The sequence below is a fragment of the Natrix helvetica genome, assembly GCF_964273705.1.
Source record: "Natrix helvetica genome assembly, chromosome: 1".
NCBI classification, from domain to species: domain Eukaryota; kingdom Metazoa; phylum Chordata; class Lepidosauria; order Squamata; family Natricidae; genus Natrix; species Natrix helvetica.
In genome coordinates, this window is record NC_138548.1 from 233,940,495 (window position 1) to 234,071,822 (window position 131,328).

The 131,328-nt window shown below is 42.0% G+C and overlaps 1 protein-coding gene across 3 annotated transcripts; it reads left to right on the forward strand.

Annotated features, from left to right (window-relative positions):
- The first annotated feature begins 2,672 nt into the window (after positions 1–2,672).
- On the forward strand, positions 2,673–109,503 carry LOC309399135 (ABC-type organic anion transporter ABCA8-like). 3 transcript variants are annotated; one of them, XM_081966657.1, is made up of 38 exons: positions 2,673–2,829; positions 3,724–3,925; positions 12,651–12,809; positions 17,850–17,950; positions 42,881–43,107; positions 44,048–44,186; positions 45,403–45,588; positions 46,290–46,422; positions 49,328–49,499; positions 49,877–49,935; positions 50,486–50,596; positions 51,387–51,562; positions 60,726–60,845; positions 62,487–62,625; positions 63,778–63,868; positions 65,690–65,829; positions 66,884–67,000; positions 68,665–68,854; positions 69,645–69,808; positions 71,033–71,160; positions 77,443–77,580; positions 77,834–77,950; positions 78,373–78,546; positions 80,401–80,514; positions 81,303–81,416; positions 85,769–85,849; positions 86,926–87,017; positions 92,350–92,473; positions 94,484–94,613; positions 94,794–94,885; positions 95,369–95,535; positions 95,862–95,937; positions 97,059–97,153; positions 98,988–99,107; positions 104,601–104,741; positions 106,053–106,140; positions 107,852–107,907; positions 109,348–109,503. In XM_081966657.1, exons 1-37 carry the CDS (start codon positions 2,725–2,727, stop codon positions 107,891–107,893), a joined length of 4,764 nt encoding a protein of 1,587 aa, XP_081822783.1. In that variant the 5' UTR covers positions 2,673–2,724; the 3' UTR covers positions 107,894–107,907; positions 109,348–109,503. The 3 variants fall into 3 exon arrangements, with proteins under 3 accessions (XP_081822783.1, XP_081822782.1, XP_081822784.1); XM_081966656.1 differs by having other exon boundaries at positions 106,053–106,132; positions 109,348–109,484; XM_081966658.1 differs by lacking the exon at positions 3,724–3,925 and having other exon boundaries at positions 106,053–106,132; positions 109,348–109,484.
- The last annotated feature ends 21,825 nt before the right edge of the window (positions 109,504–131,328 follow it).

Consider the following 131,328-nt stretch of genomic DNA (forward strand, 5'->3'; position numbering starts at 1 on the left):
GGAATGAGCTGCCCCCAGAGCTTCGCATAATCCCTGACCTCCGGTCCTTCCGACGCGCCCTAAAAAGTTGGCTTTTCCAGCAAGCCGGCCTGGCCTGTTAATTTTATTTAATTTTTAAAATGTGAATGTTATATAAATTCGATTTGTTTTTTGGACTGTTTCTAATTTCCTTTTAACTTTTGTACTATGTGTTTTTTAATGCTGTACGCCGCCCTGAGTCCTTGGGAGAAGGGCGGCATATAAATCTAATAAATCCAATCAATCCAATCCAGGCTCCACTTTGGGGCACGCTGACGCTCTAAGCTGCTGCCTGCTGCCTGAACTTCTTGCTGACCCTATCCCAGAGATGCCAGTTCTCCTCATTGACTGCCTTGAGACTGTCTCATCCAGTGATGTTGCCTGTCACACTGCAAAGGACTCTACCATCAAACAAATTTTGAACTGGGTGTGGAGGGGGTGGCCCAAGGGGCCTGTTGGGGCTGATTTCAAAATGCATTTTGCCAAACGCGATGAGTTATCGGTTGTAAATGGCTGTTTACTGTGTGGGGATCAGGTCGTTGTTCCACCCAAACTGCGCATTGCAGTATTAGAGGCTTTACACATAGGGCATCCTGGAATTGTCAGGATGAAGTCTTTGGCTAGGAGTTACATGTGGTGGCCTAACATGGACAGGGAGATCGAAGAATGGGTGGCTACCTGCACGCCATGCCAGGAGACCAGATCAGCTCCCCCAGAGGCGCCCACTAAGGAGTGGGAGTGACCTCAAGCACCATGGCAGAGGGTCCACATTGACTTTGCTGGGCCAGTTCACAGCCAGACATTTCTCGTAGTTGTGGACACCTACTTGAAATGGTTAGAGGTAGTCCTCATGACCTCCAGTATGGCAGAAGTGGTCATCAAGGTGCTACGGAGACTTTTCTCCATGTACGGCCTGCCCAACATCTTGGTCTCTGACAACGAGCCCCAATTCACAGCCATGCAATTTGAGACCTTCCTAGCAGCTCAGGGAATCAAGCATGCCCTGGTCGCCCCATTCCATCCGGCCTCCAATGGTCAGGTGGAGAGAATCTGCAAAAGCGGCCCTCTCTAGGATGGGCCCGGGAGATTGGCAAACACGGGTTGACCACTATTTGCTAATTCAGCACATCACACCCAGTGCCACTACAGGGAGAAGCACCTCCGAGCTTCTCATGGGTCGCCGGCTAAGGTCCCACTTAGACTGGATACACCTCAATTATTCTGCCTCATCGTCCCCAGACTCCACCAGCAAGATTTGGACATTTAGCGTTGGGGATTAGGTATACGCCCACAACTACGCTGGGGGAACTCTGTGGATTCCTGCCACAGTGATAGGTATCACCGGCCTTCGCTCTTACCTCCTAGAGCTCGAGGACGGTAGGAATTGGAGAAGGCATATTGACCAACTCCATGGCTGCCTCTCCAACTGCACTCTTAGACAGCCAGAGATAACTCCTGCATGAGTTAGCCAAAGCCCTACCCAAACGGAGCAAACACACATTCCTTCCATGGCCAGCTCAAGTCCGAGGGTACCGGGAAATTTATCTGGTTATGTTGCAGGCCCGCAGCAAGCTCCGAGCGAACTGGCTCTAGAAGCTCCAGCCATGGCCTGTGAGAGGTTCTAGGAGCTTCCACCAAGCGGAGCTGCGGAGCAAACAGGTCCGTCCGACCTGTCCAAGGAAACCCCTCATACTGAACTGCGCAGGTCAGGCAGAGCTACCCAAAGGCCCGCCTACCTGCGTGACTATGTAACAAGAAGGATTGTTCCATCCAAGAGGGAAGGGGTGTTAGATACTTGTTCTAACTACAGTGGTTTCCACCAAGGTCCTCTGTTCCGGCGGTAACAGAGGTTTAATCCTATTGTCGAAGAGTCTGACAGCTCCCTATAAAAGGGCTGCTGTAGACTCAACCTTCGCTGGATTGTTCTCAATTGTTGTACTTAATAAAGAGCTGCTATTACCGTTAAGCCTGTGTGTGCCTATCCATTACCCATGTTATCTTTTCACTGTTTCTTTTACAACAATATCTTGAAATTGCATTTGCCTTGATGTTCTTTAATTTGTTTTGTTGAGTAAAACAAATACCCTAGTTATTGTTTGAATTCATTAAGAACTCAGTTACTCGGAATAATATTTGGATATCAAGGTATCTGTGCTTTAACTTATTAAAAATGATTCTGCTTGAAAATAATAAAAGCCTGCCCAACTGCTACACTTTATACTCTAGCAGTATAATTTCATCTGCTTAGAGAAATATATTGTATACAGACATAGATCATTGCTTCATTCTGTTCAGATGAAATGGTTTGCAAGAACTTTCTGGAATATTAGGGGTTTTAGTAAGTACAACATTCAAAAATGTGTGAATGGGTTGTTTATTCATAATTAAGAGTGGTTTTAAATAAAGATGTCCTAGAGATTTGAAAATCTCTGGGGCTTGCAAACGGAGAGGAGTATTATGCAAGTATCTGATGATCGGTTTTTTCTTTCTTTCTTTGATGTTATAGCTAGTTAAAAAAAAAAACCGGAACCTTCTCCAATGATGTCAGCTCAACTCTCTGCCCAGCTCTATTCATTGGTTCATGAAACACAGAGCATTATGTAATAAAGAAGGAAGGGGAGGGGAATTGCCGTGTTTAATTTGTGCATCCACTGCTCAGAGGGCTCATTGTCAACATCTCTCTGTAGGTCCCTTTTGGATTTTAAAATGCAGAAACCGCACATAAGACAAAGAAGTGTGTGTCAACAGACTGCTGCGCTCTTATGGAAAAATGTAATGTTGAAGTGGAGAATGAGAATGCAGAGTTTTCAGGCAAGTACACACCATTAAATGAGGCTTTAAAAGGAGCTCCAGTTCTGTTTGTTTTCTTCTGATATTCTTTCTGCCTTTTTAAAGAGAATGTCAAGAAAATGGCTACAATGGAAGTAAGAATAGCTCGCTTTGTGTTCATTGCTCTACATGGTTATCGAAAAGTATTGTTCTGGGATTCTTTAAAGTTATCCATCTGTTTATCCTTTGGTGCCTTCTTTTATTCCAAACCAGAGAGAGTCTAGCTCGAAACAGCTACACAGAAGTGCAAAGTGTCAACCATTTATGGGAAAACATCCTATTTTCTTAATGCCTTTTTCTGTTTATGCAGATCTTAACATGTGGATAGGTTGAAGGCTACCAAAATTTCAAGGGGTCTTTACAAGGGGTCACTTAATGACCAGTCAAAGCTGAAATGGGCTTCAAAAAGATACTTAACATGCATCCTTGAAATTACAGCTGCTGCTCACATCCTACTCTCAAGTGATTGTATTTAGGGTGCTTGGCAATGGCTCCCATCTATGAGCATTTGCAGTCTTCTGCAGCCATATGACCACAACTTACAATGTTTCTTGCTGGCAGAAAATGACAAACAATGATCATGGGTTATGCTGGATTTGCTTAGTGACTATGTGGTTTGCTTAGCAACTGCATTATTTGCTTAATGACTGTGGTGACTTGCTTCATAACCATCCTAAAAATGGTCATAAAATCAAGTCCACTCACATTTGAGATTTGACCCCTCCCTCGGGCTCAGCCTGGTCATCTCCTACAGTTATCATTCCGAGTTCTTAATGCTGAATATTAATTAGGCTTCCCCAACATTATGCTTCCAAGCCAATTAATAATATTGCATTATTACCTTGCTGAGATGTATGTCTGATTTGTGGTCTCCAGGAATGGTTCTCCACCTTGGGTCTTCTCCTTGCAACAATAATAATGACAAGCATTCTACACATCGAACCTCCTCAAGAAGTACCTTTTGCCGTCCTTGGGAAACTTTCCTTGAATGCTACTGAACTTAAAATTGCTTATACTCCAAATAACTCCTTGGCAAAAGAAATAATGGACAAAATAAAAACAATATCTATCCTGAAAGGTATACCCATCTTTTCTTTCAATACCAAGAAACATTTGTTTCTGCAGGAAAAGTATTTTGCTATCAATGAGTTATTTTCAAAGCAGATTATTATTAGCTATGAGCATTTTTCTTAGGATTTAAGCATTGTATAAATTACCTAGGTTTTGAAGCATTGTTTTCCAAGAGTCCTTCTCTATTCCAACTTCACTGTGCCAAAAATAAAGCTGAGTGAAGTAGAAAGGGTTCTAAACCCAAATTCTACTGTGCTGGGAATAGATTTCCGTTTGTAATTGAAACTATGTCTATTCGAAAATATTAATTTGTTTCTTTTAATTACTCTCAAGACTCAAAATTAAAAGGGCAATCAATCAAATTTTAATGTAATCTGAAGCTCACTTGTATGTTTTTTGTCCTGCCTACAACCCATTTTAGCATGTTACATTTTAAACAAACAACAACAGTGGATCCATTAATTGGCTCAAATCATACAGAGAAACAGAAACAGACAGAAATACATATTTATTTATTTGTTTTTATTTATTTTATTTCATCAAGCATGAATTAGATAACAGATATAAGTATAGACATTATTATGAATATACGAAATGAATATGAATTCAAGGTAATATTAGGACAGGGACAGTAGGTGCGCTTATGCACCCCCCTTACAGACTTCTTAGGAATGGGGTGAGGTCAACAGTAGACAGTCTAAGGTTAAAGTTATGGGGATTTGGGGATGAAACCCCAGAGTCAGGTAGTGCATTCCAGGTATTGACCACTCTGTTGCTGAAGTTGTATTTTCTATAATCAAGTTTGGAGCGGTTTACCATAAGTTTGTATCTATTATGAGCTCGTGTGCTGTTGTGGTTGAAGCTGAAATATTCATTGACAGATAGGACATTGTAGCAGATAATTTTATGTACTACGCTTAGGTCAGATTGAAGATGGTGAAGTTCTAAATTGTCTAATCCCAAAATTTCAAGTCTGCTGGCATAAGGTATTCTGTTGTGAGAGAGGAGCAGATGACTCTTCTCGTGAAATATCTCTGGACTCAATTGTATTAATGTCCGATATGCAGTGCGGGTTTCAGACAGATGAACTGTATTTGAGAATTGGTCTAGCAAATGTTTTGTATGCTCTGGTTAGCAGTACAATATTACCAAAGAAGAAGCCATGCAAGATTAGTTTAACAACTCTTAATGCCTTTTTGGCAATGTTATTACAGTGGGCTCTGGCACTTAGATCATTAGATATGAGTACTCGAAGGTCCTTGACAGAGTGAGGGTCGTCTACAAGGTTCTGTCCCCCCAGCTTGTATTTTGTGTTCTGATTTTTTTGCCAATGTGTAAGACAGAGCATTTGTTGGTTGAGATTTGAAGTTGCCAATTGTTTGACCATTCTGACACATAGTCAAGGTCTTTTTGAAGGGTTGCAGCATTGTTGGTGGTGTTAAATAGTTTTACATCAGAAGTGAAGAGAATGCAGTTGCTTATAATATGATTGCAGAGGCCATTTATGTAAAGTATAAAGAGTGTGGGTCCTAAAACACTACCTTGGGGGACACCACTATTAACAGGTTCAGCGTTTGATAGGGCATTTCCTATTTTGACTACTTTTTGCCTGTTTGATAGGAATGCATCTATCCACTTATGCAGGGAACCACAGATGCCATCAGATTTTAGTTTTAGAAGTAGTTTGTCGTGTACTATTGAATCAAAGGCTTTACAAAAGTCTATATTAATTTGCTTTACCTTGGTCGAGTTGTGAAGTCCATATGTTTTATACAATACAATACAATAGTAGAGTTGGAAGGGACCTTGGAGGTCTTCTAGTCCAACCCCCTGCCTAGGCAGGATACCCTATACCGTTTCAGACAAATGGCGATCCAACATCTTCTTAAAGACTTCCAGTGTTGGGGCATTCACAACTTCTGGAGGCAAGCTGTTCCACTGATTAATTTTTCTAACTGTCAGGAAATTTCTCCTCAGTTCTAAGCTGCTTCTCTCCTTGATTAGTTTCCACCCATTGCTTCTTGTTCTACCCTCAGGTGCCTTGGAGAATAGTTTGACTCCCTCTTCTTTGTGGCAACCCCTGAGGTATTGGAACAATGCTATCATGTCTCCCCTAGTCCTTCTTTCTCTTAAGCTAAACATACCCAGTTCCTGCAACCATTCTTCATATGTTTTAGTCTCCAGTCCCCTAATCATCTTTGTTGCTCTTCTCTGCACTCTTTCTAGAGTCTCCACATCTTTTTTACATCGTGGCGACCAGAACTGAATGCAGTATTCCATGTGTGGCCTTACCAAGGCATTATAAAGTGGTATTAACACTTCCCGTGATCTTGATTTTATCCCTCTGTTGATGCAGCCTAGGACTGTGTTGGCTTTTTTGGCAGCTGCTGCACACTGCTGGCTCATATTTAAATGGTTGTCCACTAGGACTCCAAGATCCCTTTCACAGTTACTACTACTGAGCAAGATACCACCTATACTGTACCTGTGCATTCCGTTTTTGTTGCCTAAATGTAGAACCTTACTCTTTTCACCATTGAATTTCATTTTATTAGATAGTGCCCAATGTTCAAGTTTGTCAAGATCCTTCTGTATCTTAAGCCTATCTTCTGGAGTGTTGGCTATTCCTGCCAGCTTGGTGTCATCTGCAAATTTGATGAGTTCCCCATTTATTCCCTCATCCAAATCATTGATGAAGATGTTGAAGAGTACTGGGCCTAAAACAGAGCCTTGGGGTACTCCACTGCATACTTCCCTCCATGTAGATGCAGTTCCATTGAGGACTACAGGTTGAGTGCGGTTGGTCAGCCAGTTACGAATCCATCTGGTGGTGATGCTGTCTAGCCCACTTTTTTCTACTTTATCTAGTAGTAGGTTATGGTCTACCTTATCAAAAGCCTTACTGAAGTCCAAGTAAACTATATCGACGGCATTCTTCTGGTCCACTAATTTTGTCACATTATCAAAGAATGCAATAAGATTAGTCTGGCATGATCGTTTTTGACAAATCCATGTTGGCTTTTGGCTATTACTTTGTTTGCTTCTAGGTGTTTGCAAATTCGTTGCTTGATTATTTTTTCCAGAATCTTTCCTGGTATTGAGGTCAGGCTGATAGGTCTGTAGTTCCCTGGATCTAATTTTTTCCCTTTTTTGAAGATGGGAACCACATCAGCTCTTTTCCAGTCCTCTGGTAGTTCCCCGGTGTTCCAGGATCTCTGAAAGATATAATTCAGTGGTTCTGAGATCTCGTCTGCTAGTTCCTTCAGAACCCTGGGGTGTAATCCATCTGGTCCTGGTGATTTGAACTCGTCTAGGGTAGACAGGTGCTCACTTACCATTTTCTTGCCTATTTCAATTTGTGTTCCTAATCTGAGTTTTGTGGTGCTGCTTTTGATAGGTTGGACTCTTTTATCCCTTTGTGTAAAGACAGATGCAAAACATGAGTTAAATAAGTTCTGCTTTCTCCCTGTTGCTTGTCACCTTCTTGCCACTTTCTCCTAGCAATGGACCAATTGTTTCCTTAACTTTTTTCTTGTTTTTAGCATGTTGGAAGAAGCTTTTTTTGTTAATTTTTACTTTTGTGGCAAGCCTTTCTTCATTTTGAGCCTTAGCTTTCCTCACTTCATCTTTACAAGCTTGGGTTATTTGCTGATATTCTGCCTTAGTTATGTCCCCCTCCTTCCACTTTTTATACTTACCTTTTTTGTCTTTCAGTTTGTCAGATAGTTCTTTATGCAGCCATGCTGGTTTCTTTTGGGAGCTGTTATTTTTCTTCTTCATTGGTATTGTGCTAGACTGGGCTTTTGTAATCTCATTTTTCAAAATTTCCCAAGCTTCTTGAGTTGTTTTCCCCTTGAGTTTTCACAGTGTAAGAATTGCAGATTGCAGGACACATTTTTCCTGAAACTAAATTGTTTATTAGAGAGCACGTTGTTTATTTCTAAGTAGAGGGTAATGGTTTGGTTTATGATTGATTCCATGAGTTTGCAGGTGACACAACATAATGAGTTTGTAATTTGTAGGATGGGATCACTCTTTTTGAAGATAGGGATGGCTGTGGGTAGTGACCATGTTAGGAAGGAGCTGGTTCTGAAGGATATTTCATAGATTATGCCAAGAGGTTTTGCTATGATGGTTGTGGGTTTTTTTAAAAGAAGTATGCACATATTCCATCAGGGCCAATAGATAGAGATAGTTTTAAGGTGCATAGTGCTCTTTCAACAGGATCTTTTGTAAAATCTAAATCTAGTAGATCATTGTTATTGGTTGTGGTACGATTGGGAAATGTGGGACATGAGCTATTACTGTTTACAAAGACTGAACTGAACAATGAGTTGAAGAGTTGAATACCTAGTATTGGTTTTTGGGTGGTGGTTGTTGAGATGTGGAACATCATTCTTACTTTTAATGCAGTCAGCGCGGTAGTCACTGTATAAGTCTGTTTCTCCCTTTTCTTGGCATGTTTTGAGTTCACCGTGTACTTCACGGGAGCGAACTCGTAGTGTGGATAGGTCAGGCCTTGAGCGAAGTTTGTTATAGTTGGAGTTTCTTTTGGCAATTGAGTTGATAGTATGTATGGATTTGCGTTTGCTAGTCTCATTTTTGCAGACGTTTCTGCAGAAGCATGGAGCCACTGAGCTGTCACCATAGTTGAACTCAGGGCTTTTGCAGGAAATGTTGATGATTTCCTCAGGGGAGATGGTTGGTATCTGACATTTGCTGATGATGTTGCGTACCTTTGTAATATCATCAGTTTCATTGGTATCTTCAAGACCAAATGAAATAGCATTGGGACATTTTTGTTCTCGTTCAGTGGCATCTTTGATTAGTAAAGAGATGTTATTTGCTTGGTAGGTGGCTGGTTGTGTTTGTGGTTGAGGTTGTTGAATTGGGATAAGATTTTGAGTTGCTGGATGTTCACTTGTCTGAGTTGACTTTTTGTTTTCAAGAGATGCTAAACGTGTTTCTATGTTGTTAAGGGATGATAGTAAACATGTTTCTGTGTTGTTAAAGGATGATAGTCTTGTTTCCATGGTGTCTATCCTATCAAACATGAGACTTAATTTGTCTAAATTGGGTTTACATGATGGGCAGAGATGAATAAGTGTATTTGGGGATGTTTGTAGGAATTGGACTAATTTATCAGTAAATCCCAGGCATGTGTGGTGGGCATAATTGTTACATAGGCAGCATTTAATAGTATTCTCATTCTCCTTGAAGGAATCTGTACATAGAAAGCATTTGAAGGTGCCGTTTGTGTCATTAGTAGAGATGTCTATCTTTTTGATTGGTTGTTTGCTTGGCTGTTTGGTAGTGGAGTTTTTTCTTGGCATGGTAGATTTGTGTTATAGGTATGTAGTTGAGTACCTAATATTTGCCTGTATTCAATGTTGAGTTAATTAATCTCTTTTTTGTCTTGGTATCCAATGTTGAATTGATTGATCTTTTATTTGCTTGATGATTAATCATGCAATCAATCAATCAGTTAAACATTAAATATGCTAATCAGTTAAACATTAAAGCAGTAATTAAGCTAATCAATGCGATGCTGATCAATAACACTAACTAATCAATGTAATGGATGCTCAATTAATTAATATATGCTCAATAAATTAGCCAAAGCTGTAATATTCATAGTAATTAATCCATCAGCAATAGGTCTGTTGCTGTAATCAATTACACTAATCTATTAAGTAACTGGACAATTAATTAATCAGCTAGAAAATCAATTAATTAAACAGTACAATATTAAAAATTCTGCCATTTAAACAATGGGTAATGATGAAAGGGTTTTTTTTAGCATAAAAGGGTTTTTGGAGTAATTGGCTTTTACTTCCTCATGTAACTTCTGCTGTCCTTTATGTTTTGTTGGAGTGTTTTTGATGCTGAGAATTCAAATCCAATCCGGTTTAAAATGGTGGAAGATTGAAATTCAGTTCGGTGGGAGCTAAAAGGAGATTTGATTTAAATGATTTTTTATTTTATTATTTATAAATTGATTTAAAATTGATTTTTTAAACACACCATCTAATTGATTTTTTAAACACACCAATTCCGGTTGGAGTTTGAAGGATTTATTTCACATGAATTTCAGTGGGAGTTTAAAGATGATCTATCAGAGGGATTTTTTGCCCTTTGATTGAAATGATTTTTGCCTCACTCATTTTGGCTCAGGAGCGTTGCAGTGCCTTGGCGATCACTGACGATCAGGTGCTTCACACGGAGCCTCACAGGGCATCACAGAGCCTCTCGGAGATTCATTGCGGTCAGGGATCAATTACTTTCTGGCGTGTTATGGTGCTTCGGCTTTGGTTTAGGTGTGTTTCGGCGCTTCAGCAATCTCGGGCACTTCTCACGGAGCCAATCTCGGACACTTCTCAGGGAGCCTCATGGAGCGATCGCAGCTATCAGGCGCTCCTGTACTCTGACATTTTGGTGATCAAGAGTGCTTCAGAGATTCCCACTGATTTTCTTACTTACAGAGAAAAGTCTTAAGCAAGCAGGGATGCGATGGGTGAACAAGGTAAAGATATGGTGGGCGCTTCCAAGCAAGAGCCTCACCTTCCTACCTGAACGCCGCCATCTTGGGAAGTTTACATACATACGCTGTCTTTCAGATCTCTGGAGTATAGTGTTTGAGAACCAAATTGTAGATATCTGTAGAGGGGTTACAAGAGACGGCAAGTTACAACGTGTGTTGTGATTCAAATTCCATCTATTACAGGTAGTCCTTGAGTTACAACTGTTGTTTAGTGACCATGCGAAGTTACAATGACACTGAAAAAGGTGATTTATTACCATTTTTCACACTTATGACCATTGCAGCAACTACCTGGTCACATGATCAAAAATTGGATGCTTGGCAACTGGTATGTATTTATGACTGTTGCAGGGGTCATGTGATCCCCTTTTGCGACCTTCTGAGAAACAAGGCAATAGGGAAACCAGATTCACTTAACAGCCATGTTACTAACTTAACAATTGCAGTGATGCACTTAACAACTGTGGCAAGGAAGGTCGTAAAATGGCCAAAACTCATTTAACAACTTTTTTGCTTAGCAATGAAAATGTCGGGCTCAATTCTGGTCATAAGTCAAGGACTACCTGTATATATTTGTATGGAACACTGATTCAAGCATGAAAGCATGGACCTTGCATAGTGGTATGTAGTATCTCTACATGTTAGTGTTATTGTCAACTTGAAACTGAACCTGGCAGAAGGCAGAAGTGGGGGAGAAGCTGGAATACCTGGCTAGACATAACACAGAACTCTCCCATGGGAACCAAGGTCATCTCCACAAGTGTCAGATGAAGAGGAGTGCCTAATTGGCCAATGTGACCTGTGACACTTGGGGAGGGAATCATTTACTCTTTGAATTATACTGAAGCAGCGGGAAACATTTAGAGTTGGTTTTGCCTTTAATTGTGCTAACATGAGGTACTCAAGAAAGAAGTTCTTTGAGGAAGATTCCAGTCTCACAGTTCTGATTTGTTTGGGTTTTTAGTCGGAACCTTGATAGTTATTTTGGCATTATTGTGTGAAGCAAATTGCCTTTTCCTCCCAAGTTTCCATTTGCCTATCTGTAGTCTATTCCCTGTTAAATCCAGGTTCTCATTTAGTAATTTCCACACTTAGCAATGCTTTGTAGTTATGATGATGATGAAAATGTAACTTTTTCATCCTCCTCACAGGTCTATAAAGCAAAAGAAAGCTGAAGCAAAATCCTAAGCACAGTTGCAGTTTGCATCTGCTTCACTTAACAACCAAGTTGCCAGTGCCAGTTGTCGCCCCGAAAAAGGAGTAACTGTATACTAACAAAAGCATATTTTTTAGTAAATGTAATTCATGCTTTCGCCAGAGCTGCAAGCTGATTTCTCAGCCTTACCTAGAAACACCTCTTGAGGCTCTCTGCACATCGTCTTCAACTACCAGATATCTCAGTCACATAACAATCCCCACATTCAGAAGCGCCTATTCTTTTCCCCAGAGTTCCCCAACTTTTCTGCTTTTGCGTGTGCATGCACACAGCTCCATTTGCACGAGTGGCATGCACACACGCCTGCCACTTGCACAAATGGAATGGAGCATGCCTGCATGCGCTCACCTGCTGTTCAAGCAAGGGGAAATGTGCTCATGTCTTCTAGTCTGACCTAATCAATTCCACTGAATTATTCTGTCACAAAGTTTCTCCTTAGTTCTAGGTTGGTTCTCTCCCTAATTAGGTTCCATCCATTGCTTCTTGTTGATGAAACACATTGTCCTCTAGGATCCCAGGAGCATGGCAGGACATATTGTCTCCATTTTTTAATTAAATACCCAAGTCATTCAAATTAATTTTATCTTAAAATGTTATTCTTGGATCAATCTGACTCCATCTTTCTGTCTAAGTACTGCTAAGTAATCTGCAATTTAAGCTGTAGGATCTAACCCCTCTTAGATATTTCAGATATTTTAAAACATGTATTTACAGTATAGACACATTTTTAAATTTTTATTTTCATTAACTGTATCCTACATGCTGGTCTATGACCAAATAAAAACTTGATTGATTGATTGAATAATTGATTGATTGATTGATTGATTGACTGAATTGCCAAGTCCTGCCCTTTGGGATATCTTCATGGAATGATATAGGTTGATGCACTTAATCAAACATCTAGACAACAAGACATTTTTTTCTGTGTCACTCCTGCATGCGATTACACACATTAACCAGATTTCTGTGCTAAAGGTGTAGAGACAGAAGCTATGGAAGATGAAAAATCCATGGAAGCTGCACAAATGGAAGAAATGGACATGATTGGAGTTGTATTTCAAGATGAAGTCTCATATCGACTCCGATTCCCTTTATATAAACTGGTTTCCCCAAATGAACATTTTGGAGAGAAAGGTAATTTATGATGTTTGTGTTCGGATGCTCCAGTTTCCAAATATCTATATGTCTACTGGAAAGGTAGATGCAGATTTGAGCTTTTGCATTTCTTTAGTCTTATATGTCATTAATATAACATATGAAATGGACTTCCTTCTTTATATCAGTTGTACAGATACCTATTTAAATAATATAATTCTTTTTTTAAATGAGATTGTAGCATACTTGGCCCCACTGTAGATGACCTTGGCAGAGGTGGGTTCCTACCGGTTCTGTACGGTTCGGCCGAACCAGTAGGGGTTTGCCATCCTGAGTCGCCTGAACCGGCAGCGACTCAGACCTGCCATGCTTCTGAACCAGTTCCCCAGTTAGTGTGGCACATATTTTTTCCATTTTTTAATGATCTGCACAAGCGCAGACCTATTTATGGGCAACTGCGCAAGCGCGTGTGAGCGAAGTAGGGGCGTGTGTGCAAAATTGGGCGCTCACCAAACTGGCAGTAATGCCGGCAGCAACCCAGCCCTGAACAGTGGTCATCTTGATAAAACTGTTGTAATTTAAAACTTTATTAAAATTATATACATTTAAAAAATAATCACATTGAGTTAATGTGTCATGCCCATTGTTTCCAGTTAAATATATCATAATGAATGTCTAGCCCTATTAATATGGTATTTTAGTACGCATGCCCAAGATGGTGTCCTGTCGCTTTTGAGGAGAGCTTCAGGGAGATGATTGTCCTTCTTGGGGCTTGCAGGGGTACCCTATTCCATCGTTGGTTCCAGGTCCAGCTATGAGAACTTCCTGGGACCTCAGGGGATACCCTTGAGCTGCGATGTCCTGCCTTATAGCCAGAACATCGTGAGTGAAATGGGGCGGTTAGCGGTGAAAGGAGAATGGAGAGTGTTGGCGGCTGCCGGCGTGGGTGTGGTCAGCAGCTGCGGCGGGACGCCCGATCTTGGGTCTCTGCAGCTGCTGCTTCCCACGCCGTGGTGTTATCCCAGTTGCTCCCCCCCTCCTTGCTTATGAACATGATAAATTAGATCAGTGGGGAGTGGCTGAGGCAGCTGGCATGGCTACTAATGCCAGCAGAAGATGGCTTTGGGAGCTGGCATGGGCGCGGTTGGAGTGGGGGGGCTTCGTTGTGCCCCCCCGGTATTACCGCTATTGCCTGGGCCACCATACTGTGCCATTTGGCCCCGCCTCCTGTGATATTATGGACTGGGTCAACGGAGTGCGGCCCTGGCGATGGATATGAGTGTGGCTGGCGTGGGTGGAGCTTAGCTGTTGGAGTCAGAGTTGGAGCAGCCACCGATCCCGCTGCTGTCCTCGCTACTGCCATCACTGGCCGCTTCACCACCTCGCAAGCTAGCATCTGCTGCGATTTTGGACAGCTGGCTGTTACCCTTATATATTGTCCCCAACACCGACTATTTTTATGATGGACATAAGCTTCCTGCTACCCCCTTGAACACTGCCGGCTGCCCCCACCCCCATGGACATGTCATCTCCTCGTTCCATCTCCCCATGATGTCATCCCGTTTGGTTGCTGCCACACTCTCCTCTATGCTATACTGCGACAGAACTTTATTCCCTCCGGGAATTCCCCCTTTCCCAGGGATGGCCCTCTGGCCTATCAAGACGCTTCCTTAATGACGGATCTTGGGATCCTGAGAGGTGGCATGCGAAGAAGAGACTTCTTAAGGGTTTTTTACAGGAGCTTTTAAACCAAATTTTAAGGGGGAGGGGGGGTTTGATTCGGATGGCTCAGACAGGCTTGGGGGGGAGTCTGCCAGGGCACAGGCCAGAGCTAACTAATGGGCGGGGGTTGGGAGGGCTAGGAAGGGTTGGGATTCCAGGGGAGACATTAAGCCATTCCATTGGGGGGTTCACTATCTCTACTGTTTGTGGGAGACGCAGATATGGTGGGGGCCGAGGGCCAAATGATGTTCGGAGGACGTGGGTTTGCTGTTTAAGAGCGATCGCGTGTTCCAACCCTCATCGTCCTTCTCGCACCCCCTGGTGCCTGGGATTACAGGACTCTGGTCTCCGGCTGTTGTCGCTTAACGCCAGGTCCGTGGTACATAAGGCTCCCCTCATTTACGACCTCATACAAGAGGTTAGAGCGGACCTGGCGTGCATTACGGAGACCTGGTTGGGCCATGAGAGGGGTGTGCCCCTTAGCGAACTATGTCCACCAGGCTTCCGGGCGTTTCACCAGCCAAGAGCCCAGGGCAGGGGCGGGGTGGTGGTGGCAGTGGTTATTAGGGAAAGTCTCAGACCTCAGGAGGTCACTGTGCCTCAGATAGGTGGATGTGAGTCCCTCTTTGTGAAGTGGGTCCTTGGAGCTCAGGTGGGCCTTTTTGGTACGTACCTGTCTCCCTGCTACGTTTCATCGGCCCTGCCGAAGCTGCTGGATGTGTTACCTGGATTGGCGGTTGATTTCCCCAGGCTTATGGTCCTGGGGGATTTCAATCTGCCTTCCATTGGCGAGACATCCGAGTCAGCTTGGGAGTTCATGGCTTCCATGACAGCTATGGACCTAACTCAGTTAATTCAAGACCCCACCCATAATGGGGGACACATGCTCGACCTGATTTTTGTCTCTGGGCAGTGGATGAATGATCTAGATTTAGGGGATATTTCTATTCAACGCTTGTCATGGTCTGATCATTTCCTCTTCAGGCTTGACTTCAATACTGCTACCCCTTGCCGCAGGAAGGCGGAACCGACTAGATGGACCCCGAAAGGTTCCTGATGGAGCTTGGGACTTTTCCTGAATCCCTTGCTCACAACTCGACCGAAGCCCTAGTGGAAGCCTGGGGTAGGGCGGCTGCTGGGGCCTTGGATTGCTTTGTGCCTTTGCGGCCTCTGACCCGGTGTCGATCCCAGGTGGCTCCCTGGTTTACCGAGGAGCTCCGGGAGATAAAACGCCGGAAGAGACACCTAGAGAGTGGCTGGAGGGCCAGCCAGTCTGAATCTGGTCGAACACTACTAAGAATTCATATTAAATCCTACTTAGTGGCGATAGAAGCGGCAAAACGGCAACATTTATCACATCCGCAGATAACTGCCCAGCCGCCCTGTTTAGGGTGATCCGCTCCTTACTTAACCAAGGAACTAGGGAAGACCCCTTGCAGGGAAGGGCTGAAGAATTTGTTCAGTATCTGCAGGATAAAATCGCTCAGATCCGGACAGGCTTGGACTCTGACTGGGTAGATTCGGGCGAGCCGACGGGGATGAATCTTGAGGAGACAATCTGGGATGAGTTTGACCCTGTGACCCCCAAAGGCATGGACAGGATTATGGGGAGACTCAGTGCTGCCACTTGTGTGCTGGATCTGTGTCCCTCTTGGTTAGTTTCGGCTTCCCGGGAGGTGACACGAGGCTGGCTCCAGGCGATTACCAATGCTTCATTGAGAGAGGGGTTCTTTCCCACCGCCTTGAAGGAGGCGGTGGTGAGGCCCCTCCTTAAGAAGCCTTCCCTGGACCCAGCTTCTTTAGCCAACTATCGTCCGATCTCCAACCTTCGCTTTGTAACAAAGGTTGTCAAGAGTGTGGTAGCACGTCAGCTTCCCCAGTACCTGGATGAAGCTGTCTACCTGGATCCATTTCAGTCGGGTTTCAAGCCCGGGTACAGCACGGAGACGGCATTGGTCGCGTTGGTCGATGATCTCTGGAGGGCCGGGACAGGGGCTGCTCCTCTGTCCTGGTCCTATTAGACCTCTCAGTGGCTTTCGATACCATGGTATCCTACTGTGATGACTTGGGGGGTTGGGAGTGGGGGTCACTGTTTTACGGTGGTTCTCCTCCTACCTGTCAGATCGGTCGCAGTTTGTGTTGACTGGAGGGCAGGGATCGATGCCCAGGTGCGTCACTTGTGGGGTGCCCCAGGGGTCGGTTCTCTCACCCCTCCTGTTCAACATATAAATAAAACCACTGGGCGAGATCATCCGTGGTTTTGTGGTACGGTATCATCAATATGCTGATGATACCCAACTTTTCATCTCTACCCCAAACCTCCAAAACGATGCCCTTGACGTGATGTCCCGATGCCTGGAGGCTGTGCGGATCTGGATGGGGAGGAACAGGCTCAACCTCAATCGCTCCAAGACTGAGTGGCTGTGGTTTCCGTCATCCCGATTTGTGCATCTTGTTCCATCTTTGACGATAGGGGGAGAAATTTTAGCCCCCTCAGAGAAGGCTCGCAATCTGGGAGTCCTCCGGGATACGCGGCTTAGTTTAGAAGAACACCTGACGGCCGTGACCAGGGAGGCCTTTTACCAGGTTCGCCTGGTACGTCAGTTGCGCCCCTTCCTGGATCGGGATGCTCTGTACACAGTCACTCATGCCCTCGTCCTTTCTCGCCTGGACTACTGCAATGCTCTCTACATGGGGCTGCCCTTGAAGAGCACCCGGAGGCTTCAGCTGGTCTAGAATGCGGCCGCGCAGGTTATCATGGGGGTACCTAGGTGCTCCCATGTTGCCCCTCTTTTAGGCGGCCTGCACTGGTTGTCGGTTGTTTTCTGGGTGCGATTTAAGGTATTAATTATGACCTTTAAAGTGCTCCACGGTTTAGGCCCAGGGTACCTGCGAGACCACCTACTGCCACCAGTAGCCTCACACCGTCCAGTACGATCCCACAGAGTTGCCCTCCTCAGGGTGCCGTCGGCCAGACAGTGTTGGCTGGTGACCCCCAGGGGGAGAGCCTTCTCTGTGGGAGCGCCTTCCTTCTGGAATGAGCTGCCCCTGGAGCTTCGCATAATCCCTGACCTCCGGTCCTTCTGATGCGCCCTAAAAAGTTGGCTTTTCCAGCAAGCCGGCCTGGCCTGTTAATTGTATCTCATTTTTTAAATGTATTGTCCTACAAATTGGGTTTGTTTTTTGGATATGTATTTAATTTCTTTTTAACTTTCGGGATGTGTGTTTTTTAATGTTGTATGCCGCCCTGAGTCCTTTGGGAGAAGGGCGGCATATAAATCCAAGAAAACAAACAAACAAAAAAAATCCATTTCATGCATAATAAAGTAGCATTCTTTTTTTATTTCTCTTTTGTAGATTACTGTTACAACTTTTCATCATCTCATTGTTCAAATCCAAGCTATTGGTTTGGAGGCTTTATATCTTTGCAATCTAGCATTGATAGTGCACTTATTGAAGTAAGTGGAATCACTTTAATGTATTTTATATTGGTAAATTATATAGGCTGGTTGTTAATGCCTTCTTGAGAGAGATTATTGTACATTGATTGAATTTTTATATCAACTGGTATACTATTTTTGTTGTTATTGTTGTGAACTAGTTCCCATAACAATTAGTCCATGAAGGTGCAATCTTCAGGTGTCTGAGTGGCCCATAGCTGTAGTACAGATTTTACATTCTTGACAAAGGGAAGAGACCTAACCTTAATAAGGAAGAAAGAGCCAATTGCAGGTACAGATATTCCTCATTTAGTGACTACAATTGGGATCAACAACTTGGTTGCAACATAACAAGTGAAGTGGTTGCTAAGTGAAACATCATGGTTTTATCATTTTACTTCAGCTTCCCTTTGCTTCTTAGAGACTTATGAAGATCATGAATGTGAGGATTGGCCGCAGAGCTTTTTCATGGTTGTTATTGTGAATGGTTGCTAAGAGGCAATGGCTAAATGAGGACTAACTATACTTTCTTCCAGTCTTGTTGGAAGTTGGATAAAAGTCAGAATTAGCCTCTCGGTCTCATTCTTCAACTTTCTTGCTCTTAGCCATTGCTAGGTCCTGTTCTTATCTGCTCAGTTTTGTTTGTCTGTGTCTATTTGTGAAACAATTCCCCCTGAATCCCATCGTTTGCTTCTTACTGGAATAGGACAGTGGATGCTGCAATCGCATAATATTTAGAAATCACCAGTGAAACAGCAGGCAACTCACTTAAGAACCTTCTGTTAGATATCAGAATCAGTTACAATGGTTTACACCAAGGTCCTCTGTTCTGGCGGGAACAGAGATTCAACCTGATTGGTCAAAGGGTCTGACAGCTCTCTATAAAAGGGCTGCTGTCAGACTGAACCTTCACTGGATTGTACATAGTTGCTTCAGAGTTAATAAAGAGCTGTTGCTGCCTAAGCCTGAGTGTGCCTTTCCTTTACCCAATCTAACACTGGCAACGAAGGTGGGATTGGAAAGCAACTAGGCAAACAAAAAGAGCACAACAATCCAGCAAGTAAATCCAGCCCAGAGCTCGGCGCGGCATCGAGCAGCCATCTTTGAGCGGCAAACTCAAACATGCTCAGGGACACAAGATGTCAATGCATGCCCCACCGACTCCGTACAACCCAGTCACTGAGCACTGGGAATCCTACATGCTGAGGTTTGATTGCTTCCTCGAAGCCAACGACCTCATGGGCCTTTCTGAAGGCCGGAAAAAGAATATGTTCCTGAGCTACTGTGGACAAGAAGTGTTCGAGACAGCAAAGGACTTGTCTGAGCCAACGCCGCTCCAATTGGTTGCTTGGTCGATGCTACAACAGACACTGAGGACACACTACACTTCCAGACCGTCTAAAGATGTCCGAAGGCACAAATTCAACATTCGTAACCAGAAAGAGGGTGAATCCATCAATGAATACATTGCGGAGCTCAGAAAGGCCGCAGCGTACTGTGAATTTAGGGATCTCAATGAACTGATACTTGACCACATCATATGCGGTGTTTGAGACATTGGCCTGCAGAGGAGACTACTAGCGAAATCTAATCTGATGTTCCAAATTGCCCTAGATGAAGCCAGGGCCACTGAGTCTGCCGTTAAATCGATGGAAACCCTGCAGCGCCAAAACAGTCCTAAAAGCACGTGGAAGAGCACAGGCGTGTATCGCGAGGCTACAGAGCCCGAAGGCTCGGAGAGCAAAGATGACAGCTACCGCATGCGCAGTGACCGCATCAAGCCAGCACAGAAATTCGAACCATGTTTCCCACCTTGTGTCAGCTGCGGAGGAGACCATCTCAGAACACATTGCCATTTCCGGGACGGAATCTGCCAACGCTTCAATCGAAAAGGGCACATCGGCAAGGTATGCAGAAGTGATCACCCAGCTACAACCTGGAAGCCCAGAAGCCGACTAACCACCAGCAGAGGCCCAACCAAGGGGCATGGCAGCTGCCAACATGGCGAACAGAAGGCGACACCATAGTCACTTACCACACCTCCATAGGCTAAGGCCGCATGAAGCAGCCAAAAAAGCTGAAAGTCACAGTCCTCATTGAGGACTCTCCATGTGAAATGGAGATTGACACTGGGTCATCCTTGACAATAATGCCTTGGGCAGCACTCAAGCAGGCTATCCCTAGCCTTAAGAAGCAGCATCTATGGGTTCCTGACATTCGCCTTCGTGACTGCCAGGGGAACCGAGTCCCCATCGTGAAATTTCACCTTCTGGGTGAAATTTAAGACTTTCTGTGGTCAGCTACCAGTGACGGTAGTCAACAGAAACCTGCAGAGCCTCCTGGGGCTTGACTGGTTTGAAGCCTTGGGCCTAGAAGTGACCGGAATCAACGCCATACGAGACGAAAGCACTGAGGAGCTCCTTAAGGAGTTCAAGGACGTCTTCAGCACTGATCTGTGGGGACCCCAATATCTTTTAATTTGGACCCCAATGTAGCCCCCATCAGGCTGAAACCAAGGAGAGTACCTTTCGCTCTCCGCCCTAAAATTGATTTGGAGCTGAACAAATTGATAGGCCAGGGAATCCTAGAGCCAGTAGATCACTCACGCTGGGAGACCCCTATTGTGACACCTGTCAAGTCTGACAGGTCTGTCCGCATTTGCATGGACTACAAGTGCACAATAAACAAAGCTTTGCAACAAAGCGCTTATCCTGTGCCCATTGTACATCATCTCTACATGGGGCTTCCCTTGGGACGCTCCCGAAGACTGCAGCTAGTCCAGAACGCAGCCGCGCTGGCAGTCATGGGGAGTACCAGGTACTCCCACGTAACACCGCTCCTGCGCGAGCTGCACTGGCTACCTGTGGTCTTTCGGGTGCGTTTCAAGGTTCTGACCACCATCTTTAAAGCGCTCCATGGCATAGGGCCTAGCTACCTGCGGGATCGCATCCTCCCACACACATCCCTGCGGCCAATTCGCTCTCACAGGGAGGGGCTTCTCCTGGTGCCGTCCACTAGGCAATGCCAACGGGCGACACCAAGGAGTAGGGCCTTCTCTGTGATGGGCCCAACCCTCTGGAATGACCTCCCCCCCGACATTAGAACCACCACTGAGTTCCGCTCCTTCCGACAGAAATTGAAGACACACCTGTTCCGACTGGCTGGCCTGGCATAATTTCAACGTCTACCTCCTGGCATACATATTTCTTACTGGTTTTTTAGGGGGATTGTTCTTTTAAACTTAATTTTATAGGATATTGGGGTTTTAAATTCTGTACATTTTAAATTATTTACTTAGCAGTACAGTTCTGTATATCTTTTTATCCTCCTCTTATTTATGTATCTATCCACTTAATAATTTTAATTGTTTAAATTTTATAGTTATCTATGATGTATTTTGATATGGACTGTACAGCGCCCCGAGTCCCTTTCGGGAGAGGGGGCGGTCTATAAGCGCTAAGAAATAAATAATAAATAAATAAATAATCATTTACTACATTCATTAGGCCCCGGAAAAGTTTTTGCAAAATTAGACATGGTGCAGGCATACCAACAGTTGCCTGTAGATGGTGCCACGGCGGAGGCCCAAACCATTGTGACACACAGTTGTGCATTCAAATGCAACCTCCTGCAATTCGGAGTTAGTATCGCCCCTGGACTGTTCCAAAGCATCATGGAACGGCTTTTGCAGGGGATTCCAGAAGTCATCCCCTATTTTGACGACATCTTGGTATCAGCTGCAAATAAGGTGCAATTATTTAAAAGATTGAGATCTGTTCTGGCCTGAATCAGAGACAAAGGCCTCCGCCTCAAAAAGGAAAAATGCCAAATTAACGTGCCAAGAGTTGAATTCCTAGGGTACCTCATTGATGGCTCTGGGATTCACCTGACCAACAAAAAAACTAAGGCAATCCAGGATGCCCCTACACCTCGCAATCAGACCGAGCTGCAGGCGTTCCTCGGGCTCCTTAACTTCTACAGTGTCTTTCTCAAACAGAAAGCCACAGTGCTGAACCTTTACATCGGCTTCTCGCAAAGAATGCAAAGTGCTCCTGGGGCAAGGCCGAAGCAGCCGCATTTGCCGCAGTGAAGAGACTGCTGTCAGCGGACACGTTTTTGGTCCAATACAGCCAGACCCTGCCACTTGTTCTAACGTGTGACTCTTCCCCGTTTGGCGTCAGAGCCATCCTCAACCACCGCATGCCCAATGGAACTGAAGTGCCCATCACTATTACTCACAAACCTTGTGTGTTGCCAAGCGGAACTACAGCCAACTGGACCATGAGGTTCTGGCTGCAGTCGCCGATGTTAAAAGGTTCCACGAGTACCTCTATGGCCGTGATTTTGAACTCATTACGAACCACAAACCACTACTGGGCTTGCTGGCTGAGGACCAGCTTACTCCTGCTTCTTTGTTCCTCGCGGCCTACAGTTATCGCCTCTTCCATCAACCTGGCTCTACTTTGGGGCATGCTGACGCCTTGAGTCGATGCCCCTGCCTGAACTGCTTGGAGACCTTACCCTCGAGATACCATTCCTCCTCATTGACTGCCTTGAGACTGGTCCTATCTCGTCTAGTGATGTTGCCCACCACTCTGCAAAAGACTCTACTCTCAAACAAGTTTTGCCCTAGGTGTGGAGGGGGTGGCCCAAGGGGCCTGTTTGGTCAGAATTTAAAATGTTTTACGGCAAATGTGATGAACTGTCTGTAATAAATGGTTGCTTACTGTGGAGGGACCGGGTCATTGTTCCACCCAAATTGTGCATCGCAGTATTAGAGGCTTTGCACGTAGGGCATCCTGGAATTGTCAGGATGAAGTCTTTGGCCAGGAGTTACGTGTGGTGGCCTAACATGGACAGGGGGATAGAAGAATGGGTGGCTACCTGCACACTGTGCCAGGAGTCTAGACCAGCTCCCCCAGAGGCACCCGCTAAGGAGTGGGAGCGACCTCAAGCACCATGGTCTAGGGTGCACATAGATTTTGTTGGCCCAGTTCACAGCCAGACTTTCATGGTAGTTGTGGACGCCTAATTGAAATGGCTAGAAGTAGTCCTCATGACCTCTACCATGGCAGAAGCGGTCATCAAGGCACTACGGAGACTTTTCTCCACTCACAGCCTGCCTGATGTCTTGGTCTCTGACGACGGGCCCCAATTTACAGCCATGCAGTTCGAGACCTACTTAGCAGCACAGAGAATCAGACATGCCCTGGTTGCTCCATTCCATCCGGCCTCCAATGGTCAGGCAGAGAGAATGGTGAGAGCTGCAAAAGAGGCCCGGGATGGGCCTGGGAGATTGGCAAACACGGGTTGATCAATTCCTCCTCATATAGCACATCACACCAAGTGCTACCACTGGGAGAAGCCCTTCCGAGCTTCTAATGGGTTGCCAGCTATGGTCCCACTTAGACCGGCTACACCCAAACTACTCTGCCGCATCGCCCCCAGATTCTACAAGCAAAATAAGGAACTTTAGTGTAGGGATTCAGTTTATGCCCACAACTACGCTGAGGGAACTCTGTGGATTCCTGCCACAGTAATAGGCATCACTGAACCTCGCTCTTACCTAGTAGAGCTCGAGGAGTGTCGGAGTGGCACGTTGACCAACTCGGTGGCCGCCTCTCCAACTCCAATCCTAGGCAACCAGAGGTAACTCCTGCACGAGTTAGCCAAAGCCCTACCCAAAAGGAGCATGAAGTCACTCCTTCCAAAGACAACTCAAGCCTGAAGGTACTGGGGCACTTATCTGTTAGTGTTGCAGGCCCACAGTGAGCTCCGAGCGAACCGGCTCTAGAAGCTCCAGCCGCGGCCTGGGAAAAGTTCCAGGAGCTTCCACCAGGCAAAGCCGCAGAGTCAACAGGTCAGTCCGACCTGACTGAAGAACACCCACCGACTGAACTGAGTGGGTTTGGGCCAGCCATCAGAAAGCCCGCCTACCTGCGTGACTACATCACAAATCGGTTGATCCCATCTAAGAGGGGAGTGGTGTTAGGTATCAGAATCAGTTACAATGGTTTACACCAAGGTCCTCTGTTCCAGTGGGAACAGAGATTCAACCTGATTGGTCAAAGGGTCTGACAGCTCCCTATGAAAGGGCTGCTGTCAGACTGAACCTTCACTGGATTGTACATAGTTGTTTCAGAGTTAATAAAGAGCTGTTGTTGCCTTAGCCTGAGTGTGGCTTTCCTTTACCCGATCTAGTAATTATATTTTGCTGCGAAAGGTCACACATTATCATTGTTACCATAAACAAGAACATTTTACATAGCTTTGTGAAGGTGGTGTTTTGTAGACGTGTAGCAGAAAAAAGAAAAAGAAAATGGAGGAAAGGGACATAAAGGAAAGCAATGAACCAAAAAGTAATTTTTTGACTGGACAAACTTGGGCTGAATCTGCCTCCTTCAAGCTGAGCTTGAGGCCTAGTCCCTTCAGTCACATACCCATTTATAGCTTTCTTCAAAACAATATCATTGCTACCTTCTGAGACACCTTTTACAATTTATTTTTTCTTTTTATTCATAAACATTTTGAATACAGTGTATTGTCAGGGTATATCATTTACGAAAGAAAAATGAAAAAAGACAGTAAAGAATATTAACACCTACACTGGTAAAAATAGTAATAATATAACAAAATGGTTTTGCCTACGTTTCTTTTTTATATTAGCTTGTTTATAATTATCTTGAATGTAATGGCGTATTTATAATTATAGACCGTCTTTATATTTAGTTCATACATATCAATAATCTTTCTTCGTCTAATTTCTACCTCTTATCTCTAACCACTGATAAAATCTATTCCATATCAAGTAATATTCTGTGTCATCTTTATCTTTTATTTTTAGTCAGTCTGTCCATCTCCGTGCAATCTATTACATCCTCATCTGGTGGAATGACCGTTGTCTTACCTGAACGGTCGTTCTCGGGGCGCTGCGGGAGAGCCCAAGGAAGGGTTAACACAGCCTATCTGCCCAAGGACTGAGTTGATTTTTTCCCCTGGTCACGCCTCCTTTGCCTCCACAGGGTCAGTTTTAAAAAACGAAGTCTTGACCGTCGAGGAAGTTCAATGCACCTGCAAGTTCACGGAACAGTCACATATTTGCCTATGAACCCTGGGTGGGTGTTGGACTCTCCCGCAGCGCCCCGAGAACGACCGTTCAGGTAAGACAACGGTCATTCTCCATGGCGCTGCTTGGAGAGTCCAAGGAAGGGACATACCCAAGCTATATTGTCCCAGGGCGGGAAATGTCACTACTGGTCGGAGCCACGATCACTTGTTGCAACACTTTTCTCCCAAAGGAGGCTTCGGCGGAGGAAAAGGAATCTATTTTATAATTTCTAATGAAGGCCGTGGGAGAAGCCCACGTAGCAGCTCTGCAAATGTCCAGGATAGACGCTTGGGTCGCCCATGCTGCAGTCGTGGCCGCCCTTCTCATGGAGTGGGCCGTCACCCGGGTTGGAACCGTCTTGCCCTGGTGTTCGTAAGTCATCTTGATGCAGGCCCGTAGCCAGCATCCAATAGTCGATGAAGAAACCTTGCGCCCCAATGACCCCGGTTGAAAAGATACAAAGAAGGCCTCAGAATGTCTGAGGTCCTTAGTCCTTTTCAAATAGATCCGAACAGCACGCCTCACGTCTAGCTTGTGCCAGCAGCGCTCCCTGGGGTGCTGAGGTTTGGGGCAGAAGTTCGGGAGTATCACCTCCTGAGCTCTGTGGAAAGGAGAATTCACCTTCGGCAAGAAGGTTGGATCTAGACGCAGAATGACACGGTCCGGATGGATGATACAAAGCTCCTCCCTGACAGAGAAGGCAGCAATCTCCGACACCCGTCTAGCTGAGGTAATAGCTATCAGAAAAGCGGTTTTTAGAGACAGATGTCGAAGAGAGACCTTTCTCAAGGGTTCAAAGGGCGCAGAGGTCAAGGCCTGCAAAACGAATGGTAAGTTCCAGGTCGGGTATCTATGCACCACCTGGGGTCATAAATTAGAGGCCCCTTTCAGGAAACTTTTGACCTGGGGGTGATGGCTCAAGGTCTGAGAGTGGTGTCTTGCCAGAATGGTAGACAACGCCGCGACCTGTCTCCGAAGAGTTGCTGGAGCCAAACCTTTGTCCAACCCAGCCTGAAGAAAATCCAGTACTTGTGGCACAGAAGCCTCAACACCAACAATGTTCCGCTGCTCGCACCAAGTTGAGAATGCAGACCAAGTTGCTTCATACAGTATATGCGAGTCGTGGCCAGTCGTCTGGAAGCTTGTATAGTCTGGATGACCTTGTCCGAGAGACGCCGGTCCCTCAGGAGCTGCCCCTCAAGCGCCACACGGCTAGTTGAAGCCACTGGGGCTCTGGATGAGTGATTGCTCCCTGTGTCAGCACCACCTTCTCTGGGGGAATCCTCCATGGTCTCTCCACTGAGAGGTCGGTCAGATCCGCGAACCAAGACCTCCTGGGCCAATAGGGAGCCACCAGGATGAGCTCCGCCCTCTCCCTCAGGAGCTTGGAGATCACCTGCGGAATAAGAGGTAGAGGCGGGAACACGTACAATAGCCCCGGAGGCCACTTGGACCTCAGGGCGTCCATCCCCTCCGCCTGATTTGACCGGTACCGTGAGAAGAATCTCTGCAGGTGAGTGTTCTTTGTCGTGGCAAAGAGGTCGACTTGTGGCGGGCCGAACCGTCTCACAATCTGGTCGAACAGGTCCGGATGCAGCCTCCACTCCGAACTGTCGAGTGTCTGACGACTCAGCCAATCCGCACTTATGTTGCTGGTGCCTGAGATGTGATCTGCCCTCATCGACGCTAAGTGAAGCTCTGCCCAACGACCCAGGGCCTCTGCTTCCGCCATGAGTCTCCTGGAGTGAGTGCCACCCTGCCTGTTCACGTGCGCCTTTGTGGCGATATTGTCTGTAAGCAGAAGCACGTGGTGGCCCTGGAGTTGGTTCCAAAATCGTCTCAGAGCGAGTCTGGCAGCTCTCAGCTCAAGCCAATTGATGTTTCGGGCCGTTTCCGCGCACGACCACCTGCCCTGTGCCAGCTGACCCTGGCAATGCGCCCCCCAACTGAAGAGGCTTGCATCTGTAGTCACAACAATCCTGTCGGGCTCTTTGAACAGACAGCCCTTCTCCACTGCCCGTGACTGCCACCATCTCAGGGAACGGGACACTTTCAATGGGAGTCGAACTTTCCTGGATGAGTTGCTTGCCTTCGCCCTCTGCATTGGCAGGAGGAACCATTGTAATTCCCTGGCATGAAGGCGAGCCCAGGGAACCACATTGATGCAAGATATCATTATCCCCAGTAACTGGGATAGATGGATGATTGGCAAGGTTGTAGCCCTGCGACACTGTCGGATTCTGTCCCTGAGATTGCGTAGTCTATCTGGAGACAGGAAAACATGGCACGAGGCCGAGTCTATTATGGTGCCCAGGTGCTGTATGCGAGTGGCAGGGACCAGGTGGCTCTTCTCTAAGTTCACAGAGAACCCGTGGTCCTGCAAGGTGCGGATGGTGACACTTACGTCCTTTGCCGCTTGCGATTGGCTCCTCAAGTGAATGATGATGTCGTTGAGGTAGCACTCCAGACGGATGGGAAGCTTGCGCAGGTGGGCCGCCACAGCTGCAAGAAGCTTTGTAAACGTTCGTGGAGCCGAAGAGAGTCCGAACGGCAGCACCCTGTATTGATAGTGTCTGCCGTTGTAGAACAGTCGGAGGAACTTCCTGTGAGCCAGATGAATGGGCACATGTCGATACGCCTCCTTGAGATCGATGGAGGTGAGCAGGTCGTCTCGCCGAATGCAGCTGAGAATGGACTGGAGGGACTGCATCTTGAAGCGCTTGTAGGCCAGATGCCGGTTCAGGTGCTTCAGATCTAGTATGGCCCTCCACCACCCCCCCCGAGCTCTTGGGAACCAGGAATAGAATGGAGTAAAATCCCTTCCCTTCCTGCTCTGGGGGAACGGACTCTATGGCCCTTATCAGTAGAAGATGATCGATCTCTGCTTGCATGAGGGATCTTTTTATGGGATTTTTGGCCACAGGGCAACGAATGAATGTTCGGGGCGGGAATGATAGAAATTCCACAGTCAGCCCCTTCCTGATAGTGCTTAGAATCCATGAATCCGTGGTAATCTCCTCCCACCGTTCTGCATAAAGTTGCAGGCGGCCGCCGATGGGAGCAGTCCTGTGGTGGTCACTTGCCATGTCTGAACTGTTGGTTGTTTTGGCTCCCCCTCGAAAGGGCTTTCGAAAGGAACCCTGGTTATGCTGCCTACCCCTGGGGTTGAAGCTGCCCCTGTCCTGTGCCCTGTCAGTGGACTGGTTGTAGGACCTCTGGTAGGGATAGGAAGATGTGGAGGCCTGGGCGGAGTCCTGAGTACGAAAGGACTGTTTCCTGAAGGACCCAGAACCTTTCCTCTCATTCTTTTTGAAAGTAGACGGAAGGACCTTACGTTTGTCCTTCGTCTCTATTACAAACTTGTCTAATGCATCCCCAAAGAGGAACCCCCCCTTGAAGGGAGCTGAGGCCAGCTTCCATTTGGCCTTCATGTCTGCCTGCCAGTGCCGGAGCCATAGCAAGCGACGTGAGGTCACGATGGAGGCCAGTGCCCTGGATGCAAATTTTGCAGTGGTTAGGGAAGCGTCGGCAGAATATTCTACGGCCGTAATTATTTTGTCCAGATCGTGACACCAGCGAGATGCCTCAGAGGGAGGCTTGGATCTCAATTGGCGCAGCCATAACAAGGAAGCCCTCGTGAAAAAGGAAGAAGAGGTGGAAGCCTTGATCGCCCAGGCAGCCGCCTGGTGCGTCTTAAGACAGGCCTTCTCAGACCTCTTGTCCTCCGCCTTCAAACCCTCCAGCAGGTCAGCTGGGAGGGAGGTAGAGGAGGTCAGAGAAACCACTGGAGCATCCACTTCAGGCATTTTTAGCACATCCTCCAACTTCTGTTCCAGAGGGAACAGAGTCTTGTCCGCGCCACTGGGATTGGCCAGAGTCCCCGGCTGCACCCACTGACGCTGCACCATGTCCATAAACATGTCAGGAACTGGAATGAGTTCCGGACCTGGAGTGGTCTCACTAAATAGCCCCGCTTTAAGGTCCTGAGGAATGGGAATAGAGGCCTTATCCTTAGGCTTAGTGCCTAACTCTGAAGAGGTCCTAGCCTTGTGCAATATGGCCTTAAACAAAGAAGGCTTGAACAAACCAGTGAAAGCTGGTTTGTCGGGGGGCATATCCTCATCCTCTGAAAGTTGAAACTCATCCACAGTTTCATCTTCCCACGTGGACACCTCTGTGGTAACAGAAGTGCCTGGAGAACCAGGCTCGCGGCTCCTGCTTGCTGCTAGAGAGGAGGTAGGCCTCGAGGCCTTACCATTTTTAGTCTCCATGTGGCGCAAGGCCTCAACCACGCCCTGAGAGATGGCCTGAGTAATTATCTCCTGCATCTCTGGCGAAATAGCTGGGCCCTTGTCCTCAACAGGCCTGGGCCTAGAAGAGCCTGAACCCCTTGCATAGTGAGTAGGAGCTAAAGGCCCCTCCATGTGGGGACAGCCAGAGAAAGGCCCCAAATCATTGCTTACAGAGGAACTGGGGGAATCAGGATAACCCAGAGATGCAGAAGGAGAACCAGATCTGGAATCCCTACCACTAATGGAAGGAGACTGATCCCCTTGATTAGAGAGAGAGTCCTCTCTCTCACGTCTGCTCAAGACAGGGCCAAGCTCAGCCTCACAAGTTTGAGGAAGATGAAGGGCCTGGGCCTTGTCAGGCTGCTCTCTGGAGCCCTCAAGCCTCCTATCCCCTAGGTGCTTGGGGCCCTTATTTCCTGAGGAGTTATGGGGGGGTTTGCCCCCTGCCCCTTTACCACCCTTTCTCCCCTGGCCCGAGGGATCTGGCCTACTGCGCTTGGCGGATGGCCCAGCCAGCTCGTCCCTCTGCTCCAAACCTTCATCTGCCATGGCTGCATGGGTGTGGATCAGTTCAAACTGTTGGAGAAGGGTAGTCGACGCTGGCCAGCCGGCTCCAAAGCGTCTGCAGATCTTCAAATTTTCTGGAGGCTGGAAGAAGGCACCAGGACACTCCACAGCTGCCCCTTCAGTCGAAGGGTCACTCTAGAGGCTCTGGTACTGCCGGTGACCCAAGCAGGACACTCCAAGCTCTCCGCGGCGATCTGCTGAGAGGCAGAGAGGTGTGGAGAATCCAAGAGCTTTCCCTGCTGCTTGCTGTTAAAATTAGCAGAGAAAATGGCCGCCCCGACTTTCGTGCGCTTTTAAAATGCACCAGAATGCAGCCAGACGTCTAAATCGGCCGTTGGAAAGCGCGCCAACATGTCGCTTCCAAAATGGCCACCGCAACCTCCGGAGCCAGCAAGGACACCGCCGAAGGAGAAATCCAGCCGAAAATCTCGTTAACGAGCGGCCGGGGGCGCGCCGATGCTAGGATCGTCCCCGCACTTGCTGGCAGTCGCCAGACCACTGGCCACAGCTGATCCTGTATTGCAAGAGCAACAGGTGGGCTCCTCCAATGCCTCTGTATTAGTTGACTCAATTTATGTAAAAAAACAATAATAAAAAAGCCGAATCAGTACTAGAGAGGGAAAGGGAAAAATCCTTATAATTATTATCCTACACTAAGAAATTTTTTCTGGGGAACCCAGCCTATTTGTCCAAAGACCGGGAACTCCCCTGAACACGTCCTATCGGGCGGACTGAGTTTTTAAAAACTGACCCTGTGGAGGCAAAGGAGGTGTGACCAGGGGAAAAAATCAACTCAGTCCTTGGGCAGATAGGCTGTGTTAACCCTTCCTTGGACTCTCCAAGCAGCGCCATGGAGAATATTCTCATTCTTCCCGTATTTTGCATATATAATCCTTGCTGCTGTCAGTACATGCAAAACTGGATACCATATCTTCCCCCCCCCCCCGAAAATGTTGGTGCATCTTATACACTGAATACAGCCATTTTTGGCCTCCCAAAACCCTGCCTCCTCACCCCATTTTTGCTAAAAATGGGCCTATTTTTCCCCCAAAAAACTGAGGCTTTTTTGCCTTCGCTCAGCCCCCAGCAGCCCTCTGCAGGCTTCAGTAGGGCCGGGGCAAGGCAAAAATACTCCCATTTTTGTGAAAAACAGCCAAAATCTGGATTTTTTTTGCAAAAACAGAGGGTTTTTTGCCTTCCCTCAGCCCCCGGCAGTCCTCTGCTGGCTTTAGCAGGGCCAGGGCAATGCAAAAATGGGGGTGTTTTTGCCTTGCCCCAGCCCTGCTGAAGCCTGCAAAGGTCTGCTGGGGCTGAGGGAAGGCAAAAACATTTTTCTTACTTACCTCTTCAAAATCTTGGTGCGTCTTATACACCAGTGCGTCTTATAGCCTCAAAAATACAGTATGTAGTCCCCTTATTATAACCCTCTGGCATCATACCCAACAGAAATACCTGGTTTCAGGTCTATACGTCGTTTAATCATCTTTTCCAACCAGTTATGTATTTTCTTCCAATATTTTCTTGTTTACATGCAAGTCCACCACATATGATAATAATAATAATAATAATAATAATAAAATTTTATTTGTTAGCCGCACCCTCTCCAGAAGGACTCGGGGCGGCGTACAATAAAAACACATAAAATACAAATATAGACAATACATACACATAAATATAGACGTATACGTGGAGGAGGTAGACAAATAAATGGAGAAAAATTAAAATTGCAATTTAAAATCCCCTAAGTAAAATTACAAAATTAAAAACCCGTCAGGAGCGATATGATCAAACTATGGTTGAGCCAGGCCAGCTACTTGGAAAAGGTGGGTCTTGAGCTTTGTTCTGAAGGAGCGGAGGTCAGAGGTAGTCCTAATATCCGGGGGGAGGTCATTCCACAGGGCTGGGCCCGCCACAGAGAAGGCTCTGCTCCTAGGCGCCACCCCCCGACACTGTCTGGTGGACGGCACCTGGAGAAGTCCCTCTCTGTGCGAGCGAATTGGTCGCAGGGATGTATGGGGCAGGATACGATCCCGCAAGTAGCTAGGTCCTGTGCCATGGAGCGCTTTGAAGATCGTTATCAAAACCTTGAAACGCACCCGATAGACCACAGGAAGTCAGTGCAGCTCGTGCAGGAGAGGTGTCACATGGGAGTACCTTGTACTCCCCATAATCACCCACGCGGCCGCATTCTGGACCAACTGTAGTCTCCGAGTGCATTTCAAGGGAAGCCCCATGTAGAGAGCGTTGCAGTAGTCGAGGCGAGACGTCACCAGCGCATGAGTGACTGTGCATAAGGCATCCCGTAAGGCGCACCAGGCGAACCTGGTGGAACGCCCCCCTTGCCACGGCTGTCACATGGTCATCCATGGACAGCCGGGCATCCAGGAGGATGCCCAAATTGTGCGCCCGCTCCACGGGGGCCAGTTGTATGCCCCCGATGGCCAGAGATGGAATTAACTGGTTGAACCGGGGGGCCGGAACCCACAGCCACTCCGTCTTGGAGGGGTTGAGCTTGAGTCGGTTGTCATCCATCCAGACCCGTACGGCTTCCACACACCGGGACATCACTTCGATGGCCTCGTTGGGGTGGTTCGGGGTGGAAATGTACAGCTGAGTATCATCAGCGTACAGATGATATCCCACCCCGAAACCACGAATGATCTCACCCAGCGGCTTCATATATGTGTTGAACAGGAGTGGCGAGAGGACCGACCCCTGTGGCACCCCACAAGTAAGGGGCCTTAGGGTCGACCTCTGCTCCCCTGCCAACACACGTTGCGCAAAATGGTGCCCCGAACCCCCAACCCCTCCAGTCAGTGCAACAGGATACCATGGTCGATGGTATCAAAAGCCGCCGAGAGATCTAACAGGACCAGGATAGAGGAACAACCCCCATCTCTGGCCCTCCAGAGATCATCCACCAACGCGACCAAGGCCGTCTCCGTGCTGTGCCCGGGGCGAAAGCCGGACTGGCGCGGGTCTAGATAATCATTTTCCTCCAGATGTCGTGGAAACTGATAAGCCACCACATTCTCTACAACCTTCGCCAAGAAGGGAAGGTTGGAGACAGGACGATAATTGGCCAGCTCCGTAGGGTCCAGGGAAGGCTTCTTGAGCAATGGTCTCACCACCGCCTCTTTCAAGGCGGCCGGAAAAGACCCCTCACCCAATGAAGCGTTCACTAGGCCCAGTAGCCAGTCATGTGTAACCTCCCAGGATGCCAGTACAAGCCAGGAGGGGCACGGGTCCAGTAAACATGTGGTAGGTCGCAGTCGTCCACGCATTCTGTCCAAATCCTCGATGGCAATCAAGTCAAACTCCTCCCAGACTGGTCTCTCAAGACTCGCCACGGACGTCTCCACTAGACCACTGAAAGGGAACCAATCCTTCCGGATTTGAGCGATTTTATCCTGCAGATATTTCCCAAATTCCTCTGCCCTACCCTGTAAAGGGGCCTCCCGCGGCCTCTGAAACAGGAGGGAGCGGGACACCCGAAACAGGGCGGCAGGGCGGTTCTCTGCGGATGCAATGAGAGCGGCACAATATTGACGTTTGGCCGCTCTCAATGCCACAAGGTACGTCCTTAAATGGGTTCGTACCTGTGTTCGGTCAAATTCGGAACGGGAGGATCTCCAACGACTCTCTAGGCATCTCTTGCGGCGCTTCATCACCCTTAGCTCCTCGGTAAACCAAGGAGCCAGGGTGGATCGTTGCCGCCAGAGAGGCCGCAAAGGCGCCACCCGGTTCAAGGCCCCGGTGGTCGCATTATTCCACGCGACCACCAGGTCCTCTACCCGGGGGCAGGTCAGGGCTGCAGGAGGTGGCCCAAGCTCCGTCTGGAACCTATCTGGTTCCATCAGGCGCCTGGGGCGGAACCATCTAGTGTTTTCCGGTTCCGCCTCCCCGCAGCGGGGGGTAGCACCAGGGAAGTCAAGTCAGAGGAGTGAGTGATCTGACCATGACAGGGGAGTGATGGTTAAATTCCCTCCTCCCAGATCACTCAACCACTGGCCAGAGACAAAAACAAGGTCCAAGGTGTGGCCTCCCTCGTGTGTCGGGCCCTGAATCAATCGAGTCAGGTCCATGGCTGTCATGGAAGCCATGAACTCCCGAACCCCCTCGGATGCTTCTCCCACCGATGGCAGGTTAAAATCCCCCATCACTAAAAGTTTGGGGGTCTCAACCGCCACCAATGCGATCAGCTCGAGGAGTTCAGGCAGGGCCGCTGATGTATAGCGAGGAGCCAGGTATACTATCAGCAGGCCCAGCTGTCTCCCAGGGCCCCATTTCACGACAAGGGACTCACACCCGGATGTCTGTGGCACAGTGGACTCCCTTGGCTCTAAATCCTCCCGAATAATCGCTGCTACCCCACCGCCCCTTCCCTGGGCCCGGGGCTGGTGAAATGCTCGGTACCCTGGTGGGCACATTTCCACGAGGGGTAAACCTCCCTCGTGGCCCAACCAGGTCTCCGTTATTCCTGCGAGGTCCGGCTCCCCCTCAAGAATTAGATCGTAAATGAGGGGGGGGGGGATAGTAAGTACCTGGAGTCTGATTGCATTTCCAGCATTTGGCAGACAGATAACTGAACATTTTTGCCAATCTTGCCCCTGGTAGGTGCCACCCGTAACATATTTTATAAAGATTTTCTTTATAAGCCATAGCCATTGTCAATTTATAGTTCCTCTCCCAAAGTTTTTGCCATTTCTCTAATTCTATAGTGTAACAAAAAAAATTGCCCATACAATCATTGTTTCTTTGGTTTGTTCCTCTTCCATTGTATAACTCAATAGATAATTATATTTTTAAAATTAGTTTTTCACCTGTCCCTAATAGGATCTTATCAAGTGTTGTTGGTTCTTTATAAAGACCTCCTATTTTTTTTACATCTTTCTTGTATCTTGCTTGTAACTGCAAATACAGCCACCAGACCAAATCCACCCCTTGGTTTTGTAATTGTTGTCTTGTTTTAAGTTCACCATTCTCCTCTAAAATGTCTTTATAGAATACATTTTTTCCAGGTCGATAAGATTTGGATATATCAGTGCTTCCACTGTGGAGAACCATACTGGTACTTTCATATAGTTCTGTCTTTAATTTTTTCCCATATACGAAGCAAAGCATTTCTCACATTAATGCCTTTGAAAATATTTATGCACTGTACTCCTTCCATACCATAGGAAAGTATGCCATCCTAGTTGGAGATCATGTCCTTCTAATAGTAGTAATCTTCTGTGTTTCAAGTTTATCCAATCTTTTACCCATATGAATACAGATGCCAAATAGTATAGCTGCCATTGCTTTTAGAATCCTGTAGCACTTTCATTTTTACTCTTGTTTTGTTTGCCTTGCCATATATACTTCAAGATTATTCTATTTAATTCTCAGAAATATTTTTTCTCTAATTTTATCGGTATCGTTTGGAAAAGTAAAAGTAATTTTGGTAATGTATTCATTTTTATGTGGGCTATTCTGCCTAGCAGAGATAGTTGTAGGTTCCTCCACCTTTCCAGGGCCAGCTTAATTTGTTGCATTAGTTTTATATAGTTGTCCTCTTTAATTGTTACACATCTTGCTGTTAGGTGGATGCCTAAATATTTAACCTTCTTTTATCTGTAGATCTATTTTCTCTGTCAATTCTTTTCTGTTGTTTATCTGTAAGGTTTTTAACTATTACTTTAGTTTTTTCTTTGTTTATTTTCAACCCTGTCACCTCTCCCTATTCCTCAATTTAGGACCAGTTTCTAGTAGTTCTTCTAATATAAAAATTAAATCATCTGCAAACGCTTGTAATTTATATTTTTCTTTTTTGATTTCCATTCCTTTTATTTCTGGATCCTGTCTAATACTTCTGGTTGGGATAGTTTTAAAATACTTTTAAATTTTTTAAAAAACCTAAAAGACCAACAACACATAACATATAAAACTCTCATCCATTACATACAACATGTCATTTGGTTACAGCGTTTGTGCATCCGTATTTTCAATTACATATACGATCAGTAGATTTCCATCAAATATAACTAAGTACCTCACTTTCATTGTACATCATGTATTCAGTTACAATTAATATTCTTTCCTTTTCAGCAAACCGAATTCCCTTGCATCCTTAATTAACTATTTAATAACAATATACCTTTATATAATCACCTATCTCATTCTAGTTATTTTTACAGTGTGAAAGTATTTTCCAACTGTTTGTGTTTATACATCACTATCTTAAATTATGCATAGTCTCGCCAATCATCCATCAAGTATGCTTATGTTCATTGTTGTCCTTGTGCATCATACATTCAAGCACAAATGTTATTCCATCGTTTTTAAACAGAGTGATCTAAATATTCACTTCATACATGTACCAATCTTTCATTACTTCCTAATTAAAGTGTTTAACAACAAAATATCTTTATAATATACATCACTACTTACAATTATGCATAATATCACCAATCATCTATCAAATATATATAGGTTCTGTTGGGAGTATACTCCTAGTGTTGGGTAGGCAACATATATCTATATACAATAACAAATGGTCATTGTTGCTTTAAATGGGTGAATGTACTTATCAGCTGTAATTAACTCTACAATAAGAGGGAGTCAGAAGAGCTCACTCTCTCTCTCTCTCTCTCTCTCTCTGCTTGTCCTATCCTTGATAACTACTTGCTCGCTTGATGACTGGAGCGTGAACTGCGACTCAACGCTCTTTCTCTCTAGCTGTTCATTCCATTGCGCTATTTTCTGTCTCCCAACGGAGATACCCCTAACAGGTTCATTATTATCCTTCATTTTAGAACAAAATATTGTAAATTATTCAATTCATAAATATACCAGTCTTCATTGTATTGTTATTAATCTATTTAACAACAAAATGTCTTTATATTATCACTTATCTCCTTCAATTGAAACATGAATAAAACATTTTTCATTTCCAGGTTTTTTTTTATCAAGCCACTGATAAAACAAGTCTCATATCTTACAGAATTGCTCATCTTCTTGTTCTCTAATTTCAAATGTCTATTTACTCATTTCAGCATAGTCCATTATTTTTCGAATAACTTTCTCCTGTTTTGGTATTTTCTCATTTTTCCAGTTTTTTTGCAAATACAATTTTAGCTGCTGTTAAACATTTATAATCAGATATTTCAAGTCTTTATGGTAAGTTTCTGTTATAATTCCCAATAAAAAAATCTCTGGTTTAAAGTCTATGTGTTTATGTATCATTTTCTCCAGCCACATGTGAATTTTAGTCCAGTATATTTGGCTTCAGTGCAAGTCCACCACATGTGGTAATATGAGCCCGTTGTCTGATGACATTTCCAACACTTTTCTGACTTATTCTTGAAAATACTTGCAATTCTTGTTGGGGGTAGATGCCACCTGTAAAATATCTTATACAAATTTTCTTTATATGCAGTTGACGTTGTCATTTTATAATTTTGAGACCACAGTTTCTGCTATTTCTCTAAATCAATCCCCTGTCCAAAATTTTCCCCCCAAGCTATCATAGTTTCTTTGACTTGTTCCTCTTGTAGTTTAACCTCTAATAAATAACCATATAATTTTTAACTACTTTTTCATCAGTACCTGTTAAAATCTTATCTAGCTCAGTCATTTTGTTGTAAAGACCTTCTGATTTTGTATCTTCATTATATCTAGAGTGTATCTGTACGTATGAATACCAATTCATTTCTATTCCTTCTTGTTTCAACTCTTGCATAGATTTGAGTTCACTCTCTGCATTCAATATAATAACCCTTTTATTTCTGGATCCGGTCTAATACTTCTTGTTATGTATATAGTTTTCCCTCTGGTCCGCTGCACTAGGGGGCGCTGTGCTAAGCGCTGATTGGCTGACTGCTCGGACAGTGGCATATATAAAGGCCACTGTTGCCTGTTAGCAAAGCGCGTGTATTGTGAATTGCCGCGTTGGCAACCTGTTAGCAATAAATTGTTAGCATTCTGTTAAGTCCTGGCTCGCCTCCATTTGTCCACCTGTGTTCTCAGCAAGATAGAACATTTGGCGGCGAGGATGGGATCCTCTGGAGGAGCCCAGGCAGAGCTGTGAGTCACTAACCACGAGCTGAGTCACCAAGAGCTGAATTCCCTCAGGGGAATCACTCGACGAGAGGTCGAGTGAGTCATTGTCCTCGCAGACTACGTTGGCTGAAAATCTACAGAAAAAGTTACCTCAGAGATGGCATCCATGAATACTTTTGCCACCTTCAACGCGGCCACAGAGACTTGGGTCTCATATATTTCGCGTTTTGAATGTTTTTTAGAAGCCAACGGCTTCACAGATTTAACTGAGCAGCGAAAAAAGGCTTGTTTTTTAAATTTGTGTAGTACTGAGATGTTTAATTTGGCTGAAACCTTAGTTGCCCCACACTCTGTCCACGACATAACCTGGGACGTGTTAATGACCAAATTAAAGAATCATTACGCCCCATCGCTTTCCCGCACTACACGAAGATTTGCCTTTTACCGTAGGGTCCAGCGAGAAGGAGAATCCATAAATGATTACGTGGCTGCGTTACGAGCCGCAGCTATACATTGTAGATTTAGAGACCTAGATGAGGTTTTAACAGATCAGATTGTGGGAGGTGTTAGGGACCTCCGCATACAACGCCATCTACTGGCCAAACCCGAACTTGATTTGCAAACAGCCCTTGATGAAGCCAGGGCTGTAGAAATGTCAAATAAGTCCACAAACGAACTCCAGAGATTCTCAAACCCTCTACCTGTTGAAAAGACTACCGAGGTTCACCATGAAGACACTCTCGAGGACGCCGGAGCTGTCGGAAACGATGAAGTACATCGTCTGCGTGGGGAGCAACAAAAAGGGCGCCAGGGTAAGGCTGCATTCCGTGCAAATTGCCCTGGGTGTGGGGGTAAGCATGATAGGGCAGACTGCCATTTTAAGAACGTTGCCTGTCTCCGTTGCGGGAGAAGGGGCCATTTGGCAAGAGTTTGTAGGGCAGCGGCGCCTTGTGCAAGCGCGTTAGAAGGGAATTCTCCCAGCCCTAACCAAAGTTTCAAGAAGCCCTCTAATTTTAGCAGGAATGCTGGGTCTAGGAAACAAGATTCTTGTTTCACAGTCAATGATGACAGGGATGAGTCTGCTGTAGATCAGATCATCCATGCACCCAGGGGGAAAATATTCCTCAATGTCAGGATAGAGGGTAAACCATGTCAGATGGAGATAGATACTGGCTCAGCCGTGTCTATCATCTCATGGGCAGGAATCAGGAAAATTGTGCCAGGTATTTCACAGGCACGTCTATCCCCGTGCCCATTGAAGCTGAGGGACTTCCAAGGGAATTCCATTCCAGTACTAGGGAAGTTTTACTGTAAGGTATCATTTAAACAGTTTCACAAGAGGCTTCCCCTCATTGTAGTCAAGGGCCCCAGGCCAAGTTTATTAGGGTTGGAATGGTTTGAAGCTTTAGGTCTAGCCATAACTGGTATAGATCAGATTCAGACCACTCCACACCTTGATGCACTGATTAAGGAATTTCCCGAAGTTTTCGGGGAAGGTTTAGGAAAATATACTGGCACACCCATATCTTTCAATTTAGACCCCCAAGTGCCACCACGGCGGCTCAAGCCGCGCAGGGTGCCGTTCGCGTTAAAATCTAAAGTGGACGCTGAAATAGATAAGTTAATAGCTCAGGGGGTGTTAGAACCTATTGACCATGCCCGCTGGGAGACTCCCATTGTCATACCAGTGAAGCATGATGGGTCTGTGCGCATATGTGGGGACTTTAAATGCACACTTAATCGCGCATTACAGCAGAGTGCATACCCCTTACCAGTAGTGCAACATTTATTGCACTCACTGGGACAGGGAACAATATTTGCTAAACTCGATCTGGCTCAGGCATATCAGCAGTTGCCTGTGGATGAGGCAACTGCTGAAGCCCAGACTATAGTTACGCATAGAGGCGCTTTTAAGTGCCACCGATTGCAGTTTGGGGTCAGCGTAGCGCCAGGGTTATTTCAGAACCTAATGGAAAGGCTTTTGCAAGGGATACCAGGCGTCGTGCCTTATTTTGACGACGTCCTGGTATCAGCCCGTTCGCTGGCGCACCTTATGGCCCGTCTACGAACCGTACTTCAGCGTTTCCGCGGTGCTGGGTTAAAACTAAAAACTACCAAGTGCCAAATCGCGGTTCCACAAGTTGAGTTTTTAGGTTTCTTAATCGATAAGAAAGGAATCCGTCCTACGCCTGCTAAGGTGCAGGCAATCAGCCAAGCCCCCTCACCAACAAACAAAGCCGAACTCCAAGCTTTCTTAGGGCTGCTCAATTTTTACAATATTTTTCTGCCTCATAAAGCGTCTATTGTGGAGCCCCTCCATCGATTGCTAGACCATTCCGCAAAATGGTTTTGGGGAAAGAAAGAGGCCGCTGCTTTTGCTAATATCAAAAAGTTTTTAACCTCTGAGACTGTTTTGCACCAATACAGCGAATCCCTCCCGGTGACTCTGACTTGTGACGCATCACCCTACGGGGTCGGAGCGGTTTTAAGCCACCGTCTGCAGTCTGGTTTAGAAGTGCCGGTCGCATTTTTCTCCCGCACCTTGTCTTCGCCCGAACGAAACTATAGCCAGCTCGATCGTGAAGCTTTGGCTATAGTAGCTGGGGTGAAGCGCTTTCATTCCTATCTGTATGGCCGTCATTTCCAAATAGTGACGGATCACAAGCCCCTGTTGGGCATCATCGCAGGGGACAAGCAAACGCCCCAGATCTTGTCTCCACGATTCACGAGATGGACGGTGTTACTGGCAGCCTATGACTACACCCTGCTCCATCGACCCGGGAAGCACATCTCCCATGCTGACGCGTTAAGCAGATGCCCTCTACCCATTGCTGTCCAGGATCCTGCTCCTGCCTCCGACGTGCTCCTGATCGACGAAATGCAGTCGCCCATCACAGCAGCTGACGTGGCCTCACACACGCGGCGAGACAAGCTGCTCTCCAGGGTGCTGGCTTGGACTGAGCGTGGTTGGCCAGCCAAACCTCTGGGCACCGAATGGCAACCTTTTGCAACCAGACAACACGAACTCTCTACCCAGCAAGGTTGCCTCCTGTGGGGAAGCCGAGTGGTCGTTCCTGTGTCGCTCCAAGATGCGGTGCTGACTACGCTTCATGAAGGCCACCCCGGCATCGTCAGAATGAAATCACTCGGCCGCAGCTACGCTTGGTGGCCGGGCATGGACCAGGACATTGCACGGTGGGTCTCTGGCTGTGAAAAGTGCCAGGAGTCCCGACCTGCGGGTCCCAGAGCTCCCATACAAAACTGGGAGCAACCCAGAGCTCTGTGGTCCAGAATCCACATGGACTTGGCGGGCCCAGTAAAGGGCCAGATTTTTATTGTTATTGTTGATGCTTATTCTAAGTGGGTAGAAATTGCTTTATTGTCTAGTACTACTGCCCCTGCCATTATTAAGGTTCTCAGAAGGGTTTTTGCTACCCATGGGTTACCGGATCTGGTGGTATCTGATAATGGTCCCCAATTTACTGCTGCCCTACTCAAAAAATTCTTTGACCAATTGGGAATCCGACATGCATTTGTGGCACCCTTCAATCCGGCGGCCAATGGCCTAGCGGAACGCGCTGTCAGATCTGCTAAAGAAGCGCTGGCTAGGTTCGGTCCACTCAACTGGCAGGAGGACATAGACACTTATCTCTTTTGGCAACATGCCACCCCATGTGCCACAACTAATAAAAGCCCCGCTGAGTTATTAATGGGTCGGCGCATCAGAACAACACTGGACAGGCTTCACCCTGAATATGCCCCAGCAAAACCTCTTGACTCACACTGTCAATTAAAGGGTTTCTCTATAAACGCTACTGTATATGCCCGGAATTACACCGGCCACCCACTTTGGGTAAAGGGAATCATTAGAAGAATCACGGGTCCCTGTATCACGGCCGAATATGGAGACGCCATATAAATCAATTGCGAAATCGGCAAGGGGAGGCAGACACAACTGGGGAACAACCAGGCCAAAATTCCGGAAACACACAAACACCTACTTCCAGGCCTACCACCCCAGAGCCACCTCAAAATAGAGCAAGGAGACCAAGGGACCTACCTTGTCTTCCCTGTGAACTTCCAGCGGTGGCTGAATCAGTTGGAATAAGGCCCGGGCCGTTGGAAGCCGCGGCCACTAACTCTGAAGCAGACGTCACTCTGCGGAGATCAGGGCGGGTCCATCGCCGCCCAAGGTATTTGCAAGATTACGCATGCGCCTTCTAAGTGTGAAGGAGTGTTATGTATATAGTTTTCCCTCTGGTCCGCTGCACTAGGGGGCGCTGTGCTAAGCGCTGATTGGCTGACTGCTCGGACAGCGGCATATATAAAGGCTGTCAGAGCAGAGCTCAGCTGTTGCCTGTTAGCAAAGCGTGTGTATTGTGAATTGCCGCGTTGGCAACCTGTTAGCAATAAATTGTTAGCATTCTGTTAAGTCCTGGCTCGCCTCCATTTGTCCACCTGTGTTCTCAGCAAGATAGAACACTTCTGGTTGGGATAGTTTACTTTTGAAGATAGCTTATTAAGATTGTTGTCAAACTTATATTTCAGGATGAGGGGGAGGGAATCCTTTGCTGTTGTTTTGCATTTTTCCAATAATTTCTTCATATTTTAATATTTCCTCTTAATTCAAAATAGAAATTTGATGAACATAAGTGGCACAGTCATGGCTGGTATAATAACAGAACTAGTGCAGTGTTACATAGCTGAGTATTTATGGAGGGTTTCTACATGAAAGATGATCTCATTTATGCATTTTTAAATAATCTTTTAGCATTATGCTGTATATTATTTATTCTTTGCTCCTTTATCTATGATAGTGAACTGCTCATAATATTTTGCAGCAATATAAGAGATAAGGGTTTGATGCTTCCTCACGCGCCTATTTCTATCTCCTAGGGAGGCTACCAGTGATTTCAGAAACATTTTGTTTTTTGTTTTTAGCGGATCACCAATCATTCCGTTTGGGAAGAAATGCAATCTATGAACGGCATCCGTATGAGATCATCTTCTATTATGCAAGGAAACGAACTGGAGAATTGTCTACTCATATGGCTCTTATCGCTATGTTTTTCACCCTTTATGTATTTCTTGGCACAAACTCTTTCAAGAGAGAAAAGGAAATTGAAGGAAGTGATGAAGACGATGGGACTACGAGATGCAGCTTTCTGGTGAGCTATGAGCTGGGATGTGGTTTCTTCTTGTCACTTGAAACCATCAACTTCATGGGAGAAAGAAAGCAGGAGTCCACTGCTACCCAGGGCACTTAGCACACAATTAAGTAAGCCAAGCGTTGGTCCTGAAACTGTTGATGAAAATAGTGATTCTGTGTTGTTTTCTCTCCAATTTAGACATTTACCTGAGTGAACAGTGTTGTTATGAAGTTGTGGATCTCCTTGCTTCCCTATCTTAGAGTGATGCAGTTAAATCAGGGGTGGGTTCCTGCCAGTTCTAACCTCTTCTATAGAAGAGGTTCCACAAATCTACAGTGCCGTTTAGGAGCAGGTTCCAGATCCCTCCCCCCCCCCCCCGTCCACACATCATCAAGATGAAGAGCGAGAGGAGGAATTCTGGGAGTTGAAGTCCACAAGTTTTAAAAGCTGTTTTTTCTCTAAAGGGTTAGGGGTGCAAGTGTCTTGTAACTTGACAGCTTTAAGACCTGCGTGCTTAAAATGCCAGAGTTTTTGAGCCAACATTTTGGTTGCTAAGCAAGAGCGTTGTTAAGTGAGTTTCACCACATTTTACAAGTTGGCCACCCAGTCATATGACTGCCAAACCACTCTCACTCGGTCACATGGCTGGCAAGCTACTCCCATCCGGTCACATGGCTGGCAAGTCACTCCCACCCAGACAAATGGCCAGCAAGCCACTCCCACAAAGCAGGCCACACCTACAGAAGAGGTTTTAAAAAAATTTGAGACCCACCACTGAGTTAAATACACCTAAATATTTTTTCATTTGTGATTTTACAAAATCATTTAAAAAAAATACAGGGCAGAGGATCCTTTTGGGGTTCTGTTATTATTATTTTTATAGTTATTTCAGTGACATATGGACATTAGTGACATTACAAGAAGGTTAACTCACTCTCTCTCTCTCTCTCTTTTGTAGGCTTTCCTGGGGTTTGCTGTATAGTGCGTACATATTGATTTTGTCCGGTGCATTTGCATTTCTTTTGCAACATTTGTATCTTCACTTGACCAACATTTCTACATTGTTTGTTCTGTTCTTCCTTTATGGTATATCATCCGTAAGTCCTTCATGTTTGTTTTCAGAATATTTTCCTGCACTGTTGAAATTCATAATAGTTAAACTGTTTCGATATCTCTTTGAACTTTTTCAATATATATTTCTCTTTTGCTGTAGAATTACAACTGTATTTTTCAGAGTATAAGACACACCTTTCCTCCCCCCAAAAGAGAGTGAAAATTTGGATGCGTCCTATACACTGAATGTAGCCCCACCCACCCCCACCCGAGGCCAAAAATGCAACACATGGAGACAACGATGGTCTGTGGCTGTGATGGCGAACCTTTGGTACCCTTGCCACAGGTGGCACATGGAGCCATATTTGCCGGCACAGAAACCCTCGGCAGCCCTCCGCTCTGGCATGCATGTGTGCACCAGCCAGCTAATTTTCGGGCTTCCGGAGGGATGGGGGAGGCCATTTTCACCCTCCCCAGGCTTCAGGAAAGCCTCCGGAGCCTGGGAAGGATGAAAATCTGCCCCGCGTGAGGGTCGCTCGGCCATGTGTGGTGGTGGGGTCACTCACACATGTGCAGGTGGGTGGGTAGGCACGCATGCTCATGCAATAGTGCACACACACACACACACACACACAGTTTTGGCACACCTTTAGAAAAAGGTTTACCCATCACTGGCCTGTAGCAATCCCTGCAGCCCTGGAACAACTGATTGGAGGTATTGCGGCAGTCTGATCCACCCGCCAATCAGCTGTGCTGAATCAGGCTGCAATAAGTGCTGAAGCTGACCTGGCTGGTCAGAGTTTGCAGCAGCAATCACATTCAGAAAGCACAGTAACCGATTCATCAGGATTCAAAATAATAATAATATACAACACATTACCAAAAGCAGGTTTTCCAAGGTAGCACTAAATACAAGCAAAACACAAGCAGTTTCACTTTCACTTTTCAGCTAAGCTAGGCTCCTTCCTGTCTCCTTGTTGCTCACACAGCAAACTTCAGAGTCCAAATAGTCCTCATTGGCTGACTTAGTTAGTTATGCCTATTTATTGACTGACCTTTTTATCATGTGTCAGCTGAATACCATGGATGCTGGTAGAAAGAGGCAGAATTTTTCTTATTATTATTTTTATGCCCCAAAACTAAGGTGCGTCTTATACTCTGGAGCGTCTTATACTCCAACAAATATGGTACTTCATTCATTGAATGGGATATTAGTAAAAAAAACATTTCTTATTAAAATGGCAGTTCTCTTTCTTTCAGATATGCTTCTGTTTCATGATGAGTTCACTCCTAAAGAAGGCCAAAACCACTGCCTTTGTCGTCCTCCTCTTCAGTCTTTGTTTTGGAGTCCTTAGTATCACAACCTTATTCAAGTTAATGCCTTCAGCTTTGGAATTAATTTTGAACATATTCTGCCCATTTGCTTTTGGTGCGGGGTTTTTAAAGGTTGAGTATTATGCTGTTTCATTAAAACACCACCCTTCTAAGTAGAGTAGAACATGCCTGATATATGATGAAAGTAGTCTTCAACTTGCAACAGTTCATTTAGTGATCAAAGATACAATGGCACTGAAAAAAGGTTAGGGCTAGGGACTTAAGACCTTTTTTCACACTTACAAGCATTGCAGCATCCCCATGGTCATGTGATTAAAATTCAGATGCTTGGCAACTGGTTCATACTTATGATGGTTGCAGTGTCCTGGGGTCATGTGCTTTTGCAATGATCTGACAAGCAAAGTCAATGGGGGAAACTAGATTTATTCAACAACCATGCAATGATTCACTTAACTGTGGCAAGAAAAATTGTAAAATGGGGTGAAGTCACTTAACAAAGGTTTCACTTAGCAACATAAATTTTGGGATCCGTTGTGGTCGTAACTTGAGGATTACCTGTAATGCAGAGATTCTAGCCATTACTCTATCTTTCTATTTCTATTATGCTACATAATCTACAAATAACTCTGGATAAATACAAAATGGATTTTGATTCCATTCTATTTCATTATTTTATTTCATAGACTGAGTTCACGCTTAAGTTTCTAGGGGGCTAAAGTTTGATTTGTTAAAGGTTTCATTAGATTCCAAATATTTGTTCTTTCTTGCCCGGTGTTTATTCATGACAGTGTGGACTTTGTGTTTTCATGCAGGTTTTTCATTTCCAAAAATACGGAAGATCCTTCAGTTTGTCAGAGATAATGTCTGAACCATTCATTTTATTCTTGCTTTTTGATATTGTTTTATATATGCTGCTGACTTTATATTTTGACAAGATTGTCCCTGGTAAGCATATGGTGATAAATGTATGATGATTAGCAGACTGCCTTTCTGCAAATTGCATTTCAGGTGTACTTCTCAGGAATTGATCATATAAATTAGTACTGCAGTTTGTCTGCAAAAATCTTTATGAAAAAGGAAGTCCATGATTATTTTAGATTTATTTGCTTACAGTGCATTTTAATTTCCTACATACTGTACAATTTGTTCCTTCAAATCAGTGATGGGATTCAAATAATTTAACAACTGGTTCTGTGCCCTAATGACCAGCTGGGTTGGTGTGGCTCGGGGGTCATGTGACCATGTGGGCGTGGCCAACTCAATGTCACTCAGGTGACGATGGGCGCTTCACCTTAGCTGTTACAATGTAATAAGGGTTAACCAGAGAGGCAGTTTCTGTAAGCAGGGAAATAAAGATAAGATTAGATTGGAAACAATATCAGAATGTTTCCTCCTTGACTTCCTTACAGGATTAGCCCTGTAAAGTGGGAAAAAACAAAAGGAGATTTCTTCCAACAACCGGTTCTCTGAACTGCTTAAAAAGTTAACAACCGGTTTCCCCAATATGTGCGAATTGGCTGAATCCCACCACTGCTTCAAATATAGATAGTCTGCATTTTAGATCTTTGTTCCCTATTCTATTTTCATCCAAAATCTCTTTAAAAACTCAGTACAAAATGCACAACCAAAATGATACAGTGCCTTAATTCTGATATTCAGGATAAATTTAGAATAGTACATAGGTGCGCTCCTTATCATTGCCAGCGAGGGCCGCCAAGAGGATTATTAAGTACTGGAACAAGACTAATATGGCCCCCCCTCACCTACACATGGACACATAAATTAATAATGTCAACAAAATCATCCTTTTGTTGATGCAACCATAGACTTAGATGCTGAGCTAATGCTGCAATAAATCTTGTTCCAAAATAATCGATAAGGAAAGCAAAATAATGCTTGTTTAACTTCCCTCCAGACAAGCCAATTTTGGTCATGTTTTTCATAATTTAAGCTTCAAAATGTTAGAATACTTTCAGGAAAAACCAGTTTATAGATAGCAAATAGATTTTAGGAAATGTTTTAGTCAACATGATCTTTAAAAACAAAGTTTTCTATATCCAATTGAGAAGGCACATCTGTTATAAGAAATCCAATATTAATTCCAGTATTTGACCTCCTCTTCTCTTCACTATGTCTGCCATGCTCAGATCCTGTAGACAGTGAAGTACTCTCATCACTAACATTCAATTGTTTCTCTAAATCTTTAAATTTACTTGATCTGATGTTTCTTGAAAATCCAAACTGGCCTCTTGAGATTCTGACCTTTGTTTCAATTCTGTACTTGTTTCACATTGTTCTGAATTTAAAATTTCATTTTGGTTAGTTTCTCTTGTTGATATGATATGAAATGATATAGTGCCTTAATTCTGACATTCAGGATAAATTTACAAAGGTGCACTCCTTATCACTGCTAGTCATTGAAAAACAAACTTTGTGATCATTTTGTAAGGTAGATTTACACTTTTGCAATAACAGTATCCTTTTACACTTCCCTGCATATAATTTCTTTTAATCTTTTATGGAAATTAAGCATTTCCATAAAATTAAGAATTATTTGTTTGGTAAGAAAGCCACTTCTAATTATAATGTTGCCTGACAGAACCTTGGGCTTGTTTGTTTTTAAGTTTGTTTTAATGCTGCAAGCTGTCCTACAAGTGAAACTGCCATTCATTACTATTGAAGGATACATATAGGAAAAGAGCAGGCTGAGCTGGAAAGCGGAGTAAAACATGTTATAAGTTTCGAGTCATTGTATTGCCACCCAGGTGAATTCCCTTGATTCTTATGTACAGATAGTAATAATAAACTATTCTGTGCTTTGAACTCAATGAATGCTTCTAGTCATTTGCACCTGCCAATACATTTCAGAATGTATTCTACCATAATCAAATATTTTCTTTGGTTGGACTGGACTATTCTGGTGCTTCTCCCTCAGTGAGCAATCGGGGATTATTTGATTGGTCCACCCAAGTGCTTGATGGATTCTCTTGATTTTCCAAGGATGTTTAAGGAATGTCCTGAGATTCTGATGGCAGTTTAATTTGAAGCCTTAGTTACCACTAATGAGCAAGTGACAACAGGCTGGGTAGGATTAGTCCTGAGTAGCTTGTGCTGTTCATTGCTCCTGGGTGTTTGTATATATTTCAGTTGATTTATTGAGTTGCTCCATGAAATGAAGTAATAGAAGAGATACCAAAAGCACCGTTGTAGAAAGATCAGGAGCAACTATGATTGAATGCATTTAGTACTCTGGATTAATCTTACAGTTTAGTGATAAGAGAAGCAATAACATAGCTTTGTCCCCATTCTTTTTTACTTCTATGGAGTCCTGCTCAGTTAGAGTAGGCACAAGTCTTTCTGGTTCCAATTCTGCTGTCTTTTTAAAATTTTTTTTAATGTTTTTAGTTTTTCAAACAGGCAACTTGTGATCTTGTTTGACTGATGATGGGTGGCTGGAATGTTCCTCATCATCAGATGAGGGAGCATTCCCAGTCAGGGAGGAGAGATGCGGTTCCCCTCAACCTCCCAGGCAATCACCCCTTAGTTCAACCCTCTTCAGGGGGGCTATGGTCCAAAATTGGACCCTCCAACAGGGAGAGGTCGGAGCTGACTGCAGAGCTTGCCGATCAGGCTTCCAGTGCGCCGGAAGTACAACCGGAGGTCCCCATTCCGGTTCCAATTCTGCTGTCTTTTAAAAAGAAACTTTTAACATTTGTAGTTTTTCAAACAGGCAACTTGTGATCTTGTTTGACTGATGATGGGTGGCTGGAATGTTCTTGCTTGTGTTTGTAAGAATGTATAGTTATTACAGACGTATGAGAATTTGATGTGCTTTAAAAATATCTTTTAGACAAATATGGGCTGCCTTATCCTCCCTTATTTTTCTTGAAGAAGAACTATTGGTTTAAATCAAGAAAGCCTTACACCAATGATGTTCCTAGAAATGAACAAAGTCATGGAAATATTTTCAGAGAAAATATTGAACCTGTGCCTCCTGAATTTGATGGGAAGGAAGCCATTCGGTAAGAGACTAGAAATATGGCATTGAATATTTGGAGTTGTTGAAGGTATTCTAACAGGACCATACTGTAAATTTGTCTTATTCATAAATCTTGCCTCAACTTGAATGTCTCTATTCAAGACAATCTAGACAGTGCATTCGGAGAATATTAAGGGTCTCCTTCAAAAAAGTAAACTAAAATAAGAAATATATCACTACTGAAATCCAAACTGGATTCATGTAATTCATGTAATATTTCCAGTGACATGACTAAAGTTAAGCATAAGATATAAAATTGCTCACACACCCCACCCCCCCGGGAGTGGTGCATTGTAAGATCACATTTATGAGAATAATATATGAATATTTAAAAAGTTCAATCTTTCCCTTTTTTTAAAGATTAAATAACATTAAAAAAACATATAAAGTGGAAAAAACAAACACAGAAGCTTTGAGAGGTAAGAAATATTTGCATGTCTTAATCCTTTCCGCTTAATTTTCTTCCTTCAAATTCAAGAAGGATTTGCTCTAACATAGTATTGGCTTTGAATATTTATGCTGCCCTTTAGTTTGAAATTTAACCCAAGAATCAGCCTTAACAATGCTTTGTACAGATAGTCCATGCTTGGCTGTCCATGATAGCACTTTGTTGACATTGCTGCAACTTCCTGTCTAAGGATTGTCAAAATTACAAATATCCAAAATGCTGGGAGATTGTTTTAAAAAGGCAGTAGAAAAATATTATTTTTACATAAGATTTAATATTGTTTGGGGGGGGGTGAAAATGCTGAAATCTTGTAATATGTTAAATACGAGCACTAATATTTCGTGAATATTTTTCAGATGTCCAGAGGGAAACAAACATTCATGAAATTTGACTAAATTTGACCTATGGCAGGGCAGTGCTCAGTGAAATCCAAAATCAGTTTAGAAAGCAGCTTGCATTCTTCTCTTGAAACTTCATATATCGCTGGACTTTTAGAGCTAACACATGTTCTTCTACATTAGGCTTGTCTTTGGATATCTATGAAGGGCAGATCACTGCAATTCTTGGTCATAATGGAGCTGGAAAAACAACATTGATAAACATCCTTGGTGGACTTTCTAAGTCAACTGATGGTAAGAATTAGACTTTAAGAAGAAGTCAGATGCAAGTCTAATCCCAATCTAATTAACATAAAAAGAGTTCATCTGGACCAGACGATGGAGCAATCAGCTCACATAGCCTGTTTCTCACAATGGCCAACCTCATCCTTCTTGGCAGCCCCAACTAAGATATGAGGGGGCATAGTCCTCTCTGCTGTCCAGTAAATGGCATTCAGAGGCAAGCTACCCCTACAGTTTATCATGATTACAATCCTCCATTGTTAATCCTCATGAGCCCTTCAAATTGTAATATAATCACCTAAACCACTGAGAATCAACACAAACAAACACCAGTTCCATTATGTACTTTGTGAAAATTTACTCTCAAGCATTCTTAGAATTTGTAGGCTTAGTTTTATTTTTGCTTCATTATAATTAAGAAAGTAGTTCATAGATTGTTTGGGGATTTGCTTCCCTGAGAATTAAGGGCTTGTTCTGTCCCCAGGAGGTTTTCTTCACCCAGTGCAGTTTTTCCTCTGGCTCATTAAGGAAGGAGATCTTTTGCTCTTCCCCTGCAAATTACCTCTCTCCCCAATGTATGCTCCTCCCTTCACCTCCTTTCTACTTCTCCTTTGTACTGGGACGAAGAGATTCATTAGGGCAGGGCTTAAAGATACTTTCCTAGGTAGAATAAAACTCTGGAAACAATCTTTTTGAACATTGTTATTATTTCCATACAATGAGAGAACATGCATCATCCTCTATTAAAATATTACACAGGGTTAAAACTCACCACATACTTTTTTTTGGTTAATGCTTACAGGTTCTGCAACCATTTTGGAGTACAATATCGCTGAGAGGAAAGAGATGGAACAAATCAGGCAATTTAGTGCTGTGTGTCCACAGTTCAATATTCAGTTTGAATATTTAACAGTGAAAGAAAATTTAAAGACATTTGCTAAAATAAAGGGGATACCATCCAGTGATATAGAAAATGAGGTAAGCATATATTCAGAAGAATATAACTGAGTCGGGGTTGAAAAGGAGAGAGGAATAGGCAAGAAAGGTACAGAAATGCAATTGCTTTATAGCCATGTCATCAGGATTCTCGAGATCACCTGGGGGAGCAAACCACAGCAGTTCTACTTAGTAAGCAATAGTGACTATAGTGAAAAACAATCTCTGTTTTTCAAATAAGTTAAGATCCAAACCCTTATAAAATGTATGCCTATTGATAGAATGCACTTTCATTTCCAATCAGCCGAGACTGAAAAACATGCTAAGAAAATTAACAGAGTTGAATATGAATGGGGCTTCCAGTGGAGACGTCACAGTGGTGCCGGGAAAAGAGAACGGTCTCCATTCATAGACCCCAAATATTTTGCGTTTGTTGACCTCTCGGGGGCGCAGTGACCTCTTTGGAGAGCAAGTGGAATAGAGGGGAAGCCTGCAACAAGGTGAAAGGCGATCACCCTTTGCAATGAAGGAAATCTCTGCCAACCCAACGCGAAAGTTTCTGTCATTGTGTTATTGTGGACCCAAGGCCGTGACGGGCCAGAGAGACTGAAGAAGAGAAGATTTACTTAAGAGACTGTGACATCTATTTGGTCGAAATCCCAGAGCTGCAATGGCAATAATTGACTGTAAAATTAAGTCCTAGTTATTCAGAAAAGAAGATAGCTCCAACTGAAGTGGGATTTCCCTGAAGAACAAGTGGTGACCCGGCAGGAGGAGCAGTGACTCAGCATACGGAAGTTACCATAAAAACTGAATAGAGGAGAAAGGGCAAAAAATCTTGAAACAGAGAGATCAACAGGAGAAGGAAGTGGAGGAAGGGGGAGTGGAGAGAGTGATTCAGTGAGCCTGAGCGACAGGAGAAAAGTAAGAAGGGTGAGGAACGGCGAGTGTGGGCTTCCGCGAACAATGGCGGTGAGAGGGAACTGAGCAGATGAGTATCAGAGACGGAAGCTGGAGGAAGAAATTGACGTTCTTAAATGATGGAAAGAGAGAAGAGAAACATATAGAGACCAAAATTAAAGTGGAGAGGGAGCAGAGGGACTTGGAGTTGAATAAGTAGGAGGAATGGATTAAAGAGGATAAAAATAATATAATAGGATATTAACCAAGGACCAAGGAGGAGCAAGGAAAAACAACTATCTGGACATTGATTGTAACGTTACCAAGGGACTAGTTATTCATTTATCAAATTAACTAAGAAGATTTAAAGAAATATTTATACATATTTAGCATAAATATAAAGTGGTTATGTAAGTAACCCAGGAACCAACAATCAGAAAATTCACAACTAACTGTCTATACCTAAAATTATATTACACCAGGAATTATATAGTTATTTATTTATTTACTTACATCTTTACTCATATTATTGAAACTTAGATTTGTGTTTATATTTATAGTTTTATAGATTGATTGATTAACTGACGTACTCATATCTATCCTAACATCTTTACTTACATCTAAATTTATATACATACTGATTACCTTATAGATTTATATTACCATATATCATGATTGATATATAGAATATATATATAGAATTTTTATATCTATTATATGCATATCCATATCTACAATAGGCTTAATTATATACTGAATAACTGGATCAGATTAAATTGACTAATAGCAGAGATATATATTAATAATATACTAACAGCACTACAAGCTACTTGGTAGTAGCACGGAGAGGGACTATTTAGAGGTAAATAGTTGATGGTAATTTGGAAAAGTATTTATATAATTCTTGGAGAACAAAGTAAAATAAAAAAACAAAGAAATGACCAGTATTACAACAACAACCCTGAGGACAGGGGAAAAAGCTGCATCAAACCCAACGATAACAATGGCCATGGCATCAAACCAATGAACAATCAAAGAGAGAAGACAGAGAACACCAACACAGTGCCAAATATGCAAATGATGCAGACCACCTTGTTAATGATCCAGGATACAATGGTGAAGTTACAAGAAACAATGCCAAAAAAACACAGAGAAATGAAAAATGATGTTCAGAAACTGCACGATAAAATGGTGTCAATCCAAGAAGCAATCCAGAAAAATGAACAAAAAAATAAAATCAGTGGAAACCAAAATGGAACAAACTGACCAAAAATTGGAATTGGTTGACCAAAAGATGACAGCACTGAACAAGGATTTAGAGGACTCACTAATCCATTTAGAAATGGACCGGGCAGCTTTTTACCTAAGATTTCAGAACATGACAGAGGCCAAAGAGGAAGACCTAGGACAGATAATGGCAGAGTAAATCACTGAATCACTTCAAAGAGACAAACATGAAATTCTGAATGAATTGGATGATATCTATAGAATCCAAACCAACTATGCTAGGCGCCATAGACTGCCCAGAGAGGTACATATCAGATTTTCTCGAAAAAAGGTCAGGCACATAATATATAAAATAACTCGAGAAGAACCAATGGTATACAAAGATAAGGAAATTATCACCCTGAAACAAGTTCCCAGAAGAGTTCGAGAGCAACGAAGAGATTACTGCTTTTTGGCCTCAGAATTGAACAAACGGAACATACTGTTTAGGTGGCTACTCCTGGAAGGAATGCTTGTCTCCTGGCAGGGCAAAAAGATCAAAATTGATAACTTAGATAAGACCCAGGAACTATATGATCAATTGATGGGAGTAGAAGAGGACTATAGTAGCAGGGCGGAGCTGGAGAACACAAGTCAAGAACAACAACAACAACAACAGGAAGCCAGAAGAGAAAGAACACTAAGAAGAAGGAGGTATAAGGACCAACAGGAGCCAGAAACCGGTAGATAAATAGGAGAATGGAAGAATTGAAATTACTATCGATTAATGTTAATGGATTAAACACATCGGTGAAAAGGAAACAAATATTTACAAAATTAATTAAACAGAAAGCAGATATTGTGTGCCTCCAAGAGGTACACATTAAAAAACAAGATGAAAAATACTTAGAATATAATAAATTGATTTAGATATAATAATAAATCTATGCAGATCCAAAAGGAAGAACATTAATGATGAAAGTTATAATAGGGCAAAGAACAATATTGTTGGTAGTTATCTATGCTCCTAATAAAAACCAAGGAGAATACTACAAGAAAATATATGAAAAGATTATTGAATCAGGGCAAGGGAACCTATGTATTGTGGGTGACTATAATGGAGTAGTGGATATTAAAAATGACCATACTAGTGATAGAAAGAACAAGGCAAAAAGGAACATACTACCAAAACCTTTTTTAAGATGACAGATGAATTGAACTTGATAGATATGTGGAGAAACTTGCACCCAAAAGAAAATAAATATACTTTTTATTCCGACCCCCATAAATCATGGTCGAGGATTAACATGATATGGATGAACAAGGAAGTAGGTAAAGGGATAGAGAAGATAGAGATTTTCCCAAACACGTGGGCAGATCATAACCCCCTTGAAAAACATGGAGAGGCCAAAGAAAAAAAGAAGAGAAGATGAACATTAAATCCCCAGATTTTAAATGAGACGGAATTTACACAAGGGATCACAAAAGAATTGACACTGTTTTTTGAAGAAAATTAAAAAAAAAACATACCCCACTATAAAACCTATGGGATACAACGAAAGCATACATAAGGGGGATAACGATAGCATACATGGCAAAGAAAAACAAAGAGAAATGGAAGCAGCATAATATATTAAAGGAAGAAATTGGAAAATTGGAAAACCAACTCCAAAAAGAATTAGGGAGTGAACAAAATAAAGAAATAATGGTTCTAGCGAAACATAAATTAAATATATTAGAACAAGATGATATGGCAAGAAACCTAAAATTTACCAAACAAAACTTCTTTGAGCATGCTAACAAGACAAGGAGATGGCTAGCGTATAAATTTAAAAAAATAAAAAGAAGGAAGGATAATACAGCAGCTATACAATGAAATGGGGGATTTGCAAAACAATGAAGATGAGAAAAAGAGGATCACACAAAAATATTTTGAGAATCTCTATATGCAGTAAGAAATAGTGAAGGATAAAATAAGTAATTATTTGAAGGGGAAAGGGTTGCCACCACTAGAAGAAAAGACCAACAGAACACCACTAAAAGAGAAAAGAACATTAGAAGAATTGAAAGAGGCAATCCAGAAGCAAACAAAAAAAACCAGTAAGACCCCTGCACCAGATGGCCTTCCAGGGGAAATTTATAAAACTATGGGTGAATTAATAGAACCATTATTATTGGAAATATGTAATGAAGCGTTGAATGAAGCAAAACTACCAGAATCGAGGAGGGAAGGCTCTATCCCGTAAAATAAGGGATGTGTTGATATAAACTTGGGAAGACATAAGGAGAAAACACAATATGAAGATCCCCGGGTGGTTATCCACCATGGAGGCTATGATTTATCCCAACACATTAGATATAGGTAAAATGCAGGGACGTGCGGTCAGGGGAGGCAGGGGAGGCAGAGCCTCACCTCTCTTCATGAAATAATAGTATATAATATTATATATATATATATGTGTGTGTGTGTGTGTGTGTGTGTGTGTGTGTGTGTATGTATCTGTGGGCTTAAAATGTGATCGGAGCTGCTGTCTTTCTGTAAGTCTTGGTGGGAGGGGATGGGGTGCTGGCTTTGTTTCAGTAAGTGGAATGATTGGTTGTGTGGTTGTATCATGATTGGTAGATTGGTGCTGATTGGTGCAGGCTGTGTGTGCATTGTTGTTTTGTATTTTAACGGCTTGGGTGGTGGGTGGTGTTCGTTTGTTGGCTAGGGCTGGTTTCCAGATGTTTGGTAGGCGGGAGGTATCATCACGTTTGTTCATGCTGTGGGGGTGTTTCTCTATTTCGATGGCTTCCATAATTATTCTCTTGTGGAGGTGTTCTGTTTTGGAGATTAACCTGGCTCCTTCAAAGTTGATTTCATGTCCTATAGCTTTAAGGTGCTGGAAAAGGGAGGAAGTTTTTTCTTTTTTTCTTACTGCGTTCTTGTGTTCTGTGATGCGTGCATTTATTCTTCTGTTTGTTTGTCCTATGTATATTGCTGGGCAGATTTTGCATGGTATTTTGTAGACTCCTTGGTTTTCTAACTGGATTTTGTCTTTGGGGTTTCTAAAGATGTTGGCTATTTTTTGGTCAGTGGTGAAAGCTGTCCTGATATTGTGCTTGTGGAGAATTTTGCTGATTTTATCTGTGGTGCCTTTGATATAAGGGAGGAGGGCGATGCCATTGTCCTGTTCTGTGTCTTGGTTTTTTGGGGGAGTCTCCTTTTGGATTAGGTTGGTGATTGTTTTTCTTTGGAATCCATTGGAGATTAATACATTTGTGAGTTTGTGTAATTCAGTTTTCAGGTGGTCTTTGTCGGCTAGGCATTTGGTTCTGGAGATGAGGGTCTTGGCTACAGAGTTGATCTGTGCAGGGTGGTGATGGGATTGTGCATTTAAGTAGCGGTTGGTGTGTGTTTTTTTTCTAGTAGATGGTGTGTCCTAGGGAGCCATTAGGTTTTTTGTAGATTAGGACATCCAGAAAGGGAAGTTGGTTGTTTGCTTCTATTTCCATGGTGAATTGTATTTTGGGGTGTAGGCTGTTGAGATGTGTGAGGAAGTTGTCCAGTTTTTCTTTTCCATGTGGCCAAATCATGAAAGTGTCATCAACATATCTAAGCCAGAGTTTGGGTTTGTGTTCAGATTTGTCTAAGGCGTTGGTTTCAAAATGTTCCATGTATAAGTTTGCAATGACAGGTGAGAGGGGTGATCCCATGGGTGCTCCTTCTATCTGTTTGTATCTTTGTCCATTATGGATGAAGTATGTGTTGGTTAGGCAGTGGTTGGTCAGGTCCAGGATGTGTTTGGGGGGGTTGTGTTTTTTCTGGATGGCTGTCAAGGCTTCTTTTATAGGCACTTGGGTGAAGAGGGATTATATTATATTATATACATCCGTCAGCCACACCTGGGAGCTGCGGAGGCAGAAATATTGTCGGCGCTTCCGGATGACGAAGCCACGAAAGCACCTGGGGAACGACCTCGCTGCCCCTTTCGTTGCTTTCCCATTCAGGCAGCTGCGCTTTCACCCCGCTCAAGCCTTGCTGCCTGAATGGGAAAGCAACAAAAGGGGCAGCGAGGGCGGGCGGTGGCTGCAGGCGGCAAGGCTTCAGTGGGGTGAAAGCGCAGCCCCTTTCGTTGCTTTCCCATTCAGGCGGCTGCGCTTTCACCCCGCTGAAGCCTTGCCGCCTGCATGGGAAGCCGTCCTCGCTGCCCCTTTTGTTGCTTTCCCATTCAGGCAGCTGCGCTTTCACCCCGCTGAAGCCTTGCAGCCTGCACGGGAAGCCGCCCTTGCATCCCCTTTCGTTGCTTTCCCATTCAGGCAGCTGAGCTTCCCATTCCCATTTCCCGCGGGGCAGCCCCCTGAATGGGAAAGCAATGAAAGGGGCTGCGCTTTCACCCCGCTGAAGCCTTGCCGCCTGCATGGGAAGCCATCCTCGCTGCCCCTTTCGTTGCTTTCCCATTCAGGCAGCTGCGCTTTCACCCCGCTGAAGCCTTGCCGCCTGCATGGGAAGCTGCCCTCGCCGCCCCTTTCGTTGCTTTCCCATTTAGGCAGCTGCGCTTTCACCCCACTGAAGCCTTGCCGCCTGCATGGGAAGCTGCCCTCACTGCCCCTTTCGTTGCTTTCCCATTCAGGCAGCTGTGCTTTCACCCCGCTGAAGCCTTGCCACCTGCATGGGAAGCCGTCCTCGCTGCCCCTTTCGTTGCTTTCCCATTCAGGCAGCTGCGCTTCCCATTCCCATTTCCCATTCAGGCGGCTTCCCATGGAGGCGGCAAGGCTTCAGCAGGGTGAAAGCACAGCCCCTTTCATTGCTTTCCCATTCAGGCAGCTGCCCCGCGGGAAATGGGAATGGGAAGCGCAGCTGCCTGAGTGGGAAAGCAACGAAAGGGGCAGCGAGGGTGGCTTCCCATGCAGGCTACAAGGTTTCAGCGGGGTGAAAGCGCAGCCGCCTGAATGGGAAAGCAACGAAAGGGGCTGCGCTTTCACCCCGCTGAAGCCTTGTAGCCTTCATGGGAAGCCGCCCTCGCTGCCCCTTTCGTTGCTTTCCCATTCAGGCAGCTGCGCTTCCCATTCCCATTTCCGTGGGGCAGCCGCCTGAATGGGAAAGCAACGAAAGGGGCTGCGCTTTCACCCCGCTGAAGCCTTGCCGCCTGCATGGGAAGCCGCCTGAATGGGAAATGGGAATGGGAAGCGCAGCTGCCTGAATGGGAAAGCAACGAAAGGGGCAGCGAGGGCGGCTTCCCATGCAGGTGGCAAGGCTTCAGCGGGGTGAAAGCGCAGCTGCCTGAATGGGAAAGCAACAAAAGGGGCTGCGCTTTCACCCTGCTGAAGCCCTGCCGCCTGCAGCCACCACCCGCCCTCACTGCCCCTTTGGTTGCTTTCCCATTCAGGCGGTTGCGCTGTCACCACGCTCAAGCCTTGCCGCCGGGCCCCGCGGAGCTGCTTTTCCTGGGCAGCGATTCGTGAAGCCGCTTGACAACCACACAGCCGGCCCACCGCCTCTCGGGTCGTTAGGAAGCAAACGCAAAGGAACCCACCTCCACGGGTCTGCGTTTGTGGGCGCCGGCGGCTGCATGCCTTGGAAAGGCTCTTCTTCTTCCTCCTCCTGTCCCACACCCCTGGGAAGCTCCTGCCCCCATTTTGTGCATCTCCCTCCCTCCCCTCGATTTTTTTCTCGGAGTCGGCGGCTCGGGAAAGGCCCGCCCTGTAGGTGAGTCTCTCGTTTGATGTGGGGCCATTCCCGGGAGCCAACAGGTCTTTTGCTGGCTGCCAAGGCAGGGCTTCGCTGAGGTGATGACGCTGAAGAAGCCGTGCAGGAGGCGTTAGAGGGATGCAGAAGGCCCGAGGAAGGCCTCTGGGGATTGGGCTTTGGGTTGGTGGGAGACCTTGAAGGAGTGGGGGGGGAAGGGACTGGCGCCGGTGGAGGAAGCAACGCTACGTGGATCAGTGCACTCCGTGGTCCCCTTAATGTTCACTCAGGAAGGCGGGGAATGGGACCACGTATGCTGGAGGCTGAGGCTGCCTCAGCCTCCTGCACACGTGGTCCCATTCCCCACCTTCCTGATGACGTCACCAGCCTCACCAGCCATAACCCTCACCGCACGTCACTGGTAAAATGTATAATGAAATTTTAGATTGCCAAGGGAAACTCAAAAACAATCAGGACCTAAAAGAACAAGGAATACGTATTGACTGGTGGCCATATTTACAATTACAATCGAGATATAAAAAGGATGCTGAGGAATATGGATTCGATATTCAACCACAATAATTAGATAAACTATTGGTAGGCCCAGAGGGAAAATTAATAACCAAAATGTATAATTATTTACTAAAATTTGATAGGGTAGAGGAGATTGTAAAAGAACCAATAATTGCCTGGGCCAAAAATTTTGGACACAACATAGAATTAGAAGATTGGGAGACAATTTGGAACAAAAAATATACAATTATGAAATCCGTGGCCTATAAAGAAAATAAATACGTTTTACTGTTGGCATGTAGCGCCAGCCAAGATGTACCAAAATTTAAACCCAAAGTGCTGGAAATGCAAACAGGGACAAGGTACCTTCTTTCATTTATGGTGGTCATGCCCCAAAGCGAAAAGATGTTGATTGAAAATACAGAATTGGCTGCAGGAATTAACTAAATGTCAAATAGAATTCAAATCAGAAATGTTTCTCCTGGGGATAATCAATACAAAGTTTTACAATAGAAATGTAAAATACCTGATGTTACATATAATAAAGGCAGCAAGGATTGCTTTCACACAGTATTGGAAGAATGATAGTATTCCGCCAGAGGGGTTAGTAATCCAAAAAATACATGAGTGTGCAGAAATGGACAAACTCACATTAGAGTTAAAGGGAAAGGATGATTCAGAATAATATGCGGTATGGGAGAAATGGTATGAATGGATAGACAATAGAAATAAGAAATGGAAATGTACATAGGGTGAGAACGTTTGGAAATAGAAAGTATATAATGTATTCAATATTGATTCCAGTTGTATGGATAATGTCACAGATCTGTTAAGCTTGTGATAGAGATATGTATGGAAAAATGTGCAATAAAATATTTGCTTAAAATGAATATGAATATACATTGTTATTCTTTATAGGTAGAAAAAATGCAGACTCTCTTGGATATCAGTGCCATTCAGAATACACAAGCTAAGAATTTAAGTGGTGGACAGAAACGAAAATTGACTCTGGCAATTACTTTCTTAGGACAACCACAGGTAAAAATCACCCATGGGAGAAAAAGTCTATTGCACACATTTTTCCTTCTTTCCCTCCCTTCTTTCCTTCCTTGATTTGCATAGATTATAGAAGTCCCTAATTTAAATATGTACTTCCAGAACTTTCTGTATATACCGGTAAGTTGATTCCTTTCTTCTAATAGGAAATAACTATTGGAAGGACAAGGATTTAGTATACTCTTCTCTGGCTTTATTTCTTTGAAAAATGGAATTCTATTCTCAGAGGTTTCTTAACACTTGCTTGAGCTTTTTGTGAAAAGGGAAATGTTCTCTTCTGGATTAATTTCATTTAGTTGCCAAAAAATTAGATTTCATAAAGGTTATTCTCAAGCCAATGGATTTTCCAATTTTCTCATTTAATCATAAAGAATAATTGAACATCTATATTGAATGATATTTCTCAATATTATATATAACATACATATAATACATGTAACCCTCAATTTACGACCCCAATTGAACCCAAAATTTCCATTGCTAAGCAAAACAGTTATTAAGTGAATTCTTCCCACAATTGTTAAATGAATCACTGCAGTTGTTAGGTTAGTAACATGATAGCTAAGCGAATCTGGCTTCCCCGTTGACTTTGCTTGTCAGAAGGTTATAAAAGGTGATCGCATGATCCAGGGACAATGCAAAGGCCATAAATATGAGTCAGTTGCCAAGTGCCCAAATATTGATCATGTGACTGCAGGGAAGCTACAATGGTCATTAAAGGTGAAAAATAGTCATATGTCACTTTTTTCAGTGCCATTGTATCTTTGGATGGTCACTAAACGAACGGTTGTAAGTCAAAGACTACCCATGCAGTCTCCTCCCTAGGCTAAACAATATTAAACAGAGTAAAGAAAAGAAAGAAGCCAAAGAAAATAAGGAATAACAAGAAAAAGAAACAAAATGTAATTCAAACTAATTTTCATCACAATTTGCTGTATTTCTCCATGCTTCTCTGCCCCTTGCAAACCATTTGTCATGGTTCTGAATAAAGCTCTGCGCCAGTTCAAGTCTCTGACACTGTTCCTTTCTCAAAGATCCTGTTTATTGGGCACATCATATTGGCATGTTCAAATGTAAAGCCAACTCTGAATAATTCCTGCGCTTTGGCATAATTAATTGATAGATACTGGCCACCACTGGCTAATAGGTCACGTCAGGCAACCAAGCAGGTGATGAGCTTCTTATGCCCTCCTGCTGTTGCTAAGTTTCACTGGGTTAGCCTTGGTGCTCAGGTGACTTATTGTTGTTCTGCATTCCATAAGTCCCCCTCCTCCCCTATGTGGCACCTAAAAAACAAAGCAGAGAAAAGGATGGATTCAGCTAATGTCATTTCTAGAGTTGACACCATTCTTATATTTCTGTCTGTATATAGTGCTTCATACATGGTTTTGTCTTACAGTGGTTTTTAAGCATTTCACTCCTTTTGAGGATATATTATTAGTTCCATCCAACACAAATGTGCTACCTTTGAAGTATACAACCTTGAACTTTCTACATGTATGAAACATTCTTTAGTCCAAAGCTATTCAGGTTTCTCTAAATTTGATAGCATAATTTCTCTCCCATTCATTTCTCAATACGATAGGAGTTAAAATACGTACTTTTTGTACTTCTCACCTGCAGGTTTTATTACTAGATGAGCCAACTGCAGGATTGGATCCTTATTCTAGACATCAAGTATGGACTCTCCTAAACGAGCAAAAAGCAGGTCGAGTCATCTTGTTAACTACCCAGTTCATGGATGAAGCGGATATCCTCTCTGGTGAGTAGATCTTCCTATAATAAAGCAATGCACAATATAGGAACAAGCATAAAATAAGAGGAATAGAGGTATATTGTAATGTTACTTCTGTATATGTTGTGAGGCCTCTTTCTGTTTCTACTTAGTAGAAGAAAATTCTTTTGAACTGCATAGATAACTGCTTGATATAGCATCCTAATGCAAATGTTCCGTGTTCCATAAGTTTGGGGCCCACTTTAGACATTGTGAAGCCCCAATAAAATGTTGGATGCTAAATCTTCTAAGAGCTGTGGGGGCGCAGTGGTTAGAATGTAGCATTGCAAGCTAACTCTGCCCACAACCAGCAGTTCAATCCTAACTGGCTCAACTCAGCCTCCCATCCTTTCGAAATCAGTAAAATGAGGGTCGAGATTGTTGGGGACAATATGCTGATACTGTAAATCACTTAGAAAGGGCTGTAAAGCACTGTGAAGCGGTGTATAAGTCTAACTGCTGTTGCTAGTGCTACTTAATGAATGTTGTTTAATGAATTCGATCTGATGGTTTTATTTTGCATACTAAGCTCACTCTTCACTTCTTCCTATCTTCTATCTTCAACGAGTTTGAAGGCCCACTGCCACTTGTCCCCTTCACTCTTTTTTCCTTGCAGTCCAACAAGGAAATTCCTTCTTTGCATTCATTTATAGCACAATGATTGAGGTGTTCTCTCTCAAGGATTTTCATCCAACAGGGTACAGTTTCGGAGTCTAATAACAAAATTACTATATTTTTTCATAATTTTATTTTGACTTTCCTACTAAAAAGTATTTTACTTTGGGAAGCAAGTTCAACCTCAAGAATTAGGTTGGACTGATTGTAGTTCAGCTGGGACAAGTCAGCGATCACCGTACTGAAGCAGGGATTTGGAATATGGGAGATTCAGGTTGGACATGCACTATGTAGGCTTATCCTATTGCAAGGGAACAAATCTGCATTTATATAGCAATAAAAATCAGTTACAAAACATAGGCTTTTCACAAGGAATAATGGATGTTGAAGTAATATTTGTTGCTTTCCTTTTGCTGACTTACTTTTCTAAAACGCCCATTCGTTCTACAGTTGGAATTTGGCATAGAGGGCTTTGTACCGCTAAACAGATAACAACAAAAACGTTATTGCTTGCTGTTTCTCTAGATCGCAAAGCTTTCATCTCCCATGGCAGCCTGAATTGTGTTGGCTCATCTCTGTTCCTGAAGAAAAAGTGGGGAATTGGCTATCATTTAAGGTACTAGAATTATGACAGCATTGTGTTTTATTTGCTTGGCGATGGTGGTTTGTTTCCTATCAATTCTAGGCAGTCTGTGTGCAAGTGGCCCTCATTGAGGATACTGATATTCTTAGAATCTATAAGTTTCTATTAAAGTTTGAAGACAAAATGGTAATTGAGGAATATATAAATCTAAAAATAAAGAAATGGACCAATTCAATAGATCTATAAAAACATTTTTAGTTTGAGCGAGGAACTGAAATGCTACATAAATCTGCTATTAATTTAACAGCTCTGTTTAATATGGGATCTTATAGAAGTTGCCAAACTAAAACTCCAAGCAATCTTAACCCTCCCAATTAGCAATGAGGGGTGCTGGGAGATGACATTTAGCTATATAGTTCGGATGCATCTATGCAAAAGTGTATTTAATGAAACGTGATATGGTGCAATAATCATATTTCTATGAATGAGGGGGAAGAGGGATTAAGATAAAATATCAAAAAGATAACGTCACATTATGTGTTCCGTAGCTACAGGATAAATACTAAAAGAAATTAAATACTAGATTTAAATTTAGCCAACTTTTAATAGATTGAATTTGGTCAGAAATTAACAGATTCTTACTTACCGTATATACTTGAGTATAAGCCGACTCGAGTATAAGCCGAGACCCCTAATTTTACCCAAAAAAACTGGAAAAAGTTATTGACTCGAGTATAAGCCGAGGCTGGGAAATGCAGCAGCTCACGGTAAATTTCAAAAATAAAAATACAGGTAGATAACAATAAAATTGCTTTAATTGTGTGTGTGTGTGTCAGTCTCTCTCTGATTCCCTCCCTCACTCCCTCTCTCTGTTCCTCTCTCTGTCTGTCTGTCTCATTCACACACACACACACACACACACACACAGAGGAACAGAGAGAGGGAGAGAGAGAGGGAATCAGAGAGAGACTGACAGAGACGAATCAGAGACGTACTTTTAACTACCTGGCAGCGGCGTTTTGCCTTGGGGGGCTCCTCAGAACATCCCAAGACTTCGGAGGGAAGTTTACAGCCCTCCCTCACAACGCTTCGGAGGGAAGCTTCTGCAAAGGCGAGTGACAACAAGTTTCCCAGGCTTTAATTTGCCGAGCTGTGCGCACGCGCCTGTTTTCCACGGTGTGGAGCAGCGGCGAGATTCTGCGCGGCGAGCGATGATTCCAGGGGCCATCCGGGAAGATGAGGAACGCGAGGGGGGACCCTGCCCCCCCCACTGATGGCCCCCGGAATCATTGCTCACCGCCCAGAATCTCGCCGCTGCTCCACGCCGTGGAAAACAGGCGCGTGCGCACAGCTTGGCAAATTAAAGCCTGGGAGACTTGTTGTCACTCGCCTTTGCAGAAGCTTCCCTCCTTTTTTTTGTTCACTGGAGTATAAGCCGAAGTGGATTTTTCAGCCCAAAAAGTGGGCTGAAAAATTCGGCTTATACTCAAGTATATACGGTAATTGATTTCCCCAAATATAGGAACCTCTCAGTTTAGACAATTTTGTGGGAAATGTGATACATGTTAAAGCTGAATGTCCATTAAATCAGAATATTTTATGCATTGATATTTTATATAATTTAGCATATTATAAGGATATATTTTATATGTGCATGTATATGTATTTAAATAATTCATTTGATTGTCCATCTTGCAGTTTGTGATTCTGGATGGCTTATATAAGGTTTATAACAAAAACAGAAAACAATACATGAAAATAAAAATGAGCTCCATAAATTCAAGTGTTTATTTACTGGAAAAAAATGCAACTTAGTCATTGCTGCCTGCCTGAATGTTTGTTTAACATGCACAGGATGCAGATAAATGAAATTTGTGATTCTGAAAGAACAACGTCACTGGTTAAACACTATATTCCTTCTGTGAAATTATCAGGACAACGTGAAAATGAATTGAGATACATCCTGCCTTCAGAATATGTGAATAAATTTCCAGGTAATTATCGAGTAAATAAAAATGAATTTAGTTACTCTTTTCTGAAAGAGCCCATATAGTTGAAGTCACACAAATTTAACTTGCTTTCTATTATATGCCAATGGACCTAATTAAAATTATGGTGAACTCTTACAACAGAATAAGAGAACTGGAAAGGACCTTAGAGGTCTTCTAATCCAACCATCTGCTCAAGCAGGAGACCCTATATCATTTCAGACAAACGGCTCTCCAAACTCTCTTAAAAACCTCCAGTAATGGAGCACCCACAATTTCTGAAGGCCATTCTACACATTCACACCCATTTCTTTTTATTTCTAGATTGGGTCTCTCTTTCATAACTTTCCATCAGGGGTGAAATGCTACTGATTCGGGCTGGTTCATCTGAACCACTAGTAAAAAATGCTATCATTTCACCCAAACTGGTAGTAAAAAAAAGTTTTTAAAAAGTTCGATCATGCGGCACAGCTGATTGTCACACAGTCGATCGTCAGAACTTTTTAAAAGCACTTTTTTACTATCAGTACAGGCGAATCAATAGTAAAAAAGTGCTAAAAAAAGTTTTGACGATTGTGTGGTACAGCTGATTAGTGGAACTTTTTAAAGCATTTTTTTTACTACCAGAACCGGTAGTAAAAAAAATGCTAAAAAAAAGTTTTTTAAAAAAAGTTTAAAACTTCAGCTGTGCGACAATCAGCTGTGCCGTGTTATTTATATTCACTAGAAAACAGGAAATCTTGCTTTCTAGCGAATCTAAATTGCATGGCACAGCTGTTTCCTCCCTCGCTGTTCTACTTACCTTTGGAGACTCAGAAAAGTCTTCTTAGCACTTGCGGTGAGCATGTGTGCATGCACACAGGAAGCGAACAGGTAGCAGACTTCAGAGGATTTCACACCTGGTTTCCATCCATTGCTTCTTGCCCTCCCTTCAAGTGCTTTGGCGAATAGCTTGACTCCCTCTTCTTTGTGGCAGCTCCTTAGACCTCAATTTAAACCCTTATTTTAAATTAGAAGGACAAATCAAAGTCAGGCATGTGATTTGTTTTTGTCCACTCAGATTTGTTCAGTGAAATCGATCAACAGACAGATCTAGGGATAGTTAACTATGGAGTTACTATGACAACTTTGGAAGATGTCTTCTTGAAACTAGAAGGAAATGAAAAAAATTGTGACGGTAAAGTATTTGGAATATCTTCTGCTGTAAATAGTTGAGAAAAAAAGTTTTTTTTTTTTTTTAACATACATATAATATAATCCAAAGCATACCTATACATCTTAACAAACATTTTTTGACTATTCAATAGTATATCAATTCTTTTGCCATTAAGCCTCTTCTATTTTTGTTTGCTCTTCTGCTTTCCATACACCATATTATAGTCTATTTCGTCTTCAGCTCTTCTCCTCTCCTTCTCTTCTCCTCCCTATCTTCTTCTTCCCTCTACCCTCTCTCTCTTCTCTACTTTCCCTTGCTCTCTCCCTCTCCTCTCCTCTCTTTCCACACCTTTCCTCTCTCCTGCTCTTTCCCTCCCTTCTACTTCCCTCTCTCCTGTCTCCTTTCTCCCTCTTTCGCTTTCTTTATCTCCCTTCCATTCTCTATTTTACATGGTTTATTTCCACCTTATAGCAAACCCCATTTAATATCAATGGAATTGATAATTATATTCCCAACAAAAGAAGTGAAAAAAATGTTTTCCATATTGCTAGTTTTTTCTTTAAATGTATACCTTTATACGAATTCTAATTGTTTCCTTCCCCCCCCCCCCATAACAACCTCTTTTTTTGGATGCAGTGCAAGACAGATTCAAACTTCCCGCTATCTTCATCATGCTGTTACATATTTTTGGATCATTAAACGCCCCTATTTTGTTTCATCTTGTAATTTTAACTATACATTATTAGATGTATTTCCACATTTTCCCTCCATTCCCCCCCCCCTCTTCTGATAACTTTCCCAACTAATATTTTTCTTATTTGTAACTCGGCATAATCATTTCACCTTCCATTATTGATTCGTATCAGCTGGCCTACTATCTTTATTCACCTTAGTTAATTTACCTTTAATTCTTTTTTGCTTATAATCCTTTCTATATCATACACACATATTACATTTCAGTGTTACAGTTAATTAAAGTTCACAATAGTATATGCTTTACAAACATTCTCCACCTTCCCCCCCTCTCATCTACCAATTTATTAATTTCCTTTCCGTTTATTTTAAGAAAATCTTAAATCCCAATCTCTGAACTTTTGTCGTAACTTCTTCATGATTTCCTTTTGTCTCCTCAGCCTATTTCCCCTTTTTCTTTTCTTATTATATTTCCCCCCGTAGTGAACTCTTTTCTTTCTTTCATCATGCTGCCTGTCCGTTCCATTCTTTTCTTTTCTTTCCTTTTCCCTTTTTTTGTTTTTTTATTGGGATACGTTCTTCCCTCTTCTTTATGTCTCTATTAAGTCCAATGAGATCCTTTATCTGCTTATTATTTCTCTCATTCTTTCTTGCTTTTTCTATCATAGGGTGTTCAATTTCATTTCTTTCCATAAAATTCAAATTATAATCCTTTCTCAACACAAATGATTCACGCATAGTTTTCAACATTTTACATATTTCTTTAAGATCCCACCCCTCCATAATGCCAGACTTTAAATTTGCTATTTTCCTTCCTCAGATCGTATCCCAGCTACTGTAAGTACCTTAGGGTAATAATTGAAGAGAAATTGCAAAGAGTACAATGAAGAGATTTGGCTGTGAGAAGCTAGAAGGGAGGGATGAAGGTTAGAAAATGAAGGCTTTCTTCAACTGAAATAAGCACATTGATTGTATGTTGAAAATTACCTTAGATTATGGAGTCCATCATGAAGGGGAAGGAGAAGAACCAGGAAAGGATGAAATGGAACAGGATCTGCTGTTATTGTCAGAGATGGGAAAAGTGACAGTGAAGGGCTTAAAACTCTGGAGACAACAAGTTTGTGCCATTGCAAGAATGCACTTTTTAAATCTCAAGAGGGAATGGAAAATCTGGGGAGCCCTGTGAGTGATCTATTAGTTATATTTGAAGCATGCTGAATGTGCAATCTTCTTAGGGAATAAGGGCCAAAATACATGCCTTGATTGAAGTGAAAACTTGCCTGCATGAATCTTGAACAAAATAAAGGTCTCCCTCCCATGTTCTTTCCTTTCTCTCCCTTTCTCTCTCTCATCTCTTCATCTCCTTCCCTCCTTTCCCCATTCTTCCTCTCCCTTCCTCTCCCTCTCTCTTAATGATCATTAAAGGGTCCAAAGATATAAAAAATTTCTTCTCCAAGGATGGAGACCAATTATGATCTGAGAGAGATGGCATGGATGATCCCCTGGTTATTTGTTCAAATAAAAAGATAATTTTTTGCTATAATCCTATTTCACTCTGAAAATATCAGATTTTGTTAATTGGGTTTTTAATCCAGTGAAGTTGCTCTGTCCATGTTACTCATTGACAAATTATACATTTTTGCAGAAATTACAGCTACTTTTCCTCATATAAAGATACTATAAAACTATAAAATATACAAAATTATGGGTTGGGGAAGACTTGCTTTGTTTACCAGGATGCCATTGGCTTCATGTACAGTAAACTATTTTTTAAAACAAATTAAGATTTTTAAATAGATAGGGCTGCAATTAGTTTTCCTCAGTGGCTCAAAACTCAGGGGAATTAATAAAAATCACTTTTCCTCTAAATAATGTTGTTCTCACTGTGCCTAGTTTAATAAACTAAGTAGAATGACACTTGTCAGATTTCACATCTCTACTATGCTTAATTTGTATTTCTCTTTTATTACAGTTTACTAATTTCTGGATTCATTATGTTACCATATATAATTCATACTGTTTCCTTTGGTGCTTCGTTGACCATGCATTATGCAGAGCTTCATCCTGGGTTATACTTTCAGCCAGGAAAGTGGAAATTCAAGGAAAACTCTGGACTTCTGATCCTTAACAACACAGGTAAGGGTGAGGAATATAATGTTCTTTTTTCATAGTATTTATATTACAAATTATAAACACAATGATAAAAACTAAGAAATAAACAAAAGAAAAGAAACAACAGAAACAAAAATTCACTATATATTGAAATACAACAAATGTTCTTTTCTTCCTATATCCCATTCTTCTTCTTTTTCCTGTGCTATATCCATCATCGGACATTGGTGATCCAGGTTGGTGATCATACTTTTATCAACAGCCGCACGAAAAAGTGCTGCTGAGTTTTGTCCAAACCAGTCCCTTAGATTTTGATATATCCCATATCTTATCTATAAACAAATCCTTAAAACCTTGTTTCAGTCCTGATCAGCAAAACTCCATTAAGGGTTATTAGAGATAATAACATTTTAACCATGATCAAATAAACCAACTTTATATTCCTTCCTTTTACTTCTAACCATCTTGAACTTTTTAGTCCCTTCGAGTAATGTCCTAGAACTTCATTTCTTTTAGTTTTTTCTTTGTCCCTTCTCATAAAAATTTTCAAAGCTTTAACAAGCCTCTTTTGTAAATCCAATATAAGAAAACAATTCAAGTCACTCTCTTGATTTATTTATACAGTGCTTTTCTGTATTAAGACATTTGCCAGTTTCTTTTTTATGTCAATATGACATATTTTTCTTATCATCTTTATATCCAGTTGTTTTTAAAGAAACGTTCAAATCAGTGTCAGTTTTGCCAGGTAAAATTTGTTCCTCTTCCATAATGTCTTTTAAACCACAGTCTATATATAGAGATAGATATCCTCAATAAACTGATTTCTGTGTCCATTGTTCAAAAGCATCATTCAATATTTCCAATGTTAAAATAGTTTGATTTACTCCACATTTATAAGTCAGATGTGAGTAATCTCCATTGCTTGTAATCTTTAGTTCCTTCTAGTTCCCACTAGTGCCCAATTTTTAAAGACTTTTTTTAAAGAATTCAGAACAAAAACATTTTCCCATGGCAAGGATTCTTTATAATTACTTCCAAAATCTCACTAAATAGACAGACAGACAGATTTAGAATTTAATAAAGGTAGAGGGTCAGAGTTCTCCATCCTAATCTACATTTAAATGTGAATGGAGTATCAGGTATGATTATATTTAAATATTGTATTGTTGATTATTTGGTACTCTCTTCTTTGTTTGGAAAATAAATATGCCATAAATGTATCTTGTCCCTCTTTGTTTTATTTTCCAGGTGAAAAAATTGATAATTTTGTCCAGGCAGTAAAGAATCAGAACATTCTGATGGATGTAATCTCGGGTAACAATATCAGTGACCAGCTGGTTCACAATGGGGCCATACAAGTAGACATCGAAGAGAAGGTAACATTGAATTCTTTCCCTCTTTTTGGAAAATGAAACAAGGGATTTAATGGAATTGATTGTGGAGATTATAACTGCCTTTTAGGAATATATTTTTAATTATATATTAAATAGAATTTTAATATATAAGACAATCTCAACCTTACACGAGAAAAGACCCGAATACAACAAAACCAGCATACCTACACCCGTGAAAATCTACGAATATATATATATATATATATATATATATATATATATATATATATATATATATATATATATATATATATATATATATATATATATATATATATATATATATATATATATATATATATTCTGAGGTTTTCGCGGGTGTTTGTATGTATGTCTTTGGTTGTTCGGGTTTTCTCCCGCGTAGAATTGGAAGTATCTTCACGACATTTCGATGAAGTCTCATTCATCATCTTCAGGCTGCTGCTTCCGGCTTGGTGCTTCTGTCTTGGTGCTTCCAGGAGCAATGTGAGATCTCAGCCGGTTCCTCTTTTTAACTGCCAGTGGGGGTTTGTGCTGATTGGGTGGGAGCTTGGCTGCATTCTGATTGGGTGGAGGTGTATTCTGATTGGTAGGGGGCTTGGCTGTGCTCTGATTGGATGGGAGTTTGGCTGTGCTCTGATTGGATGGGGGCGTGCTCTGTTTGGGTGGGGGCCTGGTTGTGCTTGTGTTAGTCTGAGTTGCAGAGGGATTTGAGCTGGTGAGCTGCGTTACTGTTGTTTGGCTTCGTGTTTGTGGTCGTGCCACATCTCCGTGGTGGGCATCAGTTTGCTTCATGTATGGATTGGAGGGGTTTAAAGTGGCTAATAATGCAGCTGTGGTCTGGCTTCTGGTTTGTGGTCGGGCTTCTGATTTGTGGTCATTATCGGTGTGGGTTTGGGCTTGCTTTTTGCGTGGATGTGTGATGGTGACATCCTGTGTGGTTTTCGTGAGTGTGGGTCTGGTATCATTCTTAGTGTTAGGGACTCGTTTGTCAGTGAGGGCGGGTTTCCAAATGGCTGGTAGGCGGGAGGTATCATCTTGTTTATTCATGCTGTGTGGTCGTTTTTCTATCTCAATAGCTTCTCTGATTATTCTGTTGTTAAAGTGTTCAATTTTGGCAATAGTTCTGGTCTTTTTAAAGTCTATATCATGTCCTGTGGCTTTGAGGTGTTGGACCAGGGAAGAAGTTGGTTCCTCCTTTCTGACTGAGTTTTTGTGTTCTTCAATGCGTGCCTTTATTCTTCTGTTGGTTTGTCCGATGTATGTGGTGGGGCAGGTGGTGCATGGGATTTCATATACTCCTTGATTTTCTAACTCTATTTTGTCTTTGGGGTTTCTCAGGATGGTGGATATTTTTCGGTCCTTGCCAGAGGATTCAACTTTGCAGTCGCTCCCAAACACATCCCCACTGAAACCATTATATGCGGAGTTGAAACCAGCCTGACCAAAATCAACCCCGATGACGCTAACAGAATCAGACTCGAAATCACCAACATCCTCTGTACCAGCAAGCCCCCCAAAAGCAACTTACCCAAAGAGGAACAGACAGCACTACTTAACCTAAAAGAAGACACTAGCATAATAATCCTTCCAGCAGACAAGGGGAACGCCACGGTGGTCATGAACACATCTGACTACCAAACCAAATTAACCAACCTACTCCAAGACTCCACTTACAAACCCCTAAGCACGGATCCCACCACCTACTTAGAAAAAACCACCAGATCCAAAATAAAAGCCTCCCCCATCAGCGAAGAGATCCAGCAAAGACTCATTCCCAGAGAAAAATCATCCAGATGCCCTAAGCTCTATGGTCTCCCCAAGATCCACAAAGAAGGAACCCCACTCAGACCCATAGTCAGCTCCATAGGCTCACCTCTACAAAACCTAGCCAAATTTCTCGCCAAACAACTACAGCCCTATGCAGAATCCATCACCTCACACGTAAAAACTCATTCCAGTTCATAGAGATCATAAAGAAACAAAACTTACAGCCCAGCGACCTACTCGTGAGCTTCGATGTTGTATCACTCTTCACCCAAGTACCAATCAAAGAAGCCTTGACAGCTATCCAAAACAAATACAACCCCCCCAAACATATCCTAGATCTGACCAACCACTGCCTATCCAACACATACTTCATCTATAACGGACAAAAATACAAACAAACAGAAGGAGCACCCATGGGATCACCCCTCTCACCTGTCATTGCTAACCTCTACATGGAACACTTTGAAACCCAAACTCTAGAAAAATCCGATCACAAACCCAAACTCTGGCTCAGATACATAGACGACACCTTCATAATCTGGCCACACGGGAAAGATAAACTGGACAACTTCCTCACACACCTCAACAGCCTACACCCCAAAATACAGTTCACCATGGAAACAGAAGCCAATAACCAACTCCCCTTCCTGGATGTCTTAGTCTATAAGAAATCCGATGGATCCCTAGGACACACCATCTACCAGAAGAAAACACACACAAACCGCTATTTGCACGCACTCTCAAACCACCACCCAGCACAGATCAACTCTGTAGCCAAGACACTCATCTCCAGAACAAAACGCTTAGCTGACGAACAACACCTCAAAACCGAACTACACACTCTCACCAACGTACTAATATCCAACGGATTCCGAAGAAACAATATCACTAACCTAATCCAAAAAGAAAACCCCACTAAAATCCAAGACAGTGAACAAGAAAACGGCAAAGCCCTCCTCCCATACATAAAAGGCACTACAGACAGAATCAGCAAGATCCTCCACAAACACAACATCAAGACAGCATTCTACACAAACCGAAAAATATCCACCATCCTGAGAAACCCCAAAGACAAAATAGAGTTAGAAAATCAAGGAGTATATGAAATCCCATGCACCACCTGCCCCACCACATACATCGGACAAACCAACAGAAGAATAAAGGCACGCATTGAAGAACACAAAAACTCAGTCAGAAAGGAGGAACCAACTTCTTCCCTGGTCCAACACCTCAAAGCCACAGGACATGATATAGACTTTAAAAAGACCAGAACTATTGCCAAAATTGAACACTTTAACAACAGAATAATCAGAGAAGCTATTGAGATAGAAAAACGACCACACAGCATGAATAAACAAGATGATACCTCCCGCCTACCAGCCATTTGGAAACCCGCCCTCACTGACAAACGAGTCCCTAACACTAAGAATGATACCAGACCCACACTCACGAAAACCACACAGGATGTCACCATCACACATCCACGCAAAAAGCAAGCCCAAACCCACACCGATAATGACCACAAATCAGAAGCCCGACCACAAACCAGAAGCCAGACCACAGCTGCATTATTAGCCACTTTAAACCCCTCCAATCCATACATGAAGCAAACTGATGCCCACCACGGAGATGTGGCACGACCACAAACACGAAGCCAAACAACAGTAACGCAGCTCACCAGCTCAAATCCCTCTGCAACTCAGACTAACACAAGCACAACCAGGCCCCCACCCAAACAGAGCACGCCCCCATCCAATCAGAGCACAGCCAAACTCCCATCCAATCAGAGCACAGCCAAGCCCCCTACCAATCAGAATACACCTCCACCCAATCAGAATGCAGCCAAGCTCCCACCCAATCAGCACAAACCCCCACTGGCAGTTAAAAAGAGGAACCGGCTGAGATCTCACATTGCTCCTGGAAGCACCAAGACAGAAGCACCAAGCCGGAAGCAGCAGCCTGAAGATGATGAATGAGACTTCATCGAAACGTCATGAAGATACTTCCAATTCTACGCGGGAGAAAACCTGAACAACCAAAGACATATATATATATATATATATATGTATGTATGTATGTATGTATGTATGTATGTATGTATATATATATATATATATATATATATATATATATATATATATATATATATATATATATATATATATATATATATATATGTATATATATAGGGTTCAACCACGTTAGTAGGATATCAGATTTAAAAGAACAGAAAAAATGATTATTCCTTGCTTTTACAGGTAGTCCTTATGACAATGAATGAGCCTGGAATTATGGACATAAGTAGTTAGAGTCATAAGTTGAGGAATCACGTGACAAAATTCAACGTTATAACCTTTCTTATTGACAGTTGTTAATCAACCACAGCAACTGCTAAGTGATTATGATAATTGTTAAGCAAATCCATTTTCCCTGAGAGGTTTTTTCCCCCAGAAACTGAAAATAAATGCTAAAACCTGCCCAAAAAGCCACTCAAATTGCTGCAAATATCTGTAACAGTGAGCTAGTTGCTGAGCTCACCAAATGTGATCATGTTACCCGGGGTGGGTTTCAATTTTTTTACTATCTATTATGTGGGCGTGGCCTATTTTGTGGGTGTGGCTTGTTCGTCATGTGACTGGGTGGGCGTGAGCAACTTGATGTCACTCGCCAGGAGATGTCATAGATTGGGTAAAATGTGGTGAAACTCACTTAACGCTCTTGCTTAGCAACCAAAATTTTGGGCTCAATTGTAGCCATAACTCAAGGACTATCTTTGCCTTCTGCTGTATGGCAGCCTTGCCCTAGTAAACTCCTTCTCTTTTCTGGCAATTTTCCTCTCTGTATGAGGCACCAAAATTATGCAGACAATGTAAGGTTTCCTGCTGCAGCAGGGGGTTGGACTAGATGACCTCTGAGTAGCCTTCTGGCCCTGTTTTTCTTCCTTTCCTTCCTTCTTTCTTTCTTTCTTTCTTTCTTTTTCTTTCTTTCTTCCTTCTGTGGGAAGTGACCCCCCCAAATAAAATATTACTCCCCGAAAGACTCATTCCACATGCCTGTCAGATAGATAATGAGATAATGAGCCTATAGAAAGTTTGACTTCATTCACAAGCAGGGAATGATAAAAAAAAACTCTTAGAAACACAAAGCCCATATTGCACAAACCCCAGAACCTCAAAAACATAGAACTATATAAGAATCCTACCTTTTATCAAGTTTGTTGTTCAGTTGACCCAGAAACAAACTGCTGAATGTCACTTTGCAAACTTCCTTTTGAGCAGCTTTTTAATTTAAAGCAGGTTTCCATTTAAAGTTTGCAGCATTAAGACTTGTGGACTTCAACTCCCAGAATTCCACAGCCAGGCATGCTCAGTTCCAATTTAAAGCAACAGAATTTTTTTTCTCTTTTGCTGAATCCCGGTTAAAAAGTGAGATTCCTTCTTTCTTTTTATTTTTTTCTTTCTCCCTTCCCTTCCTTCCTTCCTCCCTCCCCCCCCCTCTCTCTTTTAGTTTTTAAAACCTCTTTTTCCTTGCCTGACTGGCAGGGAAAAAGGGCTTTAAAAAAGAAGCTTCTGCAGAGGTTTGGGGGCATGGCCAAGCCACCATTACTACCCAGGGACGTGCGGTGAGGGGAGGCAGGGGAGGCAGAGCCTCACCTCTCTTCATGAAATAATAGTATATAATATTATATACTATATATATATATATATATATATAATATTATAATATTATATACATCCATCCGGCCGCGCCCGGGAGCTGCAGAGGGCGGAGGCAGAAATGTTGTCGGTGCTGCCGGATGACGAAGGCATGAAAGCACCTGGGGAACGACAAGAACCTTCCTGCCTCTGCTGGATTTCACGCGCTCCTTGAGGAGCGCGCAAAGTCCAGCAGAGGCAGGAAGGTTCTCGTCGTTCCCCAGTCGCTTTCGAGGACTGTGGAGCACGAGCCGGCGGAGCATGCTCAGGAAGGCGAGGAATGGGATCACGTGTGCTGGAGGCTGAGGCAGCCTGAGCCTCCAGCACACGTGGTCCCATTCCCCGCCTTCCTGATGACGTCACCAGCCTCACCAGCCATGAACCTCACTGCACGTCACTGTTACTACCGTTCCGGTATGGCAGATTTTTACTACCTCTTCTGGCGTACCAGACAGGACCAGGAGGAATCCACCTCTGATGTTACCACAGGAGGATATGCAAAAACATGTTATAAGTAGCTCTGAGGAGTCTGCTGTAACTTTGACCAGTTGCTAAATGACCGGTTGTAAGTCAAAGACTACCTATCATCTAAAATGAGCACAAATGACACTAGTGGGGCATAAACTGATTTGAAACTGTTAATGTACCAAAATGGATAAAGTATTAAGTATGAGTGTGTTTAACATAATTGTATTAAACGTAAGTTATTTTTCATCCTAGTTCTCAATCAAAAACCAGATGAGGTCCTTAGGCTATAATTGTTTTTTTATCACTTTCTTCTCTTGATTCATTTCTCTTCTAACTTGCTGCCCTGTTTCAGAAATATAGGTTCACACTTATGTGCCACACAGAAATAACTAACTGCTTTCCTGTGCTTGTCAACATCATCAGCAATGCATTTTTACACATGCTTAATTCCACTGCCCGTCTTCGAATTTGGAGTCAAATATTTTTAGGGGTAAGTATTCCAATAAGATCATAAATACGGAGGCAGAGAACCAATGGGAAAGTATACGAATATGTTTTTTAAAAGAATCAATGTAGATTTTAAAAAAAACATTTAAATGTGGAAGAATCAATTAATTATATTATTTTAAATTTCATTATCACCTGTATATAAGCTTGCCATGTAAACATATTTAGAACAACTGTTTCATTATACCATATTATCACATATAAAGCCTTCTCTTTAAAAAAAATCCATTTTCCAGGAAATTCAACCGGAAAGTTTTGCGTTTTATTTTGTGGAATTACAAATGCTTGAGGCTTTCATATTGCTGCCTGCTTTTCCACCTCAGTTTGCAATGATGAGCATGCAAGACTACAAGGTAAAACTAATTAAATTTATGTTAAAATATTCCACTGCATTGACAAGGTTGTACTGATCAAAAAGGAAATATCAGATCACTGTGAAGATACATATGTGGCACAGTTTATGTTTTATATTACAGTCAAATTGCCTATATTAACTCTGGCATATCCTGTTCAATTATTTCCCCCTTCTTTGTCTTAAATCTGCCTAATCATGCAAGTAATCTGGGTAGATTTAAAAACCATTAAAATAATAAATCTGTAGTTTGTGTAGCTTTTTCTCTCTACATGTAAAGTTTAGAAATTATAACCTGTAAATGATAGTAGTAATGACTTTAAAAGGTCTGTCTGATTTTACAATTTGACCTCAAAACCTAACCTAACCTCTCCTCTCCTCTCTCCCTTCCCCTCCAAATATTTATTTGTTTGTTTTGCTTAGATAAAAGCTCACTCTCAACTCCGAATCTCAGGGCTGTTGCCTTCTGTATATTGGTGTGGACAAGCTCTGATAGATATTCCTCTCCACTTTGCCCTACTTGTTGTAGCAATATTGCCATGGTTACTAAAATTAATCGTTATAACTAAGAATCTGAGCATTTTACATTTATTTTTGGTAAGTTTAATGATTTAAATAACATTTTAAACATTTAAGTTTACACTTTTCCATTATGGGCATCAATAACTTACTTAATAATACGTAGCAAAAGTTCCAGTTTCAGGCTTTGAATGGTAGGCTTCTATCTTTAATTATAAATAAGTATTTTGATAAATGACTGAAGAATAGCAAAGAGAGGCTACTCGAAATTGATACAAAGGCCCTGTAATCAGCTGAGATGGCAACTCTATCTCCATATTTATTCAGGTAACATCATTATAAGACAGTTCTAGCTGATATAACCAGTGGGATTGCTGGGGTGTGATATAGACTCAAGGTAGTGGTTAAGATGCGGGGCTTGTCAAGTGGAAGATTAGCAGATTCAAGTACCGTGTGACAGGGTGATCTCCTGTTCTTGCCCTGGATTCGGACAAGTTAGCAGTTCGAAAGCATGTAAATGCAAGTAGTTAAATGGGTACCACTTTGGTAGGAAGGTAACAGTGCTCTGTGACGATGCTGGATATTTGGCTGTGAATTGGAGATGAGCACTGTCCCCTAGATTTGGACATGACTATCTTTTTTCCTAACATTCTTCTATTTTGCTATTTTAATATATAATTAAAATATTACAAGTGTGCATTGTTTCTTCTGGCATACAAATTAATTTAAAGATTGGCAGGACAAAACAAGAGGATGGTAGAACGTTTGTCACACAACAAAAGCAGACGTGGATCGCATCCCACAAAAACAAATAAAATAGTCAACCTGAACACACTTAACCCATTAAATTAAAACTTTAGAAACCTCAAAGCAGATGAAAGAAATATGTGACGTGCTGAATTTTATATAAACTTCCAAGTTTATACTCATTTACTGTTGGAGCTATCTCTAGAATCAAGCACTGCAAAACAATGTGCTTCGCCATCCTTTTTCTACATTATGGCGGTGATGGCATATGTGAAATAGTTCTTAATAACCCTTGGCACAAACCCTATGCATTCTGACAGAACGAATAGATAGAATACAGATATTTAAAATCAGGTAAATCCACAGTTTTGGAGGGAAGGGTTGTCCAATAAAGCAAACTATCCATGAAATCCAAATGGGATTTTTATACATTTGAAATATAAAGTTTATGAATAGATTTTGTGGATTGCATCTGCTAAACTCAAATATTTGATATAATATGCTTTTGTAAGTGTTACTGAGGCAGCAGGAGAATAGCCAGCTTACCTTTAGGGTATAGGAGCCCCTAGGCTCCCCTTTAGTTAAAGACAGTTCAGATTGGTGTGTGAACATGCTGGACTCGATGCATCAATAAACCTGTTTTCTCTAGCACCTTTGCGGTCTCACGTCCCGTCTTTGGCGCATTGAGGTAAAGACCCCAATCTGCCGCAACATTTCTGGTGACTGCGCCGGGACGTTGAAGGGTCTTGGGACCCTCTGGTGTGTCCACCCCGATGTCGGGGCCCGGCTAGTCCAAGGGAACTTCCCTGGCGCCAATGGACCTTTGTTCCGAGGGACTTCCAGGGGTCCGAGGGCTACGGCACCAGCGGCTGACAACTCCAAGAACCACTAAAGAAGGACCAAAGACCAGGAGCCCCTAGGCTCCCCTTTAGTTAAAGACAGTTCAGATTGGTGTGTGAACACGCTGGACTCGATGCATCAATAAACCTGTTTTCTCTAGCACCTTTGTGGTCTCACGTCCCGTCTTTGGCGCATTGAGGTAAAGACCCCAATCCGCCGCAACATTGCTATTTAAATGTTACATATTTAAATATTTAAAATTTTGCATATATTAATATGAATAATTTCTTTCTATTTTTCCAAAAAAGTTGCATACCATTAATTTCAGGCCTTATTTTTAAACAGGTGATATTTCTGCTTGGTTATAGTACCTCTGTTGTCCTATTCCTATATGTAATTGCCTTCATATTTCGTAAAAATATACATACTGCCAGTTTTTGGTCATTCATCTTTATATTAGTAAGTATATGACCCAATTATTCACTTCTCCTCGCATTTTCCCCTCCACATCAGGGGTAGGTTGCTGTCGGAGTTACTGCCAGTTCGCTACCAACGTGCATGTGCACCAGGTGTGTACTGTTCAATGGGAAATTGTTCTGTGCACATGCATAGAACAATTTACAGTGAACTGTGCAGGCGTAGTCACTAAAATCCAAAATGGTGGCAGCCAAGCGGCAGCGAGGGAACCAGTTCGGGGGCATGGCAGGCATGGGTCGCTTCCGATTTTGTGACTCAGGCCTGAAATCCACTACCGGTTCATCCAAACCGGGCTGAACCGGCAGCAACCCACCTTTGCCCCACATGGGGGTCCTTGACTTGCAACCATTCATTTAGTGGCTGTCAAAGTTACAATAGCACTGAAAAAAGTGACCTATGACCGTTTTTCACACTTACGATTATTGATCAAAATTTGGATGCGTGCAACTGGCATATATTTCTTTTGAGCAATAGCTTTATCCTAACAACCATTAACAAATTTTCACAACTGAGACAATAAAATTAGCAAACTGAAGAATTCAGACCTAGTTTTCTGCAGCAGGTTTAACAGCAGATGTTGAAAGGAATGAAAACTGAGAGTACTGATTGTAACAGACAAGTATAAACAGGTTTAGAGACATTTCTTAGATGCAATTTAGCTGGGGTGTAAATATAAGGAGTAAAGGCACAATAGACTTTATGGAAAGGGATACCTGGGTGAAACGTTTAGCAAGTTAAAAACATTAATATACTTTCTTATTTCATTTTAGGTGTCTGTGATTTCATTTGCAATATTTGCAACATCTGGATCAGATCTGATATATCTACTTGATGTTTTCATTCCTATATTTCCAGCTGTTAGTTTTTTAATTTACTTTTCAACGGTAAGATAAAATCTTGTCCTATTTTTGTCATTGTCTGTGACAATTCCCCACAGCCATCTCGCCATGATCAACTTGCCACAGCCAACTTGCTGCAGAGCAAAAAAAAAAACCACAGCCATCTCACCACGGGATAACTTGCTGCAGGACAAGACTTACACTAATATCAAAGAAATGGTGGTATAGAATCATTAAAGAAAGGAGGGACAGAATGAAATGTGAATGGCAAAAATCAAAACATTTTTAAAATTTATTTTAAACAATTAAATAGAATTGTTACATTGTCCTGCAGTGAGTTGGCCTGTGGAGAGTTGGCCATTGGTGAGTTGTCCCACTGCGAGTTGGCCATAATGAGTTGGCTGCGACCAGTTGGCTGTGGCAAGTTGTCCCATTCCCCTGTCCGTAAGCCTATTCCTGTGAAAATTGGGGCAGGTTTAGGGCCTTACAAATTTCTCCATCATATTTATGGACAAAGTGATTGGATGGATAACTACTAGAGTGGAGTAAGTGGCCTCTACTTCCAATTCTGAAGTCCCCATCTTTTTTCACTCTATTTTAATATATTGGCCTTTCTGCCAATTCCCTAACCACCAGGGTGGTCTAATTCTTCCCTGCACTTCTCAGATCCAATAAGATCAGATATGCTGCTCTGTGACCACTTCTGGCCATGAACTTTTCTTTCTCACTTCAATTCAGAAATGAGTGTTAAGATCACTCCATATAGTACTTACCTGGAACACTAAACCTACAGATTTGCAAAACAGATTTCTGCAGCAAAAAACTAGAAAAAAATAACTTTACACAACAATAGCTTTTTATGACAAACATCTACCAGTTTACATTAGCTTCATTCATTTTCCCAGCTTTGCTGCAAACCCTTGGGCTACATAAATTTGATGACTGGGCATTCACTCCAGTTCCATTCCCATGCCCATTGATGTGTGAAATGGTAGAAAGGAACATGGTGTTTAAGGGAGGTAAAGGGACCTAAATTGTATCTTGGGATGCTCCTTTTCCTTTCTAGAAATCTGGTGTAACCTTCATCAAGCTCATCAGAAGTTTCTTAGGAAACTATGTCTGCATAAGAAAATGGAAGAATCCCTTGAGTCAAATTTCTATTCTGCCGTCTATTAAGTTTTCTATAGAAGAGAATATTTGTAGCTCAGGATTGAGCTGTGTGGTCGTTGGTGCTCGCTGAGCTTGGTTGTTTTCGTGAAGATGTTATATTACCCAACTAGACAACAGCATCCGTGCACTAGTGATGTTACTTAATTGGGAAACTAGAATGTTACCTAGTTGAGTAATGTAACTGCAGGAAAACAACTAAGCTCAGAGGGTACCAAGGACCCTACACTATGTAGTTTTCTTTGTAAGAAAATAGTACAAAACGGACTTCCGGTTCCGGCGGCTGACGGCGACGGGCAACTTGTTGCTCGCTCCGGCTCCCCGGTGGGCTTCCCCACTTCTTGGGGGGCACAGGACGCCCCGTAGAGGCGTCCTGCTGGAGGGGCGGCATCGCGGGGGATCCCTGCATCGGCGGCGGCCGGCAGGAGGTCCCCTGCGCACTCAAGGCACCGGGGAGCAGATCGGAGGGCGCGTGGGCGCGTCTTCGCTGACAGGCTGTTCGGTGTGAAAAAAGAAAGCTGAAGGATGCGGCAGCGGAGCAGTGAGGTGTAGACTCCCTTCATTCCTATTACCAACTTTAAAATCTGCCAGCTGTGCAAACTTGAACTTTTGGCTTGATTTGGAGAGGTGCGGCTGGAGGGGAGGGGGATTTCCCCCCCCCTTGGACAAGCGGCTAGAAACAAGAGAGCTCTCAGCCCCAAGGGAAGGAGGAGGGGGAGAGTCAAACCAAAGATGTCACACCCCTACTAAATGGATTTTCAGATTTAAACTTTTAAGGTTTAAGACAATGAGATCTGGAAGCCCTGGGAACTTTGAACTTTGAAAACTTTATTTGTTGCCTCAATATCCGAAGCTGGCAGGGCAAGATGGCACACTTCCGTTGTCTTCATGAAATGTGAAACTTGACTCCACCTTTTAGCTTCAGGCTTCTGGTCTTTGTCTCTGTGCTACCTGGATAATTCTCTTGTGGATTGTTTGCTTCTGAACCCCCTGGAGTGAAAAACGACTGCTCTTTTGCCAGGGTGATTAGAAAACTCCCCTGTGCCTGGACTCTGTCTCCTGGACTCTCTTGGCTGTTCTATCTCTCTGACTGATCCTTCTTTTTACTGACTGGACTCTTTACTTTATAAACAATGGCATCTAAAAGACCACCTCCTGGAAAGTCAGGCTTTGCTGCCTCTGCCCCAACATCTGCAACCTCCAGTCCTAGCACACAATCAACGTTAACAGCCTTCAAGCAACCTAAATCTACGGACCTGGAGCTTCATCAAATGCTTCAACAACTTCTACAGGGACAAGAGGAAATAAAGAGACAATTGAAGGAGATGAAAGAAGAAATTAAAGAGAACCAGGATAACATTAATAAGAACTCACAGAGACTGGATCTTTTGGAAGATGGGGCGGCTGAGATGAAGGGGGGGATAGAGGGTGTGCAGAGGGGAAACAAAGAACTTGACACCCAACAAATGAAAATAGAGTTTGAGAGAATGTCTTTTTATCTTAGATTTCAGAACGTGATGGAGACAGATGATGAAAACATAAGGGACATCATGACAACCATTTTGGCTGAGTATATTCAGAAGGAAAAACAACAGATGGGGTGGGAAATAGACCTGGCCTATAGAGTGAACTCAGCGTATGCTAGAACACACAATGTCCCCAGGGAGGTACACATTAAATTTCTTAGGAAAAGCACAAGAGATGAAATCCTGAATGCACAAAGGGGGCAAGCCTTGACATACAAAGATAAGGAGATAACCATTCTGAAACAGATCCCCAAGAAAGTGAGGGAGAAAAGAAAATTTTATTCGCAATTGGTGAATAAACTATACCAGAAGGGGGTGTGGTTTCGATGGTTACTGCCTGAAGGTATGCTAATATTCTGGGAGGAGACAAGAGTTAGAATTAATACACCCATAGAGGCGCAGGCCTTTATGGAAAAAAATAAACTACTCCTAGAAAAACCAGAAGACACTTCAGTAGATGTACAAGACACGGGAGGGGCCGGAGCACTGCCAACTGGGGGAGATGGGGCGACATTAAGAAAGCTCAGATCACACAAATAAGTAAGAAATTCCACGAGATATAAACTGACCGAAATTACCAATTGAATTTACCACACTGACTATATGCTATTATGTAATATTTGAATTCTATGCAAATGTACACTATGAGTTTGGAGGGGGGGTGCACTTACCGCATTTCGCGGCTGCCAAAATTTGTAATCTTTCCCATACCTTTTCCCTTTGTAAAATATTAAAAAACCAATAAAACTTTGTTTATAAAAAAAAAAGAAAATAGTACAAAACGTGGTTGCCATTGCTTTTTGGTGGGAAGATTTTTTTAAACTTCCCTGCTTAGTCTACAGTCTGGTATTTCCTGATGGTCTCCCATTAGCATGTTAATCAGCCCAGTAGGTTTTCTGTCATCTGCCAATCTGCAGCACAATTGGCAAATAAAAACAACAATTTCAAAGCACTACCAAGCCTCACACAATCCCCTTCTAAAGAACATGAAACAAAGAAATTTTACCTATTGGGGACAAAGAAACTTCCAGGTCCTGGAACTGAGGAACTGGAATAGGCATAACGAGTAATTTAAGAATAAGAATAAACTTTTTAATTCTGGGTGTAATACTGTTGCTCTATGCTTTATTCTTACTCTTATTTGTTCAGTTAATCCATGGTAAATGCTTCATCGTTCCCAAATTATGCCCCCAATGCAGATGTGTACCAATAAAACATTGTAAAAAAGAACAACACTTATACAGGTGTATCAGTGTTCTTTTGTCTTGCAGGACAATTTTATGAAACTTTTTGTTTGCAGTTGAAAAAAAATGATATGTAGCGAGGTCAGGGGTCAGCAACCTTAAACACTCAAAGAGCCACAAAGGTCCTAACCAGAAGCCCTCTGTTCAATTCTGAAGCCGACTGGAAGTCTGGTTCCCCCACCATAGAGTCTCCTCCTAGCGCAGCGTCCTTTTTCCTCTACCTGTCCTAACTGAAAGACCTATCAATTGTGGAGCCGACTGGCGACAGGGAGCCGCAGCAGAGGGATGAAAGAGCCACATGCGGCTCCAGAAACCATGGGTTGCTGACCCCTGAGCTAGGTCATCTTTGACTTCTGGAGAAACCAGTAACTTTAGTTTAAAAGTTTTGTTTTACTTTCAGACTGAATTGTATAAACTGCACTTAAGAACTTTATTGCTTTTTATCTACATTTTTATATAGATGCTGAGAGATATTTATGCATCTGGTAATGAAGGATACCACATTTTATTTATGGATGAGATATGGATACCTGCCTTCATGGTGAGGAACAAACATATTACTCTTATTTCAAGGAGATTTTGATTTTTTTTTTTAAAGAAAAGCATTAATATAGTCAGTCTATTTTATTATCCAAGAGGTTAATATCTACATCTACATATCACATAAACGTCCATAAATACAGCCAATTTCAGATTCTAGAGATTCCTGTTAGAACTGCAGCATACCTGCAACTCAGTTGTGCACTAATCCCATCATATTCTAATTTGTTAAAATAATAAACTAAAATGGAGAGCCAGTTTGTTCTAGTGGTTAAGACACCAGGCTAGAAAGAGGGAGAGCATGAGCTCTAATCCCTCTTTAGGTATGAAGACCAGATGGGTGCCTTTGGGCCAGTCACTTTCTCTCAACCTAATTCAGAGTTTTTATGGGGAAAACAGGAGGAGGAAGGTGTGCTGGATACATTTTTCGCCTTGAATTATTTGTAAAAATAATAAAGATGGGATACAGATAAATAAATAAAAATCCCTATGAGGTTAAATAGTGAAGAAGGTTTTATTTTTCTGACCCAGATATATTCAAGAGACTTGCAGGAGTATGGATGATCATCTTTTTCAGGCAGGAAATGATGCTCTACATCACGGGTGTCAAACTCGACATGTCATGTTGCCATCAATGATGTATCATGATGTTTTTCCCCTTCACAGAGCTGGAGTGAGCGTGGCCTGCAAATGAGGCATCGGCCCACAGGTCGTCAGTTTGACACCCCTGGTGTACACCAATAAGTGGTGGCATTTAGTATTTGTTTGCTGGCTTCAGAAATATGATGTCATCCTTTTCTCATCTGCCTAATCCTTCTAATTCAGTATGAATTGTGTGGTAGCTGATACTGGTGCTACTTGAAAGGACATCAGTATAAATACCTTTCTACTATACTAACATAAAAGATTGAGTAAAGTCTTCCTTCTCTAATTATTAAGTCTGCCATAAAATCATTGTATATATGTTCCCTAAATCTAGAGATATTTAACCAAATACAGAATTAAATGTGTTAAATTAAGATCCCTCTATGGATGTACATATGTTCAATATAACTTTCTGTTTGTGTTTTTATGTAGCCTTACATCCACAGCATAATTTTCCTTTTTTTACTTCGCTGTCTGGTTTTGAAATATGACAGACCAGTTATGAGAAGAGATCCTGTATTTAGGTTGGTATATATGTTAGTAGGCTCAAGGAGAGGAAGTGTGTATCTGCATGCATGTATCAATTGTTTGGTTGATTGATTGATTATGCATCATTAAGTTATTTTTGACTCCAAGTGACCACATACATAGATTTTCTCCATGATAATCTATCCCTAAGCTGTGATTTTTGATCTCCCATTCATTGCTATTACTGAGTTATCTACCTTGCTACTGATCATCCTCTTCTCTTTCCTTCAATTCTTACCAGCATTCGAATTTTCTTCTGAGATCTAGGTCTTTATTTATATCACACATTTAGAAACTGCCCATCTTCTGCTCAGAGCAATTCTGTAAAATATGATATTAATAGTAACACCAATGCAATTGAACTATAAATGTAATGTAGTTTTTAAAAAAATGATAATGCAAAGAGGAATAAATAGTTTTTTAAAAAAATAATGTTTGTGATTATTGAATGTTGTGATGATGGGATCCATTCTGAAAGAAATTCCCGATTTCTGATGTGAGTCATGGCTGACTGAAGATATTATTGCAAAAGAGTAGAAATGACCATGGTGAAGAATGAAAGGCCACTGAGCAGGCTGATCCTTTGAATTTCTCCAGAGAAAGAGATAATGGAAGATCACCCACGAATGCTATGAATGGCATCTCCCTGTGAGATAGCCATAAAGCAGTGGGCCTCCATGTGTTTGATGCCATGAACTGAGGGAAACAACATCTTTGCTCTCAGGATCAGCAGAGCCTTTAAAAAGGATACTAAGCCAGATGAACTCATTTCTAATCACATTCAGAAATGTTCAGTTTAGGCAGCTGGTTGATGTCGCAACATTTTTCAGATGCAAGAGAATGGAGCTCCGTCCCCTATGCTGAATTGTTCTTGTTTGTGGCCTCCGTGAGGGGCCAAAGCCATCCTGGACGGGTGATGAAGCAAAGAGGGGCACCCTGTGAGGTAAAGGAGAGTCACAGCACTCCTGGAACCCCGGTGTTCACTTTCCCTCTCAACCACGCCAATAAGAAGAGGCAGCTAAAGTTGACTGCCACAAAGCTGTGACAACCGATGACCATCTAAGACTGGTGCTGGAGTGAAACAGGTGAACAATGGCTGGATCTGGGGGAGAGGATTTTCTTTAAATTTAACCCCAAGGAACAATTTAGAACTATTTGCTCAGAAATATCTGTAAAAGTGGCACCCAGGCATTCTGAGAATTTACCAAACCTGAAGCGAGGGACGTGGGAGAAAAAAATAATAAATTTTGAAAGATACAGAAAACTGGACTCTTAATTTGGGAGAAGTGGTACTGGGAAGGCATTTTAAAATGCTGGAATCATTTACTTACAAAACTTATTATGCTTTCATGGTCATTCTATTACCAAAAGAAGGCTTGATTATTGGCAATACTGAAATGTAAGATGAGAGTGCCACCTGCTGTCAAAAGGAAAAATTACAGCCTGGAAAGACCTGCATGAAGAGTTTTGAAAATATCCATTGGATTATTTTTAATTACCCTATGACTACTCCAGATAAGGACTCCTGAATGATGTTAGAACATGGGCCCTCAAACTATGGCCAAACTCTTTCAAAGCATGGAGATTTAAGGAGATGATGGAAAAAATGGAAAATACCATACAAAGTATTGAAGCGGGCATGAGATGATAGATAGATCATTTATCTTTTTTGTTCTGTTTTTCCTTTTCTCTCTCTCTCTCTTCTTTTCTTAGGTGAATGACTTGGTTAGAAATTAAGACAGGATAGCAAGAAAAAGCTTTTTAATAAAGAATGATGGGACTAAAGCTAGAATAAGTATAGATGTAAGAGAAGAGGGAATATTAGTGTATACAGTTTTATATAATAAAATAAAAGTAATATCAAGAAAAAAACATGGAATAATTGAATAACGATAGATTGCAACCTAATATAAATCTGTATGATTATTGGAAAAACTTAAGTTGATTGAATGTAATAATTATGATTAACTTTATCAGTTTACTTGTATTAGAATTTATGACACCCAGGTACCACACTATTCACGCATTGATTTGATATATTTGTAAAAAATAAAAAAAATAAAAAACTTGTAAGAAATGTTCAGTTTAACCACTTCAAAAAGGCAAGCTTTATTGACACCTGGTCAGTGTTACCTTCTTTGGATCAACATTTTTAAAATAGGGACTCAAGAATTTGAAATAACTTGCAATTGATAAAAAGCAAAAAAAGGATTTGATTTAAGAAAGTTTTTAATTGATTGGGAGACTAGAAAGATCTCAAAAATTGGTTATTTTTGCTGAAAGATTAAAAAACAAGTATATAATTAAATAACATACTCATGGGAAATGACTTAAATGGAACAATACCCATATTAGGAACTGAAGCTTGATGAAGTTTGCAAATGAACACTAGAGCAAACTAAAGGTCCAGGTAGAAAAGAGTTAAAATTACTAACTCAGCGATAACTTTTTCTTGTGTTAAAGAATCCTTTGAAAAGTAATCTGAGATTTAAATAACAAGTATCTCAGAAAAGGTACAAATTTCAATGGATAAACATTTAGATGATGATAACATTTAAAAAACATTTTTACCTGGCATAGACATTATAGCATTTGAAGGCATGGAAGTGAACAAAACTGAGATTCCCAAAAGGGAAATACCAAAAGGGAAATCAAGAAAATGAACTGGACATTGAAGAGTTGCAACAAGAAATCCTGGATCGGCCCGGTGCTGGCGAAGCAAGATGGCACACTTCCGTTGTCTCTACGCACTTTGAAATTTGACTCCACCCATAGAAATTGCTGGCATTTTGTCTTTGCCTCCGTGACACTCAGAAATATCTCTTGATACACTGTATCCTGAACTGGGAATAATTGATTTTATTGTCTGGATTTGAATTATAGAAAAGGTCCCTATTACTGTCTGGACTGCCTGCCTCGTGATCTCTCTTGGCTATCCCCTTTTATAGCTGCCATCTCATTGTATGGACACAGACACCTCTGAGTTTCTTTTATTAAAATGGCACCGAAGAGACCACCACCTGGGAAACCAGGTTTTGCTGGTTTTGCTCCAACATCTTCAACCTGCAGCCCCTGCGGACAACAGACATTAACATCGCTATTACAACCCAAAGCCCCTGAGGAGGACCTAACCCACCAGTTGCTTCAAAAGCTCTTAAAGGGGTAGGAGGACTTGAAAAATCAACAGAAAGAAATGAATGAACAGCTCAGAGAGAATCAAAACCAAACGGCTCAAAATAAACAGAGACTGGACGTTTTGGAGGAGGGGACGGCTGAGATGAGGGGGGAGGTGAGGGGGGTCCAGAGAGGAAACCTAGAACTTGAGAACCATCTGATAAAAATGGAATTTGAAAGGATGTCTTTTTTCCTTAGATTTCAAAATGTAATTGAGACTGATGATGAAGATTTGAGGGAGATCATGACAAAATTATTGGCTGAATATATCAAAAAAGACAGACAGCAGTTGGGTGGGGATATTGACCTGGTCTATAGAGTTAATTCAGCTTATGCTAGAACACACAATGTTCCAAGAGAGGTTCACATTAAATTTCTTAGAAAGACTACAAGAGATGAGATTCTGAGTGCACAAAGGGGGCAAATGTTAAAATACAAGGATAGAGAGATAGTCATCCTGAAACAAATCCCAAAGAAAGTTAGAGATAAAAGAAAAAAATATGCGCTCTTAGCGAAAAAACTATTCGAAAAAGGGGTTTGGTTCCAGTGGCTTTTGCCAGAAGGTATGCTGATATTCTGGGAGGGCAGTAGGGTTAGAATTAATACAACTACGGAGGCGGAGGCCTTCATAGAAAAAAACAAAGCTCTCCTAGATAAAGCTGATGATACCACACGAGACAGACAAGACACGGGAGGTGCCGAGGCTTTGCTGGAGGGGGGGGGGGAAGAGGCAACATTGAGAAAAGTTAGATCACAGAAGTGAGTTAGAAAAATAATGCAATTGCTGATACAGGGAATTTTTTTCTGTTTGATATAAAATAGATTGAAATTATTGGAAGGTATAAGGTAAAAACAAGCTATCAAAATATAGCTAAGTAATAATTATCTTGTTTATTAACATGTGAAAGTTATGAGAACTGGGGGAACTATTTCCTGCATAATGTAGCTGTCAAAATTTGTAACCATACCCATTACCCTTTTCCTCAAAACTTTATAAAACTAATAAAAAAAATTATTCAAAAAAAAAAAAAGAAATCCTGGATCGGGATCTCTTGATGGGATTTACAAAATAGGCTTTGAAGACTCCTGTCAAATGTCAAAGATTGATACCTTTGGAATGATTTCGAGGTCAAAATTGTGCAGACCAAAAAAGGAGGAACATGAAGTTGGACTATTTGATCAATGATACATTATTCGGTTAATATTTCTGGTACCTCCTAATGGAATTTTTCCTAGGATTGAAAGGATGATGATTTCTGGATTGCATATAGATAAAAGTTAGGCTATGGAGAGAAGAATTCTTTATTTGTAACTTTAAAATAGGGTGAAAACCTACAAGATTATATTGTTCTGTTGATGAAGGTTTGAAACCACTTTGTTATTGTCTTTCTTGTGTTTTTTTCCCCTGCATCTTCTGAATTCTTAAGTTTTTTTCTTCTATTATAGTTTTTATTAGTTTTTACTAAGTCTCCTAAAAACTTCAATACATTATTAAAAATATAAAATAATGGTACCTTATAAGGGACTATTATTTTATAGGGAGATCAGTGTTATTTTTAAGGAAAAATAAATTATTCTCATTTCATACCATGCTTTCAGATTTGTTGATAATTTCACACTTACAGTGTGAATTAAATTGACTTACAATTTTTACTTCTTTGAAATCAAGCTGGTGTGAGTAACCATTCCTTTTGTAAAATATACTCATTAGTTATAGGACTTCCTTCAATAGGATGTTGTAAGTAATTTGTATGTTATCTGCAGGATAAAGTTGTTCGGATCTATTTGAAGTTAGATTCTGGAAAGATAGGTGATAACCATTATCCAGTATAAGTCAAGTTGCTGAATATTGTGAACCTGGTCATATGTAGATTGGCTACCTGATTTGTTAAAGTGGCTTAGAAATTGACAACATTGATAACAAGGGAAAAAAGAACCATCAAGCACTTTAATCATGCCACAATGATGGAGAAAATGGGAGCAAAGAAAAGCAGTAATATAAATAATAGAGCTGCACAAGCATTGAGTAAGTTACCACATAAGATCTCCACCAACCTTCTACCTCAAGGTTGGACTGTTGATTGCTTTCCTAGTTGAAATCAACATTTATACTTTAATATTCAGTCACTTCAGACTTGTATCTTTGATCCCTAGGATTTCTCCTCAAAGAAAAAGGACCCATCAGAATCCCGAGGAGCTCAGTGAAGAGACTGATAGAGACATTCTAGATGAAAGGACCAGAGCTCAGAGTGCACTGGATTCTGCCAATGAAGAAGAGGTAAAACATATCTATTGGGCGTTTTATATTTTGAAAAAAGACATACAGTATGAGTTGCTCCATTTATATTTGTGGTTTGCTTATTGAGCGTGGTTAAATGCACAATCATACCTTTCACTTTGCATGGCTTAATTACACTGTGCAGGGACATACTTATCAGAACTGCTCTCAGGGATACTAAGGTACAGTTGAGGAAAGAAAACACCAGAGTCCAGAGTTGCCAAGGTCGCATTTTCAAAAGACCTATGTGCCCTATGTCAATATTCAGGTCATCCGGATATTGTTGTATTGCAATTTTACCTTGTATTTACATTGCATTATTATCATCACTGTTACCTTGTTTTCTACATTATTTTCACTCTTTTGGAGCAAATTGACTTATAAATTTCTTTCTTTCAAACCAAGCTGGTATTAGTAACCATTCCTTGTGCAAACTATACTCATTATATAGATAGGAATATTAGGAGACTTTGCTTGGTGCTGAGAAAGCTATGAGCAGAAGCATCACCTCTACCAAAGAGATTACTTGCCATTGACATTGGAACTAGAGTAACTAGTGTTTCTAATTACCAAGATCATTGAATAATTTTTAAAATGACTTATGGAAGCATCAGGGACATGTGTCAGATTATTTGTCCTTAGTTTATGAAAATATAAATATTTTAAAACTCTAAAATGGGGACAGTTTCTCAGAGGCCAAAAATATTTTTCAGCAATAAAGGTGAGATCCAAACCACCAAAATGTTGTTCACTTCTGTGGGGATACATGGCATTCTGGATGCTGAAAAACTAAACACGCTTTCGATGAAACAGTAATTGTAGGTGGAACCATACACAGATTATTCAAAAAGGATACAATAGGAAGAGGGATACTAAATGGGATATGACTATGGAAGAAGAAATAAATATGTTTTAAACTTGCCAAGGAAACTCCATTTCAGACAACTCTGGAATTGCCCATTTCTCATTTGCATTAAACTAATCTGGCTATTCTAGATCCAAGCAGACCTAACTTCTGAAAACAAGGAATCTTCTCCCAAGATAAACAGATCTGTTTGGAAACAAGAGAACCAGTCCTTGGTTATCAATAGAGAACAAGTGGAGCAAGTGGCCAATTTTATGTTTTTGGGTGTTATCATAAAAGAGGACCTGACCTGGGGTGCTCACTTTGCAGCACTGGTCAAAAGGGGCCCAGCAGAGATTATACTACCTGAGACTTCTCAGGAAACAACAACCGAGTGAAAAACTGCTGGTGACCTTCTACCACTGCACTATAAAGAGTATTTTAACTTACTGCACCTGTGTATGGTTTGTTAATTGCGTAGTGGTAGATAGGACAGCACTCCAGAGGGTTAACATTGTTGCTCAGAAGGTCATTGGTTGCCGTCCCCCCTCATTGCAAGAGCTTTATAGCTCCCGCTGCCTTAAGAAATTTCAAAACATTCTTAAAGATCCTTCTCATGTTGGGCACTCTTTTTTTTGAACTATTACCATCTGGTAGACGGTACAGGACAATAAAAACAAGGACAAATAGGCTGAAAAACAGCTTCTATCCCTGAGCAGTAACTGTATTGAATTCTACTTTATAGTGCAATATTAATGCAGTATCAGGAGTTTTCAATTCAATTGTATAGAATGTGAAGGATGTGTGTTTTTGTTTTATTCTTATTTTTATATAATTTACTTATTTATGATGTACACTGAAGATGGCATTTAATTTCGTTGTACAAGATGCAATGACAATAAACTAAATTAAACTAAACTAAACTTTAGGTGTTTCTGTCCCAGGTGAAAGATAATGCCTATTTGGCTTTTTCTGAATAAACAAATGATAGAAATATATTTGTATATGTGTGTTTGTGTGTGTTACCATATATATACACTGTGTGTGTGTGTGTGTGTGTGTGTGTATATATGTATGTATATACATATACATACATGTGTATACACACACACACACACACACACACACACACAAATGTCTTTCTGTCTCCCCTTCTCTTTATTTAGAAACCAGTTATCATCGTCCACAACTTGCGCAAAGAGTACAGATATGGAAAGGCTTGTTCTACTCCATGTTGCAACAAACAGCAGAAGAGAAAACTGGCGACCAAAAATGTTTCTTTTTGTGTTAAAAAAGGTAACATGTCCCTCAAATGCATTTGACCTAATATAACAGCAGCCATTTGACGAGAGAAGGCCTGTCTACGCTTTGTACCCTACTTCTTAGGAAAATAAAAGAAAATAACTCCAAGATTCCTTAAAGCAGCATATATAATACATTTTGAGCTATATTTTAATAGCAATAGTTTCTTTGCAGGAGAAATATTAGGGCTTCTGGGACCAAATGGTGCTGGTAAAAGTACAACAATTAGCATGATAATGGGAGATATGGATCCAACTGCTGGGCAGGTAAGTGTAACTTTTTCTTTAGAAAGAAAAGCATATTATATTTCTCTTATTTATTATTGTATGGTAATACTGGGTATCCAGTTTAGGTAGCTAATGTCAATATAATCGCTTTAAATAATATTACTGTAATATATCAGACAATAGACGAAGATAAGAGAGACCCATTGAAAAAGAATCTATTTATTAGTTTATCAAAGGTATCATTATTGGAGTGAAAACTTTCTGTGGAGCTTCCAATGTCACCTTCATTGCAACTTAGTTATCCACAGTCCTTATGATCTGCCATATTGTCTGCTTCTGCATTATTCATATATTGTGCTTCCTTCTTGGATAACATTAAGATCTTCTAAAAACTTACTGATTTAATATAAATGATAGTCCTTATTTATCAGAAATGCACCTTGTCACATCTTTGATATTTCAAAGTATATTCTTACATTGGACAAAAGCAAATGAGGTCCTTACGCTACCTACTTGGAACAGGTGCATATTAAAGGAACTGATGGAGCTGCAACAGAGGAAAATGCTGGTCTTGGCTACTGTCCTCAGGAGAATCCGCTCTGGTCCAACCTGACCATGAAAGAACATTTGGAGATTTTTGCAGCTGTAAAAGGGATCAGGAAGGATGATGCTACTATGGCCATTAATAGGTAATGAAACCCAAGATATTTTTTTTATTACAAAATTTATTTCCCAAGATTTTTCATTCTTAGGAATTTAATTTCTCAGGCTGTATGTTTGAAATTAACAATACTCTGGAAAGTATGAAATTGCTATCTGAGCAGTTAGCAAATAACAGGTATTTTTGTGTATCTGAATAACATACGTACATACATGCATACATACAAGCATGCATGCATACATACATACATACATATCCATTCCTATTATTTTATTGGAGTGTGGTGTATTTTGCAATTGTCATACAAAGAGCCTCATGTAGAGATTAAAACAGCAAAATTTCTTCTTTTTTCAGAATAGCTCGAGTTCTAGTCCTTGAAGAGCATTTAAAAAAGACTACTAAAACATTATCTGCCGGATTAAGTAGAAAAGTAAGCCCTCAGATTCATTATATTTTAGCTACAGGTCTTGTGATTGCATATGCAGCTGTGCTTTCTCATTCCTCCTTTTAAACTTCTTCCTCAATGCAGTTTTTGTCCAGCTTGTCTGCTCTCTGAAAGTATTTCCATAAAATAAAGAAATGAAGTTGAGAAAAGAAGAGACAGGGCTGAAGATAAGGGAGGAGGAGGCCTTTTGGCATGAGGAGCCATGCTAGGACGCCATGGATGTCTGCATTTATGCTGACAAGCCACCGTGCCTAACTAGAATTAGTATGATGTGGTCCTTGCTTAAAAAAATATGTCAGTCTTTCATCTGACTAAAGGAAAGGAGAATGATACAATAGCATGTTCCCGAGTACTCCATCCCAAAAACTTCTAAACTGATTTACTTCTTTACATAGCATTAGGATACGTTACATTCCTTAATCGTTTTCTGAAATTCTGTTATATTCTGTATAATCATACAGAATATTAACATTCTTAAATAAGGGTTAAAAATCCGAGGACATAGGCAACCAAATAGAACAAAACTGTACATGGTTAAGAATAATTGGTAGTGATTTTTACTGTCCTGATTTACATTATGCAGTTCAGTTTGTAATGGCTGCATTTTCATATATTGTTGGTGGGCTGCAGTACCTGGAAGCTCTATGGAATTATAAATGAATCAGGCATGCACAAATTTATGCCAAGAAACTTGTAGACTTTGCTGTAATTGAATAACTCTCCTGATAATTGTCTTAAAAATCTAAATCGGTAATTCCTGAGACTTTGTTACATCTCCAAATGTACTTTGTGTTAAGCCACAAAGACTGCTCTCAAACCTGATGAGGTTTGTAGTAGAACAGAGTGAAAGAATATCTTTGCCCATTCTAGTCCTTCAAGAAGATGTTATGTAAAAATTAAAATGCCTTTTAATAATTCAGTTTTTTGGTTAGTATCTCAGAACCCTAACATGTTTGTCCTCACTGATACGTTGCTTTTCCGTTTGTGCAGCGATCATTAAGAAAACACATTTTTGAAGAACATATTGAAATGCGTATTCGTCACATTTCCATCTTTTGGGTGTGTGAAATATTTAAGAAGGTTTAATATAATTTCCTGCATTTCAGTTGTGCTTTGCCCTGAGCATGTTGAGTAATCCTACCGTGTGGATACTAGATGAACCAACCACTGGCCTGGATCCCAAAGGAAAACACCAAGTGTGGTAGGTGTTCTGTACATTAAACATTTAGGAGTAGGTTTCCACACTTAACACTTGTAGTAAAAATTCATCTCTAATCTCTTATCTTTCATATCTGAACAATCAAGAATGTATTGTTTGAATTAATGAAAAGTTTTTGACGAAATTCCATTTGATTTCTATTCCTACCTCTTGTAGCTTCTTAATGTGCTCTTAGAAAATGTTAGTTTTGTATCTGTATGTGATGAATCTAAGGCTTTCCAGAGCACCCAGCTCTCTTGTCTTTGTTCATGATTCTAGGGATTAAAAACCTTTTGCAAGGCTTTCAGTGTCCTCCTTTTCCAATGGAAATGCATCAGGCCAGTGACGTGCGGTGAGGTTTATGGCTGGTGAGGCTGGTGACGTCATCAGGAAGGGGGGTAATGGGACCACGTGTGCACACGTGGTCCCATTCCCCGCCTAGGATTTCCTGGGTCCCCATCCTAACCAAAGATTAATCAAATCTGACCCCGCTTAGTTTTCTTGGAATCAGCCATGGCCTTCTAAGCGCTACATTCAATATCGTATCACAAAATAATAATTGTAAAAAAAAAATACATCTGCTTTTTCTCTCTGTCTCTTTCAGCAGTGCAATTCTTAACAAGGCGCTGGCCACGACTCGGTTTCCAGGGTCCTTTCGCAAGCGAGCTGGCAGGGAAACGGTAGCTGCCTGTCCGAAAAGTCCATCGCACTTTCCGCTTTCATGAGCAACTTCCCGTAATCTCACCGTTGCTCAGTGCGGGGAGGGGAGCTGCTCACGCATGCGCATTTGCCCTGGAACAATGAGCTCCGGTGTCAGAACCCAACAGAAGGCGGGGAATGGGACCACGTGTGCAGGAAGGAGGCTGAGGCTAGAGGAGCCTCCTGCACCTCCCTCTGTCTTGCACACGTGGTCCCATTCCCCGCCTTCCTGAGTCAACATGAAGGGAACCGCGAGCTGTAGTCCCCTTCATGTTGACTCAGGAAGGCAGGGAAGGGGACCACGTGTGCAAGAGGGAGGCTGAGGCTAGAGAAGCCTCCTGCACTTCCCTCCTGCACATGTCCCATTCCCCGAGGCTCCTCAGCGCCTTTTCCCTTTTCCCTTTTTTTTTCTTTTCATGATGAGAGCGGTGAGGTTCTGCCTCCCCTGCCTCCCCTGACCGCACATCCCTGCATCAGGCTATTTCTCATGGAAACTACATATCACAAAAAAATAAAATAAAACAAAACAAAACATAGACATTCAATTTGGGGATTTATGAAATGCCCCTTGACATCATGCCAGTGAAATGGAAGGAGATAAGAGCATTAGCTATTTGTCTATCTTCACCATTCCTTTTGAAGAAAATGTCTTTCAGAGGCCCTTGAATCTAGAGAGCCTCCAGGAATAGCACAATAAACCTGATACTAATTTTAGTTTCTTCATTTACCAAATTTCTAGACTATCATATTTGCATGACTCTTTGCAATTGTATTTGAAATTAATTTAAGAGCTAAGAATATTTATGTAAATATGGATCTGGTGCTGCTTTATTCATGTTCCTGATACGTCCATGAAATACTGACTATAATGCATTAATCCTAATCTTGCCTGTTTCATATATGTACCACCTGATCAATAAGGAAGAGAAAGAGGCCTTTACCTTATTCCATAAGAGTGATGCACAAGCCGAGACACTTGTCCTGATTTCTCATCAACTTTCCCTCTTTATATTATGCTCATTGGACTTGATTTGGGATTAGATAAGATTTTGGCTTGGATGTTCCACTCATCAATTAAAGGTGCATCAAAGCAGAATTCAGGTTTCCTTCATTTTCATCAGTTGAATGGTTTCTTTAGGAGAGCAATTCACACCATGCTGCAGAACAAGGACAAAGGTGCCATTTTGACAACTCATCACATGGAGGAAGCAGAGGCAATGTGCGACCGAGTAGCTATCATGGTGTCTGGAGAGCTCAGGTAGGTGTTCTAGTGCATGCTTTCTTTGTTGAGCACATAGGACTTTCTTGTAGATTTTTTGTCTTTTTGGTTATGATGGATGAAGTTCAAAGTCTGAAATAGAGTAAGCAATAATGGAGTTCATGAATGCCACAACACATTCAAGCATTACGCGAAGAGAGTTATGGTAATGAATTTAGTAATTTATATTTATAGGCTAAACCCTGTATGTGCCCTGAGTCTCATATGCAAAGAATTTCTGCATGAAAAAGAGGATACAGACTTTACTGTATGCATTCTCTACTCAGAAATTGTAGTTAGTAGAAAGTGCAGCAATGTACACAGAATGTACATTGTACACAAATGATCTCCTACTGTGTAGTCTGTTGGATGCTCTTCTCCTATTTTGCTGATTAACTAAAAACAAACTTCAAATGTTTTATTGAAGAACAGATGTTAGTTTGCTTAATTGGAATGTTGCCCGAAAATGAGTTATGCAAGTTAAATGAGTTATGCAAGTTAAATTAAACTATCTGCTGATATCCCCCATTCAAGAAAAAAAAATAAGGCTGTATCCTAGCCCCTTTCCCACTTAATATTCAGGTAGCTCAATTGTGTATTTCATAACTAAAAAGAATTCTATCTTCCACAACTCTGTGATGGACAATTTAGCTGTGCTTCTTCATGCTGATGATGTGACTATTTTTTCTTTGACTCACATTGGTCTTAGAAAAGGTCTTTAAGCTTTTATGTTGTAGGAAGTCAAGATACACAAAATTACACCAATATAAAAATGGTGGGATTTGTTGATACAGAAAAGAACCTGAAAAATACAAACTTTAGTGGCAGATAAACAATAATTGTATAGTCTAAGTATCATCCTTCAAATACCTTGGCACAGAATTTCAACTTTTTGGTCTATGGTGTGAACAAATTTAATCTATTTCTGATAAGGCTAATAATAGTGCTAAAGTTTGTCCAGATTCCTAAGGGTGCTGTTTTGTGTTCTGTGTTGCATTCCAACCACTACTGACCTTAAATGCAAGCTAATTAACGCAAGAAGCACCATAAACAAAATGCCCAAATTCCTCCTCTTACTACATACAGCTATATTCGACATTGTGTTCGTCTGCGAAACATGGCTGAACGCATCTCTCCCTGACTCCATTATCACTGTAAGAGACTACCATTTTTACCCGTTCGATTGTGAAATGCATAGAGGAGGTGGAGCTGCTCTCTTCTATAAAAAGTCCTTAAATCTAAAAAATATTCAAGTTACACATGAACTCGCTCTTCCTGAAACAATCATCTGTGAGCTGTCCTTAAATACCACGCTTCACTTCTTACTATGTTACAGAAGCCCTGATTACGACATCATACATGCGAACAAATTAACTTCACTATTAATGTGGGCTGCCTCCTGCCTACATCCTCTTATCTTTCTTGGTGACCTAAATCTATCTCTTATTAATTGGACCCTAAACGAATGGACAACTGAACCCATACATTCAACCCTGTACAATGCTGTTACTAATCTGGGACTAGATCAACTAGTAACTAACAAGACTAGACTCAACAATTGCCTTGATCTCATCTTCTGAAACAGTTTAAACTCAATTTATGGACTATAAATAAAAGAACACTTTTCCAACAGTGACCACAGCATGATTGGCTTTTGTCTCAATATACAGCTTTACAAAAATCATCATAATGATGGGATACCCAATTATAACTTTAAAAAAGCCAACTATCATCTCATAGATACTGACCTCTCATCTCTTATTTGGCACATTCTATTCACTGGCTGTAATACTGCAGAAGACCTTTATAACATTTTTTTGCTTGAAGTTTATAGTCTTTAAACTATATGTACCACTAACAAACCCCAAAACCAGGGAAAACAAATTGCCCATAACAATAAGGAAGCTCCAATAAAAAACAATCTCTCTGGAAAGAAGGACTAGGGGAGGCAAAAAAACAAAAAAGGCTATGTAGCTAACTTATGCCACCAGACGAAGACTGAATGCACTAATTATCATATCTAACAAGAGAAAAACCTTCTGCGCAGGAAATCTAACTGCACCTTCTATAATTTTGTAAACAACCAACTTAAAGACTCGAGATCCATCCCACCCTTAAAAGGACCGAACGGCAAAGACTGTAACGATGAAGCCATTAAAGCCAACCTCTTTCACACATTCTTTGCTCAGTCTTTGTAAACAGCAATAGATCATGCCCAATATTTCCTAGTCGTACCACAAATAATTACAATGATCTTACACAAATCGATTTTACAAAAGATAACATTAAAAAAACCATCTCTATCTATTGGACCTGATGGATTATGTGCCTACTTCTTAAAAAAGCTTTCCATTGCCATAGCAGAACCTCTAAGCATAATCTTTCAGGACAAGCTCCTTGCCCAACCTATGGTCACTAGCCACAGTCATCCCTATCTTCAAAAAGGGAGACCCCAGCCTAGTTGAAAATTACAGACCAATGTCTTTATGTTGCGTCAGCTGCCAAGTCATGGATCATGAAATCATAAAACAATCCATTACCATCCACTTATAAATAAACAGCCTACTCTCTAATAAACAATTTGGTTTCAGAAAAAAAAATCCTGTAATCTACAACTCCTACTCTGCAAAAACATATGACTACACAACTCGGTCAAGGCAAAGCAATAGACACAATTTACATAGACTTCTGTAAAACTTTTGATTCAGTGGTACATGGCTACTGTTAAAACTAAAATCTTACAGCGTTTCCAGATCCCTGCATAAGTGGATAGATGCGTTCCTGTCAAACAGGCAATAAGTGATCAAAATAGGGAGTGCCCTATCAAATCCTGCATTTGTTAACAGCGGTGTCCCCCGTTGCATAAGGCTTCATAAACAGAGGGATAAAATCAAGATCACGTGAAGTGTTAATACCACTTTCTAAGGCCTTGGTAAGGCCACACTTGGAATACTGCATTTAGTTTTGATCACCATGATGTAAAAAAGATGTGGAGGCTCTAGAAAAAGTGCAGAGAAGAGAAACAAAGATGATTAGGGGACTGGAGACTAAAACATATGAAGAACGGTTGCAGGAACTGGGTATGTCTAGTTTAATGAAAAGAAGGACTAGGGGAGACATGATAGCAGTCTTCCAATATCTCAGGGGTTGCCACAAAGAAGAGGGAGTCAAACTATTCTTCAAAGCACCTGAGGTAGAACAAGAAGCAATGGGTAGAAACTAATCAAGGAGAGAAGCAACTTAGAACTGAGGAGAAATTTCCTGACAGTTAGAATAATTAATCAGTGGAACAACTTGCCTCCAAAAGTTGTGAATGCTCCAACATGGGAAGTTTTTAAGAAGATATTGGACAACCATTTGTCTGAAATGGTATAGGGCTTCCTGTCTAGGCAGGTATTGGACTAGAAGACCTCTAAGGTCCCTTCCAACTTGATTATTCTATTCTATTCCGGTCCGGTCTGGTCTGTTCTGGTCTATTCAAGGTAGTGTTTTAGGACCCACACTCTTCATACTTTACATAAATGGCCTTTGTGATCATATTATAAGCAACTGCGTTCTCTTCGCTGATGATGTAAAACTATTTAACACCACCGACAATGCTGCAACCCTTCAAAAAAATCTTGACTATGTATCAGAATAGTCAAACAATTGGCAACTTCAAATCTCAACCAACAAATGCTCGGTCTTACACTGTCTTGGCAAAAAAAATCAGAACACAAAATACAAGCTGGGGGGACAGAACCTTGTAGACGACCCTCACTCTGTCAAGGACCTTCGAGTACTCATATCTAATGATCTAAGTGCCAGAGCTCACTGTAATAACATTGCCAAAAAGGCATTAAGAGTTGTTAAACTAATCTTGCATGGCTTCTTCTTTGGTAATATTGTACTGCTAACCAGAGCATACAAAACATTTGCTAGACCAATTCTCAAATACAGTTCATCTGTCTGAAACCTGCACTGTATATCGGACATTAATACAATTGAGCGAGTCCAGAGATATTTCACGAGAAGTGTTATCCACTCCTCTGCTCACAACAGAATGCCACCAGACTTGAAATGTTGGGCTTAGACAACTTAGAACTATGCCGCCTTCAATCTAACCTAAGCGTAATACATAAAATTATCTGCTACAATGTCCTACCGGTCAATGAATATTTCAGCTTCAACCACAACAACACACAAGCTCATAATAGATATAATGTTCAGGTAAACTGCTCAAAACTCGATTGCAGAAAATACGACTTCAGCAACAGAGTGGTCACTGCCTTGAATGCACTATCTGACTCTGGGGTTTCTTCCCCAAACCCCCAAAACTTTAACCTTAAACTGTCTACTGTCGACCTCATCCCATTCCTAAGAGGTCTATAAGGGCACCAACACGCTTACTGTCCCTGTCCTAATGTTTCTTTTTATTCATATCCATTTCATGTATCCAAAATCAGGTTTATACTTATATATATATAATCTAATACATGCTTGATGAAATAAAAAAAATAAAAATAAATAAAAAAATCTTAACAATCTACTTTCAAACTGGGACGATCTTGCTGGAACGCAAAAATCAGCTCTATATCTGACAAACTTCACCTTTCCACTGATTCCCTATCCATCATAAATCTTTTTGACATTTTTTTCCTTTTCTAGGAGTTCCCCATTTATTCCCTCATCCAAATCATTGGTGAAGATGTTGAAGCGTACTGGGCCCAAAACAGAGCCTTGGGCTACTCCACTGCATACTTCCCTCCATGAAGATGCAGTTCCATTGATGCAGTCCATTGATGCAGTTCCATCTTGACATTCTTAATTCTCATTTCCGCATAATAATGGGGGACTTCAGAATGGTCTTACTAGTTTTAGTATGATGAGTGAACCCCAGCCTGTCAGCTTTCAGCAAACCATAAGTTATCTAGGAGCTTCCGGTAAATTTGCAAGGCAAACTGTCAATCTTATTCAGTCCACATCAGTCCAAACAGAGTTCTTAGATGTGAATTGGATTGAAAGGATAAGGGAAAAACACAATCAAAACACAGCAATATTCCAAATATCAGATATAACATGGGTTGAGGCACGTGAGAATGCAATGGAAATTATGGTATGACTTAAGGGCATCTCTCCCAGCCTCTCTACAGTTGCAATTGTTGACTGACAGTTCAAATTACAGAAGATTTGATAGAAGGGAATATTTGTAGTTCAGGTTTGACCTGTAGGGTTCTTGATGCTCTATGAGCTTTGTTGTTTTCTTGCAGATATTTCATTACTGAAATAGGTAATATTATCAGTGCTTACAGAAGAATACAAGGTACCATGCTACATGTACTCCCATGCACTTAATCCTTTCTCCTCTCTACATGAACATTGCAATGCTATTGGAGGCTCAATGGACTGGTGTCCTTTAAAATCAGCATTCTAATCCATGCCGGATTAGAATAGTGCCACCCAATAACAATTTGATGCCATTCATTGTATGCTGATTTATTTATTTATTTGCAGGTGCCTGGGTTCAATCCAGTACCTGAAAAGCAAATTTGGAAAAAATTATTTGCTGCAAATAAAAGTAAAAGGGGTAGAACAAGGAGATCTTGTGAATACTCAGATTCTAAAAATGTTCCCACAAGCAGCTCGTCAAGAAAGGTAACAGCAACATTTATCTACAATGTGACTGAATGCTTAAAATTGTTTGAAATGGGAATCCTTGTTCTTTTCAGATGGCTTAACTGAAGAAGAAAGTAACTTTTTAAAATTTAATCTCCTATTAGGAAGATTTTGCTTCTGAGGAGAAAGTCATATCTTTGATCCAGATGGTTATGCTACATGTTTTGCCTGTTAGATTCAGTTGCTTCTCAAAATTAATCACCATACTGTGGCACAGATGGAGATGTATGTAATGTGCAGAGCCAGTTTGGTCTTCTTTAGGCTAGAAAGTGGAAGACTGTGAGTTCTAGTCCAGCCTTAGGCATGAAAGCTAGCTGGGTGACTTTCGGCCAGACACTCATTCTCAGCCCAACCCAGGATTGTTGTTTTTGGGAAAAATAGGTGGAGGAAGGTATGTTGGTTATGTTCATCACCTTGAGCTATTTGTTAAAATAAAAAAGGTGAGATACAAATAAATAAAATCTTTGTTACTCCTCCCTGGACAAATTGCACCTTTATTTTTAAAGTTTCTATATATACAAATTGGGTTGCTCTGCCCAATAGTTTTGTTGGTCAGAATTATCAGTGGTATGGATTATTGCACTTAGACTTATATACCACTTCACAGTGCTTTACAGCCCTCTCTAAGCGGTTTTACAGAGTCATCGTATTGCCCCCAACAACCTGGGTTCTCATTTTACCCACCTCGGAAGGATGGAAGGCTGAGTCAACCTTGAGACTGGTGAGATTTGAACTGCCAAACTGCTATCAGCCAGTAATCAGCAGAAGTGGCCTGCAGTACTACATTCTAACCACTGCGCTACCGTGGCTCTTGTTACTGTTTATTATTGTATGGTTGCCTTCTAGAAAGTTTAAATTTTTATTTTTTATTCAACTAATTTGCTGCTGTCTTGTTTTGGAGCCACTCTTGGCATCTTATAGCATCAAAGCATTAAAAACATCAGGGATAAAATGAAAGTACATTCAAAGTAGTTTCAAGATGGAGAAGAAAGCAGCCAGATTTGAGGGGGGGGGATGTGCGATTGGGTCTTAATTAATCAACCCCCTCCAGTGTGATATTTCCCTGTTATCACTGAAAGTACTAGACTGATTTCCAGGAGCAGGATATTCCATAATATTGAGGCCAACATACTTTTGAATAGCCTCAATCCCATGGGGGAACCACCAATAATTTTGCAGGGGGGTGATCAGTTTGAATGGGCTGACTCAAGATGGAACCAGCAGTCCTGGAGATGGTGTTATTATTATTTTTCCTCTCTTTTGGATATTTATGGTTTCACCTATTTTTAGGATATCCACTTTGTTGGTCTACAAGATTCCAATGGAAAATGCACTGCCTCTCTCTAAAGCTTTTTCCATGTTAGAAAAAGGTATGTCTGTAAGTATTATGAAATGTGAAAACATAAACTTCTCATTAGATGGCATTATCTGCTCCTTATGTTGCATGAACACTGAAGGAAAAATAATGTGTTTTCTCAGATTTATTTTAAAAAAAATCTTTAGCATCTCTGGACATCTATCAAAGTGTGGAATTTGAATGTATTTCTTTATTTGCAATCATCATAAATACATGTCAGTTGTCAATTTTCTGAATTTCCATCATGTGACGTTTGAGAATGCTGCAATGGTGAGAAGTGTGAAAAACATTCATAAGTCACCTTTTTTTCCCAATGCCATTGTAACTTCAAGTGGTCACTAAACAAATGGTTATAACTTGAGAATGACTTGTAAGTACTTACGAAGCAGCCCAGAACTGCAGATCTAAGTTCACCATTCATGATCAAAGTTTCTCCTTACCTATGAAACCTCCCACCTTCTTGTAAGGTTTACTCAATGGAAACCTGTCCCCCTTTGGACTTCCAAAGTAACTCTGAGAGAAATAAATGACTCAGAGTCCACGTGCCAGAAAAAGTACAAATGTTGAACTACGTGTGGCTTTCTTGAGGACAGCAGCAAACTGAGTAAAATGTGTATGGCTAATACTCCGATGTCAGCTGAAATATTTTGTTCACTGCAGCGCCTTTCAATTTTTTTCAGCTTAGAGCCTCTGTAGGATTAAGAAAACCAGGTGCAAGTTTCCATTATAACCCAAAGTTCCCTCCATCCCACATGGTAATTTTAGTCAGGGAGAATAAATCTGGAAATTTCTGGTTTTAGCCCAAAGGAATGATAGCAGTAGATCTCCATGGCAGAGCTTATTTCAGAAATTCAGCCCTTCAGCATGTTTTCAAAAATCATTTGAAGCAAGTCAGGTGAATAAACAGTGCAGATTGCCATTAATAGAAGGGTCACCTTTTAGAGATCTGAAACTGGAACTTTTAGGAAACTGAATCTCTCTATATGGGCGTTCTGTCCTTATTGCTGCGGTAAACCCAGCTATAAACTCCCAGTTCCACTCCTTATTGACATGATGTTTTATCATTCCCTGTTGACATCTTAGGCTATTTTGCCTATGATGTGGTCTCTACTATGCAGTTCATTTTGGGGAATACCCTCTACTCTGAGGGGAATCATACACTCTTACAGTTCATTTTATTTGGAACTTACCTTCATAATAGATTTCTCGATTATGTTTATGTTATCATTATGTTTAAGACAAATGAATAGACAGAGAAATGAAGCATTGCAAAGTAACGCTACAACAACCCAACCATATTTTAAAGCACCACTAGTCTTTCGAAATGTTTTCAAAACTGAGCCTTACAAGGAATAGCAGCTCCCTGCAATGCTTTAAAACAACCCATTATTTTCAGTGGGCTGGACAATTCTGAAAAAGGATGCTGCTGTTTTAAAGAATCGACTCATTAATGTTGATTAATGTTTTATCAGACACAGCATATTTTCAGGCTTAAGAAGCCAGGCTGCTTTAATGAGTAGCACAGAGTTGGATGTTCATAGTTGAGGTCCAAAGCAGACTTCTGAATTAATTTCAAAGTCTGCACAGCTGTAATCCTTAACCTGATTGTCGTTACTAGTGACTATTGTGGCTATATGGGTATTGAGTAGGGAATGAATATGCTATGCACAGAAGACAAGGAAAAATGTTCCATGCAAAGCCTAACCAAGCCTCCTTTCCCCTCTTTACATAGCGAAAGAACTGTTCCATCTTGAGGAGTACAGCTTTTCGTTGAACACTTTGGAACAGGTAATCTCTTTATATAATATACTTATCTGATAGAATTTGTGGGGATTCTCTCCCCCCCACTCAGATATCGCAGCCTTACCATGGCAGAAGAGTGTTCCTGGGAGGAGTCCAAGGGAAGAACACTTGCAATGGACAGGAAGAATATATGTTCTCTGTAGGGTCCCTCCATAGTGCCCCTATATTCTCCATAGAGTCACTCAAGGCATGAAGGTCATTCAAAGCAGTCTCCTGTATCTGGCCATAGTGAACTAGGAAGATGCTAGGAAGCACATAATTATACTGCTTAGGAGAAGGCAATGGGAAATCACTCATGTATTTTATCAAGAAAACCATGTGGATAGATGAGATAAACTGACTGATGGAATAATGTTGGATGACAGTCCCCTTGGTTTATTTATTTATTTAAAATTATATTGCCATCTACTCATTCACAGCGACTCAAGGAGATTAACAGGAGATAAAAACACAATATAAAAGAAATAATAATAAATAATAAAACTAATAAAATAATAACCCCCATCCTCCCACCTTGCTGACAACATACACTCCAGAGGTCGATTGCCAATTTTTTTACTACTGATTTGGGTGCACTGCCATGAGCGTGCAATGTTTCTGCTCATGCAGAGAACATTCTTTACATGCGCAGAAGCATCCGGGCAGGTGGGCGGAGCCTTCCCCCACTGCTACTACCGGTTCGGCCAATCTGGGCCGAACCGGCAGCAACCCACCTCTGAAACCAGCCATTTAATGACCTCCATCCCATTCTGGGTTCCCCAGGCCTGCTAGCAGAAGCAAGTCTTCAGTGCTTTCTGAAAGAGTGTCAGAGTGGGGGCCAGTCTACTTTTTGGAGGAATAATGTCCTTCTAGCTCCCGCCAGACGTATCTCGTTAGGGGACGGGACCTGCAATATTTGTTGCCTCCGCGCTCTGGTGGTTGGGTGGTAGTGAGAAAGAGCTGAAAATATTTCAGAGCACTAACAATGTTGATGATGCAGCAACATTACATCTAGTTGCTGGTGTCAAAAAGACAGAAATAATAGTTGGAACATAGAACATGAGAAGTATATATTTGGCAAAGCCCAACACAACACAAAATGAAATAAACCAACTGCATTTTGATACCTTAGGCACGAAATGCAGTGGAGTTGAACACTTCCACTCAAAAGATCATCTTGCCTTTTCCCACAAAAAGCAAAGAAGGGATGGCAGTGCTTCCATAAAAACAGGAAGGGTACAATATAGCAAAGACACTACTTGGACAGAGTACAATCAATGGCCAATCAGAAATCCCTCAAGGATTCTTCATCCAAAAGATCCTTCTTTTAAAAAGGGAATTGTAACTAATCTTCTCCTAGGAAAGATAAGTATTAGGCAAATGTTATCTCTTACACCATTCAACCATCATTGACTTAACCTATTAAACTTTGTCTGCTTTATGTAGGTTTTCCTAGAACTTTGCAAAGAGCAAGAGCGAGATTATTTTGATTTGGCTCCGAATACAACTTTTGATTGGAAGAAACTTCAGGAGGGTGATCTCTAAGTCATCAACGCATTTTTTAAAAAAGAAGAATATTGACATAAGCACCAATTCCTTGACCTAGAAGAGCGAATATTCTCTAGATAATTATAATCTGCTGCTTAGAATGGAAGTCTTTAAGGAAAATGCATTGTGACTAACCCAGGCAGGGGGTTGGACTAGAAGACCTCCAAGGTCCCTTCCAACTCTACTATTGTATTATGCTAGCCATATCTAGAGAATTTACCATTGAGGAAAATTGCAACCAAGAAGGAAATGACTTTTTCTGCATTGTTTCATGTTTCAGGAACATAAATTTCACCTTTTTGTTGTGGGTGTAAATTAAAGTATACATAATACTTTCAAATATATAGATATATCTGCTTTCCTAAATAAGTACAGATGATATATTTTTCAGATTAAAATATATAAATGCCTTAATTCCAATAAATATGATATATACAGTATACCCAAAAGTTTATATGGCAAATAAATTGCTGCATTCTAAATATCTAAGCATCTTTCTCTCCTTTGTCCTACATTTTTAAACGTGCAACTGTGAAAAACTGAACACAGAAATATCAACAGTGCAGAGGGGAAAAATGGATTTTTTGAGCGGAGGGATGCCCCTTCTTCATCTCAGCAATACTGAGAAATAGAAGAAAATAAACTTTGTTTATTTTCTTCATCAGAAATGATTTTGGGATTAATATATGTCAGGGCCTGAGCCAGAAAAGAAGTAACACTTCTCAACCCCTACTGAAAATGAAAGAAGCTCAAAGCCAATCAAATTATTTTCTTATATGAATCACACATTTTTTTCATTCTTTTTTCTCCTTGGTGGAAAAAAAACACCCTTAACAATTACGGTAACCATTTGCTGTACTCTAAGGACATCTCCTCCCAAAAATCCCAACTCTGCACAGCCACAAGCCTCTTCATCTTTCTACTGCGTCTGGTTCCAGAATTAAGTCTGAAGTAGTTGCGATAGTGAACTGTTTTGTAAAGTATTATCAAACATCACATGAGAAACAGCTGTTATGTAAAGATTAAATAACACTAAGATACTATTGGGATTTACTACAGCTTTATTCAGAACCAGTTTCTGAATGATTAATTGCTTGTGTTCTTTTTTTGATTGCTGTGGATTTCCGAGAACTGAAAATTACAGATTGAAAGAATGTTTTCTATTTCATATGTTAATTTACTGGGTTATATGAGAAGTATTATTTCTTAATTTACTCTCTTGGAATTAACAATTTACTGTAGAATAGGTTTTTAAATTCTTAGTAGCATGTCAGTACATGGAGAATATTTGTTTAAACCCCAGATTTAAGTGAGTATTGTCTTGTATTGTGATAATATCTCTGGCATCAACTAAATGGCTGTTTACTTTTTGCTTATTTAGCTTTAGGGTTTATTGGACTTTTGAAGCCATCCTGGTTTCATTTGCTTGATTTGCCTCTTCCCTGATCTACTAAAAGTCTAAATATTTTTATCTTGAATTATAATACAAGACTCAGGATTTGTCACATGCAGAGTTTATGTGAAAATGATTACTTCCGCCATTGTCTAGTCTGGAGAAATAACAGATCAACAGAAGTCTGCCATGGTTATCAATTCTTTGCTGTCTCTTCCCTAAATTGAAATATGGGAATATTATTTGGTAGTTTTATTCTTGACTGTGGCTGGAAATAGCCATCATGGAACTTACTTGGTATTTTAAAGATATGGTTAGCTAATAATGTTAATGTTTAATGAATTAAACATTAAGGGTATCTTAACCAATAATTAATTTCAATACCTACCAGGATTTAAATGGAATCAAACAATTTATTTGAGGCTGAAGCAAAGAGGACCTCTTATGACATAACCACTAATTCTGGTCAATGATTATAATTAAAATGGAAAGTGTTGAAAATTAATCCATGTTTACTGTATATTTAAACTAGGAGAAATCCGATGATAAAATTATATAAGTATAAAGTGATGCATATTAGAACCTAAAGTCTTAACGTCACATAATGAACAATGAATTAAATATAATTCTTCGACTTAACTTCACATATGCAACTATGACTTATAAAAAAGGCTGGAGGTTCTTATTGTGGTTTCTAAGATTCTATAGTCTACCCAATGCACACATTAAAACTCCTTATTTAAATCTATGTGAGTCTTGATTTCATAATGGTACTGTCAAGGTTCCGAGTAACGCATGCAAAGAAATCAGAAATTCGAGGTAGGAAGGGTCCTCAAAGAACATGTCCATTGGATACATCATATCGGCACGGCTTGGTGAAAACCAACTCTAAAAGTTTCCTGTGGTTATAACATAATTAAAAGAGTAAATATTTCTCTCCCCAGATGTCACAATCACATAGTTAGATAAGCATAAATGTAGGGATTCTTTCTTGATGCCTTAATAGAGGAAAACTGCACATGGGGGTCAATAAGTGCTTTTATTTGTTCATTCGCTTTAGTGACAATATTTCTTTTTCTCCATAGATACGGTAGTGAGGGGAGGGGAAGAGAAGAGAAGAAGCATATTAAATAGCACCCATTGTGATTTATTAAATGTGTTAAGCTGGTTGTGGGAAGCCTATGGGAAACATGCAACCCCCAGACCCCTTATTTTGCAGTCCTGAGTGCAACTCCACATCATATTGCCAAAATACAACAGTAAAACCACTGATTTTCAGTTATGTGATTCTTTTTTTCCCCATTTCCTTTGGGATTGACACAATGATTATATCAAGACTTAAAATTAAAGTAGTTGGCAGGCTCCTTAGTCACTCCTCTTTTCATTCAAATGACACCTGTGGGGATGACCTTGGTCCCCATGGGAAAGCTCTTTGTTATGTCTGTGAAACGTCCCATTTATTCTCTCCCTCCCCCCAGAATGTTCGGCAACTATGAAGTGGCAAAGGAAAAAGGAAAAAAATGGCTTCAGCCAGATTAGATTCAGAGTTGACAGGTACTTTCTGGTATGGGAGTTGACAATGAAGTCCATCAAACCACAACGTTATTGGTTTCCTTTTTCTCAACCCGTTCCCTCTGCCTTCATTTTTTTCCAATCCTTAATTTCTTTGAGTGATTCCTTCTTTTCTCTTGTTACCTTTGAAATGTAAGTACAGTTGTAACAGAAGAAAATGCTGCTGCTCTCTTGGCTACTCTCCTCAGGAGGAAGCCCTGTGGCCAACCCGACCATGGGAAAAAAAATGCCTGGAAATGTATGGAGATATTAAAGAGATAATACTGGATGCTGCTTTTATAGCCACGAATTGGTATAAGCAAAAATATCCTTTTCATCATGAAATCCCTACCACAAGATATTCTATTGCTTCCTGATAGGATCCACTATTACAGTACCATGCTATTTATTTTCTTTATGTGTTTGTTTGCAGTTGGAGTATAAGAAATAGATCAAGCATTGTCATTTCTACTTTGTTTTTAGAATAGCTTGTGCTGTAGAACTCCAAAGTCATTTTAAAAAATAATAAAGAACCTTAGCAGGTGGGTTGACCAGAAAAGTAAGCTCCGTGTTTTGTTAGTCAGATAAAGATGGACAGATGTTAAAGGTTAGTACATATTTGATAGCAGCATTAAGGACAATTGGGCTGTCTAAGCCATCTGATTCATTTCATTCTTGCATTTGATCTCTCCCCTTTTTTTCTGTAAAAGTCCAGGCCAAGTTGGTGTTGCTTGAGAGTACATTTCTATGAGAGATGGCAAGAAGAGAATAGCAATAGCAACAGCACTTAGACTTATATATCGCTTCACAGTGCTTTATAGGCCTCTCTAAGTGGTTTACAGAGTCAGCATATTGTGCGCAACAGTCTGGGTCCCCATTTTACTGGCTTCGGAAGGATGGAAGGCTGAGTCAACCTTGAGTCAACCTGGTGAGAATGCCCACCGGAGTATGGGAAGCCTTGGGTGGAGAATTACAAAGGACTGAGATATTTAAGAGTTCTTCAATTGATGGAGTCTTGCTAAAACAACTTGAGTCATCTAGTTGCATTTTGCATTTACCTGAACTCTGATCTAAATTTCGCTACAGAGGTGAGCTTCACCAGGTTCTGAGCAGTTCGAGCAAACCAGTTCTTACTATTTTGTGCAGTTCTGAGAACCAGCTAATCACACCACTGGCTGGTCCCACCCATTCTGCCCCAGAGCTGTTGGAGCGGTGGCCGAGGCTGCAGCGCATACCTCGCTTGAACTTCCCAGTCCTTTGTTTAGGGGAGGGAGGGAGGGAGTATCTCCAAAATCAAATGCTTCCTTTTCTTGCAAGAAACATCGTTAAAGGGAGAAATGATGAGTGAAGGAGAAGGGAAGTTCTGTAACCAGAAAAACAGAGAATGAAAACAATGCATTCCAGTTAAATTAGAACTGGTTCTTTGTGAAGGATCTGTGAAAGTTTCGAAATACTGCAATAAGGTCCAAGGGGAAAAAATTAAAGCAGAATGATTTAATTAAAAGAGAAGAGAAAAATGGTAAGACATCTATTAACTAACTGCTTTGAAAATGCCTTTCAAATGTGTTTTCATTTATAATGGATTGGAAATATTTGCTTGACAATATACTTTAATGTTCAAAAAGAATAATCTTTATCATTATAAGCAGAGATGTATTCTTCAAGCTTTAGTGCATTTTGAAAAAATCATTATGAATGCCACTGTAGAAGATCATTTCTCACCAAAAATGCAATTTAATGGAGAGTACAGTAAGATTTTACCCTCAGGCAAGAAAAAACCCAAATGCACAGGTATAGAATAGGTTGTGCTTCGCTGAACTGGAAGTGACTGTGAGACGGATCTGTGAGATGGAAACTTATCAGACAGATCCAACCTAGAAATAAGAAGAAATTTCCTGACAGTGAGAACAATTAATCAGAGGAATTGGGTGCCTTCAGAGGTGGGTATACCATCACTGAAGGCTTTTAAGAAGAAATGTGTCCATAATATTATAGAGTCTCACGCTTGAGCAGGTGCTTTCCAAGTCTGTTGTTCTTTATAAATCTCTCCATTCAGTATTACCAAGAGAATGGTGATAAACTGTTAGATCAGCACGGGAAGAAAAGACTCCAGGATAAGAAACTTTCAGCACCTTTTATTTCCCTAGCTCTGCAATACAATCTGCGGGCAGGCTGCCGGAGCTCTCTATTTATTGAGCCGGCCAATGACTGCAGTTTAACTTTCCTGCTGCTTGGCGAAACAATCAGCAATAGCATGCAAATCTGTGCAATGTACTTCTGTATGTAACACCCCTCCACTCCTAGACTGAGCATTGTCCAATCCGTGGCCGACGTAACTCACGTAATCCTGCAAGTAGGCGGGGCATTTAGAGTTCCTACTGGACCTGCGCGGTTCAATTGTTCCTATGGCCTCGGCCGGTGCGGTCAGGCCTGCCGTCTCTCTGGACTCCTAGGATGGAAACTCCTGGAATCCTTGCGCCTTCCCATGTAGGTGTGCCACTCCTCGTGTGGGTCGAGTGTGGGTCGAGGATTGCTGGTGCAGGCGATGTGTGTGATCCCATCCTCGTTGCCAGTTTTAGATCAGCGTGGGAAGAAAAGACTCCAGGCTTAATAACTTTCAGCACCTTTTATTTCCCTAGCTGTTGCAATACGAACTGCGGGCAGGCTGCTGGAGCGCTCTATTTATTGAGCTCTGACAGACCAGCCGGCCAATGACAGCAGTTTAAATTTCCTGCCACTTGGCGAACCAAACAGCGGTAGCATGCAAATCTGTGTGACGTACGTCTGTACGTAACATAAACAATACTTGGAAATGTACATCAGGTCTTCTGAAAATTTCATCTTATTGGCTAGTATCAAAGGAAAGATGACTTTAAAAATGCTTCCTCTCTCACCATAACATGCAACACAAGGGGATGACTGACTAGGAGGGGAGAGGCTAAGAGAGGCCAGGGAAGGCGCCCCTCAATGTGAATGACATTGAGTTGCCCATGCCCACCCTGGCACATGCCCACCCAGCCATGCCCATCAAGCAGTCATTAGGGCAGAGAAACTATTGTTAAATTATTTGAATCTCATCACTGCTTCACTAGTACCTGAGTTTTACCTTTAAAACTCTACCATATATTATTAACCTCAACACTATGACCACCTAATGCCTTGAATCATTGGTGGAAGATTATGAACAGATAGATGGTTTTATAATGCAGCTCAAGTAGTAAACTATGGCTTTTTATTTAACTTCCTGCTGGAGTTTCATTCATTAAATTCATGAAACTCATGATTTAATGAAACTTTGAGGAAAGTAATTGTGGAATCTGAACATCTGTTAAATAATTCACTTTATTTGTGCAATTATACTGATATAAATGATGCACTAAAATCCTGATTTAATGGTCATTATTCTATAAAACAGGAGTGGAGTCAAAATTCATAAGTTCCTAAAATACCTACCTTGAGTTCCTCACTGCTGTTTGTCAGTAGAAAATCAGTGTAGCAAGGAATGCTTTGCAGGGGATGTAGCAATAAAGTAAGGAACCTTTGCCCCCACCCAGTTTAGTGAAGGAGTAAAAGTCCGGCTACATCATGTGACCCCACTGTGACACCAGAAGTTTGACACCCCTGGTTTTGCATGTTGAAAACAACATGATCTTTCGAAGTGGCCTAGAAACCAAGAGACTAGTGATACCTTAGCCATGAAAGTCAGCTGGCCAGTCACTCTCAATAAGCCCAATTACTTTCAAAAGATTGTTATTGTAGGGGAAATAGTAGGAAGGAGGAGTATTAGGTATGTTCACCATCTTGAGCTATTTATCAAAATAATAAAAGTGGCAAACAAACAAACAGAGTTTCCTTGAAAATTATCAATAATGAACTACAAGACATGGGTAATAAGCATCAGCATCTGTATCAAGCGGTACTCATCTATTTAGATGATATCCTTATACATACCAAGACCATGGAGCAACATGTAACTCTTGTACATCAAGTGCTTAAAAAGCTGCTGGAAGCACATTTATACATCAAATTGTCTAAATGTGAGTTCCACAGGATGCAATTGGATTACTTTGGGTTCCGTATTTCAGCTAAAGGGGTGGAGATGGACCCCACGAAAGTAAAGGTGGTGTTGGCCTGGCAGGCTCCTAAAACCTGCAAGCAATTGCAAATTTTTTAGGGTTTGCCAATTTCTATCGCCAGTTCATCCCATCCTTTACCCAAGTGGCCCTTCCACTAACTGACCACTTACATACAAAAAGTCTCAGGAGAAACCCTCAACCGGAAAACCACAGTGTGTCAGCAAGCGTTTGAGCATCTGAAGTCCTTGTTTGCAAAAGAGCCAGTACTGAAACATCCAGATCCCACTAAACCATTTGTGGTCCAGTCAGATGCCAGTGATGTGGCAGTGGCCACAGTCCTCTTACAAAGGAACAATGAAGGAGCCCTACAGCCATGTGCCTACACCTCGAGGAAGTTGACAGGGACTGAACGCAACTGGTCCAATTGGGAGAAGGAGGCATTTGTGGTCCAGTGGGCCCTGTGACATGGCGGCATTTACCAGAAGGGGGAGGGATACCTTTCGAGGTCTGGATGGACCACAAGAATTTGGAGGCCCTCCAGACCCTGCGAAGATGGTTGCCAAAACAAGTTAGATGGGTCTTATATCTTTGGCAATTCAACTTTCAATTAAAATATATACTGGGTGGCAAGAACTTCTTAGCCAATGCCCTCTCCCGCAAACCACAATATGACAATAAAAGGGAGGATTTAGTGCAGGCTATCATTCTGATCTCACAATCTAGGGTGTTAGCCACTCAACAGGCCCCACCGGCACCAAACCTATATGCCTAGGTGAAGGACCTCCCCAAAGCAATCCAAGCAGCACTCTCAATGGACCAGTGGTTTCAGGAAAATCAAACTTTATTAACATAGCAAGAGGGCTTTGCCAGGAAGGGGTTGAAGTTATACGTACCAAGTGTGGTATTGGTGGCCGTGCTGCGGTTTCCTCAAGACTCTGTATTTAGTAAATCACCAGTTCTGGTGGCCCCTCATGAAGAGGGACATAGAAGATATGTAAGGAGTTGTGTTGTTTCCAGTACCATAAAGGCCTGGCCTGGCCAGTGGCAGATCTGATTTGCCCCTGGGAACAAATAGCCATGGATTTCATCCGTGGATTTACCGGACAGCCAAGGGAACAAGGTCATTTGGACGATAATAGACCTGTTCTCCAAGCAGGCTCATTTTGTAGCATATACTGCACTTCTCTCTACTAGGAAGCTGGCCAAACTATTTATTGCCCATGTCTATAGACTCCATGGCTTCCTCAAAAGGATAATTTCAGACAGGGAAGTGCAATTCACTGCCCGGTTCTGGCGCAGATTTGTGGCAATGGTGGAGTCTTCAAAGCGACTTAGTACAGCCTTCCACCCCATGACCAATGGTGCCATGGAGAGGGCAAACGTGATGCTGGAGCACTACTTAAGGTGTTACATCCAGTATCAACATACCAATTGGGCTGAACTCCTCCCCTTTGCAGAAGTTGCATATAACAATGCAGTGCACAAAAGTACGGGGCTTACCCCATTTCATGTGGCTACGGGGGGGGGGGGGGGTTCATCCCAATTCCAGAGTATCATCAAGTGCTCTCAGATGACATGACCTCGCAGGAGTGGATAGCCGGATGCAAAAAGTTTGGAAAGTGGTGAGGGATGTGTTACATCACTCTTTTGCCACATATAAAAAGAATGCCAACAAAAGGCGGAAGGCACAAGGACCTTTCCATGTGGGCCAGAAGCTATACCTCTCCACTAAATATCTCAGGCTGCTGTTGCCATATAAGAAACTTGGGCCCAAATTCATTGGGCCTTTCCCAATCATACAAGTTATTAACCTGGTCACAGTGCAGCTAAGGCTCCCTCCTATTGGGGAAAACACATCCAGTCTTCTACTGCAGCCTGCTCCAATCAATTCAGGCATCTGATATCAGAGGAGACCTGGTACAGCTGCCAGCCTCGGTTACTGTAGATGGGGACCAGCACTATGTAGTGTAAGATATACTAGATACCAGGTGGCACAAAGGGTGGTTACAATACCTTGTTTTATGGAAAGGTTATCCCCTGTTGGAGGCATCATGGGTTCACAGTAAGGACTGTAGGGCGCCCCACCTAGTAGCGAGATTCCACCGCAGACATCCCATAAAACTGGGGGAAGGGATCCTTCGGCTCCTAACTGACTGTAATGTTTACCTCCCCAGATGCCATCTCCATGGTAAGAGGGGCAGCATGTCAGCTCTGGCGAGCCTAAAGGCCCGGAGCTGCCATTTTGGGGGGGGGGAACTGGGTCAGCTGCCAAGACTTGTGTTTACCAAATGGAGATTTCCCTCCTCCACAGCAGTCCAGCTGAGAACTCTACTGTGGCGGGCCCAGCCCTGTGGAATGACCTCCCCCCGGATATTAGGACCACTACTGACCTCCGCTCCTTCCGTGTTAAGCTCAAGACCCACCTTTTTCAAATATCTGGCCTGGCTCAACCATGACTTCGTTACGCTCCTGAGGGGTTTTTAATTTAGCAATTTTATTTAACGGGATTTTAAACTGTGTTTTAATTGTGTTTTTAGCTGTGTTTATTGTCTTTCACTTACAAGTCTACTCTCCTCCACACACAAATGAAATTGTCCTTTTTTCATATGTATGTGTGTCCTATGTGTATTTTATCCTTCTGATTGTACGCCGCCCCGAGTCCTTCGGGAGAGGGTTGCGGCTAATCAAAGAAAATTTATTTATTTATTTATTTATTTATTTATTTATTTATTTATTTATTTATTTATTTATTTATTTAACTCTTCATGACTGACTGCCATGAGGTTTCCACTGAGAACATTCCAGAACTGATAACAATCCATGATTGATTGCCAGGTGGTTTTCACTCTGGGTCATGAGGTGATGGGTGTGAGCGTGCGCAGGGGTGGGGTTTAGCCTAAATCCAAAGTAACTATAAAAGTTACTGGGGAGCCCCGGGAGTCAGCTCTGACAATGTATTCATTAACTTAATGCTTTGTTGGTCAATTCATGCCGGAGGAAGAAGATAAACTGCATTTTCAAACCGTCTCTGTGTTTGGCTGTTTTCATTAATCCTTCAGAACCTGACATCCAGTTAACATGACTCAACCTCTAGACAACTCTACCTAGATGACTGAGACTCTTCATTAATATCTTGCTCAAAACTATGGTTTTTGGTGACTTAATTTCTTTATTAGATTGAGATAGGCAAATAAACTCATAAATGATCATTTTTGAAGTAATGTGGCAAGAGGTGAAGCACCTGATAGACTCTCTAATACTGATTTCCAGTGAGTTGTAGTGAACTTTCCAGAAATGATGTTTCATGAACGCTGATATTTTTCCTAGCAGATTTTTAAGCTAGCCACTTGAGCCTGTTTATTTATTTATTCCATTTGGAGACCACACAACTTCCACAAGTTCCTAGGGGAGGTTACAGTAGAGACAAAGAAATAGAAAACCAAACAATTAAAGCACACATATGCGCCTGGAAGAGAAAAACACCCAAACACACCAAATCTGCAAAAACTAACAGACTTGACATCCATGCTAATCCCAGGGCTGGGAGCACAGCCATGTTTTTAATGACTTCCTCAACAGCTGTAGGACTGGAACCATATGAATCTCTGTCCACTCCCACTCTTAACAACTTCCAAAAGAAAATATGCAAGCAAGGAATGTAAGCCAGGAATATTCATGGAATTCTGTTTATTTTCCAGAATGGGCATGGTAGCTATGTTCAAATATATACGTAGGTACGTAGGTACGTAGGTAGGTAGGTAGGTAGGTACGTACGTACATACATACATACATACATACATACATACATACATACCCATGATGGCTCAGTGGTTAGAATGCAGTACTGCAGGCTACTTCTGCTGATTGCCGGCTGCAGTTTGACAATTCGAGTCTCACCGGCTCAAGGTTGATTCAGCCTTCCATCTTTCTGAGGTTGGTAAAATGAGGAGCCAGATTGTTGGAGGCAATATGCTGACTTTGTAAATGGCTTAGAGTGGACTGTAAAGCATTGGGAAGTGGGACATAAGTCTAAGTGCTATTGCTATTGCAATAGTACACCACAGTCAAATGAGAATAGAGGACACGAGATCATACGTATATGCTATCTCTTAGTACCAACATTCCTATCTATCACCTACTACTATTATTACCTATTAATTAAAGAGGAAGAGAGGACATACCTCATCTTCTGGTGGAGATGGAGAGTGGATCATTATTTGGATGAGAAGGAAACACATGGTGTAATGTTGAAAGGCAGCTGTGAAGAAGGAGGCTATGCTATGCTCTAAGGCATGTTATACTTATTTGTGGTGTAGGAAGTTAAAACCCATCCTTCTCCTAAAAACATGAAATATCCTAGGAAATATTGAAAATGCAGAATATTATATTTCCCTGGTAAGAAATAGAGAAACATGTTTTAGGCAGGAAACAGACTCACTCTTAATTGTCCCCACCTTTGTCAATGGGTCATTAAAAGGCCTGAACCAGTCTATTCTACATAACAAAGATCTCCCCCTTTAGCTTCAGGGTGATGGGATTAAGGCATGATAGTATTAGCCAGACTCCCATGGGACCATGCAGGCTGTACTTTGAGTCCAGGTTTGGTTGAGCATTGCTTCTTCCCAGGTGCCTTGTGCCATTTCTTCCAACAGTGGTTTGCTGGAGAGTCCTGACTAATGATTTGATTCAGGATAGATATTGGAGATTGTGACTCAACTGAGCATTGTTCTAATAGTTTTACTGCTCATTTCAACAAAAGACATATTTTAGACTGCCACATCTTGCTAGCCATAGCTAGAGCACAGAAATAGCAGAGACAATGACTCCCAAGGTTTTGTACTGTATTTAGTAGGGCTACAAGACACAGATTTTAGGTTACAGACTTTCGGAAAAAGTATAACAAATTGAAGACAATTATGAAAACATTGTCAATGATTGCAGCAATGGCCAAGGACCCAGTGAGTAGACCAGTTCTTTAGAACATCTCTAGATATGAAGAGGATGGAAATTGCCCACATATACTCCAGACAGCTGCTCCTCATCAGGAAACAACAGCACAGTGCTTTTCTGTAGGTTTGAGTTTGAGGGGAAAATGGGATTATCCATTTTGCTAATGGCTTTTAAAGACACTAAGTTCACAAATCTTACTTTACAATCATTTTCGGAAATTGTTCGTTATCTACTTCTAAAGCCTTAGAGAGTTTTAGAGTGACAAGTTTGAAAACGTCTACTCCCACAATTAATCTTGAGAAGGAGAAACTGCAAATGAGAGAATTTTAATAGATACGTGGCTGTTGTGGCCCAGCCGGTGCCGCTGCCGCTGCCACCAGACTCCGAGAGTGATAGTCCATACGAGTCAGCTCCAGAGGAGATGGGCGATCCTGGACAGGATTCGGAGGCTGAGCAGGGATCCGAGAGTCTGGTTGGCCACCAGGTGGCGCCAGAGGCATGGAGCAGCTGTGAGAGCCAGAGGAGGAGGACTCCCGATGCCCTGCCTTGGAGCAGCGGGGAGGACTCATATGACAGTGACTCAGGACTTAGCAGGGCGTTTCTAGATGCCCGTTTCCGGCGCGCCCACAGACGCAAGGAGCGTGGGTGTAATTATAGGCAGTAAAGAGCTCTCAGGTGCTGTTTGGGAAACGCCCTTTTTAGGTTATAAAAGGGTTGACTCTGGAGAGGCTCTGCGTAGCAGTCAACAAAGGACTTATGCCAGAAGCTCTAGTCTGGGATCCTGGCAAGCTGGATAGCTGCTTTTGTGTTCTGTCCCTGTGAGTTTTGTCTTGGTGGCTTGCTGCCACGAAACCTCTTGTCTGTTCGTGTAATAAACCTTGTTCCCTTGTACTGTTCCGGAGTGTGTGTGCTGTGTGGGCAACGGAGGAAGGGGGGTCAGAACACGTGGCCAAATGTCTTCTGGATACAATTCTTTCAACAGTGTCATAAGGGCTATTTTAATCACCAGAGAAGGGTGCTTCACCCATACTAACATGCTTTGCAAAGCACTTTCTTCCATTCCTAATTATTTTGAGTAACAATTTATCTGGGAATAAATTTCTATTCATGACATGTCCCTTTGACTTGTTGATTCCTGAAGCACAGCAACAGGATGTTTGAGCCAAGAAATGCTCAAGTGGAACATTTAAACATCCAATGTTTAAGAGTTACTTCCACGCTCTGATTCTCTGTATCCCTTGTACCTATACTTTTTTCATTCTTTTTTTATCTGTCATCCCATTCAAATTTTGTGTGAAATATGAATGGTATCAGGGACAGGACATCTCAGGAAATATGCAGTTTTGCACACAAAAAGTGACATGGGAAATGCACAAGTATTTTTGACAGTGAGATAACTGCAGTTAAATCTTACTGAATGTATCCAATGCCCCAAAATCAAACATATTTGTTGTATTATCCTTATACTATATTAATTTTGAGACCAACATTATCATCAAATCATAGATTTTTGCTGTACATTGTGTTAAGAACCTTATTTTATTTTTCAGTTGGTTCAGATAATATTCTTGGCTTGCATAATTGTATTTCAAATTCCTGAATCCTTATTTCTGCCAAACAAACATAATAAACAGAACATTCCATTTGAACTGAGTAAGTGACAAATAGAACTTGACCTATTTGGGGCCTTTATTTTTTTCCCCCATTGATATTTTGCCACTGCTTTTACTGTTGTTAAGACTTGTAATTTTCCTAACTGTTTTGAGTCCCTTTAATTTAGTTTCTTTCAGTCTTGCACGGAAAAGAATGTTATTTTTAAAAAGTTGTTTTTGCTCTCCCACACTCTAGCAGTGTAATTTCATCTTCCAATATATCGATGCAACATTTGCACCAAGCAAATCCTTTGAATTTTCCTGAGAGAAAAAACTTGGAAGAGGGGTAATATTGGGAAAACAAAAATATCACATTTGTTTGGAAACTCCTTGGGTCCTTTGGCTGTGAGAAAGGGCTGAAGGAATGAAGGCTCAAAGCAACAGAAAGAGCTGTTATAGACAGAAAGTCAATGATATTTTAGATAAAGGAGATCTCCGTTATTACTTAGCATTTCGTGAATTCTTTGCTGAGCTTCTGGCTAAAGCAAGGTAAGCATATTTGTTAGATACTGGTTCCAACTACAGTGGTTTCCACCAAGGTCCTCTGTTCCCACTGGATCGAAGGGACTGACAGCTCCCTATAAAAGGGCTGCTGTCAGACTCAACCTTCGCTGGATTGTTCTTACTTGTTGCACTTAATAAAGAGCTGTTGTTACCGTTAAGCCTGTGTGTGCCTATCCATTACCCAATCTAACACTGGCGACGAAGGTGGGATTGGAAGGCAACTAGATGAACCAAAAAAGAGCATAGCAATCCAGCAAGTACATCCAGCCCGGAGCTCAGCGTGGCTTTGAGCAGCCATTTTTGAGCGGCAAATTCAAAATGCCCTCAGAACACAAAATGGCTATGCACGCCCCACCGACTCCGTATGACCCAGTCACTGAGCACTGGGATTCGTACATGCTACGATTTGACTGCTTCCTTGAGGCAAATGACCTCATGGGTCTTTCTGAAGGCCGCAAAAAACAAGTTCCTCGGATACTGTGGCCAGGAAGTGTTCGAGACGGCGAAAGACCTCTCTGAGCCGACACATCTACAATCAGTCGCCTGATCCGTGCTCAAGCAGACGCTGAGGACCCACTATGCCCCAAATCCATCCAAGCACGTTCGCTGGCATAAGTTTAACATCAGGAACCAGAAAGGGGGTGAGTTGATTAACAAGTACGTTGTGGTGCTCTGCAAGGCCGCACCGTACTGCAAATTCCAACACCTGGACGAGCTGATTCTGGACCGCATAATTTGCGGCGTATGGGACATTAACCTACAGAGGAGGTTACTCGCTAAATCTAACCTCACTCTGCCAATCGCCTTGGACGAAGCCAGGGCGTCCGAATCAGCCATCAAATCTACCCTAGACTCTGCATCGCTTCTGCGACGCAACCTGTCAGTGCTGCGAGAAAAAGGGGCATATTGCCAAGGTGTGCCAGAGCGAATTCCCTGCCACTAGCTAGCAGCCAACAGAGGTCCAACCAAGGGGCCTGGCAGAAGCCACCACGGCGCTCAGAGGGTGACAATAGAGTCACCTACCATACGTCAATCGGCCAAGTCCGCACCAGGTGACCAAAAAAGTTGAAGGTCACAGTCCTCATCAAGGACTCTCCATGTGAGATGGAGATTGACACTGGGTCATCACTGACCATCATACCGTGGTCTACCCTAAAGCAGGCTATCCCTAGCCAAGAGAAGCAGCTTCTTCGCACCCTTGACATCCGCCTACAAGATTACCAGGGAAACCGGGTCCCCATCGTGGGCTAAGGGACCTTCCAGGTGAAGTTCAAGCAGTTCAGCGGGAAACTCCCAGTGACAGTCGTCAGCGGCAACCTGCAGAGCCTCCTAGCGCTAGATTGGTTCCAAGCCCTGGGCCTAGAAGTGACCGGTATCAACGCCTTCAAAGATGATGACGCTGAAGCCATCTTTAAGGAGTTTGAGGATGTCTTTGGCACCGGTCTGGGTAAGTATGTGTGGATTCCAATTTCCTTTAGTTTGGACCCCAACATAGCCCCAATAAGGCTAAAACCCAGGAGAGTACATTTTGCTCTCCACCCCAAAATCGATAGGGCAATTGACAAGCTCATAGGCCAGGGAATCCTAGAGCCAGTTGATCACACACGCAAAATTGGACATGGCACAGGCATATCAACAATTGCCTGCAGTTGACACTTCTGGTTCTGGCTGTTGAGAGCGACGGATGTGTTTCGCTTGCCCTGCGGGCTCTTGGTGGGCTCCCCTTGATCGGGGGGGGGGGCACAGGGAGCCTTGAAGGAGTGCCCTGCCGAAGGGGCAGCGAGCTGGGGGTCCCCTGCATCGGCGGCGGCCATTGGGGGGGCTCCTGGCATTGCTCTAGGAGCCAGGAGGCGAAAGGGGGTGTGCTTCTGCACGCTTTGCGTCGAGGCGGCTGGACGAACTTGATGATCTGAAGGCTACAGCTGCAATGTGGTGAGATGGAAACTCTCCCCGATTCCCTTTCTGATTCTCTAATGAAGGATTGGCAGCTTTTTAAAGGTCTTCAATCTGTTCCTGGGAAGTGTGATTGGAGAGAGGGGGATTCCCCCCCCTTGGAAAAGTGGCTTTGGATTGCTCTCTGCCCTCGGAGGAGGAGAGGGGAGAGCGTTAGAATGAAATCACACTCATAGCAAGCAAGCAGATGAATCCCCTGCTGCAATTGTGAAAGAGAAGTGATGATCTGATTGTTTTGAAAACTTTGAAAACATTTGGTCTGTTGCCTTCCGATCCCAGTGCTGGCGAGGCAAGATGGCACACTTCCATTGTCTTTATGCACTTTGAAATTTGACTCCACCCATGGAAATTGCTGGCATTTTGTCTTTGTCTCCGTGACACTTAGAAATATCTCTTGAGGTATCGTATCCTGGACTTGGAATAATGGATTTTATTGTCTGGATTTGAACTATAGAAAAGGTCTCTATTACTGTCTGGACTGCCGGCCTCGTGATCTCTATTGGTTATCCCCTTCCATAACTGCCAATTCATTGTATGGACACAGGCATCTCTGAGTTCTCTTTATTAAAATGGCACCGAAGAGACCGCCACCTGGGAAACCAGGCTTTGCTGGCTCTGCCTCAACATCTTCAACGTCCAGCCCCAGTGGACAACAGACATTAACATCCCTATTACAACCCAAAGCCCCCGAGGAGGACTTAACTCAGCAGATGTTTCAAAAGATCTTAAAAGGGCAGGAGGACTTGAAAAATCAACTGAAAGAAATGAATGAACAGCTCAGAGAGAACCAAAACCGAACGGCTCAAAATACACAAAGACTGGAAGTTTTGGAGGAGGGGACGGCTGAGATGAGGGGGGAGGTGAGGGGGGTCCAGAGAGGAAACCAAGAACTGGAGAACCATCAGATAAAAATGGAATTTGAAAGGATGTCTTTTTTCCTTAGATTTCAAAATGTAATTGAGGCTGATGATGAAGACTTGAGGGAGATTATGACAAAATTATTGGCTGAATATATTTAAAAAGACAGACAACAGCTGGGATGGGATATTGACCTGGTCTATAGAGTTAATTCAGCTTATGCTAGAACACACAATGTTCCAATAGAGGTTCACATTAAATTTCTTAGAAAGACTACAAGAGATGAGATTCTGAATGCACAAAGGGGGCAAATGTTAAAATACAAGGATAGAGAGATAGTCATTCTGAAACAAATCCCAAAGAAAGTTAGAGATAAAAGAAAAAAATATTCGCTTTTAGCGAAAACACTATTTGAAAATGGGGTTTGGTTTCGTTGGCTTCTGCCAGAAGGTATGCTGATATTCTGGGAGGGCAGTAGGGTTAGAATTAATACAACTATGGAGGCGGAGGCCTTCATGGAAAAAAATAAAGCCCTCCTAGATAAAGCTGATGATACCACACGAGACACACAAGACACGGGAGGTGCCGGAGCCTCGCTGGTGGGGGGGGGGGGGGGAGAGGCAACATTGAGAAAACTTAGATCGCAAAAGTGAGTTAGAAAAATAATGCAATTGCTAATTCAGGGAACTTTTTCTGTTTGATATAAAATAGATTGAAATTATTGGAAGATATAAGGTAAAAATATGCTGTCAAAATATTGCTAAGTAGTAATTATCTAATGTATTAACAAGTGAAAGTTATGAGAACCAGGGGGAGTATCATTTCCTGCATAATGTAGCTGTCAAAATTTGTAACCTTACCCATTACCCTTTTTCCTCAAAACTCTGTAAAACTAATTTAAAAAAATTGTTTAAAAAAAAATTGACTGTAGATGGTGCTACAGTGGAGGCCCAAACCATTGTGACGCATAGGGGTGCATTCAAATGTCACCACCTGCAATTCGGCATTAGTATAGTCCCTTGACTGTTCCAAAGTGTCATGAAATGGCTTTTGCAGGGGATTCCAGGAGGCATCCCCTATTTCGATGACATTTTGGTATTGCCTGCAAATGAGGCACAACTTTTCAAACGTGTACGAACAGTTTTGGCTCGGATTAGAGACAAAGGCCTCCATCTCAAAAAAGAGAAATGCCAAATTAACGTGCCAAGGGTTGAATTCTTAGGGTACCTGATTGATGGCTCTGAGATTCACCCGACCACACAAAAAATTAAAGCAATTCAGGACGCCCCCACACCTCGCAATCAAACCGAGCTGCTGGAGTTCCTCAGGCTCCTTAATTTCTACAGCATCTTCCACAAACAGAAAGCCACTGTTGCTGAGCCCTTACACCGTCTCCTGACTAAGAACACGATGTGGTCCTGGGGCAGAGCTGAGGCTGCCCCATTTGCTATGGTAAAATGACTCCTGTCGGCGGACTCCTTTCTGGTACAATACAGCCAAACCCTGCCATTGGTGCTGACCTGCAACGCTTCCCCATTTGGCGTTGGCCACCAAATGCCCAACGGAACCGAAGCCCCTATCGCATTTTACTCCAGGACTTGTCTGCCGCAGAGTGGAACTACAGCCAACTAGACCGTGAGGCTTTGGCTGCAGTGGCCGGAGTAAAGAGTTTCCATGAGTATCTATATGGCCGGGACTTCGAACTGGTTATAGACCACAAGCCATTGTTGGGCTTACTGGCTGGGGACTGACCTACCCCAGTGTCATTATCACCTTGCATGACCAGATGGACCATTTTCCTAGCTGTCTACTCCTACCGTCTCATCCACTGACCAGGCTCCACTTTGGGGCACGCTGACGCTCTAAGCCGCTGCCCGCTGCCTGAACTTCTTGCTGACCCTACCCCCGAGATGCCAGTTCTCCTCATTGACTGCCTTGAGACTGTCTCATCCAGTGATGTTGCCTGTCACACTGCAAAGGACTCCACCATCAAACAAATTTTGAACTGGGTGTGGAGGGGCCTGTTGGGGCTGATTTCAAAATGCATTTTGCCAAACGCGATGAGTTATCGGTTGTAAATGGCTGTTTACTGTGGGGGGATCAGGTCGTTGTTCCACCCAAACTGCGCATTGCAGTATTAGAGGCTTTACACATAGGGCATCCTGGAATTGTCAGGATGAAGTCTTTGGCTAGGAGTTACATGTGGTGGCCTAACATGGACAGGGAGATCGAAGAATGGGTGGCTACCTGCACGCCATGCCAGGAGTCCAGACCAGCTCCCCCAGAGGCGCCCCCTAAGGAGTGGGAGTGACCTCAAGCACCATGGCAGAGGGTCCACATTGACTTTGCTGGGCCCAGTTCACAACCAGACATTTCTCGTAGTTGTGGACACCTACTTGAAATGGTTAGAGTTAGTCCTGATGACCTCCACTATGGCAGAAGTGGTCATCAAGGTGCTACGGAGACTTTTCTCCATGCACGGCCTGCCCAACATCTTGGTCTCTGACAACGAGCCCCAATTCACGGCCATGCAATTTGAGACCTTCCTAGCAGCTCAGGGAATCAGGCATGCCCTGGTCGCCCCATTCCATCCGGCCTCCAATGGTCAGGCGGAGAGAATCTGCAAAAGAGGCCCTCTCTAGGATGGGCCCGGGAGATTGGCAAACACGGGTTGACCACTATTTGCTAATTCAGCACATCACACCCAGTGCCACTACAGGGAGAAGCCCTTCGGAGCGTCTCATGGGTCGCCAGCTAAGGTCCCACTTAGACCGGATACACCCCAATTATTCTGCCTCATCGCCCCCAGATTCCACAAGCAAGATTTGGACATTTAGCATTGGGGATTAGGTATATGCCCACAACTACGCTGGGGGAACTCTGTGGATTCCTGCCACAGTGATAGGTATCACCGGCCCTCGCTCTTACCTCCTAGAGCTCGAGGACGGTAGGAATTGGAGAAGGCATATTGACCAACTCCATGGCTGCCTCTCCAACTCCACTCTTAGACAGCCAGAGATAACTCCTGCATGAGTTAGCCAAAGCCCTACCCAAACGGAGCAAACACACACTCCTTCCATGGCCAGCTCAAGCCCGAGGGTACCGGGAAATTTATCTGGTTATCTTGCAGGCCCGCAGCAAGCTCCGAGCGAACTGGCTCTAGAAGCTCCAGCCATGGCCTGTGAGAGGTTCTAGGAGCTTCCACCAAGCGGAGCTGCGGAGCAAACAGGTCCGTCCGACCTGTCCAAGGAAACCCCTCATACTGAACTGCGCAGGTCAGGCAGAGCTACCCAAAAGCCCGCCTACCTGTGTGACTACGTAACAAGTAGGATTGTTCCATCCAAGAGGGAAGGGGTGTTAGATACTTGTTCTAACTACAGTGGCTTCCACCAAGGTCCTCTGTTCCGGTGGGAACAGAGGTTTAATCCTATTGTCGAAGGGTCTGACAGCTCCCTATAAAAGGGCTGCTGTAGACTCAACCTTCGCTGGATTGTTCTCAATTGTTGTACTTAATAAAGAGTTGCTGTTACCGTTAAACCTGTGTGTGCCTATCCATTACCCATGTTATCTTTTCACTGTTTTTTTTACAACAATATCTTGAAATTGCATCTGCCTTGATGTTCTTCAATTTGTTTTGTTGAGTAAAACAAATACCCTAGTTATTGTTTGAATTCATTCAGAACTCAGTTACTCAGAATAATATTTGGATATCAAGGTATCTGTGCTTTAACTTATTAAAAATGATTCTGCTTGATTCATCTCAATCCAAACTCCACAGTAACTTTCATTTAGTTCAGCGTACACCTGCATAAACTGGGTAAGCTTTTAGTGTTGCTTATAAGAGGGTTTTTATTTAATCAGGCAAGCCAATTTTTTTTTCCACAGCTGCAGCAATTGTTTTGAACAAGAAATCTGCACTTAGACATCTGGAAATACTACCAGATAACCATTGATATGAGAGGAACAGTTAGATTTTAACAGACTTTTTCTCACGTTTTGATTGTTTCTTCTCACTGCTATCTAGCTAAGGAAGAAAATAATAAAAGCCTGCCCAACTGCTACACTTTATACTCTAGCAGTATAATTTCATCTGCTTAGAGAAATATATTGTATACAGACGTAAATCATTGCTTCATTCTGTTCAGATGAAATGGTTTGCAAGAACTTTCTGGAATATTAGGGGTTTTAGTAAGTACAACATTCAAAAATGTGTGAATGGGTTGTTTATTCATAATTAAGAGTGGTTTTAAATAAAGATGTCCTAGAGATTTGAAAATCTCTTTGGGACTTGCAAATGGAGAGGAGTATTATGCAAGTATCTGATGATCGGTTTTTTCTTTCTTTCTTTGATGTTATAGCTAGTTAAAAAAAAACACGAAACCTTCTCCAACAATGTCAGCTCAACTCTCTGCCCAGCTCTATTCATTTGTTCATGAAACACAGCATTGTGCAGTGACGTGCGGTCAGGGGAGGCAGGGGAAGTCCCAGCCGGTAGTTTGGCTTCCAGAGGGGGCGGTGCGGGCGCCGGTGGGCTCCTCTGGGCTCCCGCCTTCCCAAAGCGCATCCCTGTTTTTGCGGAAAGCAAAAGAATGGAGAAGAAACGGGGAAGCTTCGGGTGGGAAATGAGGCCATGGAAGAGAGTTTTGCCCTTTGCTGGTGAACATGGATCGGTCTTGCGCCCATCCTGGAGAGATCCCACCCTGGGCTGGCTTTCAGATACGTGAAAGGCTCTTTCCTCAGGCGGGCATCTTTTCCAATGAAATATATCGAGACAGGAAGATCATTTTATTACATTTGAACGTTTTGACTCATTCAAGGAGGGAACCCAAAGCCCATCTTTCCATCCATTTTATCAAAGAAAATGCCATTGGACAGGGCAAAAATAACTCCTTCTTTGCCCTGGAAATCAGCTACATGGAATTAAACACTATAATCCAACTTC

Coding starts and splice junctions, on each gene's coding strand:
- LOC309399135 (XM_081966656.1), top strand. CDS start 2,725: ATGCAGAAACCGCACATAAGACAAAGAAGTGTGTGTCAACAGACTGCT. Junction 94,886..95,368: donor TGGATCCAACTGCTGGGCAG/GTAAGTGTAACT, acceptor TACTTGGAACAG/GTGCATATTAAAGGAACTGA. Junction 95,536..95,861: donor GCTACTATGGCCATTAATAG/GTAATGAAACCC, acceptor TTCTTTTTTCAG/AATAGCTCGAGTTCTAGTCC.